Consider the following 144179-nt stretch of genomic DNA (forward strand, 5'->3'; position numbering starts at 1 on the left):
GGGCCTGAAGGATCCGACCTCCAGTGCAGGAGCGACCCCCAGGTGGCCCTCTCCCTTGCCCAGGTGGTGGCTACCCGAGGAGCCCCCCCTTACCTGCCTGCATCGCTGAAGAGACCCCTTGGTCTCCCATTGAAACCTATTGAAAACCTGACGCGTGTTTGCACACTGCACCCGGCCGCCCCCGTGCTGCTGAGGGTGTACTTTCTATGTTCACTTGTGTCCCCCCCGGTGCCCTACAAAACCCCCCTGGTCTGCCCTCCGAAGACGCTGGTACTTACCTGCTGGCAGACTGGAACCGGAGCACCCCCTTCTCCATTGAAGCCTATGCGTTTTGGGCACCACTTTGACCTCTGCACCTGACCGGCCCTGAGCTGCTGGTGTGGTAACTTTGTGGTTGCTCTGAACCCCCAACGGTGGGCTACCTTGGACCCAAACTTGAACCCCGTAGGTGGTTTACTTACCTGCAAAAACTAACAAACTCTTACTCCTCCCAGTAACTGTTGAAAATTGCACTGTCTAGTTTTAAAATAGCTATATGTGATTTATGTGAAAACTGTATATGCTATTTTGCTAATTCAAAGTTCCTAAAGTACCTACCTTCCAATACCTTTCATTTAAAGTATTACATGTAAATCTTGAACCTGTGGTTCTTAAAATAAACTAAGAAAATATATTTTTCTATACAAAACCTATTGGCCTGGAATTGTCTCTGAGTGTGTGTTCCTCATTTATTGCTTGTGTGTGTACAACAAATGCTTAACACTACTCCTTGGATAAGCCTACTGCTCGACCACACTACCACAAAATAGAGCATTAGTATTATCTCTTTTTGCCACTATCTTACCTCTAGGGGGAACCCTTGGACTCTGTGCATACTATTCCTTACTTTGAAATAGTGCATACAGAGCCAACTTCCTACATTGGTGGATCAGCGGTGGGGTACAAGACTTTCCATTTGCTGGACTACTCTGCCAATACCTGATCACAAAACTAAATTCCAAGGATTGTCATTAGAAACGGATTTTTGAAATTTGAGCTATTTTTCAAAAAAATTTAAAGTCCTGCTAGGGCCTTGTGTTAGTCCCTGTTAGCCTTTCTTTTAGAGTTTAAAAGTTTTGTGAAAGTTTGAATTAAGTTCTAGAGATAGTTTTCGATTCTTAAAAAGTATTCCAACTTTTAGAAACATAGGGGGTCATTCCAACCTCGGCGGTAAAAGGCACTTACCGCCGTGCAGAAGACCGCCATAACACCGCCGCGGCCGCGGTAAACCGCCACGGTCATTCTGACCCACAACAGGCAAACCGCCAAAATACAGACATCCACAAAAGTCCGCCACACCAAAGGGCAGCGAGAAACTGGCGATGACCAAACCTCCACCGTCACGCCAACAGAAATGCGCCCACACTATCACGACACACGAATCCACGCGGCGGTCTTTCAACCGCGGTATTCCATTGGCGGTACACACCGCCGCGCTCAAAATACACACACATATACAAAACACAGCCACATTGGACAATTCGAAATACACACACCTGATACACATACACACACCACTCCCACACACCCAATACAATATAAAACACACACCCACATCACCCACAAACCCCTACTCCTAGAGATTCGTGAACACGCACAGAGATAAGAGACCCGAGCACACAGACGCGCAATTCACTGTCACCCAGCAATACTACCACGCACGTCAAAATACACAACAATACACATCACCACACTTAGCACCACACAATCCACCCCACACATCACCCAAACCACCCCATGGCACCGCAAAGACACCCCAGGTTTTCTGACGCTGAACTCAGGGTCATGGTGGAGGAAATTGTACGGGTAGAGCCACAGCTCTTCGGGACACCACCATTGCCAGGAAGATGGAGCTATGGAGCAGAATAGTGGACAGGGTCAACGCTGTGGGACAGCACCCAAGAAATCGGGACGACATCAGGAAGCAGTGGAACGACCTATGGGGGAAGGTGCGTTCCATGGTATCCAGGCACAACATCGCGGTGCAGCAGACTGGCGGCGGACCCCCACCTCCTCCCCCAGAATTTACAACATGGGAGGAGCAGGTCTTGGCGATCCTGAGGGCCTCGCAGGAGTAGGCGGAGGAATGGACTCTGGTAAGTCATATCTTAACTACTTCATCCCCCCAACCCCACCAGCATGCGAACTCATACCCCCACCCTCACCCCCACCCCCATCACACCTACTCCTTGCAAATGTCTCACCCTCACAACCCACCCATCCCAACACCAAGCCCTGCATGCGACCACTAAGCATGGACACCCATCACCTAAGCATGCCCACTGCACATACCCATGCCCCCCCCCAAACCACCGTCACAAAAGCACCCACACAGGAATGCAAGCACAGGGGTACACGGGCACCCACCCATTGCACGCTATGGCACACACAGAAGCAATAATCATACTATTATACCCCTGCAGGACCCAAACGCCACGTCACCGCGCAGGAGGGTCCACAAATGTCCACTCCACCCCCAGAAGAGGCCCACAGTGATGACAGCACCTCTGTCTCCCTGGATCTAGATGACCAGCCCGGCCCATCGGGGACCTCTGGACAGTCGGTTCCCCTCAGACAGCCACAGGCCACAGCAGACCTTCCCCCCTCTGGGAAAACCAGCACAGCACCAACCCAGCGGGCCCATATCTCTGTCCCCAGGACACGTCAATCAGCGGTGTGTCCACCACTACAGGGCACCCAGGTTAACCTACCACCCCAACAACAACAGGGCAGTGGTAGTGGGCACACGGTCCAGGGGACAGAGGCACAGGGAAACAGGGGAACTGGGAGGGCTGCTGTGCGATGGGGGGGGACAGGCCCAGGGAACCCACCCTCCACGAGGCCCTCTCCTCCATCATGGGAGCATACCACCACTCCCAGGAGACAATGGCAACGGTACTGGCCAGGTTTCAGGAGATCCAGCTTCTGCAGGAGCAACAGTATATGGGGTTCAGGGAAGAACTAAGAAACATCAATACCGCCAGGGGCACCATCGTAGTGGCTCTGAATCAGGTAGTCACCACATTGCAGGACACTGTTGCACCACAAAGGGCCCCTGACACTAGCATGGACCAAGAACTGCCTACCACCTCCGCCGGCGCTAGTGGACAGGAGGCCCCGACACAAGACCAACAGACCACCAGAACCCCACCCCCTGCCGGTGAACCACCCCACAAGCGGGCCCTGAGATCCAGGAAGAAGACAGAGTAAGATGCCAAGACCCCCGCCAGCAAAGGATACCTCCCTGATTGTCATCCAACTGTCCCACATTGACACCCTGTCCAACCTTACACTGCCCCTGCTCCACTTTCCACAGGCATCTGGACAATGCACCTGTGATACTGATAGTCTGGACTCTGCCTTGGACAATCCTCCACCATCACACCTCAACGATTTGCAACCACCCACCAATTTAGAGCACTGTAATAAACACACTTATTGCATAAAAGAATCTGGAGTCTGGCTGTGATTATGTACAAATGTATTAGACATTACCGTGCCAAATGGCATATTCACATTGTGATGCCAACATACCAATGTCACACAGCTGTAGTCCATGGGGAAATAAAGCAGATGTCACGCAGTGGGGCCCACATCTCTGAAATCGGAAGGGAAAGTCACAACTCAGTTACCATACATTGGGGGAAAAGGACAGACAGTAGAGAGGTAGTAGGGGTTAAGTATATGTAATATGCCGGTGTGGATTCTTACCTGTGTGTCATTGAAAATACTGCTGTATTACTGTGTTCCTGTTCTCTATGTCGTCCTCTTCCCCTTCCTCCTCTTCACTCTCCACAGGCTCCACAGCTGCTACAACACCACCATCTAGACCATCCTCCTGCAGAAAAGGCACCTGGCGTCGCAAAGCCAGGTTGTGAAGCATACAGCAGGCCACGATGATCTGGCACACCTTCTTTGGTGAGTACATTAGGGATCCACCAGTCATATGGAGGCACCTAAACCTGGCCTTCAGGAGGCCGAAGGTCCGCTCAATCACCCTCCTAGTTCTCCCATTGGCCTCATTGTACTGTTCCTCTGCCCTTGTCCTGGGATTCCTCACTGGGGTCAGTAGCCATGACAGGTTGGGGTAACCAGAGTCTCCTAATAGCCACACACGGTGCCTCTGGAGTTGACCCATCACATAAGGGATGCTGCTATTCCGCATGATGTACGCGTCATGCACTGACCCAGGAAACTTGGCATTAACATGGGAGATGTACTGGTCAGCCAAACACACCATCTGAACATTCATGGAATGATAACTCTTCCTGTTCCTGTACACCTGTTCACTCCTGCTGGGGGGGACCAAAGCAACATGTGTCCCATCAATGGCACCAATGATGTTGGGGATAATATGTCCAAGGGCATAGAAATCAGCCTTCACTGTAGCCAAATCCCCCACCTCAGGGAAGACGATATAGCTCCGCATGTGTTTCAGCAGGGCAGACAACACTCTGGACAACACCTTGGAAAACATGGGCTGGGACATCCCTGATGATATGGCCACTGTTGTTTGAAATGACCCACTTGCAAGGAAATGGAGTACTGACAGCACCTGCACTAGAGGGGGGATCCCTGTGGGTTGGCGGATTGGTGACATCAGGTCTGGCTCCAGCTGGGCACACAGTTCCAGTATAGTGGCTCGGTCAAGCCTGTATGTCAGTATGACATGTCTTTCCTCCATTGTCGACAGGTCCACCAGCGGTCTGTACACTGGAAGATTTCTCCATCTCCTCGCATGTCCCAGTGGACGGTGCCTATGAAGGACAACAGCGAGCACAGAGTCAATCAACCCACAGGTACGTAACCACAGCTTGCACATAACACGATTCCCAATGCATTGAATGGCTTGTATGAGTGTCGATGCAAGGCCTAGGTATGTGTGATGCAGTAGAAAATAAGGGATGTGGGTCCTTGAAATGGCGGCTGCCTGACCTGTGAAGTGCGACAATGGGATGTGAGGTCAATGCGCTGGCGTGGGACACCGTGGCGGTCGAAGACCGCCGCGCAAAGCTGCATTGGTTAACAATGAACCCTATGGGTCTCAGGAGCCAATGACGATGTGCGCCGGCGGTCGCGGTGCGCACCGCCGCAGTACGCACCGCCGCGGGCGTGACCGCCATTTTCTATCAGCTTAATCACTCGATACCTGATCTTCCACATGAGAGGACCTACACTGCAAGTGCTGCTGTGACCACGGTCTGGAAGAGACAATGGCTCATGCGACTGGGGAAAGGGCCCCTGCCTTCACTGCTCAGGAGTTGGAGAAACTCGTGGATGGGGTCCTCCCCCAGTATGCGCTACTCTACGGTCCTCCAGACCAACAGGTAAGTACACTGGGACCATGCTTTGTGGGCAATGCCTGTGTTGAGTCGGGTGGATGAAAGATGGTTGGGAGGGGAGCGATTGAGGCATGCATCAAACGACAGATGAGAGCCTGTGCCACATGGCAAGGGTGGGGATGGGGGTTTCCACTCACATCGAGCATGCAGAAGGTGATGATTATTCTTCTCTCCCTGTACATGTCACATAGGTCAGCGCCCACCAGAAAATCGGTATTTGGCGTGCCATCGCCAAGGACGTCCGGACCCTGGGGGTCCATCAGAGACGGGGCATCCACTGCAGGAAGAGATGGGAGGACATCCGACGCTGGAGCAGGAAGACGGCGGAGGCTCAGCTGGAGATGGCCTCCCAACGTGGGAGGGGTGCACGTCGTACTTTGACCCCCCTGATGTCCCGGATCCTGGCGGTGGCCTACCCCGAGCTGGATGGTCGCGTGAGGACATCACAGCAGACACAAGGGGGTGAGTACACTCAAATCCTGGTGACTTTGCGCGCAGTGGAGGTGTCTGGGTGGGGGAGGAGGGCTGTGGGTATCCCTAGGCCAGGGCGATATCTGTAGGCTAGGCCCCTCCGTAAGGCATGGCCCTGTGCCCCACCCCCCACCTCTGTAGGGTGCCAAGTACAGCTATTCATTGCCCTGTGTCATGTATGTGAGCAGAGGTCACCCATAGGCTTGTAGGCCATGTCCCACGGATTGCGTAGTCGACCCCAAGTGCACGGCGTAGTGCAGGGGGCTTCTGTGTCTGTCCTGTCCACCAACGGTGTCGCCAATGCATGCACTTAACATTTCTTTATTTTTCCCCACCCCCCTTTTTTGTTGTCTTCCTGTTCATTTGTGCATTAGCATCATCAGGCGGAGGAGAAGTGGCATCGGAGCACGAGGGAGCTGCATCTCACAAGGCCATGGCGGGCCATGCAACTGACTCGGATTTCACCAGTGAGACGGAGGGCTAGGAGAGCTCCACAGTGGGGACTCGTGCGGATGTCAGTGACAGCGACTCGTCCTCTGAAGGGAGCTCCCTTGTGTTGGCGGCAACATCCGTGCCCCCCGCTACAACAGGTACAGCCGCCACCCAGCGCATCAGCACCGCCCTCCCAGAAGCCCCTCAGCGTTTGCCCCGTGCCCGCTCACCCAGGAAGGTGGGCATCTCCTTCGCCCCAGGCACCTCAGGCCCTGCCCCTGTCACCCCTGCTGCCCTCAGTGAGGAGGTCATTGACCTCCTGAGGACGCTCATTGTTGGGCAGTCCACCCTTTCGAATGCCATCCAGGGTGTAGAAAGGGAGGTGCACCAGAGTAATGCATACCTGGAGGGCATTCATTCGGGTCAGGCTGCCCATCAGCGATCGTTCAACACTCTGGCCTCAGCACTGATGGCAGCAATTGTCCCTGTCTCTAGCCTCCCCCCTCCAACTTCCTCCACCCAGACCCAATCCCCTGTACCTCTGCCTATCCCAGACACACCATCAGACCAGCCTGCACACACCTCAACACCCAAGGGAACCTCATCCAGACATAAGCACCACACATCACACAAGCAACATCCACATGCAGACATACCAACACCGACTGCCTCCACTGTGTCCCCCTCCTCCTCGTCTCCCTCCTCCCTCCCTGTCACATCCACACTCACACCTGCATGCACAACATCTTCAGCCACTACGTCCATCACCAGCACACCCACCAGAACCCCCGCACACGTGCAGTCACCACCCCCACTACCATTCACACGTCCCCTGTGTCCTCTCCCAGTGTGTCTGTCACCCCCTCTTCCAAGCTACACAAACGCAGGCAGCCACCCACCCAACAGCCATCCACCTCACGACAGCCTCCAGCACAAGCACCTGCACCCAAAGACACCAGACTTCAAACTCCTACAACCACAACCTCCTCCTCCACTCCCATACCTACTACACCTACCCGTCCCTCTCTTCCTAAACTTATTTTCCTTTCCAAACATGACCTCTTCCCAACAACTCCCCCACCCCGTCCATCTAAAAAGACTCCAGTCAGCACCTCAGCCACCACAACAGCGGGCCCTGTGAAGACAGTCTGCCATGGACTGTGGCGTCCCCCACCCTCAAGGGCAGCCAGCTCAGTAGGGAGCCAAGGCACGGGCAGCCCACCGCCGCAAAAACATGCCAAAATTGTCAGTGCCCGGCGCGAGAGGCCTAAAACACCTGGGACCAAAATCCTTACCATGGCTCCGGCAGGGAGTGTGGTGCCACCTGGCACACCGCCAAAGGTGGGGAAGGGCCACAGGCGACCAGGGAAGGCTGGGAAGGGCAGCACGCCAGACAAGACCGCCAGCAGCCCAGCTGAGCAGGAGGGCCCGCATGCCCCATCCCAGGTGAGCAGGAGGACACCAACAGGCCCGGGACTGCAGCCCAGGAGGGCTCCACCAGGCCGATCCCAGGTGGGCAGGAAGGCGCAGCCAGCCACAGGTCAGGTGGCGAATGACATCCACGCCATGGGCTGATCCGCTGAACTGGGCACTCATTCGAAGCACCGCTGTGCTGGGCCCTTCATCTCAAGCACTGCTCCGCTGGGCACCGCGTCTCAAGCACCGCTGAACTGGGCCCTTCATCTCAAGCACTGCTCCGCTGGGCCCTTCATCTCAAGCACCGCTCCGCTGGGCACCGCTGTCTCAAGCACTGCTGAACTGGGCCCTTCATCTCAAGCACCGCTCCGATGGGCACCACCGTCTCAAGCACCGCTGAACTGGGCCCTTCATCTCAAGCACTGCTCCGCTGGGCCCTTCATCTCAAGCACCGCTCCGCTGGGCACCGCCGTCTCAAGCACCGCTGAACTGGGCCCTTCATCTCAAGCACTGCTCCGCTGGGCCCTTCATCTCAAGCACCGCTCCGCTGGGCACCGCCGTCTCAAGCACCGCTGAACTGGGCCCTTCATCTCAAGCACCGCTCCGCTGGGCACCGCCGTCTCAAGCACTGCTCCGCTGGGCCCTTCATCTCAAGCACTGCTCTACTGGGCCCTTCATCTCAAGCACCGCTCCGCTGGGCACCGCCGTCTCAAGCACCGCTGAACTGGGCCCTTCATCTCAAGCACTGCTCCGCTGGGCACCGCCGTCTCAAGCACCGCTGAACTGGGCCCTTCATCTCAAGCACCGCTCCGCTGGGCCCTTCATCTCAAGCACGGCTCCGCTGGGCACCGCCGTCTCAAGCACCACTCCGCTGGGCACCGCCGTCTCAAGCACCGCTCCGCTGGGCCCTTCATCTCAAGCACTGCTCCGCTGGGCCCTTCATCTCAAGCACTGCTCCGCTGGGCACCGCCGTCTCAAGCACCGCTGAACTGGGCCCTTCATCTCAAGCACTGCTCCGCTGGGCCCTTCATCTCAAGCACCGCTCCGCTGGGCCCTTCATCTCAAGCACCGCTCCGCTGGGCACCGCCGTCTCAAGCACCACTCCGCTGGGCCCTTCATCTCAAGCACTGCTCCGCTGGGCCCTTCATCTCAAGCACCGCTCCGCTGGGCACCGCCGTCTCAAGCACCGCTGAACTGGGCCCTTCATCTCAAGCACTGCTCCGCTGGGCACCGCCGTCTCAAGCACCGCTCCGCTGGGCACCGCCGTCTCAAGCACCGCTGAACTGGGCCCTTCATCTCAAGCACCGCTCCGCTGGGCACCGCTGTCTCAAGCACCGCTGAACTGGGCACTTCATCTCAAGCACTGCTCCGCTGGGCCCTTCATCTCAAGCACCGCTCCGCTGGGCACCGCCGTCTCAACCACCGCTGAACTGGGCCCTTCATCTCAAGCACCGTTCCGCTGGGCACCGCCGTCTCAAGCACCGCTGAACTGGGCCCTTCATCTCAAGCACCGCTCCGCTGGGCACCGCCGTCTCAAGCACCGCTCCGCTGGGCCCTTCATCTCAAGCACCGCTCCGCTGGACACCGCCGTGTCAAGCACCGCTGAACTGGGCCCTTCATCTCAAGTACCGCTCCGCTGGGCACCGCCGTCTCAAGCACCGCTCCGCTGGGCACTGCCGTCTCAACACCGCTGAACTGGGCCCTTCATCTCAAGCACCGCTCCGCTGGGCACCGCCGTCTCAAGCACCGCTGAACTGGGCCCTTCATCTCAAGCACTGCTCCGCTGGGCCCTTCATCTCAAGCACCGCTCCGCTGGGCACCGCCGTCTCAAGCACCGCTGAACTGGGCCCTTCATCTCAAGCACCGCTGGCCCATTGGCGGAAGGGGCAGGGCCGCATCTGTGTCGGGCAGGGCTGCACGAAGCACTCTGGGCATTAGTCCCCCTCCAGTAGCAGTGGAGACTGATATTGACTTAAGAGACTGTGGCTTTACACTCCCCAGGATGGCACAGTGGGCAAGCCACCCACTGTAGAGACTTGAGAGACTGTGGCTTTGCACTCCCCAGGATGGCACAGTGGCCATGGAGGCCCCTGGTGGATCTGGCGTCGTGGACTCATCTGGCTGAGGTGCCCCCCCTTCCCTTCCCCCTGAGGTGCCTGTAGTTTTGCTATCTGATGCCCCTGCAGTGTTCTCTCCGTTGGAGTCAGGTATCGTGTGTGGGCTTTGCCCATGTGATTTTGGCCCAGTGGCCCACGAACAATGGCTGATACACATATCGGACTGGACAATTTATGTATATAAAGTTTTAGATGTGTGATATATTTTATACTCAGTCATACAATATATTTCTAAGTTTATAATCATTTACTTTTGTCTTTGCATTCTTCCGGGTGGTTTGGGGGGGTAACTGTGATGTGTTGCTATGCATTGATGTGTGTGTTGTAGTAGGTGAGGGTGAGGGTGGGTGTGTCGCATATGTGTGTCCTCGAATTTTTTTGCCTCCCCCCACCCATGTGTCGTAGGTGCAGTTCTCACCGTTGTCTTCTGCGTCGGCGTTCTTGCTCCTCGTAGAGGAGCAGGAAGAGAATAGCTGGGAGGATGTGGAGTTCAGGTTCCATGCTGTCCAGATTCCTCGTGGGGTGTATGGAGGTGAGCGTTTTCCGTTTGAAATGTCTTTCTCCGCCTTGTTTTTATCGGTGGGGCTACCGCCCCGGAAAAGGTGGCGGATTGGTGGGTTGTGATAGTGTGGGCGGTACATTGTCTCCCGCCTGTCTGTTGGCGGTGACCGCCGCACTGTTTGTTTGTCCCGCCGTGGCGGGCGGTGTGTTAAAGTGGCGGTCTCTGTTGGCGGTTTCCGCCAGGGTCGGAATTCCATTTTTTTTACCGCCAGCCTGTTGGCGGTTTTGCCGCCGCTTTAACACCGACCGCCAGGGTTGGAATGACCACCATAATGTCTAATGCAGAAGAGAGAGTGATGGAACTCGACCTCACACCTTACCTCCATCTTAGAATGAGGGAGCTAAGGTCTCTCTGCAAACTAACAAATATTAAAGCTGGCATAAACCCTTCCAAAATACAGCTCCAGGAGCTGTTGGCAGAGTTTGCCAAAGCCAACCCCTCTGAGGATGACCTCCCAGAGGATGAAGCTAGTGATTTGGAGGAGAATTCCCCACCTCCAGTCCTAATTAGGGAGATCAGGGCCCCTCAAGCCCTGTCTCCAACTGTGTTAGTCAGAGATGCTGTTTCCCTCACAGGAGGGTCCAGCACCTCTGTTATCACTGAGGATAGCCTCAGTGAAGATGACTTCCTGCTAGCCAGGATGGCCAAAAGATTGGCTTTAGAGAGAGACAACTCCTAGCCATAGAAAGGGAAAGACAAGAGATGGGTTTTGGTCCCATCCATGGTGGCAGCAACATAAATAGGGTCAGAGATTCTCCTGACATGTTGAAAATCCCTAAAGGGATTGTAACTAAATATGAAGATGGTGATGACATCACCAAATGGTTCACAGCTTTTGAGAGGGCTTGTGCAACCAGAAAACTAAACAGATCTCACTGGGGTGCTCTCCTTTGGGAAATGTTCACTGGAAAGTGTAGGGATAGCCTCCTCACACTCTCTGGAAAAGATGCAGAATCCTATGACCTCATGAAGGCTACCCTGATTGAGGGCTTTGGATTCTCCACTGAGGAGAATAGAATTAGGTTCAGGGGGGCTCAAAAATCCTCGAGCCAGACCTGCGTTGATTTTGTTGACTACTCAGTGAAAACACTGGATGGTTGGATTCAAGGCAGTGGTGTAAATGATTATGATGGGCTGTACAATTTAATTGTGAAAGAACACCTATTAAGTAATTGTTCAAATGATAAACTGCATCAGCATCTGGTAGACCTAGGACCAATTTCTCCCCAAGAATTGGGAAAGAAGGCGGACCATTGGGTCAAGACTAGGGTGACCAAGACTTCCACAGGGGGTAACCAAAAGAAAGGGGGCACAAAGCCTCCCCAGGGGAAGAGTGTTGAGACATCCAAAGGGAAAAATAGTAAAGAGTCTTCTACAGGCCCCCAAAAACCTGCACAGGAGGGTGGGCCCAGAGCCTCTTCACAATCCTATTATGGGTACATGGGTAAACACTTTGATCCCAAAAAGCCCTGGTGTCGTAGCTGTAATCAGCCTGGACACCAAACTGGAGACAAGGCCTGTCCCAAGAAAGGTTCCACTACTAACTCTACTCCAGCTAACACTGGAATGGCTAGTCTCCAAGTGGGATCAACAGTGTGCCCAGAGCAAATCAGGTGTCACACTGAAGCTACATTAGTCTCTGAGGGTGGGATGGATTTAGTCACACTGGCTGCCTGGCCCCCTAACATGCAAAAATACAGGCAGCAGCTCTTAATTAATGGGACAAGTGTAGAAGCCCTGAGGGATACAGGTGCCAGTGTCACCATGGTGACAGAGAAACTGGTTTCCCCTGGTCAATACCTGGCTGGACAAACTTATCCAGTCACCAACGCTGACAATCAGACTAAAGTACATCCCTTGGCTATGTTAAATTTAGAGTGGGGAGGGGTCAATGGCCTGAAACAGGTGGTGGTCTCCTGAAATATCCCTGTAGACTGTTTGCTTGGAACTGACCTGGAGTCCTCAGCATGGGCTGAGGTAGAACTGAAAACCCATGCAGCCATGCTGGGTATCCCTGAACTGGTGTGTGTCAAGACAAGGGCACAGTGCAAGGCTCAGGGTGAAAAAGTAGTGTTGGAGCCTGGAAAAAGGGCCCAGCCTACCAAGAGAAAAGGAAAGACAACTGGGGAACCAGTTGCAACACAACAAGAAAAAGAGAACCTCTCTTCTCAGGAAGAAGTTCTGCCCTCTGAGGGAACTGAGCCTATGGAGTTAGGACCTTATCAGGTTGAGCTCCTAGGCCCAGGGGGAACCTCAAGGGAACAGTTGTGTAAGGGGCAAGAAACCTGTCCCTCTCTTGAAGGCCTTAGGCAGCAAGCTGCTGAAGAGTCCAATGGAAAGAAAACAGGAACACATAGGGTCTATTGGGAAGATGGACTCCTTTACACTGAGGCAAGAGATCCCAAACCTGGTGCCACTAGGAGAGTGGTAGTACCTCAGGAGTTTAGGGAGTTCATTCTGACCTTAGCCCATGATATTCCTCTTGCTGGGCATTTGGGACAGACCAAGACGTGGGAGAGACTAGTCAACCACTTCTATTGGCCCAACATGTCCCAGAAGGTCAAGGAGGTTTGTGTCACCTGTACCACCTGTCAAGCCAGTGGTAAGGCAGGTGGACACCCAAAGGCCCCCCTCATTCCACTTACAGTGGTGGGGGTCCCCTTTGAAAGAGTGGGTGTGGACATAGTGGGTCTACTTGAACCTCCCACAGCCTCAGGGAACCTATACATACTAGTAGTAGTGGATCATGCTACTAGATACCCTGAAGCAATTCCCCTTAGGTCGACTACTGCCCCTGCAGTAGCCAAAGCACTCATTGGTATTTTTACCAGAGTGGGTTTTCCTAAGGAGGTGGTGTCTGACAGAGGTACCAACTTTATGTCAGCATACCTGAAACACATGTGGAATGAGTGTGGGGTGACTTACAAATTCACCACACCATACCATCAAAAAACCAATGGTCTTGTTGAGAGATTCAACAAAACATTGAAAGGCATCAAACTCAAAAGGAGATGGGATGTCCTCTTGCCATGTCTGCTTTTTTCGCTTACAGAGAGGTGCCTCAGAAGGGAGTAGGGTTTTCACCCTTTGAACTTCTGTTTGGCCACCCTGTAATGGGACCACTAGCTCTTGTGGAAGAAGGCTGGGAGAGACCTCTTCATGAGCCTAAGCAAGATATAGTGGACTATGTACTTGGCCTACGTTCAAGGATGGCAGAGTACATGGAAAAGGCAAGCAAAAACCTTGAGGCCAGCCAACAGCTCCAGAAGTTTTGGTATGACCAAAAGGCTGCAATAGCTGAATTTCAACCAGGGCAAAAAGTCTGGGTTTTGGAGCCTGTGGCTCCCAGGGCACTTCAGGACAGATGGAGTGGCCCTTACCCAGTGCTAGAAAAGAAGAGTCAGGTCACCTATCTGGTGGACCTAGGCACTAGCAGGACCCCCAAGAGGGTGATCCATGTAAACCGCCTTAAGCTCTTCCATGACAGGGCTGATGTGAATCTGTTGATGGTAATAGATGAGGACCAGGAAGTTGAGAGTGAACCTCTCCCTGATCTCCTCTCCACAGACCCTAAAGATGGCTCATTAGATGGAGTGATCTATTCAGACACCCTCTCTGGCCAATAGCAATCTGACTGTAGGAAGGTCCAACAACAGTTTGCTGAGCTCTTTTCCCTAACCCCTGGTCAGACACACCTGTGTACCCATGATGTGGACACAGGAGACAGCTTGCCTGTCAAAAACAAAATTTTCAGACAGTATGACCAAGTTAAGGAAAGCATCAAAGTGGAAGTCCACAAGATGCTGGAATTGGGAGTCTTTGAGCACTCTGACAGCCCCTGGGCTAGCTCAGTGGTCTTAGTCCCCAAACCTCACACCAAAGATGGAAAGAGAGAGATGAGGTTTTGTGTGGACTACAGAGGACTTAATTCTGTCACCAAGACAGATGCCCATCCCATTCCAAGGGCTGATGAACTGATTGACAAATTAGGTAATGCCAATTTCTTAAGTACCTTTGACTTAACAGCAGGGTACTGGCAAATCAGAATGGCACCAGGAGCAAAAGAAAAGACAGCATTCTCCACACCTGATGGGCACTATCAGTTTACTGTTATGCCCTTTGGTTTAAAGAATGCCCCTGCCACCTTCCAAAGGTTGGTGAATCAAGTCCTTGCTGGCTTGGAGTCCTTTAGTGCAGCTTATCTTGACGATATTGCTGTCTTTAGCTCCAGCTGGCAGGATCACCTGGTCCACCTGAAGAAGGTTTTGAAGGCTTTGCAATCAGCAGTCCTCTATATCAAGGCATCCAAATGCCAGATAGGGCAGGGAACTGTGGTTTACTTGGGTCACCTTGTAGGTGGAGGCCAAGTTCAGCCACTCCAGCCTAAGATCCAGACTATTCTGGACTGGGCAGCTCCAAAAACCCAGACTCAAGTCAGGGCATTCCTTGGCTTGACTGGGTATTACAGGAGGTTTGTGAAGGGATATGGATCCATAGTGACAGTCCTCACAGAACTTACCTCCAAGAAAATGCCCAAGAAAGTAAACTGGACTGTAGAATGCCAACAGGCCTTTGACACCCTGAAACAAGCAATGTGCACAGCACCAGTTCTAAAAGCTCCAGATTACTCCAAGCAGTTCATTGTGCAGACAGATGCCTCTGAACATGGGATAGGGGCAGTTTTGTCCCAAACAAATGATGGTGGCCTTGACCAGCCTGTTGCTTTCATTAGCAGGAGGTTACTCCCCAGGGAGCAGCGTTGGAGTGCCATTGAGAGGGAGGCCTATGCTGTGGTTTGGTCCCTGAAGAAGCTGAGACCATACCTCTTTGGTACTCACTTTGTAGTTCAAACTGACCACAGACCTCTCAGATGGCTGATGCAAATGAAAGGTGAAAATCCAAAACTGTTGAGGTGGTCCATCTCCCTACAGGGAATGGACTTTATAGTGGAACACAGACCTGGGAATGCCCATGCCAATGCAGATGGCCTTTCCAGGTTCTTCCACTTAGAAAATGAAGACTCTCTTGGGAAAGGTTAGTCTCATCCTCTTTCGTTTGGGGGGTTTGTGTAAGGAAATGCCTCCTTGGCATGGTTACCCCCTGACTTTTTGCCTTTGCTGATGCTAAGTTTTGATTTGAAAGTGTGCTGAGGCCTGCCAACCAGGCCCCAGCACCAGTGTTCTTTCCCTAACCTGTACTTTTGTTTCCACAATTGGCACACCCTGGCATCCAGGTAAGTCCCTTGTAACTGGTACCCCTGGTACCAAGGGCCCTGATGCCAGCGAAGGTCTCTAAGGGCTGCAGCATGTCTTATGCCACCCTGGGGACCCCTCACTCAGCACAGACACACTGCTTGCCAGCTTGTGTGTGCTAGTGGGGATAAAAAGACTAAGTCGACATGGCACTCCCCTCAGGGTGCCATGCCAACCTCACACTGCCTATGCAGTATAGATAAGTCACCCCTCTAGCAGGCCTTACAGCCCTAAGGCAGGGTGCACTATACCATAGGTGAGGGCATAAGTGCATGACCACTGTGCCTCTACAGTGTCTAAGCAAAACCTTAGACATTGTAAGTGCAGGGTAGCCATAAGAGTATATGGTCTGGGAGTCTGTCATGCACGAACTCCACAGCACCATAATGGCTACACTGAAAACTGTGAAGTTTGGTATCAAACTTCTCAGCACAATAAATGCACACTGATGCCAGTGTACATTTTATTGTAACATACACCCGAGAGGGCACCTTAGAGGTGCCCCCTGAAACCTTAACCGACTATCCGTGTAGGCTGACTAGTTTTAGCAGCCTGCCACACACCAGACATGTTGCTGGCCACATGGGGAGAGTGCCTTTGTCACTCTGTGGCTAGTAACAAAGCCTGTACTGGGTGGAGGTGCTTCACACCTCCCCCTGCAGGAACTATAACACCTGGCTGTGAGCCTCAAAGGCTCACCCCCTTTGTTACAGCACCACAGGGCACTCCAGCTAGTGGAGGTGCCCGCCCCCTCCGGCCACGGCCCCACTTTTGGCGGCAAGGCCGGAGGAGATAATGAGAAAAACAAGGAGGAGTCACTGGCCAGTCAGGACAGCCCCTAAGGTGTCCTGAGCTGAGGTGACTCTAACTTTTAGAAATCCTCCATCTTGTAGATGGAGGATTCCCACATTAGGATTAGGGATGTGCCCCCCTCCCCTCAGGGAGGAGGCACAAAGAGGGTGTACCCACCCTCAGGGCTAGTAGCCATTGGCTACTAACCCCCCAGACCTAAACACGCCCTTAAATTTAGTATTTAAGGGCTCCCCAGAACCTAGGAACTCAGATTCCTGCAACCTAAGAAGAAGAGGACTGCTAAGCTGAAAAACCCTGCAGAGAAGACGGAGACACCAACTGCTTTGGCCCCAGCTCTACCGGCCTGTCTCCCCACTTCTAAAGACACTGCTCCAGCGACGCTCTCCCCAGGGACCAGCGACCTCTGAAGCCTGAAGGACTGCCCTGCATCTAGAAGGACCAAGAACTCCCGAGGACAGCGGCTCTGTTCACCCAAGACTGCGACTTTGCTACAAAGAAGCAACTTTGAAACAACTTGCGTTTTCCGCCGGAAGCGTGAGACTTGACACTCTGCACCCGACGCCCCCGGCTCGACTTGTGGAGAATCCCTGCAGAGGGAATCCCAAGGCTCCCCCTGACCGCTACTGCCTGCTTCTAAGATCCAACGCCTGGTAAAGACTCTGCACCCGCAGCCCCCAGGGCCTGAAGGATCCGACCTCCAGTGCAGGAGCGACCCCCAGGTGGCCTTCTCCCTTGCCCAGATGGTGGCTACCCGAGGAGCTCCCCCCTTGCCTGCCTGCATCGCTGAAGAGACCCCTTGGTCTCCCATTGAAACCTATTAAAAACCTGATGCGTGTTTGCACACTGCACCCGGCCGCCCCCGTGCTGCTGAGGGTGTACTTTCTGTGTGTACTTGTGTCCCCCACGGTGCCCTACAAAACCCCCCTGGTCTGCCCTCCGAAGACGCTGGTACTTACCTGCTGGCAGACTGGACCCGGGGCACCCCCTTCTCCATTGAAGCCTATGCGTTTTGGGCACCACTTTGACCTCTGCACCTGAACGGCCCTGAGCTGCTGGTGTGGTAACTTTGGGGTTGCTCTGAACCCCCAACGGTGGGCTACCTTGGACCCAAACTTGAACCCTGTAGGTGGTTTACTTACCTGCAAAAACTAACAAACTCTTACTCCCCCCAGGAACTGTTGAAAATTGCACTGTGTCTAGTTTTAAAATAGCTATATGTGATTTATGTGAAAACTGTATATGCTATTTTGCTAATTCAAAGTTCCTAAAGTACCTACCTGCAATACCTTTCATTTAAAGTATTACATGTAAATCTTGAACCTGTGGTTCTTAAAATAAACAAAGAAAATATATTTTTCTATACAAAACCTATTGGCCTGGAATTGTCTCTGAGTGTGTGTTCCTCATTTATTGCTTGTGTGTGTACAATAAATGCTTAACACTACTCCTTGGATAAGCCTACTGCTCGACCACACTACCACAAAATAGAGCATTAGTATTATCTCTTTTTGCCACTATCTTACCTCTAAGGGGAACCCTTGGACTCTGTGCAACCTATTCCTTACTTTGAAATAGTGCATACAGAGCCAACTTCCTACAGGCAATAACACTTGTTTTGCTATTCTGTGTTCCCCCAAGTCTCCCGATAAAAATGGTACCTAACTTGCGTGGGTAGGCCTAATGCTCGCGACAGGAACCGCAACATGGACACATTTTTACATTGAAATCTGACGTGTTTTTTGCAAAGTGCCTAGCTGTAGATTTTGGCCTCTAGCTCAGCCGGCAACTAGGGAAACCTAGTAAACCTTGGCATTTTTGAAAACTAGACACCTAGGGGAATCCAAGATGAGGTGACTTGTGGTGCTCTGACCAGGTTCTAATACCCAGAATCATTTGCAAACCTCAATATTTGGCTAAAAAACACATTTTCCTCACATTTCGGTGACAGAAAGTTCTGGAATCTGAGAGGAGCCACAAATTTCTTTCCACCCAGCGTTCCCCCAAGTCTCCCGATAAAATTGATACCTCACTTGTATGGGTACGCCTAGCGCCCGCGACAGAAAATGCCCCAAAACACAACGTGGACACATCACATTTTTTGACAGAAAACAGAGGTGTTTTTTGCAGAGTGCCTACCTGTAGATTTTGGCCTCTAGCTCAGCCGGCACCTAGGGAAACCTACCAAACCTGTGCATTTTTTTATACTAGACACCTAGGGGAATCCAAGATGGAGTGACTTGTGGGGCTCTGACCAGGTTCTGTTACCCAGAATCCTTTGCAAACCTCAAAATTTGGCCCAAAAAACACTTTTCCTCACATTTCGGCGACAGAAAGTTCTGGAATCTGACAGGAGTCACAAATTTCGTTCCACCCAGCGTTCCCCCAAGTCTCCCGATAAAAATGGTACCTCAATTGCATGGGTAGGCCTAGCGCCCACGAATGGAAATGGCCCAAAACACAACGTGGACACATCACATTTTTTCACAGATAACAGAGGTGTTTTTTACAAAGTGCCTACCTGCGGATTTTGGCCTCTAGCTCAGCCGGCACCTAGGGAAACCTAGTAAACCAGGGCATTTTTGAAAACTAGACACCTAGGGGAATCCAAGATGGGGTGACTTGTGGGGCTCTGACCAGGTTCTGTTACCCAGAATCCTTTGCAAACCTCAAAATTTGGCTTAAAAACACATTTTCCTCACATTTCGGTGACAGAAAGTTCTGGAATCTGAGAGGAGCCACACATTTCCTTCCACCCAGCGTTCCCCCAAGTCTCCCGATAAAAATGGTGCCTCACTTGCATGGGTAGGCCTAGCAATTGCATGGGTAGGCCTAGCACCCACGAATGGAAATGGCCCAAAACACAACGTGGACACATCACATTTTTTCACAGAAAACAGAGGTGTTTTTTGCAAAGTGCCTACCTGTAGATTTTGGCCTCTAGCTCAGCCGGCACCTAGGGAAACCTACCAAACCTGTTAATTTTTTAAAACTAGAGACCTAGGGGAATCTAAGATGGGGTGACTTGTGGGGCTCTGACCAGGTTCTGTTACCCAGAATCCTTTGCAAACCTCAAAATTTGGCTAACAAAAACACATTTTCCTCACATTTCGGTGACAGTAATTTCTGGAATCTGAGAGGAGCCACACATTTCCTTCCACCCAGCGTTCCCCCCAAGTCTCCCGATACAAATGGTACCTCACTTGTGTGGGTAGGCCTGGTGCCCGCGACAGGAATAGATCACACAACGGTCAATGTTGGTCCTTACATGAGGCAGCTGTTGACCCTGGGGTGATCCATTCCTGACGCAGGCACTAGGTGTAGGCACTCAAGTGGGGTAGTGTTTTTATCAGGACAGGTGAGGAATCACTGGGTGGTAGGAATTTTGTGGTCCCCAGCATATTCCTGTAGGTTGTGTGAAAGAAATGCGAGAAAAATTGAGTTTTTATTCAACATTTCAGCTTTGCAGGGTATTCTGGGTAAGAAAACTTTTCGGAATCCACACAAGTCACACCTCTGTGGACGCCCCCGAATGTCTAGTTTCCAGAAATGTTTGGGTTTAGTGTGATTCTCTATATGGCCGCCGAACCCAGGACCAAAAACACAGGTGCCTGCCTTACAAAACCAGTTTGTTTTGCGATAGATAATTTTGATGTCTCCACAATACGATTTGGGCAGTGGAATTTGGGGCTGAACTAAATTGGGGAGCTCCCAAGAGAGCACTCTCTCTCTCTGCTTGCCGCCGCATTCACCTGCTTTCTGGGTTGGGCTAACCCACTATTACCCAGTTGCACAGACTGCTGCGAAGGGACAGCTGGACTGTCCTCATCACCTCCCTCATAATTTACTTGAAGAGGAGTTATCGAATGGGACTCCTCCGACTGAAAAATGACTCCCAGAGTCTGCGCCATTGTCCTATCTCTCAGATGCTGTGTCAGTATGTGATGTCTCAGTCTCTGATCCTATGTCAGAGCTGTCCTCTATAACCCGAGTGACGGCAGCAGTCATCCATAAAGATGCCATCTCTGCTATTGGCTAAACTGTTGCTCTAAAACACTAGCCTACGTATACAGTCACAAAATCAATGGTGTGTGTGAGATACGTGCAACAGTAGAGGCCACCTTACCTGCGCTTCTTCCCTCAATCAGCACGTTCTTTCAAGACACTCAAAAAACACCTTGTCACATACTATTCGTCACAGTCTTTAGCACCTCCTGCGCCCAGTCCAACAATCATTATTGGTGCTCCCACTCCCTCCTCCTCGGATTCCCTCATTACCACCAGCAAAAGTGCCCTTCATCTCTCCATAGCCGCCCTCCACCTCGCACATACATTTCATTTGTATTATAGTGCAGGTAATGGCTGACTTTACTAATGTACTCAGCTATTTACATAAAATACAGATTTGCTCTTTGCAGTAGGCATATAAACCTTCTGCGCTTCTTTATTGCACTAAAACTGCCACTAGACAAGTCTGACCCTTTTGTAGCAGAAACATAATCACAATACTTACTTGACTTTTTTATTGCTGCCCAAAAGCTACAGTTGAAAAGTGTCAGTTGGTCAGTTGAAGTATGTGTATTGCTTTGAAGACGCAACTGTAAGACAACTGGTGGCAAATCTATATATATATATATATATCACTTTTATATGTGGGTCTGGTTTTCCTGGGGGCCGATCGCAGCCCCCAGGGAAACCACAGATGTATTGACAAAAGTGATATATATATATATATATATATATATATATAGATCTATCTCTATATATATCTATCTACATGATCTTTTTCTTATTTCGGATGGTGATGAAGGTTCCCTCAAACAATATGTCAGCATTTTGAACAACAATGAGTTTAATATTCATTTAGATTTAAAATACAGTGCCCAAACTGTAGAGTTTATTGATGTCCAGATTTCTGTACAAAAGGATGGTTTACAGACAACCATCTTCCGCAAACCAACAGCCTGCAACTCTATCTTGCATGGTAATAGCGGCCATCCAAAAGCTTTGAAATGGAGCATTCCATATAGTCAATTCCTACGGGCTCGTAGAATTTGTTCTAACGATGAATGCTTCAATACTGAAATTGTCACTATGACTCAGAGATTTCTGGAGAGAGGGTACCCCTTGAAGATTCTCAAAGATGCCCATTTGAGGGTCTTGAGTATGTCCAGAGAAAAACTGCTCTTTAAATCTGGTAGTATCAATAATCAAGATCAAAATGAGGGATCGTCACCTAGATTGTTTCGGGAATTCAATTCCCAACATTCACATTTAAATAACATCATACAAACAAATTGGCATGTTTTGAGACATGATTCTGCCATAAAGGACAGTATAGGTCCTCATCCACATATTACATATCATAAAACTCAATCATTGGGTGACCATCTCACCAGAAGCTTATTTCAGAGTCCCAAAGCTAATGTGTCTTGGCTAGCTAAGAAAAGTCTGGGCTTTTGGAAATGTGGACATTGTAAATCCTGTTTATATGCACAAAAGACCCACACATATACTACCTTTGAAGGGAAAATTTGTGACATAATAGACCGTATCACATGCAAAACTGAATACGTCGTATATGTCATTGAATGTGGTTGTCACAAAAAATATGTAGGCAGTACCATTCACAAATTGAAAGTCAGGTTCTTACAACATCTTAGAGCTATTAAGAATCATGATCCATCTTACCCCTTAGCTAAACATTTTTGGGATGTACATGAAGGTAATTGCAGCTCTTTAATATTCTATGGTATTAAAACCATTGCTGCCCATCCCCGGGGAGGTAACAGAACTGCGCATTTGAGACAAATTGAGTCGAAAATGATTTTACTTCTAGGCATAGAACACCCCTGGGGTCACAATTTGGACGCAGAGCTTCATGTCCATCTGTGAGACTTTTTGATCTCTTTTTATATATATATATTTTTATCTATATAATTTTTCTAGTAGAAAATATGAAATCCATTTGATGTTTTAAATATTGCCTTTTAGGATCCTTTATTGATCTATGACATTTCCGGACTGTAATTTAGTTTATTTTGTTATTTTAATCTTTATATATTAATTCACTTTAGGTTGTTACACTCATCTAATTTATCTTTATACTGTAATATATGCCCTTGGGGGAGGCTAGCGGTGTGTATATATATTTTCCTGTTGCTGAATCTGTTGGGTTTGTTTGCAATTTTCTAATTAATGATAGGTTTGCCTATGATATGGATATATTAACTTTTTTCCATTTTAGAATATATTAATATTCGGAGGATTAGGATTAATTTAATGAATTGTATTATGATCTATTTAAAATGAAATTTGATATTGTTATTAATAGTAATGGAGATATTTATATAAATTGTACAGAATTTTGGTTAGTAACATCTATTTATATATTTATCCGTCCTGGACATGACTTTTATTGGTATCTCCTTCTTCGAATTGATTGAATGTATTTTATCTATTTAGTCACCTATTTATAGCTTGTATATAGATTGAATATATTGTAATTAATTGACAGTATATAGATTTATATATTTATTTATTTATATATCAGGCTTTTAAAACTATTAGGTAAAAAATGGATAATATGTTGATATTAAGAGTAAAAAGGGAAAAAGGAAGAGATAAAGAGAAAAAACCTCATATATAGGATATTCCTTTCCTTGTATTTAACAATCATCAATTGTGATTATTATTACTTTTCATGTATTTATAGGCGACCAGACCATATATGTGATATTGCAGTACAACATGAAAGAGATATATAATGTCATATTTGAAGTCTTTATCCCAATCAGAGCACAGGATTAGCATTCTTTTATTTTCAAACTTAGAATTGCCACGTTACAAAATGGCCGCTCTGTTTGTACTTCTCTTGAGTCATGTAGTTAACAACAAAGAAGGACCATATGGTTTAAATAGTTGAGTGTAAAAATGGTTGCCAATGTCCTGTTGAAGGCTTCGGCCGAAACGCGTAGACATTTGGTTGGGACAGCGTGTGTTTGTTTGTTTATGGTGGGCACATTATTGATTTTCTTTTTGTGCCTGTGTACCACTTTTTGCGGGTCGATTTTACCTGCATTTAAATTCCTTTCAATAAATAGCAGCCGATGAAATTACTCGTTAGTGGTCTTTCACTATTTTTACGAGCCTGTCTTTGGATGATGTGCAGCCCTTGGTGTGCCATTACAATGCACCAGTTCTTTTGAATATATATATATATATATATATATATGTATATATATATATATATATATATTTTTTAGTTGTTATATGGTTTCCTTGGGGGCCAAAATGGCCCCCGGGGAAACCCCACAACAACTAAAAAAAATATTGCCCCCACAGGGGGTCGCCCTGCCCACGGGCGACCCCCCGTCCATTTATTTTTTATAAAAATTTTTAAAAAAGAATTTAGCCCCGGGGGACACCTCCCTTTTTTTTTTTAAATATGCCCCTGAGGGTTGGGGGGGGGGGGGTGGCCCGTCTTCCGAGGAGGCCGACCCCCTCAAGTGAAATCCCTGGTGTCTAGTGGTGTTTCCTGGCCCCCGATCGCAGCTCTGCTGCGATCGGGTGCCAGGAAACACTTTCAGAAGGCCTCGTAAGAAAGGGGAGACTCTCCCCTTTCTTACGAGGCCTTCCTGAAAGTGTTTCCTGGCCCCTGCGATCGGGGCCAGGAAACACTTTCAGAAGGCCTCCTGAAACTGATTCCTGGCCCCGGCCAGGAAACACTTTCAGGAAGGCCTCGTAAGAAAGGGGAGACTCTCCCCTTTCTTGCAAGGCCTTCCCAAACGTGGGGAAGGCCGTTTGTGGCTGTTTTCCCCATTGGAACAGGAAGCGGCCGCAAGGCCACTTCCTGCTCTGATGGGGAAATCCACAAAGTTACGTCAGCGCGCCTCGCGCTGACGCCACAAAGGGGTGGGTGGGGGGCAAGGGGAGACACGGAAGAGCTTCCGTGTCTCCCAGGATACAAAAAAAAATAACAAATCCTCGGGTGCGACGCACCCGAGGATTTATTAACCCCCTCCCCGGTGTCGGCCACTGGTTGTGACCTGCACCAGGAAGGTAGTGCGGGCATCGGCCAGTGGCCAACGCCCGCATTTAAAGGGTTAAGTTCTGTCCCAGACTTCAGAATAATGTGGGAAAATCAATCTTTGGTTGTCCCACATTTTTCAAGCGAAGTGATAAATATAATTCATTAAGGCTTCCATAATGGATTTACTTCTGTTCTAATTTTTCCCTTTCAACATTTGCCAACCACAATGAGTCACACTACTAGCAAAACCTTAGGCACACAAAGATGATGAGGAATTGATTGATCCGTAAAGTGTGTACTCTACCTGCCCATCCTAATCAACTCTATCTTACTCTGCAGTTGAGTACGTTAAGAAGATTCCTTTCCTTACTGCAAAGCAAATGTATACAATTTTGCAAAAAAGTAGTTATTACAATATGTGGTGGAGGAGGGGCCTGAGGACAGTGAGTAAAGTGGGCCATAAATAAGTGCCTTGAGTTTCCTGAATCGGATAGTCTGTGACGATGCCAATGCGCCACATATCATCTAACTCCCATTCCTTTATCCTTTCTCTCTACTGCAGTGAATTGCTTCTCCCATTGCCTACTTATGGTAGACAAAATATCTGCATGATTGATTATTTTACTAATGTGGCATGCTTTGTTCTTAGTATTCATCGGTCTTGTAGTCCAGTAGAAAGAAGAACAGGGCCATTTGAATAAAATAATTTTCTAGTACAGCTGCCCCAGCTACAGACAGTAACGAGTATGACAATGGCACCAGCTGAGCTAGTAATGCCACCATTAATTTAGCACAGCAGTAGAGAGAAGAATAATTGTACTCCATAGTTCATATTATGACTGTGACAGTTATCACCTTAAAATCGCATGGCCTGAGGTGACCAACAAATGTACTGCTACTGTGCCACTACACTACATAATTTTAAACAAGTGCTTTGCTCAGGGCATTGTTTACACTTTCTCATTTTTCTTCTTGCTGGTCCACCATCACAGCAGGAAATAGCAGCCCGGTTGCGGTAGTCAAAGCTGGAGGCCATAGGGGCTGAGTGCCAGTGGCTGATGGTCCTCGAGGAAGAGGAGGAGGAGGCAGCAGCAGCCTCTTCAGCCAGTACTCAGGGTCCCAGCCAGGCCCCAGTACCTCCAGCCCAGCTACACCTTCGCCACAGTGCCAGGACAGATGCCCGCCATCACATCATCCCTGCCACCCCGACACTGTCTTCCAGCACCGTGTCCTTCGGAGGTTGGTGCAGCTGATGGCCCATTGTGCCCATATGGAGGTGCTCCTCAGGAGAATCCTGGCCTACGTGTAGTGCCCTCCTCTGGCCAATTTTTAACCTTTTATTTTGGTGGGTGGACTTGTTGGGGGTACAGAGGGTGGGAATGGGATTTTGCAGGACTTTTTTTGTCATGGACAATGGCACATATTATTTCTATTTTGGACATTCTTTGGGGAAAGGGACGATTGTTTGGGGAAGGTGTGTGCAAGTTGTGGGTGGAAGGGGTAGCTATTTATTTATTATGATTTTTGTTAGGGACGGGTTTAAAATAAATAGCTATGTACAGTTCTTTATGCCTAAAATCTTTTTTTTCGGTGTTTTACTTTGCACTGCTGCTTTTACACAGCGTGTTCTCTAAATCTACTGATAGTGTAATCCTTTTAGCGCAGCATGTTTTACAAATCTGCGGATAGTGTATAAGAATTATTTATGCAGTTAGGTAAAGTTCTCCCAATACTCTTCTAGTCTCTGCAGGTTATTCTTCAAAAATTGACCAATAAGAGTAGGGTGGAGAGATTTTCCACCGCCAATTATATTGCCTAAACTAAAGGTACAACAATGCTCCATAATTATCTTACCAGAATGGATGAAGCAAGGGCCCCATGGTTTCTCATGGCACCATGATGGTGTAGCAGTAGCATTCTAGGGCACTAACAGTGAAGGCATCAGAAGCGAGGTCCCACTCCACCTAGGTGAACTGAAGTGAAGATCCTGCACACTGACTTGAGGTTGCTTCTACCACAACCGCCCCACCAAGTGTGAGATTAATAAATGGTGCAAATTAACACCTCAATTAATCACACAGCCCGGGGGAAGAGGGTTAGGGATTTGATGAATGGATGGGGAAGGGATTTTGGGAAAGGTGTGGCAAAAAGACAAACACAACACAAACACAGTATTCACCTGGGAAACGTTTACAGCCTGTTGTGGGAGGTATAGAAAAAGAAAAACATGGATATGTATTGCACAGATAACTTAACATTCTGTCAGCCCCAGTGAGACCCAAGTTGTATATATCTAAAAATGTTCGGTCAGCAATTTTTGCAAATTAGCACATAATATAATAAAAATCTTGGGGTGAAGGTAACACACACACAGTTCTAAAAAAAGGATATTGAAAGAAAAATTATACTAGTCTGTGGTGCCAAAAAATTGGATGCTGCATCTGCAATCTTTTGGGATTGTCCCGTCAATCTTCTTGGGTGCCTGCCTGAAGCGGTCTGATAAGGTAAGCATGAGTGTTATGGTGCAGGAGATGAGAAGGTCTGTGGATTGTAAAACAGAAATGATTATCATCATGATATTGTAGAATAAAGAAGTATGGAATGGAAGGTAATGTAAGCTTCATGCGGAGAAGTGTACCAAGAAGACTTAGAGGTGGCACAGCAAGAGCAAAGACCTTTAGAATCATTTAGCAACAATCACAGACAGGTGTCAGCAGTATGTATCGGGATGATTTAACTTGCAACCGCAATGCTCATCATAACATTTAGCCTAGAGGACTGTGTAATGTTGCATAAATATCATCCATTACATGTCTGTCTCCTCCAGTTTCCTACTATCGGCCCCCTACCCAACTACGTAGTTTTAAGTTTGAGCCAGCCAGCAGACACCCACAGCAGCATTGCATTTCCCAAATCATGTAATTGACGCACCTCTCACCACCAGTCCACAGATTGCAGTAGGCCTCTTAGACTCCTCCTCACATCACCCCTGTTGATTTCCATGAAGTTGATAACTTCATTATTCTGGAAATAGATTAAGCTGTCAAATCACACTCTGATTTCTTCCATTCATACTCAAGTCCATACACTGCTTAAATATTATTATACCCAACTCTAGTCCATACGAACTGCTATTGAAAGTCCCAGTCCCAGTCATGGCCCAATTGAGATACAGTGACCTGTAACTGTTTAACAAGAGAAAAAGTGATTATATTTTTTTATTTTATGGACTAGAATTGTGTTTGTTAGCTAAATGGACTAGTTGGGTCTTCTTTGACAAATGTGAACCAGAAAGCAGAGCACCAGAAAACAAAGCAGTGTGAAAGCGCTGGCAAACAAATTTCAGTAAGTGTGAAAAGGGGAAGGGGATAAAAATTACCTTCAGGAAAAAAAATATCTCCCATTATTATTTTTATCCTACCAACATTGTAAATTGATCATGAACCAAACACAAGCCTGTGTAATATGTTTAAATAATATAAACACCCACTCTCACTATCTGCCACCACTAGACATGAGTCACACAAACCATCTCAATTCTCAGCATTGAAACCAGTATTCCTCTATCAATCATTGAGGCATATATAGAATTACTTACTGTTAGAAATGGGTTCTTTGGTTGACAGTCAGGTTCCCCCCTGTTCAAGCAAGGTAAAAGGGTAAAAGAGAATCACCCTCAGATAACCCCTGCTTACTCCCTTGGTAGCTTGGCAGGGCAGTAGGCTTAGCTTCAGAGTGCTAGGTGTAAAGTATTTGTACCAACACACACAGTAACTTAATGAAAACACTAAAGAATGACACAACACAGGTTTAGAAAAATAGGAAATATTAATCTAAACTAAACAAGACCAAAACAACAAAAATCTACAATACACAAGTCAAGTTATGAATTTTTAAAAATTAAATTCAAAAATAGCGCTTAGAAACACAAAATGCTTCGATGAGGTGTTAACACAGCATCGTGACGGAGTTGTTCCCAACAATCGGACCCAGCGGTGCCGGCCACAGACTCATGCAGACCACCAGGTACAGTACCTTGGTGAAGAATAGAAACAAGCCGATGCGCGGAGTCGGGGATCGCGGAATCTGTGTGAACAGTTGGATCCGTGCACTTCGAGCAGCGTCGGTCACGGCGTTGTGCGGCGACTTCCACAGAGTCACGGAATTCGGCGGGGCTGCAGCGGTGTTGGGCCTGCCAAGGTCGTCTCATTCCTGCAAAGATCACGGAGTCGGTTGCAGGCGGCGTCACCGGATTCTGCAGCGTCGTTGGTCCGCAGTCGTCTCAAGTCGACTTCCTTGAATTTTCACTAGCTTTTCCTTTCAAGGGCCCAGGGACTGGATAGGGCACCACTTGTCAGGGCAGGAGTCTCAGCAGAGAGTCCAGGTGCTGGTAAGGGAAGTCTTTGATAGCCCTGAGACTTTAGAACAGGGGTGAGGTAAGTCCAAGCCCTTGGAGAGTCCTTCTCAAGCAGGAACATACCACAAAATCAAGTCTTTGTCCCCTTGCACAGGCAGAAGCAGCAACTGCAGGATAGCTCCACAAAGCACAGTCACAGGCAGGGCAGCACTTCTCCTCATCTCTTCAGCTCTTCTCCAGGCAGAGGTTCCTCTTGATGTCCAGAAGTGATCTAAAGTCTGTAGTTTTGGATGCCCTTCTTATACCCAATTTCTCCTTTGAAGTAGGCCTACTTCAAAGCAAAGTCTCTTGTGAATGTGAAATCCTGGCATGCCCAGGCCAGGCCCCAAACACTCACCAGAGGGTTGGAGACTGCATTGTGTGAGGACAGGCACAGCCCTTTCAAGTGTAAGTGACCACTCCTCCTCTCCCTCCTAGCACAGATGGCTCATCAGGATATGCAGGCTACTCCCCAGCTCCCTTTGTGTCACTGTCTAGTGTGAGGTGCAGCCAGCCCAACTGGCAAACTGACCCAGACAGGGAATCCACAAACAGGCAGAGTCACAAAAATGGTCTAAGCAAGAAAATGCCCACTTTCTAAAAGTGGCATTTTCAAACACACAATCTTAAAATCAACTTTACTAAAAGATGTATTTTTAAATTGTGAGCTCAGAGACCCCAAACTCCACATATCCATCCGCTCCCAAAGGGAATCTACACTTTAATCAGATTTAAAGGTAGCCCCCATGTTAACCTATGAGAGGGACAGGCCTTGCAACAGTGAAAAACGTATTTAGCAATATTTCACTGTCAGGACATATAAAACACATTGCTATATGTCCTACCTTAACCTTACACTGCTCCCTGCCCTTGAGGCTACCCATGGCCTACCTTAAGGGGTGTCTGACATGTAAGAAAAGGGAAGGTTTAGGCCTGGCAAGAGGGTACACTTGCCACGTTGAATTTACAGTTAAAACTGCACACACAGACACTGCAATGGAAGGTCTGAGACATGATTACAGAGCTACTTATATGGGTGGCACAACCAGTGCTGCAGGCCCACTAGTAGCATTTGATTTACAGGCCCTGGGCACCTCTAGTGCACTTTACTAGGGACTTAGGAAATCAAATATGCCAATCAAGGATAAACCAATCAACAATACAATTTAGACAGAGAGCATATGCACTTTAGCACTGGTTAGCAGTGGTAAAGTGCTCAGAGTTCAAAAGCCAAGAGCAACAGGTCAGAAAAAATAGGAGGCAGGAGGCAAAAAGATTAGGGATGACCCTGCATAAGCAAAAAAGTCCAACACTTACCTGTTCCAATCAAGCATAGTGGCACATTGCTGATCCTCTTCGATTCAGGAAATGAAACACACATTGGTCAGTAAGGCCCATATTTATACTTTTGTTTGCACTGCATTTCCGTCATTTTTTGATGCAAAAGCGTTGCAAACTTACAAACTACAATTGTATTTTGTAAGTTTGCGCCGCTTTTGTGTTAAAAAGTGGCACAAATGCGGTGCTAAAAAAGTATAAATATGGGCCTAAGTTGTAAATCAAATATTTGGGGCAAATTCGCAGGGGGACAAAAATAAAGGGTAGGCATAAAATGGAAGCAGGAATTGTCTCTCAAATTTCCTTGAAGTGATTTTGGTGGGTTTGGGGGCTTCTTCAATGCACACTGGTCCAACTACAATTTGGCCATTCATGTGCCTAAAACAGTTGTGGTTCATTAGTCATTTAGACAGAAACAAACAGTATACACTAATAAGGTTCCCACAGCTAGCTATTTGTTTTCTTAAAGCTGTTCATTATAGAAGGTGGAAAGCTCTATTATGCACCAGGTCTAGTCAGGGAAGTAGAGTTTGTCCTCAAACTCAGATGGTTCACCCAGAAGTTAGCCACCTAACACACTACCATGACCTGAGTTCAACCAATCATCCCCCTCATCCACCTCCTCTTGTACTTCAGGTATGTTGTAATTTGGTGGTATAAAGTGCTGACTCATTTTGATCATGGTCAATCTCTTGACATTTTGGGATGAGAGACTGGTCCTTCTCACTGTCACAACTGCACCAGCTGCACTGAACACACACGCTCAGCAGACACACTGGCTAGAGGGCAAGCAAGATACTTTAGTGCCAGTCTGTTGAGCACTGTCTATTGGCGCCTCTTCCCATACCAACACACCAATGGGTTTTGATGCAGATGGACCTCTATCGGGTCATCCACGTAGGCCTGGACCATCCGCTCAATAGTCAGTGGTGCTCCACCTTGCTCGATCTCTATTGCCTTTGCCTCTGCAGTGGACTTAAGCCCTGCTTTTATAAACCAGTCAAATGCAGATTTTGGGGCCGCTGCTCTATTGTTGTTTTTGCTGGCTTCGATTTTGGCTGCTGTGATCCAACAGCACTCTCTGAAGGCTCTATGGAAGTTGTAGGCTGTATTCCAGAACTTCTGCCCATGAGTGGGCATCTAATTCCGAGACAGTTATTTTTCTAGGTCTCTGGCTTGCTCAGTAATCCACGTTTTGTAGGTTGAAACATCCCCATCAGAAAAAGGAATGGTTTGTAGCGTGGGTCAAGAATTGTGACAAAGGTGTAATGTTTGGAAGACACAATGGCCCTCATCACAACCCTGTTGGTTGGTGATAAAGCAGTGGTAATACTGCCAACAGGTCGGTGGTAATAAATATGAAATTATGACCACGGCGGAAACTGCTCAGACAGACAGTCACTTTAACACACCGACTGCCAGGGCGAAATCAACAGGCACCACGGCGGTAACCGCCTACAGCCAGGCAGAAGACAATGCTCTGCCCACTGTTTTAAGACTCACCAATCCGCCACCTTTTCCGAGGCGGTATCAATTACATCAAAAGCCCGGCAGAAACACTGCACAGAAGGGAAACAACTCACCTCTGGAGACTCAAAGAATAACGACGCCACCATGGAGCCCGAGTTGCATGTGTTCCCCATGCTCTTCTACATTCTGCTCCACTATGAACACCAACCCTGGCGAAGACGACCACGCTGAGTACTGCCATCTAGCACACAGGTGAGAGGGGAGGAAAAAGAGAGTGACACCCACATGCAACATGCAACACCCCCACCCTCAAGGCCAAACACACAAGCAGATGCAATAACATTACATATTTACCCCGTACCCCTCAGGAATAATGCAAGGACAAAATGAATTGTATTAAAGGTAGTGTAATAAGATAAAATAGTAAAAATAAGTGCATCGAAATAAATAAGTATATACATATTTACAAATGTAGGGACCACTGCGCAGTCCTCAATGTCCGTGGGCCACAGGGCCACATCACATAGTCCAAGGCCCCACCTCACTCCTGCAACAACACGGAAAGAACACTGCAGGGCCATCAGGCCGAAAATAGCCAGGCACCTCAGAGGGACAGGGAATGGGGGGTCACCTCAGCCGGAAGATGGTACAACGCCACTGGTCCTGGAGGGGGCAACATGCCCATTACTCTGTCTGGGGAGTGCAAGGCCACAGTCTCTCAAGTGGGTGACTTACCCACTGGCTCTGGAGGGGGCAACATGTCCTGTGCTTGATCCTGGGGAGTGCAAGGCCAAAGTCTCTCAAGCGGGTGACTTGCCCATGTGCTCTGGAGGGGGCAAAATGCCCTGTGTTTGATCCTGGGGAGTGCAAGGCCACAGTCTCTCCAATGGATGGCTTCTTCCACAGATTCTGGAGGGGGCATTGCGCCCAGTGAGCTTCATCCTTTGGAGGATGGGGAGAGTGGATGTCTTCTCCACTGATTCTGGAGGGGGCATTGTGCCCACTGAGCTTCATTCTGTGGATGATAGGGTGAGTGGATGTCTTCCCCACTGGTTCTGGAGGTGGCATTGTGCCTAGTGAGCTTCTTCCTGTGGAGGATGGGGTGAGTGGATGTCTTTTCCACTGGTTCTGGAGGGGGCATTGTGCCCAGTGAGCTTCATCCTGTGGAGGATGGGGTGAGTGGATGGCTTCTCCACTGGTTCTGGAGGGGGCATTGAGCCCTGTGATGCTGATCTTGGGGAGTGCAAGGTCACAGTCTCTCACCTGAGTGTCAGACCCACAGGATTTGCTGGGACCAGGCCATCCCCTGCAGCCTCAGATGGCTGCCCACTGGTGCTGCTGCTGAGGTGGCGGTGATGTTGGTGGTGCTGGTAACGGTGCAGGTGGCGGTGCTGGCAGTGGTGGGGGGAGGCTCCCTCCCTTCTCCTGCAGCCTCGGAATGCTGGAGGTGGGAGCTCCGACTGAGTCTCTGCACCAGAGCCCTTGTCTCTACTGCCCGCTGTTGCAGGCCCCTTGCCCCTCCTCCCTCCAGCTGGGGCTGCCTCCATATCCTTCCATCCTCCAGCTGGTGCTGCCTCCTTGCCCTTCCATCCTACAGCTGGGGCTGCCTCCTTGCCCTTTCGTCCTGCAGCAGGGGCTGCATCCTTGCCCTTCCATCCTGCAGCTGGGGCTGACTCCTTGCCCTTCCTCGACGCACTTGCAGCTGGCACCCTGTCCCTCTGGCTGGCTGGTGGCCGGGATCCTTTCCCACCTGGAGTAGTTGGGGACACTACTCTGCCCGTGGACTGGGTGGCTGAGGTGCTTGCCTGGGTTTTGACCACCCCGGCTTGATGTGTGGGACTGGGGTGGGGGGGTAGGGAATGGGTCAGTGGTGGAGAGGAAAAGCTTCTTACGGACATTGGGGTGGGAAGAGGGAAATGGTTTGGGAGTGGAGGCAGAGGGAGAGGTGGTTGGAGGTGTCTGTCTGCTGTGTTTGGGTGCAGGTGCATGGGCTGGATGCTGTTGTGAGGTGGATGGCTGTTGGGTGTCTGAGTGCTTGCATTGGTGTACTTTGGGAGGAGGGGGGACAGACACAGTGGGAGAGGACACAGGGGGCGTGTGCATGGATGTGGGGGTGGTGACTGCCAGTGAGGGGCGTGTACTGTTAGGTGTGCTGGTGATGGTGGTAGTGGATGAGGATGTAGTACATGCAGGTGTGAGTGTAGATGCAACTGGGAGGGAGGTAGAGGAGGAGGAGGAGGGGTCCACAGAGGAGGAAGTGGATGTTGGTATGTCTGTTTCTGGATAGTGTTTGTGTGAGTGCCTGTGGGATGAAGTGTGGTGCTTGTGTTTGTCATGTCCACTCTTGTGTGTTGTCCTAGGTGCATGCTCGTCTGCCTGTGTGCTTAAGATAGGTTGGGGTTGAGGAGAATGGGATTGAGAATAGGATGTTGGAGGGTGGAAACATGGACAATGGCTGCCATCAGAGAAGAGGCTAGAGCCTGGATTGATCTATGTTGGGCCGCTAAGCCAGTGTGAACGCCCTCCAGGAATGCATTTGTCTATTGCATTTGGGCTGCCAGCCCCTGGAAGGCATTCACAATTGTTGACTGCCCAACAGAGATGGATCACAGGAGGTCAATAGCCTCCTCACTCAGGGCAGCAGGGTTAACTGGGGCAGAGCCTGAGGTGCCTGGGGAGAAGGAGATGCCTACCATCCTGGGTGACCGGGCACGCGAAACTCGCTGAGGAGCTTCTGGGAGGGCGGTGCTGGTACAGGGGTGGCTGCTGTACCTTCAGCTGGGGTGGGCACAGAAGTGTCTGCCACCACCAGGGAGTTCCCATCAGAGGAGGTATCCATGTCTGAACTGCCCAGTCCTGTCTCCACCGTGGTGCTCCCCTCACCCTCCGTCCCACTGGTGCCCTCACCGTCACTGGGTCCTGTGGGGTGCAGCTCCCTCCTTCACCAGTGCCTCTGCTCCTCCGCCAGATGATGCTAATGCCCAAAAGGACAGAGTGACAAAACAAAAAAGGGGGGATAGAGACAAAGGCTACACTTGGTAAATGGTGCCAACAACACCATCGTTGGCGTACACGACACACTCACACACAAGGAAAAGCCCTACACACTAGGCAATGCACCACCAGTCACAATGCTAGTCACCAGCCCATGGATAGGGACACCTAACGCCATTTGCAGCATACTTGAGACCCACAGACCCCTGCCCAGTAGTGGATGCCTACTAACTTGGTTGGAGGACTTTCACATCAGAACCCTGCCCAACATGGGACCTACCCTGCAATGCCAGGTCTGGGCTGGGGCTCCCACAGGGCCCCCACCCGAATACCACCCCACCAGGCACAAGGTGTATATTGGGGCACTGTACTCACCCCCTTGTTGCTGCTGTGATGCCCCCAAGTGCCCATCCAGCTCCGGATAAGCCACCGCCAGTATGAGGGCCATCAGGGAGGTCAGGGGTCGACAGGCACCCCTTCCTCATTGGAAGGCCATCCCCAGCTGGGCCTCTGTGGTCTTCTGTGCCCAGTGACTCAAGTCCTCCCACCGTTTCTGACAATGGGTGCTCCGCTTGCCGTAGACCCCCAGGGTCCGCACGTCCTTGGCATCGGCACGCCATATACCCTTCTTTTAATGGGCACTGACCTGCAGAGAAATAGACACAGGGAAAGGTATTAGTCCAACCATCCTGACTGTTAGACTCATGGCCCACCGTGCCCCTTCCCAACCCCATTAGCACAGACATGACCCACCATACATGCTGCCCATGGCCCATCCACCACCACCCTCTACATGAGGCATTCACACACAGCACTCCATGCATTCACACCCCATGCATCGTACTCACGGTGTACTCACCTGTTGGTCTGGAGGCCCATACAGCATTTGTTAATGGGGTAGGCCCCCATCCACCAGTCGCTCCAACTCTGCCGAGGTGAAGGCAGGGGCCCTTTCCCCAGTCACACGAGCCATGGTCAGTTCCAGACACAGGTCACAACAGCACATGCAGTGTAGGTCCTCTCCTGTTGAAGATCAGGTAGCAAGTGAGGAATTAGATAGAAAATGACAGTGACGTCTGCGGCGGTGAGTACCATCACCAAAGGCATGCATCACCATTGGTCACTGTACCCCAAAGGGCCCAATGTTAACCAATGAGGAGTTGCACGGTGGTTCTCAACCGCCTCCTGCAACGGCACACCACGTCAGCCGAATGACCTCATTTCCACCTGTCCCTCCATACAGGACAGGCGGAAGCCATTTCAGGGTGGGCAGGCCATGCATTCTAACTACGTCACAGTACACAAATGCACCATTTGGACATCTCCAACAAAATACTGTTACAATCAAAACATGCATTGAACTGTAGTGGTTGAAATGTAGAGATAATGACCAGTTGCTCACTATTTTACCCCATAGTTTGCAACCGCTGCGGAGATGAAGACATCCCCCTGTGTACAGACTCCTGGTGGACTTGGCAACAATGGAGGACAGACACATTATCCTCACTTATAGATTTAACAGGGTCACAATCACAGAGCTGTGTGCCGAATTGAAGCCTGACCTAATCTCTGCTATCCGTCACCCCACTGGGATCCCCCTCTTGTGCAAGTGCTATCTGTGCTCTATTTCCTGGCAACTGGCTCCTTCCAAGTGACAGTGGGCTTGGCAGCAGGAATATCTCAGCCAATGTTCTCAATAGTGCTGACCAGAGTGTTGTCTGCCCTGATTAAACACATGTGCAGCTACATCGTGTTCCACCAGGTGGAGCATTTGACCACAGTGAAAGCTGATTTCTATGCAATGGGACATATCCTCAACATTATTGGGGCTATTGAAGGAACACCTATTGCATTTGTGCTCCCCGGCGAAATGAACAGGTGTTCAGAAATCGAAAGCGCTTTCACTCCACAAATGTGCAGATGGTGTGTTTGGCGAACCAGTACATCTCCCACGTCAATTGAAAGTATCCTGGGTCTGTGCATGATGCCTTTATCCTGAGGAATAGCAGAATCCCAAATGTGATGGCTCAACTCCAGAGGCACAGGGTATGGCTGATAGGTGAGCCCTGATTCCCACCCAGTATATGTTGGTGTATGGGTATGGTGTGGGTCCAAAGGGTTAGTGTGTGGCCAACAGTTGTCCCTCGATATTTGCAGGTGGTTCTGGTTACCCCAACCTCTCATGGCTACTGACCCCTGTGAGGAATCCCAGGACAAGGGCAGAGGAACGTTACAATGAGGCACATGGGCGAACAAGAAGAATTATAGAGAGGAGCCTCCTGAAGGCCAGGTTCAGGTGCCTCCATCTAACAGGTGGATCCCTGTGCTACTCACCCGAGAAGGTCTGCCAGATAATTGTGGCATGCTGCAACCTTGCCTTGAGACGCCATGTGCCTTTTCTACAGGCTGTTTTTCCAACTTCTATGGCCACTCAAGGTACCCTTTGGCATCTCTATTTGCAGATATTGGTGCCCCACTGTCGCTCCTGGTATGTTCACGGCAGCCAACTACAGGTCTTTCCTATGTATATGTTGCTGTACAGTTGAATTTCAATGTTTAAACCTTGATAAACAAATACATACTTAAATCATTTGACATACTCCATACATTTTTTTGAAGTGTGTTTATTAAGTGCTAGGAAGTAGAGGGGGAAGTGCAATGGCTGGGGTGATGATGGAGGAAAGTCCAGTATAGAGTCCAGTCTATTTGTATCACAGGTGCATTGTCCAAGTGGGCATAGGAAGGGGAGCAATGGCAGTTCAAGGTGGACAGGGTGACTGAGTGGGACACAGGGGTGACAATCAGGAGCGTCTTATTTCCTGGCGGGGGTCTTGGCAATAGTTTCTGGCTTCTGCCTGGATTGCAGGGAATGTTTGCGGGGTGGTTCTCCTTCTGCAGGGGGAGGGGCGCTGGTGGCCTGTTGTTCCTGTGGCTGGGCCTCCTGTCCACTAGTGGCAGCAGAGGTGGAGCGCTGTTCCTCAGTTTGGTTAGTGTCAGGGGCCCGATGGTGTGCCACTGCCTCCCTCGTAGTGGTGGCCATGTCTGCCAGCACCCCTGCAATGGAGATCAGGGTGGTGTTGATGTCCTTCAAGTACCCCCTGATCTCCAGTTACTGTCCTTCCTGCAGCCGCATGTTCTCCTGAAACTTGTCCAGTATCTGTCCCAGCGTATCCTGGGAATGCTGGTATGCTCCCAGGATTGCCATGAGTGCCTCCTGGAGAGTCGGTTCCCTGGGCCTCTCCTCCCCCTGTCGCACAGCAGTCCTCCCAGCTTCCCTGTTGTTCTGCACCTCTGTCCCCTGAACCGTGTGCCCACTGCCACTGACCTCCGGTCCCTGAACGTCCTGGATTTGTGGGGTGCCCTGGGATCCCTGTAGTGGCGGACACACTGCTGATTGACGTGTCCTGGGGACAGAGGTATGGGCCCGCTGGGTGGGTGTTGGGGTGGTGTTTCCTGACGTGGAAGGCTCTGTGGTGGTGTGAGAGTGTGCCTGGGTAACCAACTGTCAGGAGATCCCTGATGGGCTAGGTTGGTCATCCAGATCCAGGCAACCAGAGCTGCTGTCATCACTGTGGGCTTCTTCTGTGGGGGGACTGGACGTTGCTGTCACCTCTTATCCGGTGACATTGGCTGGGATACCTGTGGAGATGTAATTGCAGTGCTATTGTTTCTGCGTGTGACATATTGTGCATTGGTGTGTTGCCTCTATGGTTATTATTGCCCTGGAAGATTTCCCTTGTGGGAGTTGTTATTTGGTGGGCTAGGTGATTCTCTCCAGTGTGCATGCAGTGGTGATAGGTGTCCATGCAGGTCTGTGAGGGGTGTCCATGCATTGGTGTTGCATTCAGGGCTTGGCATTGGGATGAGTGGGTTGTGATGGTGGGGTATGTGGGAGGTGGTGGAGTGATGGGAGTGAGGGTAAGTGTGGGGGTTTGTGATGGCATGCAGGTAGGGGGGGTGATAGTAATAGAGATTTGACTTACCAGAGTCCAGTCCTCCTCCTACTCCTGCCAGGCCATCAGGATGCATCATTGCCAAGACTTGCTCCTCCCATGTTATAAGTTTTGGGGGAGGAGATGGGGGGTCCACCGCCAGTCCTCTGTACTGCGAGCTGGTGTCTTGCTGCCACGGAACGCACCTTCCCCCATAGGTCGTAGCACCTCTTCCTGATGTCATCCCATGTTCTGGGCTGCTGTCCCACGGCATTAACCCTGTCCACGATTCTCCACTATAACTCCATCTTCCTAGCAATGGATGTCTGCTGCACCTGTGCTCCAGATAGCTGTGGCTCTACCTAGAGGATTTCCTCCACCATGACTCCTAGCTCCTCCTCTGAGAACCTGGGGTGTTGTTGTCGTGCCATGTGTGTAGTGTGAGTGGTGTGGGCGAGGGTGTGTGATGTAAGTTGCGTGGGTGCTGTATTGGTGATTGTGTTATGTGGCTCCGGTTGTGTGGGTGCTCCTGATGTATCTCTCTCTGTTGCAATTGTTTATAGTCATAAAGGGTTATGGGTAATGAGGGTGTGTGTTTAATAATGGTGTGGGTGTGGTGTGTGTATGGGAGTCAGGTGTGTGTAGTTTGAATTGTCCAATGTGGTATTGTTTTGTATGTGTGTGTGTATTTTGAGCGTGGTGGTATGTACCACCAATGGTTTACCGCCATTGAATGTCCGCCGTGGTGATTCGTGGGTCATAATGTGATGGGCGTAGTGGTGTGGGTTTTGCTACCGCCAGTTTAGCACTGACCTTTGGGCTGGCGGACTTATGTGTGTGGCTGTATAGTGAGGGATTGGTATGTGTGGTGGCAGCATTATGTTGGCGGCAGTCAGCATGGCGGTAAGTGGGATTTACCGCCAGTGTCATAATGAGGGCCAATGTCTCTTTGAAGCCTTGTATTAAAGGATAAGCAATGGATTAACCTCTCCACCAACTCCTTCACGTCTATTTTTTCATCCACACATGCGTATGATTCAGACACCTCCTTTAGCTGTTTCTGTAGCATAAGCACCAATGGGATAGCTTGACCCATGGTATAGTCACTTCCTGTGTAAACATTTCAAAGGGAAGCAGCATCTCTGTCAGGCATTTGACCAGGCCTCATTGGTCCATCTCAACGATCATGCCTTTCACAGTTGCATCGCCTCTTTGCATGACATATTCATTGATTGTTCTGTACTGCTCAAAGAGGCGCTGTCATTCTATTATCACGCTGGATAATCCTCAACAGCTTGCGTGCTTTAAAAGAATGGCTAAAATGAGTGCAGATTCTTCTGCATGTGGACAATAAGTTACTGACTTGAGGTTCTTTTTTGAGGAAGTCCTGTACAATGATGTTTATGCAGCGCGCCAAACAAAGGACTTTAAGTATCCATCATCTGACATGGCCTTAACTACATTAGAGTTATTGTCTGTGGCAACAAATCCAACATTAAGCCCTCGGGTGCAGCCATTTAATGATCTTGTTGTTAAAGTCATCCAAGATGGTTGCATCTGCATGGCACACATAGCTACTATTGCATGCTTCCAAGCATAATTAAATAGTCAGCTGTGTCAGCACCTGCAGATATCATGTGTCTAACCCTCACAAAAGAGATCCAGTGTGCAGTGATGCACATGTAATCAATGGCTTGGCAACTGGTCCAATCGTCAGGTGGATTGTCTGGACAGCACTCTGCTACAAATCTTGTCCAACCAATGCCAGCACATCGTGATCTAGTGCTGGAACAGCAACTCTGGCAAAATGGGTCTGGCTGGGAACCTTCCATTTCAGGCAGATAGCTGCCACAAATTCTAGAAAACCCACTACTTCCACAAAAGAGAAAGGGAGGAGGTCCAATGGTAACATTTGAACCAGCTTCCCATTGTACAAACGTGCTGTTGGGTGGTTGTGTTCGTACTGCTTCCTCCAGCATAAACATGGCAGTAATAGTAGCCTGGACCTTCTATTGCTGGTGCCACCAATGCAGGTGACTTAGAAGGTTGTGGTAGGCACGATGTGTGTCTCAGTGGGGGGGGCACTGTAGTTTCTTGCCTAAGTGTTTCAACCAGACTCTGAGTCTTCCTGTGCCATTGCGATGTTGCTAATTTGGACTACTGCACTGATGGCGACAGGGCTGATTTCTGTAATAAAAATATCACCCTCTTCTTCACCTTCCACCATGATAGGATCAGATTCCCTGCTTTAAACACCTTCACTAACAGTACTTGCAGGCTTTTCCTTATGGCCGCTAAGGTGCGCCTCACAGAGGATTGCATGGTGTTTTCTCAAATGGGTTTTTTGGCCTCTAGTTCCATAGTTTGTACCAAGCTTACCCCAACTAACAGTTGCTCAGCAAATGGAGCATATGGCGAGGTTTGGCTTCTTTTCGCTAACCGTAGAGAAGTCCCAAACTGGGAAGATCAACTTTCTAACACTGGTGCCACTGCCAATGTCTGAAGAAGTGGCTGTGGGTGGATGTTGTTTTGATAATGTTTGCCTCTGTGCGGTGCCTTCTTCTACTGAGATGGGTGTGGATGTAGGTTGCACCCTGAGCCTTGTAAATATAGAAGCTGGTGGAGGTGGCGGTGTCACTGCCACATCTCTCAGAGCAGGTTGAGAATATGGGGTACTGTTTGACTCCACTTGGGCTGGGGTAACATCAATGATGACCGGCTCATCGTCTGACTCGTCATCTTCCTCTTCTTCATCAATAACTCTAAGGCTTTCAGAAACCATTATTTTTACTTCTTGCCTCTCCTGGCGTGTCTCTAACTGAAGTGGCACCCAAGTAGAGTCTTGATCATCAGAAGGGGGCTTGCGGAAGAAGATGGTGGAGATCTGAAAGATAGTTGATCTTGTGAAATAGGGGCTTCTTCCACTTCCTTTGCAGGAAGCTCAACATCCTGATGTGTTTCTACTTCAGGAGGAACTGTTATTGCTGGCTGCGGCTGTTGTTTTTCAGTGGCCTAAGTTTCTGGCAAGGATTAGGTACTACTTTGAGAAAAAGATGAGTCCAATTCAACGTCACTGCTCATCAGTGTTTCTGTGATTAGAGAGAATGCCTCTGTGCCAGACATGGGCTTGAGCCTACTTTGAAATGGGGCCGCTGATGTGGGAGTGTTGCTCCCAGCTTGCTCCCTAGAGGCTGGTGCAGCAGGCACACGTCTTTGCCCCAAAGAAGGTCCGGGGTGACATACCAGTGCTGGGAAGCTCCTTCTTATAACTGGCCGCTTTCTTGCTAGCAGCTTTCTTTGGGTCAGTTGGCAGTAGCATTTAGCTTCACCAGCTGAAGAGATGTCCATTTGGTCATAGGTGTGGTCATGCATCACGTCAAGCACAGGCCCTCTGTCTGGCAGAACTCTGGGTGATGTCTCTTTCTCTTCGTGCACCTAAAAGCAAACATGCAAGAAGGATCAGTGAAAAATGGCATGTTGTTGCAGTTGCATTAGTAGTAGAAACAAACAATATCACAGAATAGTTACCTAAATAAATGTATGAATACTTATGAAATACAGTGTATCCGTTCATGGAAACCCCACATCAATATTAACTTTCATTAGCATGTAAGTCATGAAGGGTAAGAAAGAGCAACAGCTTCCAAACAGAATGTAACTGTTAGTTTTATCTGCCTGCATCAAGTTGGCATGTGGCACTCAGGGAGGTGCTGGGGACAAATGGAATAATAATAATCATTGAATAATGTGATGTTATGAAATTAAGTGCAACTGTGCGTACCAGACACAGGGCTAATGGGAAAAATTGGAAAAATAATTTCTGTAAAAAAAATTGAAAAGCAAGGAAAAAAATATAGAAAAAGAATCACATATTAATATTGTTCTTAAACTGATATTATAAAATAAAATAAAATACAATAAATGTTGTGAAAACAATAGAAGAAAAGGATAAACATTTTTTTTTAAATAGGTTGCAATTGCTGAGGTACAAGGGACAGGGCACTAGCCACAGGGATTTGGGAGGCAAGGAGTGGTGGAGGTGAAAAATGCAAAAAAAGTATATAAATATAAACAACTGCATAGACTACTTTTAGTAATAAGCATCATTGACCTAATAGGGCTGAATAAAAAACACACAAGATGGCCGCCAGCCACATAGACACCAACAACCAGCAAGGAGGCATGGCCACCAGCACATGCAAGCCTGAAGCACAGTGGCTGCTACACAAAATAGCATCCAGCCACATGGTCAAACAACAACCAGCAAGGAGTCATGGCCACCACAACAAAGAAGAACACATGCAGGCCTAAAGCACAATGGCTGCCTATACAAAATGGCTGCCAGCCACATGGTCAAACATCACTCAGTAAGGAGGGATGACCACCACTACAAAGAGTAACACATGTAGCCCAAAAGCACACTGGCGTCCTACACAAAATGCCCGCCAGCCACATGGTCAAACAACAACCAGCAAGGAGGCATGGCCACCACAACAAAGAAGAACACATGCAGGACTACTGGCTGCCTAAACAAACGGTCAACAGCCATATCAAACAACAAGCAGGATGAATAGAAAAAATGGTGGCTTATGACAATCACTCTCATGCACTTGCCAGACAAAGAAGGCATTGGTACAGGAGTAAAAAAAGAAAAAAAAAGAATTAAGTCAGTATTAATAATTCAAAAAACTTAAATTAAAAGGGCCTTTACAACAACAACACACATCATACAAAGGCATCAAGTACTGTGTAACCCCTCCATGCACTGTTTGCAGAAAGAAAATGAGAAATACCACCAGACAACATTTTGTTATTTTTAATCCAATGCCATCCATGGTGTTTCAGTTCCACAAACACTACAAAGAGTTGTTTTTCATCATGCATCTATGACTAGTACTGAGCCTACAGTTGGAAGGCCTATTACATTAGCTGTCTAAGCCACTTCACATTTACATTCAATTGAATGAATATTGCAAATTTACAAAACAGAACATGGAGCAAATGTAGTGCACTGTTAAACATTATTGCTTTGTAGAACAAAAATTAAAAGTAAAGAAAATAACCAGCCCACAAATGCGGGCCACTTACCAACATACATTTAAAAAAATGAATAAAAGTGCAGCTAAATCCTGGGGCATGCCCCCTGTCAAACAAACAAGCTGCACAACATCCTTATACAAGTGTTTTTTAACTTACTTGTGAAAACTCAAATAAAACTGTCCTTAAACCCAATGATAAATCCAGGAGACAAAAAAAGTGATCCTTCCAGCTCAAAAATCCAACTGAAAAGTAGCCAGGAGATGGACAAAGCAGTGGGAGGAGCCTGCTCGACAGGAACAGGAAGTTGGAGTCTCTGGGGCACTTCCTGTTGGTGGGGAAAAAAAAGAGAAATAAATTGTACTCCTCGCACAATATCAATGCAAACAGTCAATTAGAGAAGATTTTTCACTTGAAGTTGTAAATTTCGCTGCTTCAGTTTTTCCAGGTTGCAGCAGTACTCGATCACGCTCACTCCCGCTCACCTATGTCAAAAAAGATGCTCCGAAAGTCGCTAGCGTGGTGCTAACTCTCGCGAGTGGGTAATAAATCTAATGTGTTATCACGAGAGAGCGGAAGACTTTAGTCTCACATCTTGCATGCAAAATAACAGATAGCACGTGCCAACGGGTGAAAAATCTGAAAAAACTCTGCCACGTTGGAAGTGCAGTGTCTATCGGGAACTTGGGGCCAGATGTAGCAAATGAAAAATTTGCGAGTTGCAAAGTGCGAGTCCATGCGACTCGCAATTTGCAACTCGCAAATTGGTATGCAGTACGGTGTCTCAGACACCGACTGCGACTCGCTATGGGGTCGCAATGACCCATCTCATCAATATTCATGAGGTGGGTCGCAAATTGCGGCCCCATAGCGAGTATAGGCACTCGCAAACATGGAGGCCTGCTGTCGTCAGCAGACCTCCATGTTCGTGACTGCTTTCAATAAAGCAGTTTTTTTTTTTTAAGTGTAGCCCGTTTTCCTTAAAGGAAAACGAGCTGCACTTAAAAAAAAAAACGAAACCTTTAGTTTCGTTTTTTTTTCAGGGCAGGTAGTGGTCCCTTGGACCACTACCTACCCTGAAAAAATAGTTTTGGGTCCATTCACAAAGTGGAAGGGGTCCCATGGGGACCCCTTCCAATTTGCGAGTGGGTTACCATCCACTTGAAGTGGATGGTAACTGCGACACCATTTGCGACCGCGTAGGCGGTCGCAAATGGTATTGCATACCACTCAGAATCGCAAATAGGAAGGGAACACCCCTTCCTATTTGCGATTCTGAAATGCATATTGCGAGTCGGTCCCGACTCGCAATATGCATTTCTGCATAGCAAAGAGGCATTTGCGCCTCGTAAATGGCGATTTTCGCCGTTTGCGAGGCGCAAATCCTTTGCTACATCTGGACCCTTGGTTTTCTTCATGGTATGCCGAGTGACCGAATTCCGCAAACTCCGTCAGCGGAGCGGAGTATTTTGACCAGCCCTAAAAAATACATAAATGTTCCATCACTAGGAATGCTTAACATTCAAAAGTGACTGTGTTCTACTCTGCATCCAAACGTAACTATAACATTCGTACTAAACATCTTGCTAGTCTGACTCTTTGAAGTCATTGTATGGAGAGATCATTGCAATAACAATCTCACTCTCTCTTCCATCCCATTGTGGGATGGTAGAGAGAGAGTAATAGGACCGCCGGGAGCCTGAAGACTCCCGCGGTCCTAGCCGGCTGCCCACATTCTGTGGGAACCAGAATTGCTCCTGCAAGTAGAGAGCTGCTTTAAATAAAAACATCCTGCTTGCAGAAGCAATGTTTTCAGATGTTTTCCTGCATGCATATTTGCGTACAGGGAAACAGATGAACACTGCTTTCTGCAAGCAGGAGCTGTTTGACAGCTTCAGCTTGCAGAAAGCGAAGTTAAGTTTGTTTTTGCTTGGTGGGATTAAACAGCTATGTGGGGGGGTTGGGCAACCTGGGACTCAGTGGGAGCCAGTCCTGGGGTGGCGGTCCCGAGGGCCATCATTGAATCCTCAAAGGGGGCTGCGCTGCCCCTCTCCAATGTGAAATAATCCCTGGGAGGTGGTAAACCCCAGGGCTGGGGGTCTGTAATGGACTCCCTTCCTTCTTTAAATTCAGCCCCAAGGAGGTGGTCATCCCTGGGGCTGCAGGGGGGGCTGCACGGTCCACCCACCTTTATTCTGATTCAAAATCCCAGGCAGGTAGGGGCTCCCGGGGCTGCAGGGGAGCTGCAGGGGGGCTGCTCTGCCCTCCCACATTCATTATGAATAGAGCCCTGAGGAGGTGGCAATCCCGGTGTTGCGGACAGGCCCAGTGGGCCCCCACATTCATTTTGTTTAAATCCCAAGGAGGTAGTGGCCCCCTAGGTTTCAGGGGGTGCTGCGCAGTCCCTCAGCATTCATTATGATTTGAAGGCCAGGGAAGGTAGTAGTCTCCGGGGCTGTGGGCAGGCTCAGTTGGCCCCTGTATTAATTATGATTAAAGCCCCAGGGAGTTGGTGGTCCCAGGGGCAGCAAGAGGCTGGACAGCCCCCACATTAACAATTTCAATGCCTCAGGACCTGGCCCACTCAGGGGCTGTTTACAAAACAGGCACAAGCCTGTGCTTGTTTTTTTTATTTTCAGCAGATCCACCCCGACTTCCACCAAATTTTTTAAAAATAATAATGTTTTTGATCTGGGGGTTAGGGGGTTCCCCTGGGATCCCAGCTCCAGACCTAATGGGCCAGGGTGTCCCGACCCTGGCCCCTTTTCTTCTTTTGGATCTTTTATTTCTGGGACTTTGCTGAAGCTTAGTCCCAAGATGACTTTCAACACCTCAGTGTATGTCACTCCAGTGTGTGCCTCTTTGCTGTTCCCTACTTCAGTATATGCTTTTTTACCCTATGCCATTCCTATCTATGTCACTCCACTCTATGCTCTTCCACTGGATGACACTCCGCTGTACAACACTCCACTCTATGCTATTTCATTGTATGCTACTGCACTCTGTGCTACCCCAGTGCATGGCACTCCACTCTATGCCACTTCATTCTACATTATTCCATTGGATGCCACTCCAGTCTACATCACTCCACTATAAACTATTTCATACTGTGCTACTCCACTCTACAACACTACTCTAATACACTATATGCAACTTAACTGTACACGACTTCAGTGTATGTCACTGTGTTATACCCTACTCCATCAACACAATTTCATTGCATGCCAAATTCACTCTATGTTATTCCACTGTATGCCACTCCGCTGTACAACACACCACTGTATGCTATTTCACTGTATGCTGCTACACTTTATGCTACTCCACTCTACTCCACTCCATTGTATGCCACTCCATTCTAAGTCACCCCACTCTAAGCTATTTCATTAGTCGCCACTCCACTGTACGCCACTCCACTTTATGCTATTACACTCTTCCCCAGTCCAGTGTACGCCACTCCAGTTTATATCACTCCACTGTACATCACTCTACTCCATCCTATTCCACACTATGCTATTGTACTCTACGCCACTCCACTGTACTTCACTCTACACTATTCCACTGCCCGTCCCTCCACTCTACACCATTACACTGTATGCAAATGTAACCTTTACCAATCTTCTATGTGGTATTTCACTCTACCGCACTCCCAGTCTATGCCACCCAACTGTATGCTACTACACTATACGCCAACCCACAATACACCCCTCCAGTCTACATAACTTCACTGTATGCCACTCCACTATATACTACTACACTATATGCTATTACACTCTACAACACACCATTCTATGCTATCCCACATTATGCCACTCCAGTGTACACTACTCCACTCTATGCCACTCCAGCATACTCTCCTCAACTCTACATAATTCCACTCTACTAAACTCTATCAAACTCAATGCCACTCTAAAAGACTCTACTCCTCTATCCAGGTATACTCTCCTGTCCAAATTTGTACTCGACTCTTTGCCTGTACACTATATTGTACAACACTCTATGACAGTTTCCAACACTATACAGCATATCATTCCAGTCTACTGTGTGAGACGCAGCTTCAGTTTATATCGATTTCTTCAGGTCTACACCATGCCCCTACAATGTACGCCACCCCAATCTATGCTAATCCACTGTGCCCTATTGCACAGTACACCACTCTTCTGTATACCACACCACTCTAAGCTATTCCACTCTGTACTCTCTGCTCCTCTACACCCCCACTGTACTGTATTTCACTTTACAGTAATCCACTCTATCCCACTACAGTGTATGCTACTCCACTCTACGCTGCTGCACTGTATGCCACTCTCCTCCACTCTACATAGCTCCACTCTGTAAAAGTTCTACCACACTTTATGACATTCTACTACATTCTACGCTACATTATCCCCGTACACTCCACTCCTCGACTTAATACTCCACTCTATGCCCTTCCACTCTATTGTACAATACTCTCTTCCACTATGCAACACTTTTCCATATGACACATCACTCCAGTCTACTGTAGGAGACCCCACCCCAGTTTATAACAGCTTACTACCTATGCTATGCCACTACACTCTACTTCATGCCACACTACAACACACCAATACACTCTATTGTACTTTGCTCCATTTTATATTGTGCTTCTCCACTGTATGGGATTTTACCTCACTCTACACTATATACAACACTCCACTCTATGCAGCTCCACTGTTTAGCACACTCATGTACTCTATGGAACTCCACTCCACAACACTCTGCAATCCTGTACTCTCCAACACTTTACTCCTGTCTGTACCTCTACACTCCACTGTCCTTAAATTTATGCCACTGTACAGCACTCTTCTTCACTATATGCTGATCAATGGTGCTCTATTCCACTACACAACACTGTATGCAACTCTTTGTATGCCATTGCACCCCAATGTTCTTCACTTTGCTCTATGATGCTATTCCACTTCACTTTAAATTTATGCCACTGTACAGCACTCTTCTTCACAATATGCTGATCAATGGTGCTCTATTCCACTACACAACACTGTATGCAACTCTTTGTATGCCATTGCACCCCAATGTTATTCACTTTGCTCTATGATGCTATTCCACTTCACTTTACTACTCCACTGTATGCCACACCATTCTATGACATTGTACTCTATAAGATTGTATGCCAATCTACTCTATCACACGCTACAACAGTGTAAAGTACTGTCCACCACACAACCCTCAAACTAAACTAGATTGTATGCCATTCTACTCTACTGTAGCCTACATCACTTTCCAATACTGTATGACATACCACTACACTCTACTGTACAACACAATACTAACATTTATGACACTTTACTCAACTGTATGCTACACCACTCCACTCTACTGCACCCCATGCACTACAGTCTATGACACAACCCTCCATTCTATGAAACTTTGCTCTACTATACACTACCCCTCTTCAGTGCACTCCACTCCTCTATACTCTACTCCACTGTACTATACTTTATCCCACAATATGCCACTGTACTATACTCCGCTTATGCATCTCCACTGTCTGATACTCTACTCCACAGTGTGCAGCTCCACTCTACAACGCTGTACTACACTCTTTGCCACCCTGTGACATTCTACTCCAATCTAAGGCCCTGATTTATACTTTTTTGCACTGCATTTGCATCATTTTTGACGAAAAAGAACTGTAAACGTAGAAAATACAATTGTAATTTGTAAGTTTGCGCTGGTTTTGTGCATCATTTTTGACAAAAAAGAACCGTAAACGTACAAAATACAATTGTAATTTGTAAGTTTGTGCTGGTTTTGTGTAAAAAAATTACGCAAATGCGGTGCAAAAAAGTATAAACATGGGCCTAAGTCTGTGAGAAATTAGGTTGTTGGTTGACTGGGGTGTGAGCCCTTGTCAAGCAAGAGCCACAATCCCTTGCAGGGTGAACCACAAAAAGTCACTAAATGAACCTGTGTTTAACCGTGTGTAGCTTGGCACAAAGCAGTCAGGCTTAACTTACGAGCAATGTGTAAAGTATTTATGCAGCACACAAACAGTGATAACGTGAAAACACCACACCACAGTGAAAAATTCCAAACCAACTTAGAAAAATGGAGTAAATTTTACTAAATTATTTGACACCAAAACAACAAAAAATCCAATCAATGGAACCAAGGGTATGAGTTTTTTAAGTTTAGGATTAAAAAAAACAGCTAAAACATAAAAGCGCCTACCATTGACATCTGGTCGTTTGATACCAAGTCATAGTCAAAAGTTAAGTCCTACCGTGATGGAGCTTGGTTCTGATGCAAGAAGCGGTTTGGGCCTTATCTTTGGTCTAAGAAACAATTTGCTGGGAAAATGTCTGAGAAGGTAGCAGTTCAGCAAGGCAAGGATGCAGGAGTATCCGAGGAAGGAGCTTAGTAGTTGGATGACCGTGAAGAGAAGCCACAGTGAAGATTGTGCCTTCAAACTTAGTTGCCGAAATATAAGTCAAAAATCTTCAGCAGTACGAGACAGAAAGCTGTAGCCGAAGACCGTTGCACAAGGTAGATACCTCTTTGAGAAGGACCGTTAAAATGGATTGCTGCTGTGGAGAAGAAAGTATCTGGAGAAGCCGCAAAATCAATCTGACCAGTGATGAATCTCGGTTGGATAAGCAAGTAGATTGGTCCCAGTATCCTCCTGGTTATCAGAGCACTTTTGGGCCAAATTTTGTTCAAATCTCCTGACTCCCGTTTCCTGGTTACAAGCTTACACAATACAGGGTCATTAGGCCTATTGTGAGGAGACAGGGCGCAGCCTGTTCAGGTGCAAGTGGATCTCTGCTTAGCTCCGGCCCCCATCAAATCAGTTAATGGTCCATTGAGGCTCAGCTTCTCACAATATTGTGTGATTGTCTAGGAGGAATTCACAAAGTCTAACTGTCCGCCACACCCAGTCATGGGACCCATGTCAGGCTGCAGGCACAAAGGGCCAAGGTTCAGGAAAATACCAACTTTCTAGAAATTGAATTTTCAAAATTGTAATGATAAGTCTGACTTTCCCATTAGAGAGAGTTTGTCAATACAGTTCTGTAGGTACCAAACATAACATATCTACTGCCTCTCATTTAGGAATTACAGCTCATTAAATGCAATAAGGAATCCCCAATGTTATGGTAAGGAAGGCAGTAGGCCTCACAGCAGTGAAAAATGAATTTGGTAGTTTTTTACTACTAGGACATGTCAAATGTACATGTCCTACCTTTTAATTACATAGCACCCTGCCCTATGTGCAATACAGGGCGTACCTTAGGTGTACCTTGAATGTAATAAAAGCGGAGTTTAAGGCCTGGTGAAGGGTTTTTAAGCGCCTAGTCAACATGGCAGTGTGTCACTTTATTCAGGATGCAATGGCAGGCCTGGACAAGTTTTAGAGGGCTTCTTAGGTGGGTAGCACCATAAGTGCTGCAGGCCCACTGGTAGCATTTAATTCACAGGTCCTGGTTATGTGGTATACCACGCTACAAGGGGCTCACAAGAAACTTAAATATGCCAATTTGGTATAAGTCAATTTAACCATGGTTTAGGGGAGAGCACAAGCATGTTATCACTGGTTAGAAGTGGTAAAGTGCACAGATTCCTAAGGTAAAAGTCCAAAAGTTAGGGGGTGACCCAGGAGGGAGGGTCATTTCCAACATGACCACCCTCCAGCCAAAAGTCAAGGGAAACTAATCAATACCTTGATGTACTTCCCTGTTTAGGTGATAGATCATGGACGATGGCCCTCTACTGCAGGGTACCTGTCAGTTCTATGCCTCTCAAAACTGAGTTGGACCTCTCTGTGAATACTGTCCTGGGACACTAAACTGACCCGGGGGATCTTCTCCTCACCTGTAGGCCCAATATGTACAGCACCTAACCTTACCTTGCTCACAGACGCAAGCCACTAGGCAGACAGTTTCACCAAAGCAAAAAATGTGATGTGGCGCATTCCACTTCTTGGGTCAGACTTCTGTCCCAAACCAAGAAAACCTCTGCCTTTAAGGACAGCAACCAAGAGAGGCCACTGACAGCTGTCAGTGTCATGGACCAGGCCCCAGTCCTCCCTGGGGGTATCTTACTTCTGAGGTTTCTCAGAGTGGGAGATTGGCAGTAGCCCCAGGTTTTAGACACACTTTTTCCATTCTCCTTCTCACCAGTCCAGGGGTGATAGGCAGAGACTGTTCACTCAGCTCAAGATCAATACTATGAGGCTGGAGGAGTTAGGGGTGAGTACTTCCTTCCCCTACTCCTCCATCTGGACTTCTGTAGCCTCCATTTTGGATTTGTATGTCTAGGTGTCTGAGCTTTCAGGGTGCCCTTGGTGGCCCGCCCTCTTAGCTTTTCTATCTTCTAGCTCTTCTATCACTGGTTGCAGCTCACTCACCAGAAGGCAGTCTATGAGTATCTGAGGAGAATCTGAGGACTAACTATGACCCTGTTCTGGATCACCTCCCCACCCCACTCCAGGATTACCATGGGCATGGAGCGGACTAGGGCAGGCCCCTGGATCTTGATTATCCTGAACACCTGCCTGGTGTATTTCTCTTGAGAAACTAGCCTTTCCACTACCATGGTCTGGCTGGCTCCAGTGTCACTCAGAGCAATGACTATGACCCCAGTCACATCAACCTGATAAATGTGAGGGCCTTCCCCCTCACGGATCAGTAGTCTACTCTTTGAGTTTATACCCCAATTGAAGGAAGCTAGGGCATGTTCTACTGCCCTGTGAGGGGCTGTGAGGAATACATGGAAGGCAGTAACTGTCAGAGCTGAACATTAGAATCTACAGATACTGTACTTTGGTATAAAGGTACAACAGAAAGTTCCAGTTGGGTTGCCAAGGTTCTTCTCCTGGTTCTGGGGACTCCACACCAGTGGTAACCAAGAAACTCATTGAGCTAGGGTTCGGAAACCTGGAGCCAACTCCCTGTGCCAGGTTTAGGATCAGTAACCTGGAAAAAACTTACCAGTCTGCAAGAAGGGCCTACCTGAACCCTTCTATGAGGGAAAGAGCTAAGTGCTCAGGGGTGGCACTGGAGATGCCCCTGCAGAAAGATGCCACTGCTCTGTAGGAGAAGAGCTGCTAAGGAGGTGAGGCAATAAGTGGCAATGCCACTTCCTTGACAAAAGGAAAGACCTTCATCACTGTGCCAAGGATGAGGACTGAAGGCCTTGACAATTCCCATGTCACAAGCAGGTGCACTGAAAACACTTGAGCCTGACAGAGCCATAGAACTCAAAAACATGTTTTTACACTTAGGCAGCACTAAGGTGGCTTTTCCTCCGCGCCTTATTTTCAAATTGGCGCAATGCTTGCATTGCACCACTTTTGGCAACCTTTTGCACTACATTATGCATATGTCAGGCATAATGTATGCAAGGGGGCAGTCCAGCGCAGGGAGGTCCGAAAAAATGGCTCAGTGAAATTATCAAAATTTCACTGCGCCTTTTTTTCCATCGTCTTTAAAGCCTGCACAGAGCAGGCATTAAAATGATGCACCTATTTTAATCAATGGGCTCCCCTGTGCGTTGCTGCACTAGCGTCAAAATTATTGACGTCAGTGCAGCAAATCGTAACAGTAGGGCTATTGTCCTAACAACCTCCATGGTGCACCATATTATAAATACAACGCAATCATGGTGTCGTTAGGTGGGGCAAGCAAGACGCAAGAAAAACGCTATATGATGGGCTCTCCTATTCGGTAATGCATACACTAGAACTTCCAGGGCCACATATAAATAAAGATTTCCCACTGTTTAATTCCTCTTACCACTGTAATACTTCAGCCTTGTGAAGGCCCCCAGATGCACATAACACAGGCGCACAAAACATGTGTGGTATATGTACTTTTATGATGTCAAATAGTAATGTATTCTTACAGTCTTAGACGATGTAATAGGATTTATTGATTGCCATGAAATCAGATACAAAGAAAATTATATATGCACACCAGATGTTTGTTTTAATGAAATTATTAATTAATGAAAAGAGCACAGAAGCCACTCTTATTGTACTTGTTAGACCTGGCATCTGTTGTCGTGTTTCCCCCTGTCCTTTTGCCATCTGACCTGGTTTTGTGGTATGCTGGATTCTGTTTTTGCTGGTTTATTGTCTCTGCGCAATTTAACACTGCTGATCAATGCTAAAGTGCTAGTGCTCCCATTGTGAATTGTATTGTTGATTGGTTTATCCATGATTGTCATTTTTTACTTACTGGTACGTCCCTAGTAAAGTGCACCAGAGGTGCCCAGGGCCTGTTAACAAACTTAAACTTGTGGGCTTGCAGCACTGATTGTGCCACCCACATAGGTAGCACTGTAAACATGTCTCAGACCTGCCTCTGTATTGTCTGTGTGTACAGTCTTGCACTGGCAATTCAACCTGACATGTGTACCCACTTGCCAGGCCCAAACCTTCCCTTTTACTCCATGTAAGTCACCCCTAAGTTAAGCCCTCTGTAGCCCCATGAGCAGGATGCAGTGTATTTAAAAGGTAGGACATATACTGGTGTGTTTTACATGTTGTGATAGTGAATTACTGCCAAATTTGGTGTTTACTATTTCAAGGCCCATCTCTCCCATAGGTTAACATGGGGACTGCCCTTAAATATCTTTTAAGTGGAGCTTCCCATTGGAACAGATAGAGATATGGAAGTTGTGGGTGTCTGAACTCACAATTGAAAAATACATCTTTCAGTAGAGTTGTTTTTTAGATTGTCTGTTTGAAAATGCTACTTTTAGAAAGTGGGCATTTTCTTGCTTAGGTATTCTGTGCCTCTGCCTGCCTTTGGAATTCATGTCTGGGTCTGTTTGTGAATTCCCTCTAGACAGGGAGCTGAGATGTGCCCTGCATAACCTGATGAGTCTCCCTGCTGCTTGCACTGTGGCCTGAGGGCACTGTTTGTGAGGTACACGAAGCAATATCCTGTCCCGCACCGCAGCCGCTATCGACTCCTGCATCATTAACAGAGGCCCCTGTCTGCACAGTGACCAGTGGATACTGCTCAGAACCCGCCCGCTTTGTACCACCGCCTTGGGGCTACCGACAACAGCTCTTCAGTAACGACACCACTGCCTGCATGCAACCTGGAGACATCGCATGTTGCACAGCCCTGCTTCACACTGCAGCTCTAGTCTCACCGATGCTTTGGGACGCCATCACTGAGCCGCTGCCCGCACCCTAACCTGTGGGCACCGCACATCGCATCGTCCCACTTTGCATTGCAGTCCTGACACCATCAACGGGAGCACCCATGACTTCATCATCAGCTCGGAGTTTGACCTGCAACACGTGTGACTTCAGGAACCTGACAACTCCTGCACCGACCTCTGGAACCGACGCCTGCCGATGCCATCAATGCTGCAGTCTGAATCTCATCATGAGGACCCCAATGCCCTACATTTCCGAGGTACTGTTTCCGGGTCTTCCTCACACCGTAGCTGGTCCACGACCACGTGGTTGTCCTGAACCTTTGAATTTGTTGGCCACGATGCTGTGATAGCCACAGATGGAGATATTGACTTTAAGGAACTACATTTTTGAGTAATTCTTGCAAAATTCATATCTGTATTACTGTATGTTGAGTTTTTCTTATTTTGGTCTTGTTTTACACAGATAAATATTGGATATTTTTCTAAATCTAGTGTGGTGTCCTTTTGTGGTGTTTTTACTGTGTTACTGTATGTTATGTGCAAATGCTTTACACATTTCTCCTGAGATAAGCCTGACTGCTCATGCCAAGCTACCAAGGGGGGTGAGCAGGGATTTATCTGAGCTGTGTATCTTCCTTATCCTGACTAGAGTGAGGGTCCCTATTTGCAGAGGGTGTAACCCGTCTGCCAACTAGAGACCCCATTTCTAACAGTTCCCAAGTAGCTTGGTAATCAATGACATAATGTTTCCGAAGGACTTTATATGTACCTGCTAATAGGTTAATTTGGTTATTGATTTATTCCCAAAAGTCACTTGCATGTGAAAAGCAATAACTAAAGGTACGTTAGGGCCCCATTACGCTCTAACCTTACCCAGATGGATAAAGCGGTTTCATTCATTTCTGTTTGCATGTTACCACAGCAAGAAGCCCTATATTGACAGAGAGCTATATTAAAGCAGCTTCCTCACTCTACCATTACATCTACCAGGTAAGCATGTAATGTAATTAGCCATAAGGTAACGAAACCATCTACACAGCTATATCAACCATAAAAGTAACCCAAGTATTTACGTTCACCTCCACCTAACCCTTTGCAACTTCCTATCCTTAAATTTAACCTTAAGCCCATCACTAAAGTTCCCGCTGTCTCTAATCTAGCCCCACCCCTAAGCATAAGTCTTCATCTTACATTTAACATAATACTGAAGCAAAGCCTGAGCCTTACCCACCCTACATAATATTGCTTAAGTGCCCCCTAATCATGAGCTGTGCCCTCTAATCGTACGTTTAAATGTATACCTAATTCTAATCGTAGCCTCACAGTAACCCCCAACTTTACACTAACCCCACCCCTAATCGCAAACCTAACCCTTACATTTATCACGGTACTTACCCTGTCCTTGACAATCATAACTGTAATGCTAAGTCTACATGAAATAAACACTTGCAGCGCCATAACACCATAACACCGCCAGTATCATAAGAAAAACCCTGACATCGAGTTTGACACTCTGAACCTCATTCAGAGTATATATAACACTAACTCGGTGCTAGACTGATACCCTCATAATGTTACTACGATTAAGGGCCATGGACCTTATTTAGGGGGCAGCTGCGACCCCTGACTTGCCCTTTGCGACCGCTGTCGATGCCTTTGCTACCCGTGGCCTCAGAGGTGGCACATTCAGTGCCGGGAACCTAGTGGCAGTTCGTCCTTATGGACGTCAGTTGAGGCTCCGCTTTCTTTGTTTTGTGTCAATTTTCATTACACTAATAGTGAATGATAACATATTATTCACTAATATTGTAATAAAAATGAAGTACAATTAGCTGGAATATGCCCGTCTATGGCAGCTGAGGTAAGTAAAATACTTTTAAATTATGGTTGTTATGCTTGCGGATGAAAGTGTGTTTATGTGAGTGTGGGTGTGTGAATTTGTTTGTATATGTGAGTGTGCGCTTGTGAGTTGAAATTGAGGCCAAAGTGCGCGTGTTGTCACTTGCGGTACCCCTGTCATTTTGTTGAATTGACGTCCATGCTAACGGCCCGATAAACGTCGATAAAAATCTAACATCGAGATGCTTGGAATCTATTGGATGCGATAAATATCTCACAATCTGAGTTTTGGGGAAATAACGTGGATTTTGGTGCTGTAAGCATGTCCCGGTAAATATTGTGCCTTTCCCCCTGTTAAGTTCTAGCAGGTTCAACCTACCAAAATGTAACGTAGGTGCAATCTAATTGCACCTGGTAACTATCGGATGCGATAAACATTGCGCCTCTTGTACCTGCAATCCCGGAGTAAACAGGCCACTTCTAATCAGGCGCTAGGACTTGCACAAACCACTGTTTTCACCGATGGACACTCCAGCTGTGCCACACAAGATACTAAATCGATTTGGCACTCATTTTGTATTGTAGCACAGTCCGAAGTGTTATCTGGAAATGTACATGCACTCACGACCAGTAATTATTATAGAAGAAAATGATGTCAATAATGGTTGTTATCAGGGCCGTCCTTAGCGCTAGTGGCGCCATGTGAGACAGTGTTTGTTGGCGCCCCCCCCAGGTGATCACCTCCACCACCTATTCCATCACTACCACACTTCAACAGTGTCCCTTCAAGTCTCCATAACTACTCTCTAGCAGATGCATTTAATTAGTTTTGTAACACCACTCATTCCAGTGTAAGGTGTCAGAGCACTTTCCACCGCACACACATTGCACAGAGACAATTATAAGTGTGCAAATCAGTGTATAATGAATGTTACAAAAAACAGAGCACTACAAAATGTATGAGTCACGTCATCCTTACTGGTTGGCAGTAAGAGTGCTTGGTCTGGAGAAGCAAAAACTCAGAATTTAAAATGTAACACCATGGTTGAGGGTTCTCTTTAATAATAATAATTGATTTACAGCCAAACGCGGGACTTTAAGTGGGCTAGGTTTTGGAAGTGATTAGCACCAGTATTTCTATGGGGCTCTCCATTATTGCACTCACTCTCATTAGTGTGAACAAAATATGAACTCATCAGCAGTCCCACCCTTCACTGCCTTTGATGTAACTTCTAAGAGACTATGGCCCTCATTCTGACCTTGGCGGTCGGCGGAGAGGCGACGGTCGGACCGCGAACAGACCAGCGGTCAGAAAAATGGCATTCTGACCGCGGCGGTCACCGCCGCGATCGACCGCCACTTCCCCACTCCGACCGCCACGGCGGTCATGACCGCCGGGCTGGAGTTTGCGCACTCCGGCCCGGCGGTCGTCCCAAGACCGCCAACGGTATCATGACCCTGCCTACCGCCGCGGTTTCTGGCGGTCGGGAACCGCCATGCGAACCATGGCGGTAGGCACTATCGGGGCCAGGGAATTCCTTCCCTGGCACTGATAGGGGTCTCCCCCACCCCCCACTACCCACCCGAGTCCTCCCCCCACACCCTCCACCCCCCTGCCACCCCCCAGAGGTGGTATGAACCGCCACCCCACCCCCACCCCGACATGCACATACATGCACCCCGACATGCACACACCCCCAACATGCACATATACACACCCCCTACACACACATACACAACGGGGACACATACCCGCACACATACATGCAGACATGCGCACCTGCCGAACAGCACACATTACCCATAGACACAGCAGCACCCCCCGCCCGCATACACGCACTCACACACCCCCTCTACACACTCACACGCACACCCCCATGCACGCCCACATCACACACAACACCTCCCCTCCCCCTCCCCTCACGGATGGTCAACTTACCTTGTGCGTTGGTCCTCCGGGAGGCGACGGGAGCCATGGGGAGGTGACCGCCAACAGAACACCGCCAACAGAAGACCGCCACACAGATATGTGGGTCGTAATTCTGTGGGCGGTGTTCTGCTGGCGTGGCGGTGGAGGTTGACCAGTCTCCACTTTTCCGCCGACAGCCAGTGTGGCTGCTGGCGGTTTCCCGGCGGAACGCTCCCAGCGGTCGGAATGCGCACAGCGGCATACCGCCGCGGTCGGCGGTCTTCACCGCGGCGGTAACTCGGCGGTCTCGCGAAAAGACCGCCAAGGTCAGAATGAGGGCCTATCTGTCACAGTCTCATCACTTCAGAACTGAAGCATTTTCAATATTTTTGACACCAAAGCCATTGCTCTTGCTTATTTAGCTTTTGCAACTAAGAACCATTGACAAAGCCCATTGCCCTGGCGTTTTGTAAGTGTAATGTTTCTTGTTGTATTAAATATCTGGATGCATTGACAGCAGCAAAATACTAGTCGGGTGGCACACTATGCTAAACACGGATTTTTAGCTAAGGCAGTAATGGCTCACGGGCTGTGAAAGGGGCTGGGCGGGGAAGGATCGGTCGGGGGTTGGGGGGAGTGGCAGAAAAAATTAAATAAACCCCCCCCCAAAAAAAAACACTTGCCTCTGTGGTGCGATCCCGCGCCGCACTCCTCTGTCCCTCGTCGCTGCTGCAGGCCCAGGCTCCCAGCCTGCCCCGTGGCCAATCCTGTGGCCAATCCTGTGCTGCTCAAAGCAGCATCAGTATTGGCTGGGGGCATCCAGCCAGGGTGCTCCCAGGCAGACTGGGAGCCTGTGCAGGCTCTCTCATGCCCGGCAACACAGTTGCCGGGCTGGAGACAGCCTACAGTGCATGTGTGTTTGGCCGGCGCGAGCCGGCTGGCCAAACACACATGTGCTCTGAGGGGGAGTGCTGAGCACTCCCCCTCAATGCACGTCACCCCGTGGCCCGCCACTTTTAAAGAAAATGATAATAAACATTGCTTGTTATTGTTTTCTTCAAACGGTTTTGCAGCTGCCACTGCTGGCAGGGGGGTGACGGTCCTCTGCCCTTATGAAGGAGCTGCCACTGAGCTAAGGTGTTTTTAAACCACACCCTTATTTACATTGGCCTTGCCCATTCGAGAAAGCCCCCCAGTTTTTTCATCCCACTTAAAGACCTACCCAAATGAACCCTTCTTGCAACAAGAGGCTGATAAAAGACAGGGGACAAAAAAAATAACACCTGTATCTATGCCTTGTGGAATGCGTGCAGTTCTTTGATGAGTTAATAGTATACTGTTCTATATTAGGATTTTAACTTCTAAACTATAAGTAACAAAAGTACCTCTCTGACAAAAGCAGTAACCCACTTTCCTATTTGTGTTTATATGTACTTTGTGATTTGCATGGTACATGTTCTTTAAAGCAGGCATATTAACCCCCACCGCTACCTTAAAACTTTTACTAGAGAAAACTCAGAACTCTCGGTAGGCAGAACATTAATCACTAGGGTATTCTCGGCATCTTTATTGTTTGCCTGAAAAATGCTGTAGGAAAGGAACGCTGCAGTAGGGGCTTTTAAAACTATAGTAGACTTGCAAGCACAGCGCCCCCTCCCACAGTCAGCATCCGGTTCGGTAGCACCAGTAGCACCGTCCTAGAGCCTGCCCTGGTTGTTATGAAAAATGGTTTACCTGGATATAAACTGTGTCAGTGCTTCCTGTGGCAATTCTTGTCTACAGTTCTGTTTAATGGCTGCTCAAAGCCCAATCCTGCACTAAAATGTTAGGGGCTGATTTAAGAGCCCCTAGCGCCAACCTAACAACACATTAGAGTCATTTATTTACGCTAATGTGGCATTAGCTGGCCAAAAATGCTGCGCCATATTTACAAAGTGGTGCAATCCAGGCATTGCGACACTTTGTAACCCTTTGCGCTACAGTATGGCTGTGCCAGGCATAATGTATGCACAGGGGTGTTCCTCCGCTAGTGGGGCTGAAAAATGGTGCAAGGAAATCTAAGAGCTTTCTTTGCACTTTTTTTGGCACTTTTAACACCTGCGCAAAGCAGGCGTTAAATGGAGGCATGCCATTGAATACAATGGGCCCTATGTACGCTACTCCTGCAGAGTACATCAATAGCGTAAAAAATAATGAGGCTATTGCCCCTACCCTGCGCCATGGTTTGCCGTATTTTAAATACGGCGCACACATGGTGGCGGTAGGGGGCGCTAAGGAGCGCAAGGAAAATGGTGCTGCACTGGGTGCAGTGTTACTTTCCTTAAATCAGCCCCTGAGTCTTCCTTTTTGCTCTTTAGTAACTGGATCATCAAGATTTTTAAAATTCTGAAAAATACGGGGCATATCTAAGAGCCCCTAGCGCCACCTTAGTGCCCTCATAGCATAATTGTTTTTTACGCTAAGGCGGTGCTAAAGTGACTTTTCTGCTGAGCTACATTTACAAAGTGATGCAAAGCATGCATTGTACCACTTTGTAACCCCTTGCACCACATTATGCTGTGCCAGGCATAATGTGTACAAAAGGGAGTGTTCCAGGGCGAGGAGGCCCACAAAAATGGAGCAGTGAAATTTAACAGATTTCACTGCGCCATTTTTGGCAACATTTGTAATGCCTGCTCAGAGCAGGCATTAAAATTACTCTGACATAGTAGCCTTGGGGCCTCCTTAGTGCCAACCTAACGACACATTAGAGTCATTTAATAAAACGCGAATGTGGCATTAGCTGGCTAAAAACGCCACATCAGATTTACAAAGTGGCGCAATGCACGCATTGCGCCACTTTGTAACCCTGTGCGCTACATTATGCATGCGTCAGGCATATTGTGTGAAAAGGGGGCATTCCCCCCTTTGGGGAGGGGCGAAAAAATGGCACAAAGAAACCTAATAGATTTCTTCGCCTTATTTTTTTGGCACTGTTAATACCTGCTCAGAGCAGGCGTTAAAAGGGGACATGCCATTGAATACAATGGGTCCTTATGTACTCTTCCAGAGTTGCGCCAAAATTTTGGGTCTACTCCTGGGGACATGCCATTGAATACAATGGATCCTTATGTACTCTTCCAGAGTTGCGCCAACATTTTGGGGCTACTCCTGCAGAGTACATCAATAGCGTAAAAAAAAATTATGCTATTGCCCCCTACCCTGAGCCATGGAGTGCCGTATTTTAAATATGGCACTTCCATGGTGGTGGTATGGGGGGCGCTAAGGGGTGCAAGGGAAGTAAATCAGCCCCTTACTGTTGTAATTAAAATCATGTACAGCGGCACCTGCATTGATATTTTTTAGTTGCCAACGTATTTGTAGATACGCTCTGGCCGCTGGGTTACTTCTGATGTTATTTTAAAGTGCTACAAGTGCTGAACACCTGCTTTTAGGCATTTGCATTTGGTGTTGGTGAAGAACTATACATCTACTGAATTGATCGCATGCTATAGTGCAGCGAATGGGTTTTTACCACAAAAAAAATTAAAATGCTGAAATGCAGTAATTTCCCACATTAATTCATAGTTTGCTGGGTTTCGAAATTACCTCCATCCTATAAATTAGGGCATCGCACGCTGGGAATTCTCACTGCTAACAGGACAAAATAAAGCCAGTTTCCCTTCCTTATAATCCTGACCCCAGCCTTGCCCTCGACAAAGCTGTACTGTGCATTCCTTCACGAGCCATACATCACTCAGTTTGACAGCTCAATTTAGTCCGGTGCTGTATGACAGCTCTTGCTGTTTAGAGCAGTGGTTTCCCTGGAATGTGTCAACACCACGTCATTTCCTGGTTTTCATTTAGTAATTGTTTTCATTTGAAGGTGGTGTGTGATGGGCACACCTCCTCGGCCCTTCCAGCCCCCGCCTGTGTTGCTTTTGGCCAGGGCCTAGGCACTGCATGCTGTAGACAGAGCTGGCAGCCCAGTGTTGTGCCAGCTGCCTCGAAATAACACACCTGCCACTGAGCGGTACTTATGCAGACGGGCTGGACCCGTGCCTCTCACTGCCTCGGTGACTCAGCGGCACCGCCCCGGCCTCCATGAGCTCATGGGCTTGTTTTATCTCAGTGGTCAGCAACTGACATTCGATGCCTTACACTCAGGCAGCTGTAAGCCTTCACCATGATGCCTTCGCCATGGAAAGCCCATGTATTAGTGCAGAGACATACTTCTGTTCTACCAGTTCAGCAAGAAGAGGGCTCTTTTACTCGAGGGTGTGTCTGAGTGACCAGTTCTTCCAGGGCTGGCTTAAGCGTTAGTGGCACCTGGTCCAACAAGCTCCACTGACACCTTGAAAGCATCAAACAATTATATTTTTTTCCTTTCACAGCTGTGCACCAGGGTCGCTTTCCATAGAATTATAATTGCAATTGGCCATATGTGACTATCATTCGGTCTCCAGACCTCCCAGTCATGTGGTCGGCACGTGCTCCATCTGGTCTTCCTTATAGGGAGGGCCGGGAGATAGGATGGATGAGAGTGTGGGAGGAGGAGGAAAGATGTAGGAAAGGGAGGTAGCATTGGCCCATGTGACAAATGACATCCCTCTCTCAACTCTGCAGGGAAACCATGGATTGGATGAGCATGTAGTCTGGTTACATTTGTGACCCATTGGCAGGCCATGTGAAAAACATGCACTCCTTTCAATTTCAACTCCAGAACTCTCCCTCATGGCCCGTCCTGAGCACCCATCCACATTCTGAACTCACTTAGACATGCATAGGTGGCTTTTGAGAGTAGATACTATACAAGAGTCATGCTGCATGAAAATCAAAACTACAGAACAGCACCAGGGAAAAGGAAGTAGTCTTAGAGGCTAGGGATACATTCAATACAATATGAACTAAAAAAAAATGAGTGAAACGTAAACATGAACACCATCACTGGCTTGCATTACCTCAAGAATTCTTGCTTTCACTACAGAGAAACAGACCAGAGTTGCACATTTGTAAAGTTAAGGACTTGAATAGGCCTCATAGAGACACGTTTCAATGTAAGATTGACAACTAGCAGGACCTTTTCCCACACAAAGCACAGATAGAAATGTAAAATTAAATGCTTATTTTAAAGATGCATTTCATGAATCTCTGTTGGCCCTTTACCTTCCCACCACTCTTAGTACTCCAAGTGGGATGAAAAAGGTGGAAGGGCGGCTTACAAAAGGGAAATGGTCAAAGAACTCTAAATAGGAATCCTTTTCAAAACGTATGCCCTATTTGTAAGTAAGTAAACATTATTGTCTAAGATTGTTTTTGAACCAAATGCACTATAAAACCAAATGAGGTGAATAATCTAGTTCAATGAAATACATAAAAATTTATCTCATTAAGACTAAGTAAAAACATAGGGGCATATTTAAGAAAAGTGGCGTGGCACACACTGCAGTGCCACTTTTATTGCGCCCCCCCAGAGCCCCCCTAATTCCACCATGTGTGTGCCATTTTTAAAATATGGCGCACCATGGTGGTAATTAGGGGACTAGTGTCAGGAGCTTTGCAGGATTAGCGTAAAAAATGTTGACGCTAATCCTTCAAAGCTCATTGAAGCCCATTGTAATCAATGGTGTGCCTCCTTTTAACGCCTGCTCTGGGCAGGTGTTAATAGTGCATATTATGACAAAGAAATCATTCGGATTTCTTTGTGCCATTTTTTCACCCCCCCCCAACGGGGGAATGCCCCTTTTGCATACATAATGCCTGGCGCATACTTAATGTAGTGCAAAGGGTTACAAAGCGGCGCAATTAATGCATTTCACCACTTTGTAAATATTGCGCTGGGATTTTGGCCTGGTTGGGCCACATTAGTGTAATAAATGACTCATGTGGTGCAAGGAGGTGCTAGGGGCCCTTAACACAAAATAGCAGAAGATATATAACTGCGGTTCTCCATGAACAGGACGCTAACAGGGACAGAAACAATTGCTCCGAAGGATTCAGAAAATATTCTCTCCTACCTCAGGGCAGGCAGGCTAAGTTAAACTACCATGAAAGTCTTCTCACGCTGGCATTGGTCAGAATATCGTACGTTTACAGTAGGACCAATTGGCTATAACTATATATCTAAAACATAACTATAAAGTCTTTCAGATGTCAATGATTGGCTCCTCTTCTCCTGTTCCCATGGTCAGGCTTGTCAGGTAACTTTCTTGTTGCAATCCTAGCTGCAGTCAGTGCATCCATTGTTCAGTCCTGGGAACATCGCTGTCTCATGCATCAAGTTTACAATGTAACATTTCCTAGTACAAGACATTCTATGAAGCAGTTCTCATGAGAAAGTCTAAAACATTTACAAATCGCTTGGTCAGCGCCGTGTGAACAATGAATAATGTTAATTTTCTGCTTTCACAAAACATGTACAAACATTTTCCATGGCAGGTAATTTAGCATGAGGCTTGTCAAGTAGGTCCAAAACTACATGATTAATTAATGACTAACATTATTTAAGTAAATACATGACATTAATATATCATTAGAATTTGTTAATACATTCTCTATGTGTGCACATTAAAAACACATAACCGGGGTTTTATTATTGGTTATTACACGCACTATTGTGGTCACTCAGGTGGGCTCATCTTCCAAGACATACACTTTTCTCTATGTTATCATAATTCATGTAGATTCTTATCATATTAATCAATACAAATGTATTAGTAATTAATTCAGCTCTCAGTATCCCTCCTCTGATGACTAAATATACCATCACACCTTCATCATTTCAACACAGTTTTATTCACCTAAAATTTGGTCATTTGGTAACCCTTTACATTTCTCTTCTTTCTCGAATATTCTCTAAAGCGTTACTCTGGTTCAATCTCTTCCCTTCTCTGATCATTTTTCATCTTCCAAAATGTGATCACATTATACGATTTGCAAATTCCCCACGTGCCAATTACACAAATTATAACAATCAAAATTATCTGTATTTTTTTCATAATTACCCCTTTTCCTAGGTTGCCCAACCAATTTCCCACAGAAGCAAAATCTTTGCCAACTTTTTCCGAAACTCCAGGTCCTTCCAAATCTTTTAAATCAGCATTAACATTAGTCAGGAAGTTCATAAAGCTTCTAATGTTTTTACTATTGTTAGGGATAAATGTGCAACAATGTTGCAAATTCAGCATTTTAAAGACTCTGCCCTCTTTGGCTAAAAGGATGTCTAACGCAAGGCGGTTCTGAAGAGTCCTAGATTTTACCCCAGCCATTTCCATGCCCATTAGGACCACAGCTCGTGGAAAACTAGTCAGCATGTTATCTACAATAGTAGATAACTTTTGAATTTTCAAAGCATTTAGGAGAGCTCCCACTGAAAGAATTATTGCTTCAAATATATCTCAATTGTGCCAGAATAAAATTCTCTCTTTGGTCTAGCAAGTTGAACTTCATTCAATTTAGGTGCCTTATTCAAGTTCTCAAATTGATAAATCTTTGGGAAAACTATCCCCAAGTAACATGTGCCATACCATTCTCTTGGAAGACGGTAATAAGCATTTTGTCCACATATGTAATAAACCCCTGGAATTGCTAGGTCTTGTCCATTTAACATTAAAGTCCATTTACTCTGGAAAAGAAACATATGTCAGCATTTACTCGTTCCCACAATGTATCTGTTCTAGATTGCGGTCTATATATGCAAAGCTTTCCCACATGTTGTGCATCTAAAGCTAATTTCCCTTTGTGTCTTTATTTCACTAAATGCCTAATCATTTCTAAATGTCCTTTTCACTAAGCCCTTATCTAGTTTCTCATTTAATGCCTCTCTCCTGTCATTAATGTGATCCAGGAAGCTCTTTTCTATAGGTGTAAGCAGGCATGTAAGATTATTCCTGTGAGCGTAAGCTGTGCCAAGTGTCAATGTATGTTTCAAGAATCCGTTCAATAATTCTAGATTATTTTCCTTAGCCACTTTACTAAGGTATTTAAATATAGGAACAAACAAAACACCAAATAATGTTTTGAATAAAAATACTGTATGTATTCTTGATCATAGAATCTTGTTAATAAAAGACTGCAACTTATTACATAGGTTAGTGGCAAACTATGACAAGTTACTCCTTCCTCTACTTTAGAAGGAATCTGCGTGCACATAACACTCTCTCACATCCATTATCTCAACACACTCGCACAATAAGCAATAGAAAGCATTAGAGGAAAGATCTCCTTGTGAACTCTCATCTATATATGTCTAATTCTATAAGTGTAGTAATAGATTACAAAGCAGAGCTATGGTTTGTTTCAACTTTCTCAAGAAAATTCATACTCACAATCAAAATCAAACATAGGGGCATATATATACTTTTTGGTGCAAAACTGCACTAATGTAGTTTTGCATCAAATAGTTTAGCACCGGCTTGCGCCATTCCTGAGTGCCAGCTGTGCGCCATATTTATGGACTGGCGCAAGCCGGCACAAACGGTGGGCTAGCGTTAAAAAAAAAGATGTTAGCCGGTGGGGGTGGGGGTATGGAAGAAGGGGGTTGTGCACCAAAAAATGACATTAGGCTGGTTAGAGGCAAAAAATGCCTCTAACCAACCTAGCGTCATTTTCTGATGCAAAGCCATCCTTATCACATGACTCCTGTCTTAGAAAAGACAGGAGTCATGTCCACCACCCCAATGGCCAGCACAGGGGACCAGTGTCCTCTGGGCATGGTCATTGCACCCTGTGCCATGCAGGGGGGCCCAAGTTGGGTCCCCGATGGCACCTTAATTAAAATCAAAATACTTACCTATACTTACCCTACTTACCTGGGATAGGGTCACCATCCTCCTGTGTCCCTCTGGTGTGGGTGGGGGTGTTCCTGGGGCTTGAGGAGGGCACCTGTGGACCCATTCCATGGTGTTTAACCGTGGTAATGAGACCACAGGTCTCCTAATGTCTGGTCTGACCCAGGCTTTAAATAATGGTGCAAAGCAAGCTTTCTAATGCCTGGTCTGACCCAGCAAGCTTTGCACCACTATTTAGCCCCTCCTCCCACCCGTGTGTCATTTTAGCATGGGGGTAAATTTGGGGCTATGGGGTTAGCACCATTTTTAGATGGGAACACCTAACTTGCATCTCATTGACGCAAGGTAGGTTGATGCATCTAAAAGCGGTGCAAACTCCAATATTTTGACGTTAGCTGTGTCTAACATCAAAATATAAATATGGAGTTAGTTTTGCATTGAATTTGGGTAAAAGAAAATGATGCAAATTTGGCACAAATGGAGTATACATATGCCCCATACTATCATGCACAAAATCGCCAAACCAATACCAAACAATTACAGCACCTATTGTTCCTAACCTGCTGGTTATGGTTAGTCATGATCTGTAAAGCATCGGAAAGTAGAAAGTAAAAAATATCTATGTAGCAAACGAGCAAAACAAAAATCTTCAGTTTTCTTTGGCAATTATTTACAGCTTTCAGTCTCTCTCGCAGAACTTTTGTCAAGATTGACAATTTGTCAAAATCGGTTCAGCAGCTTGTCAAATCAGGTTATCTAAAAAATCTCTTTAGGTTACTTTCAATTGTTCCTTTCTTTCTTTCTTTCTTTCTTTCTTTCTTTCTTCCTTTCTTTCTTTCAGTTGCACAGAATTTGTCAAAGTTCAGTTCAGTGGCCAACTTCACATGCCAAATTATTGACCTGGAATCTCTCGATCAAAACAAAAGGACAAAAATTCACTTTGCCAATCACTGGTTCTTGCATAAGCCCATTCAGAACCTGCGTACCTTCGATTTGCAATTCTTTTTCTTTTCAGTCTTCGATCTCCATTTAGTTCTCCATCTCTAAAATCTTCGTTTCTTGTGGTTCTTCTATTGCTGATACTGTAATTGAATCTTTTCTCTTGACTTGTGATTTTGGCCACTTATTACCTTTCAGTGGACCCTTGGTTAATGCTCTTTTCAATGTTGGACTTTCAGCTTCTTTGAGTTCTGCAGGATTCTGACTTGATGTACCTGCAATTTCTCATGGAGGAATCAGATCCTTTTGACTTTGACCCAACTGATCTCCTTCCACTGGGTCTATAGTTTGCTTTGTTTGACTTTCAAGATTGTCTGCTTCTTGGAGAGCCCTCCATTGCCTGGACTCTCCTGCTACCTCGGTTGAGGTTTGTTCACTGTCACTGTCCTGTATATCCTCTGTTTCGTCTCTCACAGGAGTGTTTACATTGTCTTCGGTCTGCTAAGAGTCTCTGATCCTCCAGCTTCCTTCTCTGATTCCAGAGTTTGTCCGGAAGTTGTTGGTACTCTCAACAACTCTTCTTTATTGCCCAAAGGACAGGGTACATTCCGAGTATGGCTGGCATGAATCCAGTTTGGAACTCCAGCACACTCACAGCAGTAATAGTAACCAGTACTACTTGGTAAAGCCCTTTCCACCTGGACTCCAGGAAAGTCTTCCTCACATGTTTTCTGATTACAACCAAATCTCCAGCTCTTAGGTTGTGACTCTGGTCTTGGGATGACTGCACAGTTGTGGCCGTCATGCACTGAGCCAGGATACTTGGCATTCACATGGGAGATGTACTGGTCTGCCAAACACACCATCTGCACATTCATTGAATGGTAGCTTTTCCGGTTTCTGAACACATGTTCATTCCTGCAGGGGGGGACAAATGCCACATGTGTCCCATCAATGGCACCAATTATGTTGGGGATATGTCGCAGGGCATAAATGTCACCTTTCACTGTGGGCAGATCCTCCACCTGAGGGAAAACGATGTAGCTGCACATGTGTTTTCAGCAGGGCAGATAACACTCTGGACAACACATTAGAGAACATTGGCTGTGACATTCCTGATGCCATGGCTAATGTTGTTTGAAAAGACCCACTTGCCAGGAAATGGAGCACTGAGAGGACCTGCACTAGAGGGGGGATTCCTGTGGGATGGCAGATAGCTGACATCAGGTCTGGCTCCAACTGGGCACACAGTTCCAGGATTGTTGCACAATCAAGTCTGTAAGTGATAATTATGTGTCTGTCTTCCATTGTCGACAGGTCCACCAGGGGTCTGTACACCGGAGGATGCCGCCATCTCATCACCTGCCCCAGCGGACGTGCCCTATGGAGGAGAACGGTGAGCAGAGGGTCAAACACCACATAGGTTTTACAAGGCTGTTGAGCACAATCGTTAAATTTTCTCTATGTGCCTTTGTCTGTCCGTATTCCTGGCCTAAATAGGTGTGACGCAGTTAGTTGGCCTGCCATGTGGCCCCCTGAAATGGCGGCTGCCTGACCTGTAAGGTGGGACAAGGGTAAATGAGGTAACTGCGCTGGCATTGTGCAGCGTCGCGGAAGGCGGTCGAAGACCGCTGCGTGCAATTCAGCATTGGTTATCATTGAGCCCTATGGGTTCCAGGAGCCAATGATGATGTACTCCGGCGATGACGGTATGCACTGTCGTGGACGTGACCGCCATTTTCTATCTGTTTCCTCACTTGATACCTGACCTTAAACAGGAGAGGACCTACACTGCAAGTGCTGCTGTGACCTGCGTCTGGAAGCGAAAATGGCTACAGTGTCTGGGGAAAGGGCCCCTGCTTTCACTGCGGAGGAGTTGGAGAAACTGGTGGATGGGGTCCTCCCCCAGTACACGCAACTGTATGGTCCTCCAGACAAATAGGTGAGTAAACTGTGTTCATGGTGGATTGCACATGATTGTATGGAGTGTTGTGGATGGAAGAGACGGGGGGCAGGCCAGCATGTGAGATTGGTGTGTGTATGTATTTCTGGGCCAGGATGGGAGGTTTGTGGCCAATGTGTGAGAAGAAATGTACAGGGGAGTAACATCCATTCTTACTTCACTCTTCCTCTAGGTCAGCGCTCACCAGAAGAAGGGGATTTGGCAAGCCATCGCCAAGGAAGTGCGGACCCTGGGGGTCTACCATAGACGGAGCACCCACTGCCAGAAAAGATGGGAGGACCTGCGCCGCTGGACCAAGAAGATGACGGAGGCCCAGCTGGGGATGGCCTCCCAACGTGGAAGGGGTGCCCGTCGCACCATGACCCCCCTGATGTACCGGATCCTGGCGGTGGCATATCCTGAGTTGGATGGGCGCTTGAGGGCATCACAGCAGCCACAAGGGGGTGAGTGCACTCTCATTCAGCTGACTCTGCGCGCTTGACGTGGTGTCTGGGTGGGGGAGGTGGGCTGTGGGTTCCCCCAGGCCAGGGCAGATGCGCAAAGGTAGATCCATTGATTTGCAACCTCATTCCCAGTCCAACCCCAAAGGTGGTATTTGCCCTCTACACCTAGTCAGGCTCCTATGGGTTCCAGCTGTGCATGAAATGGTTCTCGACAGAGTCCCCCATGGGCATGTGCTTTTCCCCTGCCCTGTTAGTGCATGGCTTAGTTCATAGGGCTGCTCCCTATGTGTTGTGTCCGCCAATGGTAGTGGTGTTACAGGCATTGATCATGTGTCTCTTATGTCTTTCCCCCCCTTTTTGTTTTGTCACCCTGTCCTTGTGTGCATTAGCATCATCTGGCAGAGGAGCAGTGGCACCGGAGCAAGAGGGGGCTGCATCCCACATGACCCTGGAGGGTGAAGTAACGGAGTCCGATGGCACCAGTGGGATGGAGGGCAAGGGGAGCTCCACAATGGGGTTAGGAGGAGTCACCAGCAACAGCGACTCCTCCTCTGATGGGAGCTCCCTTGCGGTGGCGGACACCTCTGTGCCCACCTCATCAACAGGTACAGCCACCACCCCCCCTACCAGCACTGCCCTCCCAGCAGCCCCTCATCGAGTTTCCCGTGCCCGCTCACCCAGGAGGGTGGGCATCTCCTTTGCCCCAGGCACCTCAGGCCCTGCCCCAGTCAGCCCTGCTGCCCTCACTGAGGAGGCTATTGACCTCCTGAGATCCCTCACTGTTGGGCAATCAACCATTTTGAATGCCATCTAGGGTGTTGAGAGGCATTTGCAGCAAACAAATGCATACCTGGAGGGCATTCATTCTGGTGTGGCGGCCCAACAGAGAGCATTTCAGACTCTGGCCTCAGCACTGATGGCAGCCATTGTCCCCGTGTCCAGCCTCCCCCCTCCAACTTCCTCTACCCAGTCTGTGAGCCCTCTTCCCAAAGTACACAAACGCAGGCACACACCAACCCAACAGCCATCCACCTAATATTGACCTCTTCCCTACACCTCCCCCCTTCCTTCACCTAGTGCCAGGCTGTCCAGGTCCCAGCCCAGCACCTCAGCCACCAAATCATCCAGCGTAGTGGTCTCAGCAAGTCCGGTCACATCGCGGGTGGCACCCATCAGGGCTGCCAGTGTGCCACCTAGCGAGGCCAAGGAGCAGGCCAAGGAGCCACCTGCCAAGGTGAAGAAGGTGCCCACATGCCAGAGGGAGAAGCCGCTCTAACCACCAAGCAAGGGCTCCTCCAAGCCAAAAGGGGAAAGTGGCAAGGGACCAGCAGCAACATCAAAGGTGGGGAAGGGACACAAGGCGAAGAGTAGGTCAGGACAGGGCACGGAGGCTCCAGCTGAGGGACCAGAGTCACCCCTTCTGTGAACCAGAACATAAACCTGTATGGCGGTGAACACCGCCACCTGCACCACCTGCACGTCTGCTGCCTCATCAACAGTCCCCAGCATCATCCCCAGTGGGCAGCAATGTGAGGCTGCAGGAGACGTCCTGCTGTGTCCCTCCATAGGTGCAGACACATGCACAACCGCCAGCACCTCTGCCACAGACACCCCCGAACCACCACCACCAGCCCTGCGAATGTCTCAGACAGTGCCACCACAGCTGACATGGCAATCACCTCCAGTGGCCAGCCGTCCGAGGCTGCAGGAGACGTCCTGGACCCTGTACAGCATACATGAGGCACAACACCCAGCACTGTTTGTACCTGCAGGTGGCAGGCGAAGTCGCAGCAGGGTGGAGTGGGTCTCTGCCTCCATGGAATATCATGCTACCTGTTCCCAGGCAATCTTGTGGCACACACACCCAGGTGAGGGAATGGGACCTGCCACACTGCATGTGAAGCACTCTGGGAACAAAGCCCCCTCCAGAACCAGTGGAGATTCACATCCTCTGCCTCAGTACTTGGCAGGATGAAGCACTCTGGGCACAAAGCCCCCTCCAGAACCAGTGGAGATTCACATCCACTACCTCAGTACTTGGCAGGATCAAGCACCCTGGGCACAATGCCCCCTCCACAACCAGTGGAGACTGACATCCACTTGAGAGACTGTGGCTTTGCACTCCCCAGGATAAAGCAGTGGGCAAAACACCCACTTGAGAGACTTGTGAGACTGTGGCTTTGCACTCCCCAGGATAAAGCAGTGAGCAAACCACCCACTTGAGAGACTTGTGAGACTGTGGCTTTGCACTCCCCAGGATAAAGCAGTGGGCAAATCACCTACTGGAGAGACTTGTGAGACTGTGGCTTTGCACTCCTCAGGATAAAGCAGTGGGCAAACCACCTACTGGAGAGACTTGTGAGACTGTGGCTTTGCACTCCCCAGGATAATTCAGTGGGCAAACCACCCACTGGAGAGACTTGTGAGACTGTGGCTTTGCACTCCCAAGGACCAATCAGTGGGCATGGAGCTCCCTCGTGGAGCAGTGGCATCGTCCTTTCATCTGGCTGAGGTGCCCCCCCCCCAGGTGCCCGTTTATTTTCCATCTGATACCCCTGCAGTGTTCTCTCCGTTTCGAGTCAGGTACCTTGTGTGGGCTTCGCCCATGCATTTTTGGACTCTGATCCACGGACAATGATTTCATTCATATCCGGACTTGTGTAGTTGGTGTACATATTTGTATATACTGATATTTGAATTTGGCCTATCTGATATTTCAATGATTACACTTGTTACAATCATTTCCTTTTGTCCTTGCATTCTTCCAGGGGGTGACGGGGTGTATATGTAATGTTGCTGCATGTATTTGTGTGTATGGTGTTGTGGGTAAAAGTGGGGATGAGGGTGTTGCATGTTGTGTGTGTGTGTCATTCTCTTCCCCCCCCCGCTGTGTGCGAGGTGCAGTACTCACCGTGGTCGTTGCTGGCGTCTTTGCTGCTCCTGATACAAGAGGAGGTAGACCAGCATCGGCAGGACTTGTAACTCCTTGGCATCCTGGTTGTTCTTAAAGTGTTGAAAGGTGAGTGGTTTCTGTTCCAAGTACTGTTTCCGCCGTGCTTTTGATGGGGTTGGTACCGCTCCGGAAAAGGTGGTGGATAGGTGTGTTGTAATACAGTGGGCGGAACCTTGTCTTCCGCCTGTCTGTTGGCAGTTACCGCCGCGGTGTTTGTTTCTACAGCCGTGGCTGTCGGAGTGTTAAAGTGGCTGTCTAGGTTGGCGGTTTCCGCCATGGTCGTGATTCCATTTTTTTTACTGCCGGCCTGTTGGTGGTATTACCGCCGCTTTAACACCGACCGCCAGGGTTGCAATGAGGGCCTTTGTCCCCATTCCACATCAGTGGGATTTTTCAAGTTTTTAAACATGCCTACAGCCTGAACTGCTGGATGGAATTACACCACATTTGGTAGGAAGCTAGCTCTAGGTCCAGAAAGTGTGTTTTATGTGATTTGGTGTGAATCTGTTTAGCAGTTCTTGAGAAATTTAAAAAATACATACTATATCACACTGGTAACCTTTGTTTTTGTCAATGAATATATATATATATATATATATATACACACATATATCCAGAGAAAACATCAGCCACGTGTTCTTAGAAGTCATGTCACACTCTTGACAGGTTTGGGATAGAACAAAATACTTAGGCCCTCATTACAACATTGGCGGTAACTACCGCCTACCGCCTCAGTGACGGCCGCCAACATACTGCAGCTGTGGCTACTAGCTGTCTAGGTGTACCATGACCACCGATGGCATACCGCCAGAATGCTGGTGGAACACCACAGACGGTCATGGCAGCGGACGGCGGTAAGGCGGCGCTGCTGACAGCAGCAACGCCACGCCAGCAAAACACCGCCGACTGTATCATGACCAATGATTCAGCCTGGCGGTGTTTTGCTGGCAGAGCACCGCAGACCGTCTCCAGCCGGAGGACCCCCTGCAAGCAGGTAAGTCAGGTTCTTTGACAGGAGAGGTGGTTGGGGGGCGTGTGCGTATGTTTTGGAATGTGTGCATGCGGGTGTGAGTCATGTTGAATGCATGCATGAATGAATGACTGTGTGTGTTGTGTGTTGTGAATGCATGTGTGTGACAAGGTATGTTGGTGTGTGTGGGTATGTATATGTGCATGTGTGGGTAGTGGTGGGTATGCGTGTGTGTATATGGGTGCGCATGCAGTGTGTATATTTGCGGGGGCAGGAGGGGGAGGGGAGGGTGGGGAAGGACTCTGGGGAGGGGGGGCGGGGGAGACCCCTATCAGTGCCAGGGAAGGGATTCCCTGGCACTGATAGTGCCTACCACCATGGTTTTCTTGGCGGTAAGTTTGGCACGAAAACCATGGTGGTAGGCCGGGTTGTAATCCCGAGGGTGGGATTGTGATGGTGCCAGGCTGGAAACCGAAGTCTCCAGCCCAGCAGCCGTTACCACCCTGGCGGTCGGGGTGTTAAAGTTGCGGTCTTTGATGGCGGTTCCCGGCAGGGACAAAATCCCATTTTTTTTACCACCGGCCTGTTAGCAGTATGAACGCCGCTTTAACGCACAGACTGCAAGGGTTGTACTGAGGGCCTTAATTATTGAAGCGGGAAACTCCAATGCATTTCAGCCAACATGGCCTTGTTTACTCGATCCTCTGCATTGATAGTGTTTTCATAAATTATGTCACTTCAGATGTCATTAGTAATGTTATCATGCTGTCACTGAATATTCCATGAGTGAGGTAATATGTAAGCTTATAAGCAGGGCATGGTTTTTGGTGCAAGTTATAGGTACTCCATGGGAGACTTATAGTCACTTCAGTTAATTATAATTGGGAAATTCCGGTGTTTTTCAGTTTAAAATGTTATGTTGTAAGTGACCAATTATAATGTCACTCTAACCTTTGTTTTTTCAGTGCAATAATAAGGTTTTTTTCCTATACCTATCACTGAATTTCTAGGGTTGGTAAATGTAAAGTCACCTCAAAAGATATAAGGCAGAACTATTGGCTTTATCAATTAGCAACTACACAAATATTCAACACATGTATATTGGCTTTGTCCATGAATCTGTATTTCAATTTAAAGAAAAGCCTATTAGCTTTGTCACAGAGTCAGAATGTTAATATGTGAATGCCAGCGTATTAGCTGCATGAAACCCAATAAAAAATATTAAACATGTGCTAAAGTATTTCATGTACCTTCTTGAGATATTACATAGTCATAAACCTGTCGGCAAATGATCTCTACAAAGCTAGGGTACCAAACTCAGCTCTATAAATGCTTATAAAAGCACACACATTTTCCTAGGATCATGTTCATTAGACTACAGGAAAGTTAGGGTTAATTGCAACTTATTTCTTGGCCTACTGCACTATCTTCAGTGTGCCCACAATTCTTAATAAACATGTTGGTGAATCCTCTGCCCAGACTGAGACACTACAGAACATACATAAATATGACATTCTCCCACGAAAATCAGTATGAGGTGCTCCTTCCCAGAGCAGTCAATGATAATTCAGCAGCTCCAGATACTCAATCATTTATTATTTTCTCCCCATTTTTATTTATTTATTTATTTATTGTGGGTCTCAGTCACACTCATGACAACCACAGCTTGCTTTTATGTTAGGGACTGCAAATGAGCCCCAAGACTCTCGTGGCCCCACCGTCTTCCTGCACCTGAGTCAGTCGCAATTCTTTTTTGAGGGGGCACCCAACTACTATTTTAAAGTTGGGGGCCGTGGTGGAGGCCCATGGCCCCAGTGGCCATGCCAGCTCCCCTGCCTGCAGCCACCCTAGGTGTGGCAGGCAATGGTCTTGTATTGTTTGTTGGGTGCCCCATCCCATCTGGGGTGCCTACAACATGTACAGCTGTTGAGGGCCACGAGGGGAGGCCCATTGCCCCATCAACTCCGCTGCCTGCACCCATGCTGGGTGTGACAGGAGCCAGCTGTACTTGGTTGCTCATGCCGAATGGAACTGCTTGAGATTTTACTCCTACTGGGCAGGAGTATTTTCTCTGCTCACAAGAGCAAGGCAATGATTTGAAGTTCTCCCTGCCCACACTCTTGCGAGTAGGGAACAGCACGGTGTCCAGGGAATGGTGTTCCTAGGGAACTATCTTCCGACGTGCCCCAAAGGATGGGGCTCCTGGGGCACATACTTGGCTCAGGGAGGGGGGTGCCCACCTCCCCTCCTCAAGAAAATGATGGCCCCTAGGACCATTAAAGGGCTGAGCGTGGGAACGCCGCATCTCCCCTCCACAAAAACAGGAAACAATAATTTAGTAATACCCTGGTAGGATGAGGTCCCTGTGGCCATTATATTAAATAGTTAGGGGAGAGGGGACCTCACCCCCCCCACTTAAATTATTTATGCATTGACTCCTCTGGCCCTTGCTTACCCCAAGGGGACTTAAAATGAAAATAGTGGTGGGCCCCCATTTTTTAAATGATACAACGGATCTGTGAATCTTCATATAGTTTAAACAAATATATGTGTTGTGACCCCACCAGGCTTAGGGGTTCTGGGTGTCCCTACCCTACCCCTATATGTTTTTTAATAATTTTTGTCAGGAGAGGAGGCTGAGTCCCCATGTCCTTAAAGGCTTTTGCAATATCAATGTTGATGTTGTGGTATCCAATCAGATCTTATCCTTTGATCCGTCAAATCAGCTTATTTTCAGTGGCATGATGTATACATACATTTTGAACCTTAATTTCTCGCAAAAATACTGAAGGGATTTATACTTAATCACAGAAAGCACATTTGCTTGGTAAATATTTAGCTTTCTGCCAAATGTAGTACTTTTATGTTCAGTCATTTTGGCTGTAGCTGTGTCTAAAGTTCTTATGGGAAACTGCATGGGGAAAGCACATTTTGGAATTGCAACCTTTTTCTTAGTCCCACTTGACAGATCATCCTGAAACTTCCCAGGAAGGAGCTGAGGTGGAGGAGACTTTTGGAAAGTTTTATGAAGAAGTATTACACAGTGCCAAAGTTATTAGCAAACCAAAACATCCAAGGGCTGGTAACAGTATTTTCAGAAACGGAGGCGGACGGAAGCATAGCAAATACCTTATAGTTTTAGGCTTAAACTGAGGCCCAAAATGTATTTGTTGCAGTGGGCAGGGCAAGGAATAATGGAAGCGAATGAGCTAATAAGAATGGCTAGGAGATATAACACAAGATTTGTGAAAATAGGTGAAAGATATGAAACTAAATGGATGTCATAAGCGATGGCTTGAAGTGAACCCTTGTATATTCAAAGCAAAAAGTGCATAAAAACAATAATGGAAGTCACCTTTGATAGAGCGTTCCGTACTAATAATTTACCTGTATTTGGACGCTCTTTAGGCCGATTAATCTTTTGGCTAAGTGGGACTCTCCTTACTCTATATCGGTCAATTTAATCAAATCAATAATCAATAACGAACATAAGCAATACCCTGATCAACATAACACTTAACAATTAATCCAGAATACATTTCGGCGAACCCTGACCTTTCAGTCAGGAATAACCACACCAGTTTATTCAAAGTTAGTAAATTTATTTCCCTATATTAACAAAGCTAGCACAATATAGATGTGTCTCAACACCAGATGATAAACGTAAATGAACATTAATAGCTGTCCATAACGGCGAAACAGATGCAATCTATGCAGCATTTGAATAACAAGGCATTCGATAATAGCAATGCAAATCACTAAAACTATAATCTGTAATGAGCTAATTGCATACATTTAGTCAGCATAACAAGGTCTCAAATTGCATCGTGCAACAAAAGGAATCCTCATCTAACCTCAAATTAGCATCGGCATGTGGGACTTCATGCAAAACAATTTAGCAACATTAATTTAGAAAACTCCTAACTAGGGATCTTATCAAAATCAGCAGTTGGTTACCTAAAAGAAACACAATGCAATTTTACAATTTCCTTTCATATTTACCAATTACGAACAGCATACAAGGAAGTCTTCGTCTCACAGGTACCGTTTCTCGATCAGCATGGGACGGGGCAAAGGGGCAAGGTGGACGGGGCAATTGCCTCACGGCGGCAAGGTAAAACTATTACTTCATGCAAGGGATCAAAGTTAAAGTCTCTAAGGCAAGAATCATTAAAGTCTCTTTCTCTCGATTAGAGAAAGCATCAAAGTCTCTTTCAAAATGGCGTCGCAGCAAGGTGGGCCATAATAGCTGCAATGTCCTGCAAAATGGCGGGTATCGAGCTGGTAATGGCAATAATGGCTGTAATGGCTACTTTCTTCTCGTGCACCTGGTTTAAATAGACAACAGTTCAAATCCAGTAGGGTCTTCCATTGGAGGGTTCATAGGTTGGCTTCAAATTGTCCAATCAAAAACAACAGTTCTCAGGCTTTTACTTAAGCATACATTATCCTTGGAGACGAGTACGCAAGTTGCAACATTTTATACCAATTAACTCACTTTCAGAGCTTCCATTGTCCGCACCTGCAGATTGACCTTGGAGTAAAGAGAGAAATATGCCAGGCTGGCACGAAACCTTAAGATAAGCATGTGAACGATCTCAGTGGAAAAGTACAGCTTCAAGCAAAAATACACGTTTAATAGCACATTGGAAAAACACGAGCATCTAAACCGTGAGACCAGGCAACTAGGCCAAAGCCTCCACTAAAGTTATGCTAAGCTAAAACATTTCAAGCAAGCAAATCGTAGCACACGTTTATGATTATGTCGGATTAGTGCAATTCTAATACATCATGTTATATAAAGCACGCTTATAAATGTTGGCGAACTACTCTAAGGGCACATTTTGTCCCCGTACAATCTTTATTAGTTCGGTTAAAGCCACACATGATTATTTCTCTCTACGTTTATGTGTCAATAAATGTAAAACCTTCATTTCAGCTTCATCAATCCCTCCTCTGATGACTACTTGTCATCACACAAACTATTCCCACAAATTTTATTCCATTAAAATTCTGTCAATTCTCTTTTCCTTTTAATTCCCCTAGTTTTTGCTTTGTATTCTTCTGCCATTCTTTTCATCATTTTCTCTTCCTTCCTTCTTTTAATCCTTGCCATAATCATTATTATTCCCCTTTTTATTCCCCAAATTCCAAATATGCAAATCAATACTATTAAAATTCCCTGTATTATTTTTAGTAATATTCCATTCCAAATTCCCCCAATCCAATTTCCCACTGAAGCAAGTCCTTTTCCAACCTTCTCCCACACTCCTTGTTCTTTCAATTCCTTCAAATCTGCACTCTCTTTTGTTAGATTAGCAAGCATAGTTTTAATTTTCACACTATTGTCTGGAATATACGTACAACAGTGTCGTGCACCAAGCATTTTGCAAACGCCGCCATCCTTTGCTAAAAGAATGTCTAAAGCAAGCCTGTTTTGAAGAGTCATAGCTCTTTCCGCTGCAAGTTCAGCATCTATCAGGATTATAGCACCTGAAAACTTTGTCAACATGTTATCCACTATAGTAGACAACTTTCTTATTTTGATGGAATTCAACACAACTCCTAATGAAGGAATCATGGCTCCAAATATATCTCCTACCACAGCAGCTGCGGTCTCTCTTTTCTGGATACGATGGGATCCAGATGTCTTTTGAATCATCGATAGGTCATCCAGTTGATAAACTTTTGGGAACACTATACCCAAATAACATCTCCCCCACCATCCCTTTGGAAGACGATAATAGGCATTATACCCACAAATGTAATATACACCTGGTATGACAGGGTCAAGTCCGTTCATCATGAATGTCCATTTGGCCTTAAAGATAAACGTATGTTTACACTCACTCGCTCCTACAAAAATGTTGTCATAATAAGATTCACCTCGATATATACAAAATTTCCCTACAAGCCAAGCATCTAAAGCTATTCTCCCTTGTGTCTTTATTGCGGCAAAATCATAATTGTCTACTGAAGTCCTCTTATGTAGCTCTTTTTCTAATTTCGCCTTCATTTGTGCCCTTCTATCATCTGTGTGATCTAAAAAGCTTATTTCTACTGCAGAGAGCGAGCAGGTAAGGTTTTCCCTATGAGCGTGAGCCGTTTCAAAAGGTTGCATTGGCTCGAAAAATTCCCTCATTATTTTAGCATCCCAATCTTTAGCAATCTGGCTTAGCTGCGCTATTATAGGAACATATGCAAAGGTAACATCATAATTTGAGTAAAAATACTGTATGTTAGTTTGACCATAAAATCTAGACATTACTATACTACATGTAATCCCGTATGTAAGAGGCATGTGGTGATAAGTCACCCCTTCCTTTACTGATGTCGGTATCTGTGTACACACATAACAATCTTTCGCATCCATAGTCTCAACATATTCTGTTAGCAAGCGATAGAAAACGTTATACGAAAGCTCCTTCTTATGCAAGTGTCTCTCATCTAATTCTAGTCTTTTCAATGCGGTTAGTTCAGTGACAGTAACTGGAGCAAAAGTAGAAGCATCAATTTTCTCATTCTCACCCTTTCCATGCATTGCAAGAACTATTGCCATTATTATTAGTACACATGCAATTATCAAGCCTATACACGCATATTTACAATATTTCTTTCTACTGTTTTGCGTCATGATCTGTATAGAATCAGAGAGCTAGAAGCACCTATAAGAAAACTATTTAGTAATTCAGTTACAAAGCTGAACGAGCGCAATGTTCACACAGTTTTCTTCAAGAGGCCAGTCACTTATCGGTTAGCAGCATTTGTCTCAATTCGGCAATAACTGAGTCTCTATTAGTTCAGCAAGTGTCTCATCCGGTTTAGCAATGTCTTAACTAGTTGTTTGTATCACTTTAGATTGTAGCAAGCAATGTCATTTATTACCCTTTCAATCAACACTGTCCATAAAAAACAAAAGAGAAATTGGCTGTCCTCATGAAGAGGCACAGAAAAGAATGCTTGTGACAAGTCGATGACTGAGAACCACTCGGCATCGCAAGGGACTTGAAACATTATCACAGCTGGATTCGGTACGACACAGCAGCATTTAATTATGATGTCATTTATTTTCCTCAAGTCCTGTACAATTCGGACCTTTCCACTCGGCTTTATTAGTCCCATGATTGGTGAATTACATGGACTGCTTAACACTTCTTTCAGTACTCCCTGCTTTACAAATTCGTCAATGAGTTGGGCAACTTTCATGAGGGTGTCTTGTGCCATGTGGTATTGTGGGGTCTGGGGAAAGGTTGCATTGGGCTTTACAGTCACTTTCACTGGTTCCACTCCTTTCATCAATCCCACCTCTTTCCCTGTCATATCCCACACTTCCTTTCCGACTGTTTCCCGTAATTCGGCTGGAATATCTTCTTCAGTTATCATCGGGAAAAGACAAATCAAAGGATACTCTTCATCGACAGTTTCCATCTCATCCCCCTCTACACTGTCCTCTTCTTCCCCATCACTGCTCGTCTGAATTTTAATTCCCTCGTTCGAACACATAATCGAACATCCCAACTTGCACAATAGGTCTCTCCCTAACAGTGCTATCGGGCTTGAGTCACATACTACAAATTTATGTAACCCTTGATAGTTACCAATGCTGACTGGTACCGGATCTGTAATTGGGTTTGTCAGGTGCCTGTTTGCTACTCCCACCACTTGAACTGTCCTCCCCGAGAGTGGCAAATTTGGTACTTCAATGCTCTTAACAGTTGAACGTGTGGCTCCTGTGTCAACCAAGAATGAAACACGATGACCCATTACTCTTCCCTCCACGTACGGACCCTTTTGATCAACTTCCAAGGATGCTGCAAGCACACAATCTCCTTCCTCTCCTGAACTTTCACTCTCCCATACATTGTTTATTCCACTCTCACTGTGTAATGGGAACTGTTGTACGGTGCCATTTGTATTCATTACCTGACCCGAGACCTGTGGAGGAACCATCACTTGCTGCTGACTCATTGGTGCCAAAGGTATTTGCATTTGCTGATTAGGTACCATGGGTAACTGCTGTTGCATTGGCTGCATTTGCGTCATCTGCATACGGGGCATCTGCATCTGCTGCGGCTGTATAGGTTGTAATCCCTGCAACTGATTTATGGTCTGAAAATTTGGGTTTGGACCTCTCATTTTCGGTCCCCTCATTGTCTGAAATGCATTGACATCATTGTTTTGCTGACCAACACCTGTACCTTCCTGCACCACCATCGGGCACTCGCGTTTCCAATGACTGACGATTCCGCACACGTGACACGGCATCACCTTTTTCAATGCCTGCACACCATTTGAAGTCACAACAGTGTTCAAATCCGGACCATTATTCCCAAAACCTCCTCTGCCTCTGCCTCTCGCCTGTGGCTGAAACATCATATTTCCCTGCAACTGCGGCTGCGGTTGCGGTACCTGCTGTTGGAACCCTTGTAACCCTTGCAAACCTTGCAGACCTGTCTGAGCTGCTTTAAGTTGCATCATCATCACCTTCTCTTTCAACTTTTTCTGTTTCACTTCAATTTCGTCGCTACAGTATTTCCCATAATTCAACACCTCATCAATAGGTTTCGACTGCCAACAAATCAAATGCGACTTTATCATCTGACTTATTTCTGGTCTCAGCCCTTCCACAAATCTAAACAAAAAATGAAGCATGTCCTTCGCCTCTATTGTTTCCGTGCCACTGTAGTTCTTGAACGCCTTCAACAACCTCTCATAGTAGCTATGAATCGACTCTTTAGCCTCTTGGGCAGTTCGATCGATCTTCTGCCAATCCACATTTTTCGCGGCAACCTTCGTCTTCAAATGCTCAATCACCTTGTAGCACAAGCTCATCACCATAGGAGATGGTGCACCCGTATCCCTGTCTCTCTCTGGTTCACTTGTCGGCCAACCTACAGCTCTTTTGCAATCCTCCCACAAATCTGCCGGAACCACAATCTCAAAGAGAGTGTTCAGGTCTTCCCAGAGACATTTTGCAAGCTTCACAAACCTATCAGTCTGTTGATACCATTCAATCGGTTTCTCTCTCAGTTTGGGAAAATCATCCGTAAAAGACTGAATGTCGCTTCTGTGCCATGGTACATGTATTAATTTTCCCCCTGCTGTCTCCCTCATTGGTAACATGGTTACTGCATCACTACTCTGCGGTCTTTTCTCGTTGGGCTCTGAGACACTGTCTTTCCTCTTTTCCTTTCTCTTTACCCATCTGCTTTCCCATTTGTCTAAGCACCTCCACACTTGTGCACTCTGCAACAACTCTCTAAGGTGGGCCATCATGCCTCCTGACCTCATGTGTTCAAAATCTGTGGTCCCGAAATCCAACCTATAGCTCCTGCTCAAGTGTTTTGTCTTGTCTATATCAACCCCGTTTTTGTCAGCTATTTCTTGCAAGCTTCTATGTACCTTGTTCACTTCTTTCGTAATCCTTGGACATAGATACCTCAACTCTTCTTCCGAGTAGGACTCTAACCTATTCACACCCATAGTCCCTTCCACCAATTCTTGTGCTTCCATGTTCAACCTGACCCTATTCAGATAGTCTTCTCCCTTCCCACTGGCTGAGCTTTGTGTGGAATTCAGACTGTTGAACCACTGTGTCAGCTGTTGCGCATTCAACCCCATCAGTGTAGCGTTCACATCGACTGCCATTGATGGTTGCGGCAACTTTTCAGTATTCGATGACAGCGGTATCACCAGTGGGGGACTTGACCTCACCAGTGTTGACTGAGCACATATGGGACTAAACTCCATCAAGGACCCAGATCCATTTGGCTGAGCCGCTATAGGGGTTATCCCTGGAGTGTTTTCTATGCATCTCCTTTCGGTCCCATTCTGCAGCATTGATCCCTGACCGCTCATACCTAAGTTAGGCTGACTGTACAGAGGTACCGGTGGACCTACAGTAATGGGTAGCGATATCGCATCTGGGTTTTGTCTATTTCCCATGTTCTGAGGCATGTTCATTCCCACACTATGGGTCATCATTGCCGGCATGCCCATCTGACTCCCCGTCATCTGAGCATGTGCTGTCCCCCCCTGCATCTGCTTTTGAGGCATCAAAAACTGGGTTGATTCGGCTTGTGCCAATGTCGGGTTGTGACCATTCTGTACTCCCCTTACTGTTGGATCTAGAATCATTCCTGCACTGTTGTCACTGCTGTAGTACCCTGGAATCTGCGGCTGATAATTTTCTGCTGGTTTCAACATGGGCACATCTGGATATATTCTCCTAACCTGCGGTATCTGCGGGGTGAACAGTAAACTCGGGTCCTTAGACCCCGATGATGCTCCTGAACTCTGAGTTTCACTGTTCTGTACTGGTGCCGGAAGGGCAGAACTGGTACTTGGACCTTGTCCACTCTCCGCATAAGGTGGTGGACGGTCGTTCAGCAATTGCATTATTAACTCCTCATCCTCTAACTCCTCTTCTCTTCTCAACTTTTCCTCGTCCTCTCTATCCTTGGAACTCCTCCTGTTTGTCTTACAGGTAGCTTTCTTACCTGTCTCCTCTTCTTCCTTAGTAATTGCGGGAAACAATTTTATCCCCTGCAATACATCTGACCTCCACACCTTCTGTGCATTATCCCACCTAGCGTCCGCTAGTGTCTTTTCTACCTTCCTTATCCTGGTCTCGAACTTATTTTGCTGCTGCTGTCTAGCCATTAGTTCCCAAATTGCTAGAGCCTCAAACTGGGCTGGCCTTGGAGGCACCTTCATGTCGTACATCGCGAATCTCAAATTCTCTAGAATCCTTATATTGAATGTCCGTGGATCGGGAATGCTACGCTCCCATGTTTCTCTGTCAGCTTGTGCCATTGCTTTAGCTAAAGGCACGGAGCTACCCCGTTTTCCTCCATTACAATGTAAGCTGGTGTACCTTCGGGCGGCGTCTCCTCTCCTACGCTCGCTTTAATGTAAGACTCCCCCTTCATCGCACTCCTTAATGCTTTAAAAAATTTCATTTTCTCGTCTTTTATTTCACAAAATATGTAATCAATAGGTGACTTTAATTCCCGGAATACTCTTCGCTTGCCTTTCCCCTTCCAATCGAGCCCCACGGACTGCGTCCAATCCGTGCGCGACCCTTCTCTGCAACCAACCTATCCCAGCGCGGCTCCTAGTGACGTCACACTCACACACACTGCGGCTGACAAAGCCTTGCGGCTAATCCTCCTTCACTCAGCTCCTCTCGTAACCACTTCAGGCATGTATCGCGAGCTACCAAAAATTATAAAACAGATCTGTCGGTTTACTACAGGAAGGGTAACACAATCGCTTCAGGACCTTAGGGATTTTTCACTAGCCTCGGCAGTTATTCCATCTTTCTCGGTCCCCACTTTCGCAAGCAAATCTGACCTGCAGACCTACTCTCAACTTGTCAATGATCTATTCTAGTGCACTTAGAATTTTGTCAAAGCCCGAAGTCGAAGTTTCTTTCACTCCCTTACACACGCACCGACTCGTTGACCACGCCCGATCAACCTACTAAACCGCCCAGACCACAACATAAAACAACATACTCCGGAGTCTCTTGACCTCGCAGGGCCCGTCTCAACAACAACAACCACGTGGACCTTTTTCTGCACAAAGCGCCACATACACGTGAAGTTCGACGACTTCCCTACTCTCACACTCGGAGTCGCACCTCCGCTATTTCTATGAAGTTCGACGACTTCCCTACTTCTACACCCGGAGTCGCACCTCCGGTATTCTCTAAAATCCTCGCAACCTTTTCACACAATCTGCGGCAATAAGCTGTGCAAGCGCAAAACCCTAACTTCACTCATACCATCACTAGTACCGCCAACGCTGATCTCACACCTCCATTCTCTTCATTCGCAAGCTCCGAGATCCCGGGAAAGTCGCGGTGGACTTAGCCCATCATCATTTTCTCAATCAGTTTTATCCAAGAAAATCTAATTCAACTTCTCGAGTGGGATCTCAAAGGGTGTAACCGTCAATTCAACACCATGTACTTTAAGAGTACGGGGTCCCAAAAGACGTAACCGTCCTCTGCTACCATCTACTGATAGAGCGTTCCGTACTAATAATTTACCTGTATTTGGACGCTCTTTAGGCCGATGAATCTTTTGGCTAAGTGGGACTCTCCTTACTCTATATCGGTCAATTTAATCAAATCAATAATCAATAACGAACATAAGCAATACCCTGATCAACATAACACTTAACAATTAATCCAGAATACATTTCGGCGAACCCTGACCTTTCAGTCAGGAATAACCACACCAGTTTATTCAAAGTTAGTAAATTTATTTCCCTATATTAACAAAGCTAGCACAATATAGATGTGTCTCAACACCAGATGATAAACGTAAATGAACATTAATAGCTGTCCATAACGGCGAAACAGATGCAATCTATGCAGCATTTGAATAACAAGGCATTCGATAATAGCAATGCAAATCACTAAAACTATAATCTGTAATGAGCTAATTGCATACATTTAGTCAGCATAACAAGGTCTCAAATTGCATCGTGCAACAAAAGGAATCCTCATCTAACCTCAAATTAGCATCGGCATGTGGGACTTCATGCAAAACAATTTAGCAACATTAATTTAGAAAACTCCTAACTAGGGATCTTATCAAAATCAGCAGTTGGTTACCTAAAAGAAACACAATGCAATTTTACAATTTCCTTTCATATTTACCAATTACGAACAGCATACAAGGAAGTCTTCGTCTCACAGTTACCGTTTCTCGATCGGCATGGGACGGGGCAAAGGGGCAAAGTGGACGGGGCAATTGCCTCACGGCGGCAAGGTAAAACTACTACTTCATGCAAGGGATCAAAGTTAAAGTCTCTAGGGCAAGAATCATTAAAGTCTCTTTCTCTCGATTAGAGAAAGCATCAAAGTCTCTTTCAAAATGGCGTCGCAGCAAGGTGGGCCATAATAGCTGCAATGTCCTGCAAAATGGCGGGTATCGAGCTGGTAATGGCAATAATGGCTGTAATGGCTACTTTCTTCTCGTGCACCTGGTTTAAATAGACAACAGTTCAAATCCAGTAGGGTCTTCCATTGGAGGGTTCATAGGTTGGCTTCAAATTGTCCAATCAAAAACAACAGTTCTCAGGCTTTTACTTAAGCATACATTATCCTTGGAGACGAGTACGCAAGTTGCAACATTTTATACCAATTAACTCACTTTCAGAGCTTCCATTGTCCGCACCTGCAGATTGACCTTGGAGTAAAGAGAGAAATATGCCAGGCTGGCACGAAACCTTAAGATAAGCATGTGAACGATCTCAGTGGAAAAGTACAGCTTCAAGCAAAAATACACGTTTAATAGCACATTGGAAAAACACGAGCATCTAAACCGTGAGACCAGGCAACTAGGCCAAAGCCTCCACTAAAGTTATGCTAAGCTAAAACATTTCAAGCAAGCAAATCGTAGCACACGTTTATGATTATGTCGGATTAGTGCAATTCTAATACATCACGTTATATAAAGCACGCTTATAAATGTTGGCGAACTACTCTAAGGGCACATTTTGTCCCCGTACAATCTTTATTAGTTCGGTTAAAGCCACACATGATTATTTCTCTCTACGTTTATGCGTCAATAAATGTAAAACCTTCATTTCAGCTTCATCACCTTCAAGTTTTGTCCCCTCATAAAGGAAATTGACCTCAGCTTCATATTTCTTTATGCTATTGGAAATCCTCAGTGACTTCAAATATCATTTGAATCTAAGGTCTGGTGTACTTTAAACTTTATACAAGAGGAATCCTTAGTAATACAAAGGACTCACATTGAATACCTTTGAAAGCAAACACATTTGTGAATAACTTGCCAAATCTTGTGTATGCATAGAGATGGGGGTTCCGTGCTGCTTATATTACATTTGGTCTTCGTTCTCAGGCCTCATTATTACCATGTATTTCAGAATAGGCAGGTATGCGCTTATCGATCTATCAATCATTGTTTTGCAATAGCCCAACAGATGAATAAATCACACTGACATGTACAAATAAAGTCCTGTATACGGACTGACAAAAAGACACATGAGAGTTTTTGCTTTCACAGCAGTGTATGCAAACACTGCATTCTTGGGAGTCGAGACTCAAACTCAGACCTAACCGACATTCCATCCATATGAAAAAGCACAACCTGTATATCAATGAATTAGTATCCTCTTCATGTGAAGATTATCACTTCAAATCAGAGGTAACTAGTTTAAAAAGTGGACATGAAAACTTTGGAAGTCCAACCCATTAATCCTACTTTCCTGTCCGAATTAAAAGTTATTCTATTGAACACACGTTTCTAACAACGCCTACAAATATTGATTTTTAAATAACACACCCTTGGCAAAAGCTGGACATTTTTAATATGTTACAAATAGATATCTCATAGAATATCCCAATGTCATGGACATCAGCACCCTTTCCCAGAGAAATTTGCTAAAACCTCACGAGATTTAGCAGGCTGTTTATTCAATAAAGGTATTCATTTTTTACACAATTATTTGATGATTTTTTTCAAAAGATATAAAGTAGTTCCAGCGATTTTCCCTTCACTTCCATTTCCAATTAAAATACCCGTAAATATAATAATATGTATCAGAATCCGCTTAAAAAGGGACGGTGGCTAAAAAGAAAAGTGACACAGATCTCACAATCTCATACTTTAGACAACGGAACTACTCTTCAGATTAGACAGATTGTACCGGCACAGAGCTAGGTAACAAAAGTCTTAAAAACTGCGGTGTCAGAGAGTAGATGCAGGTATTGATAACAAGGATCTAAGAAGCTAGCAATTTAGATCAGGTCGTGACTGTATATAATCGTGAATTAAACAATAAAGTAACCTCTACAAATGCGGCTCTAAAAACGTATAAATATAGGCCATTTTTTTACACAAAAGCGGCGCAAATTTATTTTTTGACGCAAAAGCGGCACAAACTTACAAAATACAACTGTATTTTGAAAATTTGCGCCACTTTTGCATCAAAAAATGACTGTAATGCAGCGCAAAAAAAGTATAAATCAGGGCCTTCGTGTTCATGGGATTAGGTATGCTGTATGAACAATAAGGATTTGGATGCATATAAATCTGATGTTTCAACAGATTTTGCTTGGGTATTCGAGGGTATTTTGCAAGTCTGTGCTAGTAATGAAGGGGCCTATTGTTGCTTCTTATTTGTTCCTCAAGTAGGTGAGGTTGGTGCAGGTATATTGCTGAAGGGCTTTATATAACCATGTAATCAGCCTTCTTCCATGTCCTTTGGGATGCAGTGTTTAAAGTACTGCATTTGAGTCTGGTTTCAGATCATGGACATTCCAGAGTGCTCTGAGTGTCCCCTTGATTTTACAGTAGAAGAGGAAGTTCCCATGCTGTGGACACATTCATTTGTTTGGTCTGGGAGATTATATAATGACCTTCCTACCTGAAACTACATGAGTTACGCCCACCCTTAATGGTGAGTTAATCAGCCAGATAAGAAAGGGTACTCGTAGTGATGGCTCGTAGATACCACTGATTCTGAAGATGGTGCGGGTCAGCAAGGGGAGCCATTGCAGCTCCATCAGGATGGGCGTGAAGTGGTCAGGATTCATGCAGGTTTATGTGGGATCAGATGCCCTAAAGGGGGTTGAGTGTGGCATCTGGGAGAAAGTGGAACAGAGCATGATTAAATTTCGTTAGCAGAGCAATGGTGCTTAGTTTCCTTGGTGATGTGTTTCTTGAGGATGAGATCTGGGTCCAAGGTGTATCCGCGTGAATTGGCATTGGGTGAAAAACTGGGGTTCAAATTTGTTCAGTTAAATGTTTTTCTGCCATTGGGGGGCCTATAGATGACGGAGATCCTCTGTGAACCAGAGGTGCACATGTAAATGTACTGGTATTGGCTGTATAGGTAGGAGGAGAGCCAATGAAGCATGTTTCCTAAGAGTGTCATTTGAGATGTCACAATGCCTTCAGTTTTCTGGCAGAGATTGCCAGCTCCCTTGTAGGAAGAGGCTAAGTGATATGGCCAGTGCATATGGTTGGGCTATGTCATAGTATTCATGAGTTTGATTTAAACAAGATAGGGCTGTTTGCAGGAGTATTGAAAGGGCATTTGGGTTAGCAGTGCCTGGAAATAAAAGCCTGAAGTGTTCACTCCTGAACCTGAACTTGCCTAAAACCCATTTCTTGCAAAGAATATCTCACCAGCCAATATGCCAAACATTTGTATTGTGCAGAGAGATAGTACCCAAGGATGTCAGGGGCACCCATACCTCCTACATATTGTGGAAGTTTCAATTTAGCAACACAAAAGGATGATGGACAGAGTGCTGAAACTTTTCAAGCACTCACCCTCAGTCACAGATCTGAATTTAATCTATTGTTCTTTTACTCATCATCACAACCCACTTTGAACCCAGCCATATGTAAATCAGTCTTGACCCTATACTTCATATGAACACTCAAGCCTAAACTTCTAGAGCAGATACTCCCTGAATTAAAAATAAACACCCTAAGTCTAGCTTCAAAGGATCATCCTTCATCAGCCAGCCTTTCAGGAATCAAGTGGCACAGTGAGCCCGGAACCCAGATCAGGGCATACCCTTCCCACTTGTGACATTATCAACACAAAAGAATGATGGACGGAGTGCTGAAAGTTTTCAAACTCTCACCCCCCCAGTCACAGATCTGGGTTAAATCCATCTTTCTTTTGCTCACCCTGTCACCCAAGTTTGGGTTCAGCCATATGCAAATCAGTCTTCACCCTGTGCCCTATGGGAACAGTCCTGCCGGAACTGTCAGGCCAGATCTTCCCTGGACTAGAAACAGGCATGTTGGGACTGGTGTGAGGGTATCACACTCCATCAGCAAGATTAGCTTGAATTCAATGGCACAAAGAGCAGAGGGCCCACGTTAGAACATAACCTTCCCATTTAGAGTGACTTTAGCAACACAAAAGGATGATGGACTAAGTGCTGAAACATTTCAAGCACTCCCCTCAATCACAAACCTGAATTGAATCCATTATTCTTTTGCTTATATTGTTGACACAGTTGGACCCAATCATGTACAAATCAGTCTTGTCCCTGTCCCCCTTGCAAATAATCTAGCCTGAAGTACAAGACCAAAACCTCTCTGAACCAACAACAAACTTTCTGGGGCCCATTTCAGAACATCACTATCCATCAACCCAGCTAGCTTGAATGCAGTAGCACAGTGAGCACAGGACCAAGTTTGGGCAAACCCTTCCAACAAAAGGCGACTTTAGCAACACAAAATGATGATGGAAGGAGTGCTAAAACTTTTCAAGCACTCACTTCCAGTCAGAGATCTGGGTTTAATCCATTGTTCTTTTGCTCACCATCCATCTACAGTTTGGACCCAACCATATACAAATCAGTATTGACCATGTACCCCATGGGAACAGTCCATCCCAACAGCCAGGTCAGGCTAGGTCCTTCCTGGACCAGACACAAGCATCCTGGGACCGGATTAATGGTATCACACTTCATCAGCCAGGCTAGTTTGTTTCCGGTGACATTGTACACAGTAGCCAGGCTGATGAAGGGTGATACCTTGAAACTGGTCCCAGGATGCTTGTTTCCAGTCCAGGGAGGACCTGACCTGGCAGTTCGGGCTGGAATTTTCCAATGGGGAACAGGGTCAAGACATATTTCCATATGGCTTGGTCCAAACTGGGATGGCATGGTGAGAAAAGGAACAATGGATTAAACCAAGATCTGCGACTGAGGGTGAGTGTTTGAAAAGTTTCAGCATTCTGTTCATCATTGTTTTGTGTTGCTAAAGTTACCCAAAGTGTGAAGGGTATGCCCAGACATGGGCACCGTGCTCACTGTGCCCCTGTATTCAAGTTAGACTGGCTAATGAAAGGTGATTCTTTGAAGCTGGTTCCACGATACCTGTTTTTTGTAAAGATAAAATCTCATCTTGCAATTCTGATTGGACTGTTTTTTTTTTTTTTTTTTTTAAATGAGGTCCAGGTTCAAGGCTGATTTGTGTATGATTGGATTTAAACCTGTGTGATATGATGAGTAATAGAATGATGGATTAAACCTAGATATGTGACTGGGGTTGAGTATTTGAAAAGCAGTCTATCGATCATCCTTTTGTGTTGCTAAAGTTATTTTAAGAGGGAAGAGTATACTCACACGTGGGGCCTGTGCTCACTGTGCTACTGAACTCAAGCTAGCCAGGCTGATGAAAGGTAATACCCTGAAACCAGTTCAGGATGCTTGTTTCTGGTCCAGGGAGGACCTGGCCTGGCAGTTTGGGCTGGACTGTTCCCATGGGGAACAGGGTCAAGACTGATTTGCATATGGCTGGGTTCAAATTGGGGTGGCATGGTGAGCAAAAGAACTATGGTTTAAACCCAGAACTGTGACTGGGGGTGAGTATGTGAAAAGCACTCTATCCATCATCCTTTTGTGTTACTAAAGTTGCTCTAAGTGGAAAGGGTATGCCCAGGCATGGGTCCCAAGCTTACTGTACTCCTGGATTTAAACTAGCCTGGTTGATGAAAGGTGATACTCTTCAAACAGGCCAAGGGTGCTTGTTTGCCGTTCAGGGTGAACTTGGCTTGCTAGTTTGGGATGGACTGTTCCCAAGGGGAACAGGGTCAAGATTTATTTATGTATGGCTGGATTCAAACTAGATTGCATGGTGAGCAAAAGAGCCATTGAATTAATAACCCAGACTTATGACTGGGGGTGAGTATTTGAAAAGTTTCAGCACTCTGTCCATCATCTTTTTGTGTTGCTAAAGTTGCCCTAAGTGAAGTGAGAAGGCTATACCCAGCCTTGGTTGATGTAGGGTGATATCCTGAAACTGGTCCCAGGATATTTGTTTCTGGTCGAGGAAGGACCTGGCCTGGCACTTCGGGCTGGACTGTTTTCTTGAAGAACAGGGTCAAGACTGATTTGCATATGTCTTGATCCAAACTGAGTTGGCATGGTGAGCACAAGAAAGATGGGTTGGATCCAGATCTGTGACTGGGGGTGAGTGTTTGTAAAGGTTCAGCACTCCTCCTATCATCATTTTGTGTTGCAGAAGTTTCACTTTAGCCATTGCTACCCTCTTGGATCCTGCTTCTCAGATTAGATTACTCAGGAGGGAGTCCAGAACATCAAAAAAGTTCCAGTGGGAGGAGGGTTGGTAGGTTGCCTTGAGAAGGCATTAAAAATGACGCAAAAATGGCGCAATAAACTTTTGTAGATTTCATTGTGCCAATTTTGCGGGCCTTATAACGGCATAACACCCACCTTGAATACATTATGCCTGGCGCAGGCATAATGTGGCGTAAGTGGTCGCAAAGTGACGCAATGCATGCATTGCGTCACTTTGTAAATATGACACTGGGTGTTTTGCCTTGTTGAACGATAGTAGCATAAAAAATTACTCTAATGTGTCATAAGGTGGTGCTAGGATCTTGTAAATCTGGCCCTTAGTCCGATCGACTTTAAGGCCTGAAAGCTTCCCACTCAATTGTGAAGTATTATGGCAAGTGAGTTCATTTTAATAACAGCACATGTATGTTACTCAACTTGTCGTCTGCATATAAAGAGACTATGGCCCTCATTATGACATTGGCAGTAAGTGCCGCTTACTGCCATGCTGACTGCCGCCAACATACCGCGACAGTATACCGCTACGCGTATTATGACACCCACATAGAAATCTGCCACTATACAGACACACACAAGTCCGCCAGACCAAAGGTCAGTGATAAAATGGCTGTAGCAAAACCCACACCGTTACGCCAACAGAAATACGCTCACAGCATCATGACCCACAAATCACCGCGGCGGACATTCAACCGCAGTAAACCATTGGCGGCACAGACCGCTGCGCTCAAAAGACACACACACTAACAAAACACCACCACATTGGACAATTTAAACTACACATACCTGACACATAAACACACACCACACCCACACACCCACACCAATATAAAACACACTACCCACAACCCTTTACGATCCAAAGAATTTGACAACTGAAAGAGAGACAAGCCAGGAGCACCCACTGAATCAGAGCCACAAAACACCATCACCCATACACCATCCAGGCACCTCACCGCACACACCCCAACACATCATCCCACACACCCTCACACACACCTCTCACACTACACCCATGGCACCACAAAGACACCCCAGGTTCTAAGAGGAGGAGCTAAGGGTCATTGTAGAGGAAATCATCCGGGTAGAGCCACAGCTATTCGGATCACAGGTGCAGCAGACGTCCATTGCTAGGAAGATGGAGCTATGGCGGTGAGTCGAGGACAGGGTAAACGCCATGGGACAGCACCACAGAACAAGGGATGACATCAGGAAGAGGTGGAACGACCTACGGGGGAAGATGCATTATGTGGTAGCAAGACACCAGATAGCTGTACAGAGGACTGGTGGTGGACCCCCACCTCCTCCCCCACAACTAATAACATGGGAGGAGCAAGTCTTGGCAATCATGCATCCTGAGGGCCTGGCAGGAGTAGCAGGAGGATTGGACTCTGGTAAGTCAAATCTTTACTACTTTATCCCCCCGTGCCTGCATGCCATCACAAACTCCTAGCCCTACCCTCACCCCGTCACTCCACCACCTCACATATACCCCACCATCACAACCCACCCATCCCAATACCAAGCCCTGCATGCTACACCAATACATGTACCACCATCACAGACCTGCATGGACACCCATCACCACAGCATGAACACTAGTGACAATCACTTAGTCAACCAAATCACAACTCACACAAGCCAAAGCTGACTTGGTAATAACAACCATAGAGGGGAACATACCCATGCACAAGATGTCACAAGCAGAAACAATAACACTGCATTTACTTCCCTACAGGACCCCCACACAACGTCACTGGAGAAGAGGTGCCAGCCACATCCAGCCCCCCCCAGAAGAGGCCCACAGTGATGACAGCAGCTCTGCACGCATGGATCAGGATGACCAACCTGGCCCATCAGGGACCTCTGGACCGTCGGTGATCCAGGCACATTCCCAAACCACCACAGAGCCTCCCTTTCTCAGGAAATACCACCACAGCACCCACCGAGCAGGCCCCTCCCCCTGTCCCTAGCACACGTCAATCAGCAGTGTGTCCACCACTACAGGGACCCCAGGCAACCCCACAAACACAGGACGATCAGGGACCTAGGGTCAGTGGCACCCTGTCCTTGTGTGCATCAGCATCACCTGGCGGAGGAGCAGAGGCACCGGTGACGGAGGGAGCTGCCTCCCACATGGGCCTGGAGGCTGAATCCCCTGACGGTGAGGGCACCAGTGGGACGGAGGGCGAGGGGAGCACCACAACGGAGACAGGAGGGGACAGTACTGACAGCGACTCCTCCTCCGGTGGAAGCTCCCTGGTGGTTGCGGACACCTCTGTGGCCACCCAAGGTACAGCCGCCACCCCAGTACCAGCACCACCCTCCCAGCAGCCCCTCAGCATGTTTACTGTGCCCACTCACCAGGAGGGTGGGCATCTCCTTTGCTCCAGACACCTCAGGTCCTGCCCCAGTCAGACCTGCTGCCCTCAGTGAGGAGGCTATTGACCTCCTGACATCCCTCTCTGTTGGGCAGTCAACCATACTGAATGCCATCCAGGGTCTAGCAGGGCATTTGCAACAAACAAATGCATACCTGGAGGGCATTCACACTGGCATGGTAGCCCAACAGAGAGCATTAAAGGCTCTGGCCAACTCACTGATGGCAGCCATTGTCTCTGTCTCCAGCCTCCCCCCTCCAACTTCCTCTACCCAGTCCCAATCCCCTCAACCCCAGCCTATCCCAAGCACACCTTCAGACCTGCATGCACCCAAATCAACACACAGAAGTGGCTCAGGCAAACACAAGCACCACACTTCATCCCACACGCACTCACACAAGCACAATCCAGATGCAGACATACCAACATCCACTGCCTCCACTGTATCCCTCTCCTCCTCGTCTTCCACCTCCCTCCCAGTAGCATCTCCACTCACACCTGCATGCACTACATCCTCATTCAGTACCTCCATCAACAGCACACCAATCACAACACACCCCTCAATGGCAGTCACCACATGTCCCCTGTGTCCTCTCCCACTGTATCTGTGCCCTCTCTTCCCAAAGTACACAAACGCAAGCACTCAGACACCCAACAGCCATCCACCTCACAACAGCATCCAGCCCATGCACCTGCACCTAAACACAGCAAACACCTCCTACAACCACTCCCTCTTCCTCCACTCCCAAACCTTCTCCCTCCTCCCGTCCCAGTGTCCCTAAGAAGTTTTTCCTCGCCACCATTGACCTATTCCCTGCCCCCCCGTCCTACACTTCGGGCCAGGGTGGCCAGAACCCAGCCCAGCATCTCAGCCACCCAGTCCATGGCCACTGTGGTTTCTACAGCTACTGCAGGTGTGAGAGGCTCCAAGGAGGCACCCGTCAGCACAGCTAGTGTGCCTTCACCACCTGCCAAGGGCAAGAAGGGGCCGCCACCTAGCAAGGGCAAGAAGGGGACACCAGCCAGGGGAAGGAGGCACCACCAGCCAGCAAGAGGGAGGAGTCCCCACCAGCCAGCAAGGGGAAGGAGGCACTCCCCAGGACCAAGCAGTGGGCAACCCACCCACTAGAGAGACTGTGGCTTTCCACTCCCCAGGACCAAGCAGTGGGTAAACCACCCACTAGAGAAACTGTGGCTTTGCACTCCCCAGGACAAAGCAGTAGGCAACCCACCCACTAGAGAGATTGGGGCTTTGCACAACCCAGGGCCAAGCAGTGGGTAAACCACCCACTAGAGAGACTGTGGCTTTTCACTCCTCAGGACCAAGCAGTGAGCAAACCACCCACTAGAGAAACTGTGGTTTTGCACTCCCCAGGACCAAGCAGTGGGCATGTAGTCCCCTCCAGGAGCAGTGGCGTTGTACCATCTTCTGGCTGAGGTGCCCCCCCCATTCCCCGTCCCCCTGAGGTACTTGTGTGTTTTTGACCTGATGCCCCTGCAGTGTTCTCTCCGTATTGAGGCAGGAGTCAAGTGTGGCCTTGGCCTATGTGTTATGGCCCTGTGGACCACTGACATTTTGGAGTGGGCATTGTCCCTCCAGTTGCATATATTGTACATACTGTTTATTGCTTAAGGACATATTTATCTAAAATTGTACTATTACACTCATTTTAATCCATTCCTTTTGTCCTTGTGTTATTCCTGAGGGTTACGGAGTGTATATGTAATGTTGTTGCATCTGTTTGTGTGTATGGTGTTGGGGGAGAGGGTGGGGGTGGGGGGTGTTGTGTGTTGCGTGTGTGTCTCTCTTTTTCCTCTCCCCTCCCTTGTGTGCTAGGTGCAGTACTCACCGTGGTCGTCTTCGCCACCATTGACCTATACCCTGCCCCTCCCCCCCATCCTTCACTTCGGCCAGGGTGACCAGAGCCCAGACCAGCACCTCAGCCACCCAGACCACGGCCACTATGGTTTCTGCAGCTACTGCAGGTATGAGAGGCTCCAAGGAGGCACCTGTCAGCACAGCCAGTGTGCCTGCACCACCTGCCAAGGGCAAGAAGGGGCCGCCACCTAGCAAGGGCAAGAAGGGGACACCAGCCAGCAAGGGGAAGGAGGCCCCACCAGCCAGCAAGGGGAAGGGGACACCACCAGCCAGCAAGAAGAAGGAGGCCCCACCAGCCAGCAAGGGGAAGGAGGCACCACCAGCCAGCAAGGGCAGGAAGGGAACACCAGCTGGCAGAAGCAAGGAGGCACCACCATCTGCCAAGGGCAGGAAGGGGACACCAGCCAGCAAGGGGAAGGAGGCACCACCAACCAGCAAGGGAAAGGAGGCACCACCAGCCAGGAAGGGGAAAGAGGCCCCACCAGCCAGCAAGGGGAAAGGAGGCACCACCAGCCAGCAAGGGCAGGAAGGGAACACCAGCTGGCAGAAGCAAGGAGGCACCACCATCTACCAAGGGCAGGAAGGGGCACACAACACCAGCCATGGCACTTCAGTCGTCCGAGGCTGCAGGGGAAGGGCAGGAGCCTCCCCCCACCACTGACAGCACTGCCACCTGCACTGCGGCCAGCAACGCCACCTGCACCGCTGCCAGCACCACTGCCAGCAGCCCCAGTGGGCAGCCATCCGAGGCTGCAGGGGAAGGGCTGGAGCCTCCCCCCACCACTGACAGCACTGCCACCTGCACAGCCGCCAGCAGCGCCACCTGCACTGCCACTAGCACCACTGCCTGCAGCAGCAGCCCCAGTGGGCAGCCATTCGAGTCTGCAGGGGAAGGGCTAGAGCCTCTCCCCACCACTGACAGCACCGCCACCTGCACTGCAACTGCCATCCACTGAGCAGCCGTCACCGCCGGCGAGCAGTGTGTAGTCGTCACTACATGGGCTGCAGTGCGTCTTGGCCCCTGCAACACCTGTAGGTGTGACACCCAGGTGAGAGACTGTGACCTTGCACCATCCAGGATGAAGCACACTGGGCACAAAGCCCCCTCCAGAACCAGTGGAAGAAGGCATCCACTCACGCCCTCCTTGGCAGGATTAAGCACACTGGGCACAAAGCCCCCTTCAGAACCAGTGGAAGAAGGCATCCAATTACCCCCTCCTTGGCAGGATGAAGCACACTGGGCACAAAGCCCCCTCCAGAACCAGTGGAGAAGCCATCCACTAGAGAAACTGTGGCTTTGCACTCCCCAGGACCCAGCAGTGGGCAACCCACCCTCTAGAGAGACTGTGGCTTTGCACTTCCCAGGACCAAGCAGTGGGTAAACCACCCACTAGAGAGACTGTGGTTTTGCACTCCCCAGGACCAAGCAGTGGGCAAACCACCCATTAGAGAGACTGTGGCTTTGCCATCCCCAGGACTAAGCAGTGGGCATGTAGTCCCCTCCAGGAGCAGTGGCGTTGTACCATCTTTCGGCTGAGGTGCTCCCCCATTACCCATCCCCCTGAGGTGCCTGTGTCTTTTTGACCTGATGTCCCTACAGTGTTCTCTCCGTATTGAGGCAGGAGTCAAGTGTGGCCTTGGCCTATGTGTTATGGCCCTGTGGGCCACGGACATTTTGGAGTGGGCATTGTCCCTCCATTTGTATATATTGTACATACTGTTTATTGCTTTAAGGACGTATTTATCTAAAATTGTACTATTACACTCATTTTAATCCATTGCTTTTGTCATGCGTTATTCCTGAGGGTTACGGGATGTATACGTAATGTTGTCGCATCTGTTTGTATGTATGGTGTTGGGGGTGAGGGTGGATGTGTTGCATGTGTGTGTGTCTCTCTTTTTCCTCCCCCCTCCCTTGTATGCTAGGTGCAGTACTCACTGTGGTCGTCTTTGCCACCATTGACCTATTCCCTGCCCCTCCCCCCATCCTTCACTTCGGGCCAGGGTGGCCAGAACCCAGCCCAGCACCTCAGCCACCCAGTCCACGGCCACTGTGGTTTCTGTAGCTAGTGCAGGTGTGAGAGGCTCCAAGGAGGCACCCGTCAGCACAGCCAGTGTGCCTGCACCACCTGCCAAGGGCAAGAAGGGGCCTCCACCTAGCAAGGGCAAGAAGGGGACACCAGCCAGCAAGGGGAAGGAGGCCCCACCAGCCAGCAAGGGGAAGGAGGCACTCCCCAGGACCAAGCAGTGGGCAACCCACCCACTAGAGAAACTGTGGCTTTCCACTCCTCAGGACCAAGCAGTAGGCAACCCACCCACTAGAGAGACTGTGGCTTTGCACTCCCCAGGACCAAGCAGTGGGTAAACCACCCACTCGAGAAACTGTGGCTTTCCACTCCTCAGGACCAAGCAGTAGGCAACCCACCCACTAGAGAGACTGTGGCTTTGCACTCCTCAGGACCAAGCAGTGGGTAAACCACCCACTAGAGAGACTGTGGCTTTGCACTCCTCAGGACCAAGCAGTGGGCAAACCACCCACAAGAGAGACTGTGGCTTTGCACTCCCCAGGACCAAGCAGTGGGCATGTAGTCCCCTCCAGGAGCAGTGGCGTTGTACCATCTTCCGGCTGAGGTGCCCCCCCATTCCCCGTCCTCATGAGGTACTTGTGTGTTTTCGACCTGATGCCCCTGCAGTGTTCTCTCCGTATTGAGGCAGGAGTCAAGTGTGGCCTTGGCCTATGTGTTATGGCACCGTGGGCCACGGACATTTTGGAGTGGGCATTGACCCTCCATTTGTATATATTATACATACTGTTTATTGCTTTAAGGAGGTATTTATCTAAAATTGTACTATTCCACTCATTTTAATCCATTCCTTTTGTCCTTGCGTTATTCATGAGGGTTACGGGGTGTATATGTAATGTTGTTGCATCTGTTTGTGTGCATGGTGTTGGGGGTGTGGTTGTGGGTGTTGCGTGTTGCGTGTGTTTGTCTCTCTCTTTTTCTTCCCACCCTCCCTTGTGTGCTAGGTGCAGTACTCACCGTGGTCATCTTCGTCGCCGTTCTTGTTCCTAGTGTATGAGGAAGTAGACCAGCATTGGAAAAATGTGCAGCTCGGGCTCCATGGCATCGTAGTTCTTCCTTGAATGTCGAGAGGTGAGTCAGTTCCCTTCTGTGTACTGTTTCCGCTGTGCTTTTGATGGCGTTGGTACCACCCAGGAAAAGGTGGCGGACTGACCTCTCATAATACAGTGGGCGGTACATTGTCTTCCTCCTGGCTGTTGGCGGTTACCGCCACGGTGGTCCTTGCTACTGCCGTGGCGGTCGAAGTGTTAAAGTGGCTGTCTGTGTTGGCGGTTTCCGCCATGGTCGTAATTCCATCTCTTTATCACCAACCGCCAAGGCTGTAATGAGCACCTATATGAGATTTTTCCCTCAAGGGAGTACCACAGGTTGGAATGTGCACTTTGCGAGTCAGAAAAAACATTTTCAGGTTACAAGGTCATTTTTGTGCTTTGCACCACACAGGCGGGCCTCTGCAACCTGTGATTTTATGAAATGTAGGCTTTGTGACTGTAAAATAGCTTTGGACACAGACTTGGGGCCAGATGAAAAAATTGCGGGTTTGCGGGTGTCCTAATAGCAAATTTTAGTGATTCATCATTGAGAAATCAGAAACAGCGGTGTACTACAGTATGTTTGACACTGTTTGCAATGCCCAGTGGGACACAAGTAGACCTGCCTCATCAATATTTACGAGGCAGGTTGCAATTTGCGACCTGTTTGTAATGGCCTAAAGTCACAGGGAATGTGGCTTGCTGGGGTCAGCAGATCAACAGGTCTGTGATTGCTATATCAATAAAGCATTTTTTTTAAATGGAGCTAAAAAATGTTTGCACACACGTTCATAAAGTGGATGGGGTCCTTTAGGTACCCCTTCCCATATGCGAACAGGTTACCACCAACTTGAAGATGGTGGTAAACTGTGAATTTTTGCGACCCCATTACGGTTGCAAAACATTTGTACATGCCAGTGTGAGTTGCTATTACAAAGAGTCGCCCTTACCATTCCCCTTCCTAATACCGAATTACAAACCCCATTTTACACTTCGGTAATTGGATACTGAATTGCAAAATAAGGTTAGTACATAAAAAATGGCTTTTTAGCTATCGCAAATCGCCCAATTCTGTGAATCTGGCCCTTTGTGACCTCTAAATACCTTTCCACATCTAGCCCACAGTAACTAACATAGCTTTCCTTTTCTCTCTTAGGCCCTCATTACAACCCTGGCGGTAAAAGCCACTTACCGCCGTGCAGAAGACCGCCAACACACCGCCGCGGAATTCCGCCACAGCTATTATGACCCACATCTCGGAATCCGCCGAAATTCAGACACCCACACAAGTCCGCCACATCAAAGGTCAGTGATAAACTGGTGAAAAAAAAACCTCCACCGTCACGCCAACAGAAACACGCCCATGCTATCACGACCCACGAATCCACGTGGCGGTCTTTCAACCGCGGTATTCCATTGGCGGTACACACCGCCGCACTCAAAATACACACACATCTCCAAAACACCGCCACATTGGACAATTCCAAATACACACACCTGATACACATACACACACCACTCCCACACACCCAACACAATATAAAACACACACCCACATCACCCACAAACCCCTACGACCAAAAATCAGAGACAAAGGCGACAGACAGAGAGCACAGCAATAGACAACCCCACCACACAGAGGCACACAACACCATCACCCACACAACATCCACGCACAAAACACCACACACCACTACACATCACCACACTCATCACCACATACACCACCCCACACATCACCTACACCACCCCATGGCACGCCAAAGACACCCCAGGTTTTCGGAGGAGGAGCTCAGGGTTATGGTGGATGAAATCGTACGGTAGAGCCACAGCTATTTGGATCACAGGTGCAGCACACCTCTATAGCTAGGAAGATGGAGCTATGGCGAAGAATCGTGGACAGGGTCAATGCAGTGGGACAGCACCCAAGAAATCGGGAGGACATCAGGAAGAGATGGAACGACCTACGGGGGAAGGTGCGTTCCGTGGTGTCCAGGCACAACATCGCAGTTCAGCGGACTGGCGGCGGACCCCCACCTCCTCCCCCACAACTAACAACATGGGAGGAGCAGGTCTTGACCATTATGCATCCTGAGGGCCTCGGAGGAGTCAGTGGTGGAATGGACACTAGTAAGTCAAATCTTAACTATCATGTCACCGACCCTACCTGCATGCTATCACACACCCCCACCCTCACCCCCTCCCCTATCACGCCAAATCCTAACTAATGTACTAATAACACAAACCACACATCCCAACACCAAGCCCTGCATGACACAACAAAGCATTGACACCTATCACTAAAGCATGCCCACTGCACATACTCATAACACCCCCTAACCATCATCACACAAGCCCCCACACAGGAATGCTAGCACTGGGGTACACGCTCACCCACCCATTGCACACCATGACACACACACATGCAATAATCATGCTTTTATACCCCTGCAGGACCACTACCTAACGTCACCAGACAGGAGGGTCCAGACATCTCTACCCCACCCACAGAAGAGGCCCACAGTGACGACAGCACCTCTGGCCAACTGGATCCAGATGACCAGCCCGGACCATCGTGGGCCTCGGGACAGTCGGTTTCCCTTGCACAGGCACAGCCCAACACTGACCTTCCACCCTCTGGTAACACCAGTACAGCACCCACCCAGCGGGCCCGTACCTCCTCAGGATACATCAATCAGCTGTGTGTCCACCTCTACAGGGAACCCAGGATAACCCACCACCCCAACAACAACAGGGACCTGGGGGCAGTGGTAGTGGGCACACGGTCCAGGGGACGGAGGCCCAGGAACACAGGGGAACTGGGAGGACTGCTGTGCGACAGGGGGCAGACAGGCCAAGGGAACCCACTCTCCACGAGGCCCTCTCCTCCATCATGGGAGCATACCACCACTCCCAGGAGACAATGGCTACAGTCCTGGCCAAGTTTCAGGAGACCCAGCGCATGCAGGAGGAACAGTATTTGGGCTTCAGGGAGGAGCTCAGAACCATCAGCTCCGCCCTGGCACCATCGTAGGGGAGCTGAAGGACATACAGAACACCATGAGGGACACCGTGGCACTCCAAGGGGCCCCTGACAATAGCATGGACGATGAACTGCCCACCACCTCCGTCGGCGCTAGTGGACAGGATGCCCCGCCACAGGACCACCACACCAGCACCCCACCCCCTGCAGACGGAGAACCACCCCGCAAGCGGTCCCTGAGATCCAGGAACAGGACAGAGCACGATGACAAGACCCCCGCCAAGAAATGAGACCATCCTGATTGTCATCCCACTGTCCCACATTGTTACCCTGTCTATATTGAAACTGCCCCAGCTCCACTTCCTATGCCCATATGGGCAATGCACCTGTGAGACTAATAGACAGGACTCTGCCATGGACACTCCTCCGCCATCACCCCTCACCATTTAACTTACCCCTCCAATATTTTATATTTAAATAAACACACCTAAAGCACCAAAAGATCTGGAGTCTGTCTGTGATTTCGAAATAGTGTATTTGCAATTACAGTGACAAAATGATATTGAAATAGTAATGTCAACATACCTATGTCACAAAGCTCTAGTCCATGAGGAATCCAAGCAGATGAGACACGTTGGGACCGACACCTGTGAAACCGTAAGGGAAAGTGACAACTCAGTGACCATACACTGGGTGAAAACGACAGACAGTAGAGAGGTAGAAGTGTAAAAGTACATGTAGTAGGCAGGAATGTATTCTCACCTGTGTTTCCCTGGAAATATTGCTGGATCACTGAGTCCCTGTTCTGCATGTCTTCTTCCTCTGCTTCCTCCTCATCACTGTCCACAGGCTCCACAGCTGCAACAACACCACCATCTGGACCATCCTCCTGCAGAAAAGGTACCTATCGTAGCAAAGCCAAGTTGTGAAGCATACAGCAGGCCACGATGATCTTGACATTCGCCGCTGGAGCAAGAAGACGGTGGAGGCTCAGCTGGGGATGGCCTCCCAACGTGGGAGGGGTGCCCGTCGAACCATGACCCCCCTGATGTTCAGGATCCTGGCGGTGGCCTACCCGGAGTTGGATGGGCGCTTGAGGGCATCACAACAGACACAAGGGGGTGAGTACACTCTCATTCTGCTGACTTTGTGCGCAGTGGAGGTGTCTGGGTGGGGGAGGAGGGCTGTGGGTTTCCCTAGGGCAGAGCGAGTTCCGTAGGCTAGGCCCCTCCTTAAGGCATGGCCCTGTGGCCCCCCACCCCACCTCTGTAGAGTGCCAAGTACACCTAGTCATGCACCTGTGTCATCTATGTGTGCAGATGTCGTCCATAGCCTTGTAGGCCATTTCCCATGAATTGCACTGTAGAGCCCAAGAGCGCGACGTAGTGCAGGGGGCTTCTGTGTCTGTCTTGTCCGCCAACGGTAGCGGTAATCCATGCACTCAACATGTCTTTCTTATGTTCCCCCCCCCCTTTTTTGTGGTCTCCCTGTTCTTGTGTGCATTAGCATCATCAGGCGGAGGAGCAGTGGCACTGGAGCACGAAGGAGCTGCATCCCACATGGCCATGGAGGGCCACACTACGGACTCAGAATTCACCAGTGGGACGGAGGGCGAGGGGAGCACCACGGCGCGGACAGGAGCTGAAACTAGCGACATGGACTTGTCCTCTGATGGGAGCTCCCTTGTGGTGGTGGCAACATCTGTGCCCCTCGCATCTACAGGTACAGCCGCCACCCCCCCTATCAGCACCGCCCTCCCAGCAGCCCCTCAGCCTTCGCCCCGTGCCCGCTCACCAAGGAGGGTGGGCATCACCTTCACCCCAGGCACCTCAGGCCCTGCCCCAGTCACCCCTGCTGCCCTAAGTGAGGAGGCCATTGACCTACTCAGGTCCCTCACTGTTGGGCAGTCTACCATTTTGAATGCCATCCAGGGTGTAGAAAGGCAGTTGCAACAAACCAATGCATTCCTGGAGGGCATTCATTCTGGTCAGGCGGCCCTTCACCGAGCCTTTCAAACTCTGGCCTCAGCACTGATGGCAGCCATTGTCCCTGTGTCTAGCCTCCCCCCTCCAACTTCCTCCACCCAGACCCAATCCCCTCTACCTCTGCCTATCCCAAGCACACCATCAGACCAGCCTGCACACACCTCACCACACAAGGGAAGCTCAGGCAAACATAAGCACCATGCATCCCACAGGCACTCATGCAAGCATCACACACATACAGTCACACCAACATCCACTGCCTCCTCTGTGTCCCCCTCCTCGTCGTCTCCCTCCTCCCTCCCAGTCTCATCTACACTCACACCTGCATGCACTACCTCTACAGCCACTACGTCCCTCACCAGCACACCCACCAGCACACCCCGCTCACATGCAGTCACCACCCCTACTACCATACACACGTCCCCTGTGTCCTCTCCCAGTGTGTCTGTGACGCCCCTCCCAAGATACACAAACGCAGGCACACACCCACCCAACAGCCATCCACCTCACGACAGCCTCCAGCGCATGCACCTGCACCCAAAGCCACTAAACGTACACCTCCTACAACCACCACCTCTTCCTCCACTCCCAAACCCCCTCCAGCTACCCGTCCCAGTGTGTCCCAAAAACTTTTCCTGTCCAGCCTTGACCTATTTCCCACCCCCGTCCAACTCATAGGTCCCGAAGTAGCAGCTCAGCCACAGCATCTCTGGGACCAGTGGTGCCTGTTGTCACAGGTATGTGGAGTGCACCGGCCACCAGGACAGCCAGTGTGGCATGGAGCCACAGCACAGCCAGCCCCCCCCCCCCCCTGTGAAGCACCAGAAGTTGGCCAGTGCCCAGCGGGAGAGGGGGAAGACGCCAGCCACCCAAGTCGCTCCCAGGGGTCCCGGTGGGAGTGTGGACTCAGCTGTGACTCCTCCCAAGGTGGAGAAGGGGCACAAGAAACCCGGCAAGTCTGGGAGGAGCAGCACGGCGGAGAAGCCCGCCATCATCCCCGCTGCCCAGGAGGGCCCCGCCAGCCCCATCCTCGCTGCACAGGAGGCCACCGCCAGCCCCATCCTCGCTGCACAGAAGACCATCGCCAGCCCCATCCTCGCTGCCCAGGAGGGCCCCGCCAGCCCCATCCTCGCTGCCCAGGAGGGCCCCGCCAGCCCCCATCCTCGATGCCCAGGAGGGCACCGCCAGCCCCATCCTCGCTGCCCAGGAGGGCCCCGCCAGCCCCATCCTCGCTGCCCAGGAGGCCACCGCCAGCCCCATCCTCGCTGCCCAGGAGGGCCCCGCCAGCCACAGCCCAGCTGCCCAGGAGGGCCCCGCCAGCCACAGCCCAGCTGCCCAATGAAGGATCGCCAACCCCAGCCCAGCTGGGCAATGAAGGACCACCAAATCAAGCACTGCTGAACAAGGCACCGCCAACCCAAGCACCGCTGAACAAGGCACCACCAGCTCAAGCACCGCTGAACAAGGCACCGCCAAATCAAGAACCGCTGAACAGGGCATCGCCAAATCAAGCACCGCTGAACAGGGCACCGCCAACTCAAGCACCGCTGAACAAGGCACCGCCAAATCGAGCACCGCTGAACATGGCACCGCCAACTCAAGCACCGCTTAACAAGGCACCGCCAACTCAAGGACCGCTGTACAGGGCACCGCCAAATCAAGCACCGCTGAACAGGGCACCGCCAACTCAAGCACCGCTGTACAGGGCACCACCAAATCAAGCACCGCTGAACAGGGCACCGCCAAACCAAGCACCGCTGAACAAGGCACCGCCAACTCAAGCACTGCTAGCCCACGAGCGGCAGGGGCACTGACGCAACTGGGACCGTGACGGGGTGCGTGATGCACTCTGAGCACCAGTCCCCCTCCAGAACCAGTGGAGACATGCATCCACTCCGTCTGTCCTTCACAGGATGAAGCACTCTGGGCACCAGTCCCCCTCCAGAACCAGTGGAGACATGCATCCACTCCGTCTGTCCTTCACAGGATGAAGCACTCTGGGCACCAGTCCCCCCTCCAGAACCAGTGGAGACATGCATCCACTCCGTCTGTCCTTCACAGGATGAAGCACTCTGGGCACCAGTCCCCCTCCAGAACCAGTGGAGACATGCATCCACTCCGTCTGTCCTTCACAGGATGAAGCACTCTGGGCAAAAGTCCCCCTCCAGAACCAGTGGAGACATGCATCCACTACCTCTGTCCTTCACAGGATAAAGCACTCTGGGCACAATGCCCCCTCCAAAACCAATGGAGACTGTCATCCATTTGTGAGACTGTGGCTTTGCACTCCCCAGGATTGAACAGTGGGCAAACCACCCACTGTAGAGAATTGAGAGACTGTGGCTTTGCACTCCCCAGGATTATGCAGTGGGCAAACCACCCACTGTAGAGACTAGAGAGACTGTGGCTTTGCACTCCCCAGGATTGAACAGTGGGCAACCCACCCACTGTTGAGACTTGAGAGACTGTGGCGTTGCACTCCCCAGGATAATGCAGTGGGCAAACCACCCACTGTAGAGACTTGAGAGACTGTGGCTTTGCACTCCCCAGGATTGAACAGTGGGCAACCCACCCACTTGTTAGACTTGAGAGACTGTGGCTTTGCACTCCCCAGGATTGAACAGTGGGCAACCCACCCACTGTAGAGACTTGAGAGACTGTGGCTTTGCACTCCCCAGGATTGAACAGTGAGCAACCCACCCACTGTAGAGACTTGAGAGACTGTGGCTTTGCACTCCCCAGGATACATCACTGGGCATGGAGCCCCCTCGTTGATCTGGCGTCGTGCACTCATCCCGCTGAGGTGCCCCCCCTTCCCTTCCCCCTGAGGTGCCTGTTGTATTTCTATCTGATGCCCCTGCAGTGTTCTCTCTGTTTTGATCTGGAACCGTGTGTGGGCCTCGCCCATGCATTTTGGGCCCAGTGGTCCATGGACTATGAGTGGTGCAATACCTGGACTACTATTCTTGGTGTATATTTTCTTGATAGTGTATATATGTATATTTTTGCGTACTGCATTTTGATATATTACAATGGTTACACTCATTTCCTTTTGTCTTTGCATTGTTCCCGGGGGGTTTGGGGGGTGTAACTATAATGTATAAATATGTATTAGTGTGTGTGTTGTAGAGGGTGAGGGTGGGGGTGGGGGTGTTGCGTGTGTGTGTCCCTGTTTTTTGTCTCCCCCCTCCCCTGTGTCATAGGTGCAGTACTCACCGTGGTCTTTGCCACTGGCGTTGGTGCTCCTGGTACAGGAGCAGGAAGACTATCGCAGGTGGGATTTGGAGTTCTGGGTAATATTGTGTCCTCCTTCCTCGTGGAGTGTGTAGAGGTGAGCGTTTTCCCTTCGAAATTCCTGTTTCCGCCGTGTTTTTATCCACGGTGTATCTGCCCCGGAAAAGGTGGCGGATTGGCCTGTCATAATAGTGTGGGCGGTACATTGTCCTCCGCCTGTCCGAGCTGTTTGTTTGTACTGCCGTGGCGGTCTGAGTGTTAAAGTGGCTGTCTTTGTTGGCGGTTTCCGCCACGGTCGTAATTGCAAAATTTTTACCGCCACCCTGTTTGTGGTCTTACCGCCACTTTAACACCGTCCATCAGGGTTGTACTGACCCCCTATATGTCCATTCACTCTGTTACGGTACGCATGGGGATACCACTGCTACGACACTAGTGACATTGTTGTTTCTGACGTGAACGGATATTTGTACCCATGAAAACCTGATGTAAGTTGATATTCTAGACATGTGTTTGAGTAACTTGTATATTTTGAAAACAAAATAAAAAGATTTAAAAAAAATAAAAAAATCTGCTGTTGGGAGTGATGATATAGACAATGGCAGTCAGGTGGTCATAGGACTGCCGCACTTGAAATAAGGGACCAGTATGACTACCGCAGAAATATCATCAAACTAGCTTGAGGACCTGACCTAAGTTCTACTCCAGTTAACTGGCTATGTCCATAAACTCATTTACCATCAGGCACCGTCACATATATAATGATGTACGCAGCAGACATATTATACCCATGCTGGCCATCCCTGGGTCTATCCCTGTGCCTGTGTCAAATTAGCATGCAGTATCTCATGTATCATAGTGCAAGGATGGTTGCATTGAGGGGGAGATCATAGGTGTGTAGGAAGGCAAACCTACCTGCACAGACAGAAGATGAAATTGAACTCTGTTAGGTCCATGTGTGATGTGCATTGTTGCACACATGCATATACATCAACATGAGGAGCTATCAATGGTAACAAGAACATGGTGTTCTGGAACTGCCATCCCTTGGGTGGTGCAATGTCTCAGCACCGCATGGGTGTATGTGAAACATGTAAGACTGGGTCAGAAGCAAATTGCCATGTGTGGTGCTGTGGCTTTAGCACTGCAACACCCATTGCAAGGCCATCACCATGCAAATGGATGCATAGGGAGGGTTGACAATGACACAATGGTGTCAAGTCACAAAAGGATATACATCACACCTAGTAGATATGACGCAGCAATTGCGCCACCTGAGTTCCCTTCATGTGACACGCTGGTGGGGCAAACGGCTGATAGACTGCAACCATGATGTACAGGAACAATGTTTGGGAACTAAGATGAAAATGAGCCTCCAATAGCAAGTCAGTGATGTGACATATCAACTGCCACAACACTGAAAGACTGATTTTACACAATCTCATTGCAGAGGATGATGGCTCACCTCCGGATCTGCCTGTTCAGGAGTACCCCGATGACCTGGATGACCAGCTGACAACCATCAGCCAAGAGACCCTCCAAGATGTCCTTGTATCCCTCAAGACACCACCTCCAGTTGCAAGTAGGAGTCATAATGTAGCAGCCATCCCAGAGTCCCCATCCAACACCCCAAAAGTACGACCTGCCAGCACCAACACAGCTGAGGACTCTGAGGACCCAGTGACCAGCTTTGAGAGGACAGTGGTAGGAGTCCAGCAAGAGCTGGCCAATGAGGTGTGGGTGGGGATGCAAACTATGGCAGCCGGCCTAGATGGTATGTGCACATGCCTCGTTACAGCCAATGAAGAGACTGCATCCAAACAAGGCACACACTTCCCAATGCATGAAGTCCAGCAGTGTCTGCAGGACGTAGCTGCTGCCATGAGGGAGAGGCCACAACAACTGCCCTCCCAAACTGGCAACAGCGTGATTGAGGACATGCTGGACTCCATGCACTGGGAAGGGACCTCCCTCAGGGCAGACATGGCTCCCTATTACAGGGATGTTGCTGCTATCCTCAAAAATCAGCAGCTCCTCCTTGCTGCAGTGATGCCATATGTAGTTCCACAGATGGCAGCATCTGGGAATTGGGTGTCCACATCACCAACTACTGAAGTGTGTGCTTGGCCCCCTCTACCTCCCCACCACCACCATCAAGGGCAGAGGAGACACAACACACATCGGAGGATGAAGACGAGGAACAGATCATCTTCACCCGTGAGAGTTCCAAGTAGCACCAGCCCATGCCACAAGGGCAGTGTTTTCCTTTGTCCTATGTTTGAGATCATGCCAGTGTTAGCACAGTAGGAGATATGCACTCTTCACCGACACACTGTTGATCTGTATGCTACGGACTGCAATTGTCTCTCACTTTCCAATTGGCAATTCGTGTTCCTCTGCACTGAACGACACTTCACCCAAGCATGTCCAATGACATGTCCCCCAACCCTGGACTTGTGTTGTGTCACAAGTATATGGACTTCACCAATGGGGTCATTGACCTGGACGATATATATATATATATATATATATATTGCACTATGACACTTGTAAATTAATTCCTCCTACACAACCAGCATATCTACTATGCTTAGCATTTGTCAGTACATGTGTGCCGGAGAATGGGTGCACATATCTACGCACAAGGTTCCTACATGAGTAACGACAATGCTGGTCTCATACCCAACATGCAATTCACTGAGTATTGCAGGTGTGGCTGTGAAACAGTCCTCGGGCAGTATCGTCAGCTGGGAGTACCAATAGAACACATTGGTGTGGCGCAGTGCCCAACATTCCTACACAGTACCCTAACACTGACAGCTAAATTACCACACCTACCTGTCCAATACAAAGTAAACATGGTTACATTGAGTGGTGGGTACATTGGATGGCAGATGCATAAACAAGTAGATGTGTTGTTACTGCCAGTGTGACAGCTCAGTTGTAAACAGGTGATAAACATGTCAAGAAAGGGATTTGGAGCCAGGATGGAATCCCTAGGCCAACACACAATTTTCACTGTGCCTTCATCGGAAGACCCTGAGACACAAGCATATGACACATGATGTAAGGGAGTACCCAATTTTTTTTATTAACAATGAAACTAAACTTTAAAAAAAAAAAACTATCCTAACCGAACCTATTTTAACTATACTTAACCAACAACTAAACCTAACTACCCTAAGCTAAACCTACCTAGCACATTTAGCAACACACTCTAAACATTAGCCCCCCAGTCCCCTTATATTAAGAGACACATGCAAGACAACATATAACAAACTTCACATTTACTAACTACATATAAACAAAAATATATTTTTTAAATTATTTTTTCTTTTCAAAACACATATATACCCCAACATTACCAAAACAAAGTAACATGTAAAAAGTAGAAAACCCACCCCCAAACCCAATTATCCTAATGAAACTACATACCTACTCTAACATAACACTAAACCCCTAAAACTCACTATAAAACATGAATACAAATGAGGAGGGATGGGGGCAGAACTGGGAGATGAGAGTTCCAAATACAATCACAGCTGTGCCTTCTTGAGGGTTTTCTTGAGGGACTTGAGTGTCTTCGTATTGGGTGCCACTTTCTTCTCCAAACTGTCCAACCTTTTCAAAACAAGGGTCATGTCCCTCTACAAATCCTGCAGCATTTTCTGGTCCATGGCAGCAGGTGGTGTGGGCTGATGCACGGATGTCGAAGGTGTTGCAGCTGTGGCTGCAGTTGTGGTGGCAGCTGTGCCCCCCTGCACTGCTGTGGAGCTGAGTCTTCTCTGTGTGGCCACTGCTAGTGTAGGGTCACCATTCCCCGGTTGATCTCTCAGTGCAATAGCAGCGAGCCATCCTCCGGAAACCATATTCCGGAGGCAGGATGTGTCAGTAGCAGACTGCCCTCTTATGGAATGCTCGCAGTTCCCCATTGCTCATGTTAGCAGCTGCAAAATTGAGACAGGCAGCCATCAGTGTCATCATTGTGTGGAGTATGTACAGGTTATTGGCTTACACTCTACATCTAATGACACATGCACTCCAACTCACATTCCAGAAGAGACAATGGCCCTGATAAATGCAACGACAACGCTGCTTTAGCATCATTCATTGACACCAGAGCAACGCATAACAAAAAGGTTAGGAACCAAATCAAATGAGGTGTGCATTGCTTTTGTGAAAAATGTAATGATGGTAAGGGAGCGTAAACTACACATAGATCAGGCCCACATTTCCTCATCATCTGCGTCAATTTTCAACCATACATCACCAGTAACTTGAACATGTTAGGATGGGAGGATGGGATGCAGTTGGTAACCATAAGGGGTCAGTGTTGATAGGTACACATGCAAGCATGATCAATATGACTGTCTCCTACACTGTGAGCATCACATCTACCTACAAATTAAGGGGGGATGGCCATGCAATCCATCATCTCAACAGTCCTGGTCATCCACCAAAGCATGCCCACTCATACATGGAGTCGGAGAGTGGACCATATGTTAGCAGGGCTGCCAACTAGGAAGCTGGTATCCATGGGTCTATCACATCTATATTCATGTGTTCAGGTGTAGACAACCATCAATACCCATCAATACCTAATCTGCCAATACTATTCCTTACACACCCATTTCTATGCCAGCACCCGTTTGGCCTTGACCTACATGCACGCCTATTACATTCCACATAAGTGTTACGTACATGGAGTGCAAAATACGGAGCACCATGCTGGAGGACAATTCCCAGCCCAGTCCTCCATATTCATGACAATACATGGATGCACCAAATTGAGTTTAAAATGGTGCATCCCTGTGTTGTGAGAATAACGGAGTGCCCCAGTGCCAATCTTCTCACAGTGTTGCACTTCTTAGTCACATATGGCCCTACATGTGGCTTTTCATCACCTTGTTTATATGATGCTGCCTGTTGAGCACCACGAGCCTCACAAGATATGACTCTATAGTAGTGCACGGGGAACCTTACCATGGGACACAATGTCACCATCCAGTCTACTTTGATATCTGATCATTTGACAGCTTATCACATCTAGCATTGTGTGCAACACACATGACTCACTCACACCAAACCCTGGATTACTTCACAGGACACACATTATCACACTTACTGGATACATCTAGGTCCTCAAATTGCGCCACTTCTCCGATTGTGTAGGGAGCAGGTCCACCTGTAAGATATGAATGGAAAACATTGCTTGGTGTTTATCACTGTCACTACTAGTGGACAACAAATGTCATTGTGTACTATTTTAGAGGAGTGAGCTAGTTATCCTAGTGTAAAACAATGCAACAAACACTCCACTGCAAACACACTATGACACAGGCTCTCAGGTGAGTGAGAGTCACACATCTGCACAATTACACTGAGACTGAGACTCATGTAGTGCTACAGGGGCAAAAATCAAATGTGGGCAATCTATAGAAGATGAAACTCCATGGTATGAGGGGAAATTGTGTAACAAACACATGACACTGCAGTGGTGCTTTGCAAGAAAATTGACTCAGGTAATCAAGCTTGTCCTACATGTCACCCAGAGGCTCTTTGTGATCGACATGCAGCTCAATTATAAGTCTGCAATGATCCTGCATTGAGTAATCCATGACTAATGTGGCAAACTGTCTAATGGTATCAAATGCCCCATTTGCATTGCCCCCTAATGTGGGTTTGCCCCCTTTGCTGACATAATGGCGGGGATTTATGGGCATGAAATAATGACAAAGAAGCACTATACATGCCTTGCCCTACTTTGTTGACACAATCCAGGTAAATATGTTAGGCTGGCGTTGTCTTGGCCCATCATACATGACACTATGCCATGACACAGGTGTCGCCATGGCCCCTGAAATGTGTGACTTAGTGATGGTTGTGCATGACCCTCTAGACATCCGACCTGTATTGGTATAATGGTAGGACATGTGTAATCCATGTCTAGACTGGTGCTGTTACTCCTCATTCTGGTTGCATGCAACCTGTCCTCAAGCATTGCATGTAGCACTCCAACACATCTGCTACTGTCAATCAAGAGCGGTGAACAGTAAATAGTATGCCAATGGGAGACTCACCAACAGGGCCACCGATCTCGACACCAAGAAAATTGAGCAGATCCTGCTCCCTGGCCACCAGATCTGCCCAGCAATGCTTGAGCTGATGCTCATTCCTGGTGCTCCAAGGGACCTTCTTCAGGTGGAGGAGCACATTGCCCCACCGCAGCCACCTCACCTCGGTCCGGTAACCCTGTTTGACCCGGCACCCCATCTCCAAAATCATTTGCAGGTAGTGGGCTACCAGCCAGACAAAGCCACCCAACTCTTCCTCTCCCATCCTGGTCAACATCCTCCGGCCAGACATATTATTACTGGAAAGATTGACCACAACTACTTAGAAAAAAAATCAAATGAAAATAACAAAATCTTAAGCCCAATAACTAATCCCAACTATCCCAATTTAACAACTATCCCGGACAGACACCCCACAGTACAAATACAAATATACACTAAAAACACACAAATTTACAAACACTGGGACAGAATACAGACAATAATTAACAAAACACGACAGGAGGGACACCATAAGATACAATACGCAAGGAAATCACAACCACAAACTCCAGAACACAACTACACAGTCAAAAGAGGCATAGATTGTAAAGAGAAAGTGAAAATACACCCACTGTACCATGCTTGTAAACAGGATTTCCTATTACATTACTTCCTGTCCCCGTGCATCGTGTTTTCTGTTTTGCGTGTATTTATATGACGCGTTTGACATTTGCGTGGGTATTTTAGATGCATGACGCACATGTGTCGTTTTAATGATGTATTACCGCTATGCGCTGAATTCACTGAAAATCAGCATTGAGAAGAGTGCGAAGGTGTAATTCACACGAAGGGCCCATATGTCAAATACTTTGCGTTTGTGGGTGTTTTGGACACATTTGCATCAAATCTTTTGACTCAATTTCTGATTGTGTGTTTTTGTTCCATTGTCTTGAGATGCACCCTGTATCAACATACAGATGACATGGACTGTGGCAGTGTGGCATATTGTGTATGGCCAAATGTGGTAGTCCATGCAACAAAGTGATAAGGGTGTGATTGGTCTGTTACACTGATGTGTGTGTTACAGAGTCAACAGCATGCAAATAGTTGACGTTGTGCATAAGTATGTGTGACAACAGTGTATCCATATGTGTATGGCAGTTAGTACAATGCAATAGTTCTGGTTTGTGATTGTGAATAGTGCTTTTGTATGTGATGTGTGATGTCATAGAAAGCATAATATTTAAGACCACATACACAGCTCAGGCACTGTTGATGATGGCTGAACAAATGCTACCAAGGAAATGTCACACGGCAACTGTCTCCATATGTAGATTTGGAGTTTATGGTGACTTGTGTGTGGCCTACACATATGTCTGACATGTGTACATCTTTGGTACATACTGTTTATGACACACTCTGCCTACATTCCACTCAGATTATGTTTTGCCCACTAATGTTTTATTCAACTCATTACATTTAGCAATGGTTGTTGGTTTTGTGTGGTGGACCTGCAGCCATGGCTGCATATGTTCTTATCCATACTGAAGTGCATTCCACAGACGTGTCCATGCAATGTGTGATGTCATTTGTACCCTGTGTCAGGATTGGACCCCATGGCAGTGGCAGGACAGATCACCATGAATGGCCAACTTCTTTCATTGCTTGTTAGACCTGGGCAAATCATAAAAACCATTGTTACCAATTATGTCCCCCCATTGTCACACATGTTCCATGCAGCCATTGCATCTCATACACTGAGTTGTGACAGTGTTCTATTCCAACATGACTAACGTTCTAATTTTGGCCAACCACTACCTCATGTGTGGGCCCCTTGCAGACTTCCTATTTGGACTTGATGGAGTTGTGTGTGATGAGTTATTGATGAACAAGTTGGCAACATGGTTGTACAAGATATGTTGTGGCCTGTAGATTGTGTCTTTCAGTGGTCACGTAGCAGTGATGAGTCTATTTGTGAAGTTTGTGATGGTGGCAGTACAATCTTACACATCACATATGTTGCAACAGTACTTGTCAGATTTTATTTGTAGCATGCTCTCTGAGGTTTGACTCATAATACTATAATAAATGTAGTGGAGACTGAAGAGACCAAAGCAGGATTGGTTGTATAAGTGAAGTGTTTATTGACAAAATTGGCAAGGTGATTTAAGTGGTGCTTAAGTAAAACAGTTTTCAACTATTTGCTGTCTGTGGCCTATCCCAGCAGCTGTATTGTGCTGTTCCCTCTCCATTTCTACATCACCATCCTCCTCCTCCTCCTCAGGCAGGTCATCAACCTGGTCATATATGGAGAATTTAATCCACACACATATGTTGTGCAGGATGGCACATGTCTGATCATTTTGCAGACAATGTGTGGGGCATATAGGAGGCTGCCTCCTGTGATGTCCAGGCATCTGAATCTTGACTTTAGTATGCCAAATGTCCTCTCCACGTGACTCTGTGTCCTACGATTTCCCTTATTGTATGCATACTCTGCTGCTGTGCTTGGGTTATCAAATAGGGTCATAATCCGTGGATGTATGCCATACCCCTAACCCACTGCAAAAGATAATAGGAGTAAGTTGTTGTTAAGGCTTGCAACAGGTTCGTCATGTAGCATGGCAGTTGTAATTTTGACGGGGTTGTGACTCATACATGTTTGTGGCATGGTGTACAACCTTTTCACATGCAACCCTTTGCGTGGAAGGGGCGTGCAATGGGTGTTGCTGTGGGCGTGTTACAGCAACACCCATTGCATTTTGACACTGCCTCAGATTTACGAGTTTTCGTAAACCTGAGGCAGCGCCTAAATCTAACACCACCCCAGAGGTGGGGTTAGCAAGGCACAACAAGGAGGAATACTTTTATTCCTCCTCATTTTTTGTTTTTTCTATGTGTGTTGCATTCTGCAGCACACATAGAAAGAGCAAATGCCAGACATGATGGTTTATGTACAGGAAGGTATCCCTTCCTGCACATAAACAATCATTTCAAAATGACACTTTGGCACTTCTGTGTGTGCGGCATTCTGCAGCACACACAGAATTGCCAAATCGCAATTAGTGATTGTTTATGTGCAGGAAGGGACACCTTCCCACACAAGAACAATCAAACCCCTTAATGCAGACATCCTTGCACCACTGTGCAAGGATGCCTACGGTGGCACTAGGCAGCTCAATTTAGCGCCAGCGCAAGGACAACACCGTATTCAATTAAATACGGTGCATCCCTGCATTGTGAAAATGATGGAGTGCAGCACTGCCAATTGTGGCGCAAGGTCGCGCTCCGTCATTTTCCATTAAATATGGGCCTAAGTCTTTAGTCCAAAAGCCAAATAGTTTAAGCACCTAGGTAGTATAGAATGAACCCAAGCAAGGATCGCTGGATATTATATCACAGAGAAGGAGCAAGAGACAAGTTCATGGTCTTGGAGAAAGTTGAAACACAGGCCTGCTCAGCTACTATAAAATATTAGTGCACACTAACCTGAAGAGGAAGTACTTAGCCTTTATCCACTACTTTCACAAGAGTTAGGTGATGACAGGCGGCTTGGTTCAAGAAGCTTAAGAAGAGATGGAATCATTGTATGAGAAGAGAGAACCTGGAAGCTTTGCAGAAGTCAGATCACCGAATCATCAGAAAAGCTTAAAAGACAAGAACTTTGGGGTTTCTGGGGCAACTCAGGAGGTGAACGCAGGGACGAGGTTGTTATAGGGCTAGAGCATCAAAGGTCCAGGAGACTCGGGAGGTGAGTGCAGGGACCTCGAATAAGCAGGACGGGTATGAAGCACAAGGTACAAGGCAAAGCCCCGATGCAAGTTTTCGAGGGGTATTGATACAGGAAGCCAAGAGTGTTCTAGAAAGTTGTGTGTCCCACATGGACGCATGGAAGATTTCAGCAAACCTGGGGAAAATCATGTGTTACATTACAATATATATTAGGGCTAATAAGTGACAGGTGCAAATGGTAAGTGAAAACAATAACAAGTACAACAGAACCCCAAGTGCATGATAGGACAATCCAGTGGCACACAGTGGAAATGTGTCTATCCTAAATAGACACATGAAGGTGCAAACTAGATGAAACTTGTATAGCAACAAAACAGGAGAGTAAATGGTTCAGGCTTCCTGGGAGGGGGAAGCCATGGAGTACTTGAGATGGAAAGGTGCAACAGGGGTAGGGATGACATGAGCCAGGTGAGTAAAACTTCACCGCACATAGGGCGCAATATCGATCTGTACCATACTATTTTATATTACTTATTCTATATAAAATTAGAGTGTTTGAAGTAACACATAACATCTGAAATCACATCATTTCTGAGAACACAGTGCATGGTAGAGTGTTGATTTATAGTTAATGTAGGGTGGCTAGCAAATTGAATTAATTTTGTATGGAGTTGTACGAGTTATAATAATTTGAAGGTGTTGTATAAATTATATATTGAAGATATTAGTATAAGTTTAGAATTTCTAAAAGTTGCCCAGTTTAAGTTTGGTTTGTAACTAAGGAGCACATAAAGCTATAGTAATTTAAAGGTGGTACGTAAATAATACATTTAAGGTATAATTATAACCTTAGCAATTGTAATGTGTGTGTAGTTTAAGTTTGGCTTGTACTTACAGAATAACGTTTTCCTGACTATAACAAAGGTGTTTTTTTCATTGCGCCTATTTTTTTTCAAGAAAAAAGGGTTTCAAATTATAGAGTTTCCTTAAGTGGGGGATAGAACAGTGGAGTGGAGGGGATTATCGTAGAGTGTACTGTTGTAGAGTGGAGTGTTGTACAGTAGAGTGAAGTAGAGTGAGTTGTGGTACAGTGGAGTGGCATGCAGTGGAATGGCATACAGTGGAGTGGTGTGGAGCGGCATAAAGTGGAGCGTTGTTGAGCGGATGGGGTAGAGATAAGTGATGTAGAGTGGAGTAGAGTACAGTGGAGTTGTGCAGGATATAGTGGACTAAATCATTGTGGAATGTAGTGGCATGTTGTTTAGCACAGTGTTGTGGAGTGCACTAGACAGGCATAGTGAAGAGTCAAGTAAACTGTTATAAATTAGAGTGGTGTCTTGTGCAGTATAGTGAAGTGGTATGTCCTTGAGTTGCAAAATGTCGTAGATTGTTGTACAGTGGAGTGTAGGGGCACAGAGCAGAATATAGGGTTAGAGAGTGCAGGGTAGGGGCATAAAGTGGGGTACAGTGTGGTATCTGGCATAAAGAGTAGTAGAGTCTTGTACAGTGGAGTGGCATAGAGTGGAGTAGAGTGTGTTAAAATAGATCGATGTAGAGTGAAGTATTGTATGGTAGCATAGAGTGGGCTAAAGTGCTGTGCAGTTGAGTAGACTGGAGTGAAGTCCAGTGGAGTGCTGTAGTGTAGCGATCAGCAGTAGGTAGTTATAGTTAGGACCTAGTTTCCATAGATGAAGCATTTTTTGTTTTGCAAATAACTTTGGTGCAGTTTGATAAATCTTCACAACATTTTTCAAAACTAGTGTACTTGTCACTTTAACTGCTGTCTGTCAAGTTTCGGGGTAACCAGTCAAGCGGGGAGAGAGAAAAAGGTGGGTCCCAAAATGTGTTTTCCCCAAGCAATCTCCCAGAGGGATTTTAGACATGACTACAGCCGAACTGCTGGATGGAAGTACACCAAATTCGGCAGAAAGCTAGCTCTTTGTCCGGAAAGAGATGTTTTTGTAACTGGTGTAAATCTGTTCAATAGTTTTGGAGTTATAAAAAAAAAAGAGAATAATAGATATCTAGGGATACAAATCCTCCACGGCTACGACAGATCTCATGCTGAGATGTCAATGGCAGGCAACATTTCTACCAGGAAGTGTTGGCAGCCATGTTGGGACTTGGACCTATTTGAGTCCCAAGGAAAAAGGTGAAAAGGGGCAAGGTAGAAATATATCCTCCTCCCCAGGCACCCCACTGGGAGCCAAAATGTTTTTTTTTTTTTTTTTGCTGCAAATTCATGGAGGATTTGCAGCAACTGTTTTTTTTTTAATTCTGATTTGAAGTTCTTTAAACAGTTGGTTATTTTACAACTTATTGGGGCAGATTTAGGAGCCCCTAGGGCCTCCTTGCCCCACATTAGCGTTATTTTTTTCTACCCTAATGTAGTCCAACCAGGCCAAAATCGCTGCTCCAAATTTACAAAGTGGCGCAATGCATGCATTGCACCACTTTGTAACCCTTTGCTCTACATTATGCCTGCATCAGGCATAATGTATGCAAAGTGGGCGTTCCCCCATTAGGGAGGGCAAAAAAAATCTGCAATTAAATCTAAGAGACTTCTTTGCATAATTTATTTCAGTACTTTTAGCACCTGCTCAGAGCAGGTGTAAAAGGGGGCATGCCATGGATTCCAAAGGGCCTCAAAAGGCTTCGCATAATTAGTGTCAAAAAATGTTATGCTAATCCTGCAAAGCTCCAAACTAGCAGCAAATATTTTGATGCTAGTTCCCCTAACTACCGCCATGGTGCACCGTATCTTAGATACAACGCACACATGGTGGAGCTAGGGGGGCGCTAAGGGTTGCAAGAAAAGTGATGCTGCACTGGGTGCAGAGCCACTATTCTTAAATCTGGCCCTTACATTTTTTGTTTAAATTTATCTTTGTGAATCCGGACCCTTGTGCTTTTTGAACTGGGGCTTTTTCCTCCCCATCAATGTAAATACCCCTTTCTTTCTCTCAATATATCTTCCTATTTAAAGGATTAACTGTTCACACCTCTCTTTTCATTCCAAACTTTGACATTCACAAACCACTGAAGACGCTTCAGAGCTTGTGTTATATAGTCAATTCCCGTAGCTGCAAAAATCCGAGAAGACGGCCTCGCCTCCTTTTCCAATATATTCCGGGAATCTAGGGTGTTTGAAACAGGTCAAAATCAGACTTTTTAATCTGGTAAATTTAAGTTCCCACTCTTTTGGTTTAACAACCGCTGTCATGACCTGTGTGTAACCTTAATGTCAAAGTTCCTAATTCTAATTACAAAGTGGTGCAGTGCATGCACATTGTAACAGTTTGCGCTACATTATGCCTGAGCCAGGCGTAATGCATGCAAATGGGGTGTAACCCCGTTGGGGGAGGGGAGGGGTGGAATGGCACAAAGTATTTGAAGAGATTTCTTTGTGTCATTATTTTCAGCACTTTTAACCCTAGCTCAAAGCAGGCTTTAAAAGGAGGCACACCATTGTTTACAATGGGCCTCAATGGACTTTGCAGGATTAGCATCAAAATATTTGACACTGAGGGCCTGATTTAAGAGGCCCAAGTGCCACCTTAGCGCCAACATAGCATCATTTTTTTGATGGTAAGGTGGCGCTAAAGTGGCTTTTAACATGCGCCATATTTACGTAGTGGTGCAATGCATGCATTGCGCCACTGTGTAAACCCTGGCACCACATTATGGCCCTCATTCTGACCCTGGCGGTCGGTGATAAAGCGGCGGCCAACCCGCCAACAGGCCGGTGATCCAAAATATGCAATTCTGACCCTGGCGGGAACCGCCAACACAGCCCGCCGCATTAACACTCCGCCCGCCACGGCGGAACAAACAAACAGCGTGGCGGTCCCCGCCAACAGCCAGGCGGCAGACAATGTATCGCCCACCCTATCACGACCCACCAATCCGCCACCTTTTCCGGGGCGGGAGCACCGCCGATAAAAACACGGCGGAAACAGACTACGAACGGGAAAACGCTCACCTCCACATACTCCACGCGAGATTCCGGCAGTATGGAACCCGAGTTGCAGGTCATCCCCGCACTCCTATACCTGCTCCTGTACCAGGAGCACGCCCGGCGGCGCGGAAGACATCGGTGAGTAGTGCACCTACGACACAGGGGAGGGAAAAGATTACCGGCACACAACCACCCACCCACACCCACTACAACACACACATCAATGCATTCCCACAGATCACTGTCACAACCCACAAACCCCCCCCTTCCGAAATAATGCAAAGACCAAAAGAAGAGATCTCAAACGGGCAGATATATTGAAAAATGGACAGCAGTAATCCAAATAAATAAATAAACTATGTACAAAATATATACAGCTACTAAATGTAGTCCAACCACTGTCCGTGGACCACAGGGGTCCTGAGTAAAGGGGCAAGGCCCAGTCCCACGACAAGAACTCCACGGAGAGAACACTGCAGGGGCATCAGAAAGAAAAAAGGACAGGCACCTCAGGGGGAAGGGAAGGGGGGGCACCTCAGCCACTTGAGTACACGACGCCAGATCCACGAGGGGACTCCATGACCACTGGCCCATCCTGGGGAGAGCAAAGCCACAGTCCAAACAGTCCATACAGTGGGTGGCCTGCCCACTGGGCCATCCTGGGGAGAGCAAAGCCACAGTCCAAACAGTCCATACAGTGGGTGGCCTGCCCACTGGGCCATCCTGGGGAGAGCAAAGCCACAGTCCAAACAGTCCATAACAGACTCCACTGCCACTGGAGGAGGCATGTTGGCCAGAGGACATCCTGCAGCCCTGCCCGAGACAGATCCTGCCCTGCCACGTCTGCCAAAGGGCCAGCGGTTCCTGCTTGGAAGGGCCCAGTTCAGCGGTTCTTGCCTTGAAGGGCCCAGTTCAGCGGTTCTTGAGACGGCGGTCCCCAGCGGAGCGGTGCTGGAGACGGCGGGGCCCAGTTCAGAGGTTCTTGCCTTGAAGGGCCCAGTTCAGCGGTTCTTGAGACGGCGGTCCCCAGCGGAGCGGTGCTGGAGACGGCGGGGCCCAGTTCAGCGGTTCTTGCCTTGAAGGGCCCAGTTCAGCGGTTCTTGAGACGGCGGTCCCCAGCGGAGCGGTGCTGGAGACGGCGGGGCCCAGTTCAGCGGTTCTTGCCTTGAAGGGCCCAGTTCAGCGGTTCTTGAGACGGCGGTCCCCAGCGGAGCGGTGCTGGAGACGGCGGCCATTCTATGGCCAACTGCTCATTGCCTGGTGGTGCCCTCCTGGGCAGCGGGGATGGTGCTCCTTCAATGCCCACCTGGGCTGTGGGTGGTGGGGCCCTCCTGGCCAGCTGGGCTGGGTCCTCCCTGGGCAGCGGCTATGGGGGTGGTGGGCTCTCCCGGGGCAGCTGTGCCGGTTCCTCCCGGGGCAGCGGCTATGGGGGTTGCGGGCTCCTCCTGGGCAGCTGTGACGGGTCCTCCATGGGCAGCAGGCCTGCTGCCTGACTTCTCCGCCTTGCTGCCCTTGCCCTCCTTAGTCGGGAGTCTGTGGCCCTTTCCTCCCTTTGGAGCTGTGGCTGTTGACGGTGGCTGGCTAGTGTCCTGGGGGGATATGGAATCCGGGCTCCGGCGGCGGCCCTTCCGCCTTCTGCTCCTCTTCCCAGGGGGTGGGCTGGCTGTCCCCTTGCTGCTGGGCGAAGATCCAGACCTGCGGGCTGGTGGGCTCCAATACCCCTGCACCCTTGTCAAGGGGGCTGCAGGGCTGGTGGTTGCTGAGGTGCTCTTTTTACCCCGACAAGAAGGAGGGGGGGGGCTCAGGGTCAGGAAAGAAGGTAGCAGTAGAGAGATAGATTTTCTTGGGACAATGGAGAGTGGTAGGTACAGTGGGTATGGGAGTGGAGGGAGAGGATGTGGTTGTAGGCGAGACAAGTTTGCTGTCTTTGGGTGCAGGTGCAGGAGCGGGAGGCTGTCGTGAGGTGGATGGCTGTTGGGTGGGTGGGTGGCTGCGTTTGTGTGGTGTGGAAGAGGGGGTGACAGACACAGTGGGAGAGGACACAGGGGACGTGTAAATGGCAGTGGGGGTGGTGACTGCACATGTGCGGACTGTAGTGGAGGGTGTGCTGGTGATGGAAACACTGGCTGATGGTGAGGTGAATGAAGGTGTGAGTGTAGACGTCACAGGGAGGGAGGAGGGAGACGAGGAGGTGGGGGTCACAGAGGTGGTAGTGACTGTTGGCATGTCTGCATCGGAATGTTGCTTGTGTGAATGTCTGCGTGATCTGTGGTGCTTATGTTTGGATGAGCTGCTCTTGGGTGTTGAGGTGTGTGCAGGCTGGTCTGATGGTGTGGGTGGGACAGGCAGAGGAACAGGAGACTGGGAGGAGGGAGTTAGTAGAGGGAGGCAGGAGACAGGGACAATGGCTGCCGTCAGTGCTGAGGCCAGAGCCTGGAACGATCGCTGATGTGCAGCCTGACCCGAATGAATGCCCTCCAGGTACGCATTGCTGCGATGAACCTCCCTCTCCACCCCCTGGATGGCATTCAAAAGGGTAGTCTGCCCAACAATGAGCGTTCGGAGGAGGTCAATGACCTCCTCACTGAGGGCAGCGGGGGTAACAGGGGCAGGGCCTGAGGTGCCTGGGGCGAAGGAGATGCCCGGCTTCCTGGCAGAGCGGGCACGGGGCGAACGCTGAGGGGCTGCTGGGAGGGCGGAGATGGTGCGCTGGGTGGCGGCTGTACCTGTAATGGCGGGGGGCACGGATGGTGCCACCCCCGCAAGGGAGCTCCCTTCCGAGGACGTGTCCGTGTCGCTGCAGGGTCCAGTCGTCCCCGTTGTGGAGCTCCCCTCGCCCTCCGTCTCACTGGTCCAGTCAGACTCTGTGGCATGGCCCTCCTGGGCCATGTGAGATGCAGCTCCCTCCTGCCCCGATGCCACTTCTCCTCCGCCTGATGATGCTGATGCACACAAGCACAGAAAGACAAACAAAAAGGGGGGGGGAGAGAGAAATAAAGAGATTTTGAGTACATGGATCACCGGTACAGTTAGCGGACATGACAGACACAGATGCCCCCTGCACTAAGTTGCGCACTTGGGGTCCGCTACGCATTCCGTGGAACATGCCCTACACGCCTAGAGTTGACAACTGCACCCATGGATGAAACGGCCCAGGTATGGCTGTACTGACACACTACTGAGGGTGGTGGCTGGGGACACAGGGGCTTACGGGGGTGCCCAGCCTACAGATATCGCCCTGGCCTAGGGGGACCCACAGCCCTCCTCCCCCACCCAGACACCTCCACTTCGCGACAACAGAGTAGATAATGCTTGTACTCACCCCCTTGTGTCTGCTGTGCTGCCCTCACGCGCCCATCCAAATCAGGGTAGGCCACCGCCAGGATCCGGAACATCAGGGGGGTCAGTTGACGGCAGGCACCCCGCCTACGTTGGGAGGCCATCCCCAGCAGAGACTCGGCGGTCTTCTTGGTCCCGCGGCGGATGTCCTCCCACCTCTTGCGGCAGTGGGTGCCCCGTCGATGGTGGACCCCCAGGGTCCGGACTTCCTTGGCGATGGCACGCCAAATCCCGATCTTCTCATGGGCGCGGACCTATGTGACACGTACAGGGAGGGAGAAATACCACGTTCAAGTTTGTCTGCATTTTCGTTGCCAGTGGCCCTACGCCCCCCATCCCCGCCAGGCCCCCCGCCAGGCCCCCCGCCAGGCCCAACATGCCCCCCATCCCCGCCAGGCCCCCCACCAGGCCCCCCGCCAGGCCCAACATGCCCCCCATCCCCGCCAGGCCCCCCGCCAGGCCCAACATGCCCCCCATCCCCGCCAGGCCCCCCGCCAGGCCCCCCGCCAGGCCCAACATGCCCCCCATCCCCGCCAGGCCCCCCGCCAGGCCCAACATGCCCCCCATCCCCGCCAGGCCCCCCGCCAGGCCCAACATGCCCCCATCCCCGCCAGGCCCCCTGCCAGGCCCCCCGCCAGGCCAAACATGCCCCCCATCCCACCAGGCCCCCCGCCAGGCCCAACATGCCCCCCATCCCCGCCAGGTCCCCCGCCAGGCCCCCAAGCCAGCCAGTGGCCCCAAATCCATATTGAATTAAACTCACTTGTTGGTCTGGAGGACCGTAGAGTAGCGCATACTGGGGGAGGACCCCATCCACAAGTTTCTCCAACTCTTCTCCAGTGAAGGCAGGGGCCCTTTCCCCAGTCGCAGCAGCCATTGTCCCTTCCAGACCGAGGTCACAGCAACACTTGCAGTATAGGTCCTCTCCTGTGAAAGTTCAAGTCGCAAGTGGATAAGTAGATAGAAAATGGCAGTCACGTCCGCGGCGGTGCGTACCGCGGCGGTGCGTACCGCCACCGCCGGCGCCCTTCGCCATTGGCTCCTGAAACCCATAGGCTTCAATGTTAACCAATGCGGCTCCGCGCCGCGGTCTTCGACCGCCGCGGTGTGCCACGCCAGCGCATTGACCTCACATCCCATTGTCACACTTCACAGGTCAGGCAGGCGCCATTTCGAGGGTCCACATGGCTCAATTTCAACTGCGTCACACAGGCCTAGGCCTTGCATAGCCACTCAGACACGCCATTCACTGCATAGAGAATCGTTTACTGTGCAAGCTGTGAGTACGTACCTGTGGGTTGCTTGACTCTGTGCTCCATGTTGTCCTTCCTAGGCACCGTCCGCTGGGTTTGGCGAGGAGACGGATGAATCCTCGCGTGTACCGACCGCTGGTGGACCTATCAACAATGGAAGAACGCCACATTATCCTGACCTACCGGCTTGACCGTGCCACTATACATGAACTGTGTGCCCAGCTGGAGCCCGACCTGATGTCCCCATCCGCCAACCGACAGGGATTCCCCCTCTGGTGCAGGTCCTGTCAGTACTCCATTTCTTGGCAAGTGGGTGATTTCAGACAACAGTGGGAATTGCTTCTGGGATGTCTCAGCCCATGTTTTCGAAGGTGTTATCCAGAGTGTTGTCTGCCCTGATGAAATACGTGAGGAGCTACATCATTTTCCCTGAGGTGGGCGAATTGGCTACAGTGAAGGGTGATTTCTACGCCCTTGGACATATTCCCAACGTCATTGGTGCCATTGATGGGACCCATGTGGCTTTGGTTCCCCCAAGAGACAGGGAGCAGGTGTACAGGAACAGAAAAAGTTACCATTCCATGAACATCCAGGTGGTGTGTTTGGCTGACCAGTACATCTCGCATGTAAATGCCAAATTCCCAGGGTCAGTGCATGACGCCTACATCCTGAGGAATAGCAGCATCCCTTACGTGATGGAACAGCTAGAGAGACACCGTGTATGGCTATTGGGGGACTCTGGGTACCCCAACCTGTCGTGGCTACTGACCCCAGTAAGGAATTCCCGGACCAGGGCAGAGGAACGGTACAATGAGGCCCATGGGCGTACCAGGAGGGTGATCGAACGCACCTTTGGCCTCCTAAAGGCCAGGTTTAGGTGCCTGCATATGACAGGTGGATCCCTAATGTACTCACCTAAGAAGGTGTGTCACATCATCGTGGCCTGCTGCATGCTTCACAACCTGGCTTTGCGCCGCCAGGTGCCTTTCCTGCAGGAGGATGGTCGAGACGGTGGTGTTGTGGCAGCTGTGGAACCTGTGGAGAGTGACGAGGAGGAAGACGACGGGGCTGAAACAGACAACAGGGACAGAATCATTGAACAGTACTTCCAATAGGACACAGGTAACAATTCAAACATAATTCAGTAAATGTGAACTACTCTCCTGCATCTCTGCTGCCTGTCTATTTGCCCCAGTGTATGATGACTGAGTTGTGGCTTTTCCCTCCCTATTTCAGATCTGGGGTCCCCACTATGAGTCCTGTGCTTCGTTTCCCCATGGACTACAGCTTTGTGGCAGCTGTTTGTTGACTTCACTATGTACAAGGACATATTTGCACTGTCATGTCAATTACAATATTTTGAAATCACAGCCAGACTCCAGATAGTTTTGTGCAAAATAGGTGTTTATTTCAGTGCTCAAAATGGGATGGGTGGTTTCAAGTGGGTGGGGGCTATGGTGAAGGAATGTCCATGGCAGAGTCCAGAGTAACAGTCACACAGGTGCATTGTCCAGAGGCCTGTGGAGAGATGGAGCATGGGCAGTTCAAGGATGGACAGGGTGACAATGTGGGACAGTGGGATGACATCAGGTGGTATCCTTTGCTGGCGGGGGTCTTGACATCCTACTCTGTCTTCTTGCGAGATCTCAGGGCCCTCTTGCGGGGTGGTTCTTCTCCTGCAGGAGGTGGGGGTCTGGTGGGCTGCTGTTGTGCGGGGGCCTCCTGTCCACTAGCGCCGGCGGAGGTGGTTGGCTGTTCTTGGTCCAGGCTAGTGTCAGGGGCCCTTTGTTGTTGTTGAGTGTCCGTCCTGGTGTTGATGAGGTCCTGCAGCAGCCCTACCATGGTAACCAGGGTGGAGGTGAGGGCTCTGATGTCCTCCCTGTACCCCCGATAGTGTTCCTCGTGCAGTACCTGGATCTCCTGGAACCGGGCCAGTACCGTCGCCATTGTCTCCTGGGAGCGGTTGTATGCTCCCATGATGGTGGTGAGGGCCTCGTGGAGAGTGGGTTCCCTGGGCCCGTCTCCCCCCTGTCGCACAGCTGCCCTCCGAGTTGCCCTGTTTCCCTGGGCCTCTGCCCCCTGGCCGGTGTGCCCACTACCACTGCCCCCAGGTCCCTGTTGTTGTTGGGGTGGTGGGTTATCCTGGGTGCCCTGTAGTGGTAGAGACACCGCAGATTGACGCGCCCTGGAGACAGAGGCATGGGCCCGCTGGGTGGGAGCTGTGCTGGTGTTCCCAGAGGGGTTTGGGTCTGTAGTGGCCTGTGCCTGTGTGAGGGGAACCGACTGTCCAGAGGTCCCCGATGGTCCGGGCTGGTCATCAGTGTCCAGGTCGACAGAGCTGCTGTCATCGCTGACGGCCTCTTGGGTGGGGGGTGTGGAGAATTCTGGGCCCTCCGTGGTGGTGTGTTGACGGTCGGGTCCTGCAGGGGTATAGAGGTATGGTTATAGTTTCAATGTGTGGCATATGGGTGTATCTGTGGGTTCCCGTGTCCCCAAGTGCTGGCATTCGTGTGTGGGGGCTTTGGTGAGGGTGGCTTGTGGGGGGGATGTGTATATGCATTGGGCATGCTTTGGTGATGGGTGTCCATGCTTAGTGGACGCATGCAGGCCTAGGTTTTGGGATGTGTGGGTTGTGATGGTGAGACATTGGCAGGGAATAGGTGTGCTGGGGGTGGGGGTGAGGATGATGGTGGGGGTGAGGGTGGGGGTGAGGATGGGGGTGGGGGTGAGGGTGGGGTTCGAGGATGGGGGTGAGGGTTGGGGTATGATTTGGCATGCAGGTGGGGGGGAAGCAGTAGTGAAGCTTCAACTTACCAGTATCCATTCCTCCGCCGACTCCTGCGAGGCCGTCAGGATGCAGGATGTTCAAGACTTCCTCCTCCCATGTTGTAAATTGTGGGGGTTGAGGTGGGGGTCCTCCGCCAGTCTTCTGCACGGCGATGTTGTGCCTGGATACCATGGAACGCACCTTCCCCCGTAGGTCGTTCCATCGCTTCCTGATGTCTTCCCGATTTCTGGGGTGCTGTCCCACAGCGTTGACCCTGTCGACAATCCTCTGCCATAGCTCCGTCCTCCGGGCAATGCTGGTGTATTGGACCTGTGTGCCGAAGAGCTGGGGCTCTACCCGAACGATTTCCTCCACCATGACCCTGAGTTCTTCGTCTGAGAAGCGGGGGTGTCATTGGGGTGCCATGGAGTGGTGTGTATGATGTGTGGGGTGGAGTATGTGTAGTTAAGTGTGTTGAGTGTGGTGGTGTGTTGTTTTGTGTGTGGATATTGTGTGGGTGATGGTGTAGTGTGCCTCTGTGTGATGGTATTCTGTGATCGCTGATGTGTCTCTCAGTGCTTCTTTCTGAATTTTTGGTCGTAGGGGTTTGTGGGTGATGTGGGTGTGTGTTTTATATTGTATTGTGTGTGTGGGAGTGGTGTGTGTATGTGTATCAGGTGTGTGGAATTCAAATCGTCCAATGTGGCTGAGTTTTGTTCGTTTGTGTGTATTCTGACCGCGGCGGTGTGTACCGCCAATGGAAAACCGCGTTTGAAAGACCGCCGCATGGATTCGTGGGTCGTAATGGCATGGGCGTATTTCTGTTGGCGTGACGGTGGAGGTTTGGTCACCTCCACTTTTCCGCCGACCGCTGGTCTGGCGGTCTGTTGTGGCTGTCGGATTTTCGGAGGTTTGGCTGCTGCGGGTCAGAATGACCGTGGCGGGTTACCGCGACCGCGGCGGAATTATGGAGGATTTCTGACCGGCGGTAGGCGCCTTTTACCGCCGAGGTCAGAATGACCACCTATGTCTGCACCAGGTAGAATGTATGCAAGTGGGGCATTCCCCCCATTAGGGGGGCCGAAAAAATGGCGCAAGGAAACCTAATAGAGTTCCTTGTGCCATTTATTCCTCTCTTTGGACACCTGCTTAGAGCAGGAGTTAAAAGTGGGCACACCATTGAATACAATGGCCCCCTATGTACTCTGCAGAAGTAGCACCAACATTTTGGCACTACTCCTGCAGAGTACATCAATAGCATCAGGAATTCTGATGCTATTGCCCCCTACCCTTCGCCATGGTATACCGTATTTTGAATACAGCACACACATGGTGGTGGTAGGGGGGAGCTAAGGGGTGCAAGGAAAGTGGCGCTGCACTGAGCGCAGTGCCACTTTTCTTAAATCGGCCCCAAAGTTATTAGCCATTTGTACAACAAAATCTATAAGCGTAGGATTGGTCCAGTGCCATCCTTGCTGAGCTGTAAAATGGCAAAAGCCTTTCACCACTCCCGAGACAGTATTAAAGCTTTGGACAGGTAAAATATCATCCAAGCCAACCTGGAATGCACAAAAGCAAACCCTGACATGTGTCTCAATGTCACTGCATCTCTTCAGAGAGGTTTAGCTTTGTCCAGACACAAGGGAACACCCAGTATAAGTCAAAACAAAACCCTTTCAGGGTTAGAGTGATGCATAAATTATGCAAAACAGAAGAGAGAACTCAGGGTGGTTCTCAAGTTTAGGTGGAGAGCGACACTCTAGATTTGCTCACCACAGATGCCTGTTTTTCTAGCAAAGTTTTTAAGTTTAGGATTGGTCCAGTGCCATCCACGCTGAGCTGTAAAATGTCAAAAGCCTTTCACCATGCCAGGCACAGTATTAGAGCTTTGGACTGATTATATATCTACTGTGCTAGTCACTTGTGCTGCAGTCTGTTAAGTTGTGAGGTGATCATCAAGCAGGGCTAAGAAAAAGGGGATGGGGACCAAAACATGATTTACAGAGAGCAGCTGAAGTAACTGGTACACTAATAATCGCCAGTAGGTCATATATATCAATATATATATTGAAAAAAAGCAAAATGCTAATGTGACACTATAGTTAGGTAATAAGGTCTTCTCCTAATTTAAAATAAAACACTGAATATTAAAAAGTTAAAGTAACATTGTAGTCAGGTGTTGAAATAAGGTAAAAGATGTGTTTAACCACCAAATAAACTGAAATTCATCAGCTATAGCTTCATGAGCTAACTATAACTTGTGCCTCTGAAATGAAATGTTTATAACCTCACGTATTGCTTCATTGACGACATGTTAAATAATTATATTGTTGACATCAATGATGACATCTCAATTGACATTACATATTACATTACTGATACCACAATTATACAGCACAGCGTTACTTATGGGTGCCGCTGGGGCAAATCAACCCCTGGGGGATGCCAACATGCTGCCATACAAGGCCCAAGGACCAGGGGATGTGCATCAAGTGTTTTGGCCGCAGGGCCTGGCCTCTGGCCAACCATTATGCCAAACACCCTGGAGATGCCTATCCCCCCCAAACACCCAACCCACATCTAGTTTTTTTTATGTTTTTTTTTTTTATTCTGTTCAGTCACTGCAGTAGTACCATAGTACCCATTGCTCAAGTTTAACCTTGTGGTGCTGCATTGCCATACACGCTTCCCTAGGGAAGCTTGCATAGTATTGCGGTAACATGGTTGTTAAATTGAGAGGGGGTTCACAGGAGCACCGTGGTAACTCACAAGAGGGCCACACTGTAAACTGTAGGAGTACACTGGTACCCTCAGCATAGCTGGACAATATTTAAAGTTGGGCCCTTTTAGGTTCTTTAGGTTGCACCAAATAGTGCCTAGGGGATCTGGGTTTCTCCATCCTCTCCCTTTAAATTCCACTTTTTACACAGTTTCAGGACACAGATATTGAGTCACAAAGTCCTGTAATGGCAGCAGCAACATTTCCTTCTCAGATGTGAACAGCCAATCACATTCTTTGGTACTGCAGGACCAGTCCCAGTCCCACCGTATGGAAATGACTGATGGCAGAGAAGCCCCCTCGGTCAATCAGAGAGCTCTATATTTTTCAAATTATGGTACTGCTGACTTCCGTGGAAATACCGGTCCAGATATACCCAATTAGTTAACCCCTATATGCCCAAATAGAGTACCTCTTTAAACACAAATTCATCAAAACTGGTTGAACAGATTTACAACAAATCCAAAAAAAGCAACTTTCTTGTTAATGTGCTAGCTTTTTGTCAAACTTTTTAAAATTCCTTTCAGATATTTTTTCTTTTATTGGAGAGCAGAGTTTCCAATGGGAAATAACATGGGATATCAACAATTTGGGACCACCACACACCCCTCTTTTTCTTGGGTCCCGCATTATGGTTCTGCACCAATCTTTCCTGGAAGGAGCTGAAGTGGATGAACATTTGTTTATAAAGTTTGGTGCAAAATCATCAAACAAAGCCAAAGTTATATGAAAACAAAAAAACTCTTCCAATTCGCAACAAACACTGGATTTAATATATATATATATATATATATATATATATATATATATATATATATATATATATATATTCTTCACACCAGTTTGACAATTAAGTCAAAAATGCGGCACTCACAGGATTTTAGCAGACTTCTTTTATTCCAGAACAGGACCCCAAACAAACTAACACTAACGCGTTTCAACCTTCCTGGTCTTGATCACAGTAATTATCCAATCCATTACAAGCACTATTTATAATAATCATCTAAGCCATACCCTTATGTGGCATTCTGGGATATGTAGTCTTTATAGTGTATACTATTTCTAAAAGCACACCCATACCCTTTTTAAACCCCAATGTGTACTGCTAACACAAAAGAGACTAAAAAATAAAGAACCTAGTGCACATAAAGGATAATAAAACAATAAACAACTAACATAACAACAGCTACTCTACTTATCATTACAATTTGTTAATATGTTACACTGTCCTCATTATTTGCATTCCAAACTCAGCAATATCCATTTCCATTTTTCAGTTTTTTAACTTTTTAAACACTCTTTCAACTTATATTTCCCCATTTATCTGTAGGGATCTACCTCCCAGTTATTCTTAATTAAAGCTATTTCACTTATTTCAATTAATATGCTTCATTGGTTTTTACATTGACAGTGAGAGCTAGTCCGTATTATGCAACCAAGCTTAGAGATGGCAATACAATTCCTCGTCATAGTTAATCCCAAATGGCATCTTAGTCTTCAACCTAATGATATATCTGGACTCCAAACGTCGTAATCTCTGAACCCTATCACCACCGGTTCATGCTTTTGTATTGTTGCAACACCATAATACTTCATGGACAGCCAATCAAGTTCTGAGTGAGTTTTTAAATGTTTGGTCATTGCATACGTAGTGTCCTCATTTCACACCACCCTTATATGTTCTAAAATACGCTTTTTCAAAGGGCATGTAGTGCTACCTACGTACCTAAGACCACATCGACATTCCAACACACATACCACAAAAGATGTTTCACATGTAATTCTTTCTCTGATCTCAATTTCTCTTCCTGTGAAATCTGTTACAGCTTTTTTGTTACATCCGATTTTGCATGCTTTACATTTTCTACAGTAAAAGAAACCCTTCCTGCCTTCTGATAGCCAATTGGAAGATTTTGGTATCTCTAGGTGACTTTTAACTAGCATATCTTTCACAGATGGTGCTTTCCGATATGTAATTGAGGGGTGGATGCCCACTCTTTGTCCAATATCACTATCTTTTTTATTCAAGTGTTAGTATTTGTTCAATATTTTCACAATTTGTTGGTTCTCTTTACTATAATTAAAGATTAATCTAATCTCATTCTTTTCCAACATTGACTCATCTGATACATTTCTATTCTTCATCATCACCTGTTCTCGAGTCTTATTCCTTGCTTTCATCTCTCCCTGTTTTCTACATTTCAGTGTGTATCCCCTATTCAAGAATCTCTGTCTGGTCTCATCAAATTTAACATTCATATCTTGTTCATTTGAACAATTTCTTTTGATATGAATAAACTCTCCATAAGGAATACTTTTGATCAATGAACCAGGGTGAAAACTAGTTCCATGTAGGATGCTGTTGGTTGCTGTGGGTTTCCTATGTAATGTGGTCTGTAATTCTCCATCTGCAATATACACTAATACATCTAGGAATTAAATTGAGCTTTTACTTGTTTTATGTGTAAAATGTAATCCAACATCATTTTTACTCAATATATCAAAGAATTCCTCAAATTCTTCCATGGTTCCCTGCCAGATCAGGAACAAGTCATCTATATATCGTAACCACATGATCACTTTATCCATGTATCTATCATTCTCTTGACTCCAAGCTCTGCATCTCTCCCACCACCCCATCGTGAGATTTGCATAGCTTGGAGAAAAGGACACTCCCATCGTTGTCCCAAAAATGTGTTTGTAGATCTGATGGTTAAACAGAAAAATATTGTTATTGAGACATAATTCTATCATTTCCAATAGCATCTCAGAATGTTTTAGGAAATGAATGCTTTTTTGCCACAGAAAGAATTTCACTGCATTAATCCCCACTTGATGTGAGATTGAAGTATACAATGAGACCACATCCATCGTTACCAACAAATAATCAGGCTGCCACACTACACCAATTAATGATCTCAAAAAGTCTCCTGCATCTTGTACATATGAGTTCAAATCTTTTACCATAGGGGCAAAATAGTGATCTACATAGTTCGAGACACCTTCATATAATGAGCCACAGCTTGATATTATCGGCCTGCCTGGAGGTTTCTCTAAGGTTTTGTGAATTTTTGGTAAGAAATATATCGTTGGCATAATTGAATTGTCATCCATCATAAATAATTTTTCATCACAACTGATCAGACCTTCTAAGTACCACTTCTCTAATCTTTCATTTAAATCCCATGTTAAATCATTAATGGGATTCTCCGTCAATATACAGTAATTTGCATTCATATTTAATTGTCTATACGCTTCCTCTAAATAGTCATCCTTGTTCCAAATTACAATGTTACCTCCTTTGTTCGCAGGTTTGATCACTATTGACTGATTATCCATCAGGCCCTTCAATGCTGCTCGTTGATCATTCGTCAAATTCTATTTTTGTCGTTTCTGAGAGGACTGTAATTTTTCTAGATCGCTGACAACGAGATCATGGAATATGTCAATTTTGTTTCCTGGGGAAAGGGATGGACAGAACTTGGATTTGGGTTTGAATTTTGTTCTTGCCTTCTGATCTATCTCAATAGCCAGTGTAGCCAGTACTTGTACTTCAGTTAACTCCTCATCTCTCAGATTATGAGTCAAATCAAAAATTGTTTTTAAGTCAGTAAAAGGGTATGGGTGTGTTTTTAGAAATAGTATACACTATAAAGACTACATATCCCAGAATGCCACACAAGGGTATGGCTTAGAGGATTAGTATAAATAGTGCTTGTAATGGATTGGATAATTACCGTGATCAAGACCGGGAAGGTCGAAACGCGTTGGTATTAGTTTGTGTGGGGTCCTGTTATGGAATAAAAGAAGTCTGATAAAATCCTGTGAGTGCCGCATTTTTGACTTAATTGTCAAACTGGTGTGAAGATTATTGACAGGAGTAGGTCCTTCCCTAATGCAGGCACCGACATGAGATGAGCGCGCCTCTCTGGACCTGTTGGAGCTGATATATATATATATATATATTCACTGAAAAAACAAAGGTTACAGGGACTTTATAGTTAGGTTCTGAATTTACTTATACAAAACCATAAAACTTTAGCAGTGATAATTAAAGTTATTTCAAGTGACGGGGTAACTTGAGCCATAAGGTAACTATAACTTGCGCCCTCGCCATTCACAGTTTTCTCTTCAATAATTATATTGCAAATGTTGCAGTGATAATATCAAAGATGCCATAGAAGGTGCGATCAATGATATAATATGTGGAGGATTTAGCTGTGCATGGTGAAGGAGCGATTCATAGTTACCTTAGGACGCAAGATATAGTTCCTTGAAATAGCTCTAACTATAACTGCTGAATTTCTATGGTTTTGTACAAGTAAATTCAGAACCTAACTGTAATGTCCCTGTAACCTTTGGCTTTTTCAGAGAATTTCTATGTTTTTTTAATGTAAAGTAATTTTAATGACTGTATGTTATGCAGGGGGGTTGGCCAAAGGGCCTGTCTCTGTCAGTGGATCTATGAGTGGGTGCCTGAGTGGGTCTGAAAGTGGGTGTGGGAGTCTATGAGTGGGTCTGAATAGGTGCATGAGTGTCTGAGTGGGCGCATGAGTCTCTGAGTGCATGTCTGAGTGAATGAATTAGTGTGTGAAAGAGTCTGTGAATGTAAAAAAATTTTTTTTTGATTATTTGTGAATATTCAAGAACATTCCAGAATATTCTCAAATATTTGTGAATATTTGCAAACATCACACATGGTGAAAGAAAATCATTGTAAAACCCATAATGTGACCCTCTAAACCCCTATATTATAACCATGGGGTCAGGGTACATCCACCCTGACCCGTTATGCTACTTTTCATTTTGTTTTTCAGGCCCGGGGAGTATGTCCTGGGACCTTAAAATGGCAGCTGCAACTTTCTGTTCAGGTTGTGGCTAGCCAATTACAATGCTTCTATGTGCATGTGCATCTGCGAATATTCCCAAATTATTTGTGACGTTATAAATAACAAATTTGGATTTTCCTTAATTTCCTGTAAACTACTAAATAGATTTACACCAAATAACAAAAGAGGCCTTCTGTGGACCAAAAGCTCCCCGAACAAGATCCCCGAAGAGCAACTCTTCTCAGCACTCGCCGCCAACCAACCCACCCTCACCACCGACCCCAACGACGCAGCCCTCAGCCTCACAAACTGGATCTCCAACTGCGCAGACAACCTTGCTCCCCTCAAACGCACGCATCGACAGACCAACACCAAAAAACCTCTCTGGTTCTCTGACACCCTCAAAGAATCAAAGAAAACTTGTCACGCCCTCGAGAAGGCCTGGCGCAAGGACCACACCGCTGACAACATGACCGCCCTCAAGAACGCTACCCGCGAACACCACCGCCTGATCCGCGCTGCTAAAAATAACTTTTTCACCGACAGACTGGACAAGAACAGCCACAACAGCAGAGAACTCTTCAGCATCGTCAAGGAGTTCTCCAACCCCAACGGCAATGCCAACGCCAACGCCGTCACGCCCTCACAGGATTTGTGCGAATCCCTCGCCACTTTCTTCCATCGCAAGATCAGCGACCTCCACAACAGCTTCGGACACCAGACCCAACATAACACCACCGAACCCGCACCCCCGGCCATTACCCTCAACAACTGGACCCACATCAACACTGAAGAAACCAAATCCATCATGAACTCTATCCACTCCGGCGCCCCTTCGGACCCCTGCCCTCACTTCATCTTTAACAAAGCCGACGACATCATCGCCCCGCACCTCCAGACCGTCATCAACTCTTCTTTTTCTTCTGCTACCTTCCCCGAATGCTGGAAACACGCCGAAGTCAACACCCTACTAAAGAAACCTACGGCTGACCCGAGCGACCTAAAAAACTTCCGCCCCATCTCTCTTCTGCCTTTCCCAGCCAAGGTAATAGAGAAGACCGTCAACAAACAGCTGACCACCTTCCTGGAAAACAACAACCTGCTCGACCCTTCACAAACCGGATTCCGAACCAACCACAGCACGGAAACCACCCTCATCTCAGTCACTGACGACATCAGAACCCTGATGGACAATGGTGAAACAGTCGCCCTCATTCTCCTCGACCTCTCGGCTGCCTTCGACACCGTCTGTCACCGCACCCTAATCACCCGCCTCCGCTCCACCGGGATCCAAGGCCAGGCGCTGGACTGGATCGCCTCCTTCCTCTCAAACCGTTCCCAAAGAGTTTACCTCCCTCCGTTTCGCTCAGAACCCACCGAGATCATCTGCGGCGTACCTCAAGGCTCATCGCTCAGCCCGACACTCTTCAATGTCTACATGAGCCCCCTCACCAACATCGTTCGCAAGCACGACATCATCATCACCTCCTACGCCGACAACACCCAACTTATACTCTCCCTCACCAAGGACCCCGCCAGCGCCAAGACCAACCTACAAGAGGGTATGAAGGACGTCGCAGATTGGATGAGGCTCAGCCGCCTAAAGCTAAACTCTGAAAAAACGGAAGTCCTCATCCTCGGCAACACCCTGTCCACCTGGGACGACTCCTGGTGGCCCACGGCCCTCGGCACCGCACCGACCCCCACAGACCACGCCCGCAACCTCGGCTTCATCTTGGACCCTCTTCCCACCATGACCAAGCAAGTCAACGCCGTGTCCTCCGCCTGCTTCCTCACCCTCCGCATGCTCCGCAAGATCTTCCGCTGGATCCCCGCCGACACTAGAAAAACCGTGACCCACTCCCTCGTCACGAGCCGCCTTTACTACGGCAACACCCTCTACGCCGGGACCAAAGCCAAACTCCAAAATCGCCTGCAACGCATTCAAAACGCATCGGCACGCCTCATCCTCGACGTACCCCGCAACAGCCACATCTCCGCACACCTGAGACACCTGCATTGGCTCCCAGTCAGCAAAAGGATCACCTTTCGACTTCTCACCCACGCACACAAAGCCCTCCACAACAAGGGACCGGAATACCTCAACCGACGCCTCAGCTTCTACGTCCCCACCCGCCTCCTCCGTTCCTCTGGTCTCGCACTTGCTGCCGTCCCTCGCATCCGCCGCTCCACGGCGGGTGGGAGATCTTTTTCCTTCCTGGCGGCCAAGACCTGGAACTCCCTCCCCACCAGCCTCAGGACCGCCCAGGACCACCCCGCTTTCCGGAGACTCCTAAAAACCTGGCTATTCGAGCAGCAGTAACCCCCCCTTTCCCCTAGCGCCTTGAGACCCGCACGGGTGAGTAGCGCGCTTTATAAATGTCAATGATTTGATTTGATTTGAAAAGCTACCTTTCTGTCAAATTTGGTGTAACACCGCCCAGAGGCTTCGGGCTGCAGGCATGTCTAATGAGGATGTGGGAAATTAACATGAAAAATGCAACTTTTTTGACCCCCACCTTTTTTCTCAGCCCCTGCTTGACGAATCACACCAAAACTTTCCATGTGCATCAAGAATCTCCAACATATTTTTATCTTGGGAAATTTTCGTGGCGATTCGTCAAACGGTGGGCAAGCCAAAAAATGCTTTTTTCTATTGAAACATGGTCCTAACTATACCTACTGGTGGTATATATATATATATATATATATATATACATATATATATATATATATATATACAACTTCAATGTAGAATACTTATAATTATCACACACCACCCATTACAACTTCAATTTATAATTTCCACGCCACCTTCAATTTACTATATGTTGTGCACCTCCATACACAGTTGTGTCACCTCACTTGCCACACTATGGTGTTTTGAGTTTAAGTTGTAACTATATCTTGGCTATTACTTTCACTTAAACTTTGGTTTTTGTATTGAATTTCAATGTTTTTATCTATTTTAATAAAAATGTATTTTAAACCTAACAGTCCTTTGTCGTCTGGTGGAGTGTTGTTAGGTGGAGTGTCATACAGTACAGTGGAGTAGAGTTTTGTAGAGTGAAGTGCTATAGAGCATAGTTTTGGAGACTGGAGTACAGTGAAGTGGACTACAGTGGAGTGCCAAAGAGTGGAATATTGTATTTGTTAGAAAGGGGGTCTCTAGTTGGCAATGGTTTGCACCATGTCCAAGAAGGGACCCTCACTCTAGTCAGGGTAAGGGAGTCACACAGCTAAGATAATCCCTGCTCAAACCCTTGGTAGCTTGTCAGGAGCAGTCACACTTATCTGAGGGGCAATATGTAAAGTATTTGTACACACACACACACACACAGTAACACAGTGAAAACACCACAATAGCACTCAACACTAGTTTAGAAAAATAGCCAATATTTATTTGAATTATACAAGACCAAAAGGACAAAAACCCAACATACACAAGAAGAGATATCACTTTTTAATGTTTAAGGCCCTCATTATGAACACGGCAGGAAAGACCGCTCCCACAGCGATGGCGGTAACTACAGCCAACAGTCAGGTGTTCTGGGGCACCAAATTATGAACAACCTGAAAAACAGGCAGCCTGAAAACCACTCACCGCCAGCAGAGGAGTGCCGACAACGATGGCAGAGGCATCCCACAGGCCGACGTAAAGGCCCTACCCGCTCATCAAATAATGAAGCACTAGACCGCCATCAGTTCTGAGGCAGGAACCACAGCCACGCAAAGCCAGGCAGAAATGAACCAAATATAGGGAAACACTCACCAGAGGCACTCACAACATTCCAAAGCAGACATGGATAGAGAGTTGCAAATCATGACAGTCTTGCTCTTTGCCATATACCTCCATGACCGAGACCGCCGATGAAGACGACGACGGTAAGTACCGCAACCTACTAAACAAGGGAAGAAAGGGCACAGTTACATACCCACTCCACCCACCCCGCAAAGCCCTCACAACCCCTCACAACACTACAAGCCATACACCCCAGAGCAAGAGGTACTTACCCGACACAAGGCCAAGATAACCTGCCCAAAGTACACACATGTGCACAACAGCCCCCCACAAAGAAACGATGAACCACGGATCCAGAGTGTGCCAAAACCAACGCTGGCCACACAAACTTTTATTAAGCTCCAGGAGCAACAGAAGGCCAATGGCCAGTCGATAGTTCAAAGTCCGATGGGCCCAAATGGCCCCAACCTAACTCCCACAAGTTTAAATGGTACTCCACTTCAAAGGGGCAACAATGGGGTATCCAGGCACCCCAGGGAACAGGGGCAGGGGGTGGTGGGGACTTACGACTGGGGGGGGCTTGGCTTTATGTTTGGGAGGTGGAGGGGGCTTGTGTCTGGTCTTTGAAGCTGGTGGAGCAGCCTTGGACTAGGGTGCAACAGATGTTCCTGGGCCTGCACTGGGTCTCTTCTTCACAGGGGAGGTAGCACGGGAATGGGAACGGTGGACAGGGCTGGCTGTGACGTGGGAGGAGTGGACAGGGCAAGGAGGTGGGCACGTTTAGGGATGAGACGGGTGGGCCAGAGGGTTTGAATAGGTCAACACGAGATAGGAAAAGATTTTTAGGGACATTTGGGGTGGACCTGGAGGAAGGCGTGGGAGTGGAGGTAGAGGGAGTGGTAGTGACAGGTGTAGGTGTGCTTCATGTGGGTGCAGGTGAAGGTACAGTATGCTGAGGTGTGTTGGATGTGGTGTGGGTGGGTGTTTTGGAACGTTTCAGTGTCTTGGGAGGAGGGAGGGTGGACACAGTGGGTCAAGACAGGCTGCCAGTGTAAATGTATGTTGTCTGTGTGTCTGCAAGTTTGATGAGTGTGCTGCATGTGTCAACCAAAGTTGTGGTGAGTGCAGGTGTGGTGCCTGGGGTGCATGGATAGATGTCTGATTTTGTGGTGACTGCCAGACTGGGGTCAGCAACAGTGAATGAGGGTGCAGTGCCTGTGAGTGTGCATGTAGAGGTGACAGACAGGGAGGTGGAAGAGGAGGACACACTGGGGGAAGTGGATGTTGGCGTGTGTGCCTTTGTATATTGGCTGTGTGTATGCCTGTGATGGGAAGTGTGGTGCTTGTGTTTTTCAGTGTGCTTCTTGTGTGTTGAGGTGTGTGCATGGCTGTCAGAATGTGTGCTTGGGATGGGTGAAGGGAGTGGGGTGCTGGAAGTGGTAGAGGTGGTTGGAGGGGGGACGGAATGACGAGGGGCACTGGCTGCCGTCAAAGAGGAGGCCAGAGCCTGAAAAGATCTCTGTAGGCCAGACATGGCACCATGAATGCCATCCAGGTAGGCACTGGTCTGCTGCACCTCTGATGATAGCCCCTGGATGGCATTGACGATGGTTGTCTGCCCTACAGAGATGGTTCTCAGGAGGTCAATAGCCTCCTCCATGAGGGCAGCAGGGCTGACTGGGGCTGGGGATGAGGTGCCTGCGGCAAAGGAGATGCCCACCCTTCTGGGTGAGTCGGCACGGGCAACACAGTGGGGAGCAAATGGGAGGGCGGTGATGGTATGGGGTGGTGGAAGATGACACAGAATGGGTGGGCCCACTAGGGTCCGCCACCGCCAGGGAGCTCCCATCGGAGGAGGTATCGGAGTCACTACCTCCAGTGGTAGTTGCCTACCCCGTGGTACTACCCTCGCCCTCCAACCCACTGGTCCCCTTGGCGTCGTTCGACTCTGCCTCCGTGGAACCGTGGGCCACTGCATCCCCACTCGCCGGTGCCTCAGCTCCCTCGCTTGATGATGCTGATGTACACAGACAACACAAGAAAACAGGGATGGGGAGACAAAACAGGAGAGACACTTGTAAAAAGCTGAATGTTATGTTATGTTATAATGGTTTATATAGCGCCTAAACTGCCCAGAGGCCTCGTAGCGCTTATACTGCCATGGCGGAGATGTTTATGTTCATACAAGAGTTTAGATTTTAAATAGCCAAGTCTTCAGATCCTTCCTAAAAGACATCTCTTGTGGATTAGATCTTATCTTGAAAGGGAGGTTGTTCCAGAGCAAGGCACCTTGATATGCTAGTGATCTTCCTCCCCACCTTGCTTTCCTCGCTATTGGTACTATGGCCAGGTTAGCTGAGGAGGATCTGAGTGTCCTGGCTGGAATGTAGACCTGTGCCAATGTTTTAAGCATTTCAGGACCATTATCGAATATGGCTCTATGAAAGTGACAAAGCGT

Source organism: Pleurodeles waltl, chromosome 3_1 (genome assembly GCF_031143425.1).
Source record: "Pleurodeles waltl isolate 20211129_DDA chromosome 3_1, aPleWal1.hap1.20221129, whole genome shotgun sequence".
NCBI classification, from domain to species: domain Eukaryota; kingdom Metazoa; phylum Chordata; class Amphibia; order Caudata; family Salamandridae; genus Pleurodeles; species Pleurodeles waltl.